The sequence below is a fragment of the Macaca fascicularis genome, chromosome 11 (genome assembly GCF_037993035.2).
Source record: "Macaca fascicularis isolate 582-1 chromosome 11, T2T-MFA8v1.1".
Classification (NCBI taxonomy): domain Eukaryota; kingdom Metazoa; phylum Chordata; class Mammalia; order Primates; family Cercopithecidae; genus Macaca; species Macaca fascicularis.
In genome coordinates, this window is record NC_088385.1 from 5,110,991 (window position 1) to 5,253,837 (window position 142,847).

Sequence of the window (142,847 nt, forward strand, 5' to 3'; positions counted from 1 at the left end):
CTTGGATCTAGCCAAAGTCTTTCTTCTGGATTTGTAAAAGATCTCTTCTTCAGAAGAGAAGAGATCTGTGGAAGAGAGCAGGCATGGTGCCAACAGACAGGAAATGAAGTCACGATGCTGGTCATTTTCCTCTTCTCTTCCCTCTCTTCTCCCCCTCCTCCTTCCCCATCACCCCGCTGCGCCACCCTTGGGACCGCTTGTCAGATGTTTTCACTGTGATGAGCAATGCCTGCCTGTACGGTGCCTTTATGTGGTGTTGATTTTTGCCGTGAGCCTTCAGGCTTCTCCTTGTAGGCCTGACAAGGGAAATCCCATAATGAAGGATTTCACGGAGCTCTACAGGCTGGTGGAGGCTTTTCTTTCCATCTGTCATTTTACTTTAAGCCTTGACCTTTCTGTTCCCATGTGAGGCAGTACCAGGAAGGGGCTTGGGCTGGAGAGCAAACGTCTGGATTTGGACCCCGGATTGGGCTGCCAGTGAAGCAGAGAAGGTGGCCTAGGGTTTCCACAACATTAAAATAAGGAAGACAGTGCGCGTTCCAGGCGGTGCGATGGTGGGGGCGGCGCAAAGATGGGGGATGGAGAGTGTAAATAGAGGAGAGCCCCTTTGCTTTAGAAGGAGGTCCTACACGGAAGTAGGAAGGCAGAATAGGGTAGGCGTCCCCCTCTCTGGCCACCTCCGGCCACTGAGGGATTCCTTATTACTGAAGAAAGCAGAGGTTTCAGAGTCCAAAATATCTGGGTTTGAAGATTGGCTCCACCACTTGCTGGAGAGCTGGAGCCACGTGGCAAACAGCCTTGCTAAGCAACCCTGGGCAAGCGGCTTATTTTCTCCAACTCTCAGTTTCCTCGTGTGACCGTTAGAGGTCTCAACGCGCATGTCACAGGTTGCTCTGGGGCTAGAACAGGATAATGGCAGGTGCTTGGCAGAGCACCTGCACACAGGTGACGCTTAATCAAGAGTGGCCACAAGTTTGTTTCAGATGAGGATAGAACCTCAACATAAACTGGAAGATAACAGAAACCAAAACGCCCGGCCTTGGCCTCTCCCGGCTGAGAGAACCCCCCGAAACTCTCCAGAGGGGCCTCAAAGCAGGACAAAGAGCCAATAGGAAAGCAAGCTCGGGGCTTTGATGGCAGTAAAGGGCCATCTTCTGACCAACTTTCCCATGTCAGGTCGATAGGGAGACTGAGAAAAAAATTACAGTCTCCAAGGCTCCAAGACAAAATACCCACCCGGCACTGCTTTGAAAGGGCAAACCCTTCGAGATGCACAAGGATTTTGATTGTTTGAAATGTTGGTAACATTTCATCTTCCCAGAGACCTTGTTCATTTATCAGGGTTCTTAAAACCCTTTTGTTCATAAGCTGGTGGTGAGGACAGAAAACATTCTATCTAATATCAGAGCACAGCTGTTCAGCGACAGAAAGACTTAGGGGAAAAGCCCTTCAAAAAAAAAAAAGGAAGGGGGGAAACACCAGGGCTATAAACATGGGAAAAGCGACTGTGGCTGAAAGAAGGCCTTGCAAGCAACAGCTGCCTCACAAGAATATGCTGTTTGGGGAAGTGTGAGAAAGAGAATCAGCACACTGACAGCAGGGCCTCTGCAAGGGCTGGGTAAACACTGGGACCAAGGCGAGGCCCCCAGAGCTGGGCTCCTCCTCTCTGTAGGGTTCCTGGCAGTTCTGCGCAAGGCCCCAACCAGGGCCCCTAAAAATGTTTGAAGTAGGTGTGGAGCCTTGAGTAACATCTTCTTAAGGGCCAGTGTGGCCGGAAAAAAAAAAAAAAAAAAAAGACCTAGTGGAAAACTCTGTCCATCCAATGCCACAGAAGACCAAGAAATATTTTCTAAAAAGGACTTTGACTGCTCCTGAAAGCACAAGACAGAGCGAGCAGAGTCAGGCCAAGGCAGGGACTGTGTGGCACTCGTCACCGGCTGAGTGAGGCCAGGACAGACAGTTCTGGGGTCTTGGATTCATTTTCAGCTCTGCATTTTTCAGTCGAGGGTCATGTTGATCTTCACGAATTCGAATAAAGGAACATCACATCCACATTTGTGAAATGTCTGAATAGCAGCATTTTTAAAAATGTGGTTTTGGTTCACATTTCAAGGCAGATTCTAAAAGGGAATAAGGATAAAGTTCACAGAAGAAAATGTTCTCCACTGTGGATTACAGTCACCTTGTTACGTGATATTGGCATGTGATAGCTATTGCAAGTGGGAGCTCTAGAATCAGAAAGACCTGGGCTTAAATGCTGGTGCTGGGTGACCTTGAAAAATGTGTGTACACCTCTGTGCCTAAGATTCCCCATCAGTGCAATGAGAACCCAAGCATCTCCTCTACAGCGTTGTCATGATGGTTCCGTGAGCTTCTACGTAGGAAGTATCTGGAAGAGGGTTGGTCCTAGTGAGCTGCACAAAATTGAAGCTATAATTTTAACGAGATGGGAGTTATAATGAGATTTTGTTGCAGTAAAAAGAGCCAAGTCAGGAAGCGTGGGAGATCTGAGCTCGACCACTAATTAGATTCCATGCCACCTCTGGGCCTCAGTTTTCTCTGTTGGAGGCAAATTATACCTGTCTCCCTATCTGACGTGAAAGTTATGGTTGGCCAGGTGTGGTGGCTCACGCCTGTAATCCCAGCACTTTGGGAGACCGAGGCAGGTGGATCACCTGAGGTCATGAGTTCGAGACCAGCCTGGCCAACATGGTGAAACCCTGTCTTTACTAAAAATACAAAAAAAAAAAAAAAAAAAGTCAGGCGTGGTGGTGGGCACCTATAATCCCAGCTACTGGGAAGGCCAAGGCAGGAAAATTGCTTGAACTCAGGAGTCGGAGGTTGTAGTGAGTCGAGATTGTGCCACCGCGCTCTAGCCTGGGTGACAGAGTGAGATCTGCCTCCAAAAAAAAAAAAAGTTATGGTTAAAGAGACTTAGGAAGTATAAAGGCATTTATGAATGTGATCTATGGTTATTATAAAATCTCCTTATTATGCAATTTATTTTCCCTCATTCAGCAAAATTCTAATGCAAGGACCCTGAATGATCAGCTCATAATTCTACCCGATAGTCCTGATTCTAATAAACCAATTGCAAAGAGAGACAGAGAGATGTAGTAAGAAAGACAATCAGTGAAATTTGGTGAAGTTAAGGAACTACTGTTCACTCTTTTTAGTTGTGACGTTGCACTGTGGACATACATGTATGTGGGAGAGGCTTCACACGCTGTTACACACGGAGCAGCCACAGATGAAATGACATCATGTTTGGATTTGCCTTCAAGTCATCTGGGTGGGAGAGGGAACTGGGGTCAGGTGTAGAGAAAAACAGATTGGCCACGTGCTAATAATTGTAGAAGCTGGGTGAGGGAGCGTGGTAGTTACTTATGTCTCCTACTTTTATGTTTGAAACATTTCCATAATAAAAGGAAAAAACAATAACAATGAAATCCAAAAGAGGGATCAATGATTAAACATCAGTGATGGCAGGTGAGGACCAGGTAGAGAGGCCTGACTGGGAGGGCCAGCTTCCCTGTATACCTCGGATGCAAGGAAGGTGCACAGCAAAGGGGGAAAGCTGGAAACTGGGCAGCCTGCTACACACACACACAAGACTATGGGACGAAAACAAGTCACGTAACCTCTCCAGGCCACAGTTTCTTCATCTTTAAAGTGAGAACGTGAGACTCAAATGTCCCTTTCAGTGTTAATGTAACATGATTTTTAGGAATCTCAAGCAATCAGATGTATCTTGCCAGATTTTCTGAATATAATAGATAAATCTCACTTTCAAGGAAATGAAACAATTTAAAATATACCAGGCAAAGAGCCGGGCACGGTGGCTCACACTTGTAATCCCAATGAATCGTGAGGCTGAGGATTACTTGAGCCCAGGAGTTCAAGGCTGTCATAAGCTCTGATCATATCACTGCATTCTAGACTGGGCAACAGAGCAAGACCCCGACTCTAAAAAATAAAAATAAATTAACAAAATATACCAGAAATGTTCTTTATTTAAAGAAGCACAGCAACAGAGTGTCTGGCTAAGTGCAAATCCTTTGTGAAGGGCATATCTTCCTCCCCAGTATATTTGTGGCCTCAGATTCGCCTGGTACAGTAAAAGATCAACTGACCAAAACACTGAGTTTGCAGAAATTCTTCCAAACTTCATTTTTACAAGTGGAATGTTACCTTAAGGAGAAAAAAAGTCCTTTATGTTTCTCTCGAAATCAGGTAATTTCTCTCAAAAACAGGAGTCTGCTTTCCCTTAGGAGGAGGCTAGAGCGAGGCACGCAGTCTTCCTGGTGACCTTGCAGGGTTCCTGCTTGAGATGGCCGCAGGGCACCAGCTCTGTGTCCGGAACTAGAGAGGCAGACGGCACGGGTGGAGATCAGGAGGAGTCTGCCAGTTTTATGGAAGATTCTCTGGAAGTGGGGGACAAAAGAAAGAGGGCCCATTAATAAAAGCTTCTGATTGGCTGCCTCAATTACAGGGCTTTCTTGCATCCTTCAATCCCAAATGGGCTTCTCACATGTCTCCTTGTTACCTTAAGGACTTGGAACATGGCCGGGCATGGTGGATCGCACCTGTAATCCCAGTACTTTGGGAGGCCGAGGAGGGCAGATCACTTGAGGTCAGGAGTTCCAGACCAGCCTGGCCAACATGGTGAAATCCCGTCTCTAAAAAATACAAAAATTAGCCAGGTGTGGTGGTGCATGCCTGTAATCCCAGCTACTCAGGAGGCTGAGGCAGGAGAACTGCTTGAACCCCGGAGGCGGAGGTTATAGTGAGCTGAGATCGTGCCACTGTACTCCAGCCTGGGCAACAGAGCGAGACTTTGTCTCAAAAAAAAAAAAAAAGACTTGGAACAAAATTTTCTAACATATGGCCTACAAATCTCTCTCTCATTTCTTCTAAAAAGCACCTGATTTTGTCTGCCAAGGATTCAATACTATTTTGTCCTGTTAAGAGCACCCTGTCTCGCTGATCATTAAAAAAACCAACCTAGAAATGTCTTTGAACAGTCAGTGAAAGCCCACATTTTTTGAACAACTACTGTCTACAGACACTCACCAGGAGCTACGGGAGATAGAAGGGAGTAAGAAAGACTCTGACTTCTTTTTGTTGAGAGACAAACCAGTGACAAATCAGATTTTGATGGCCGGGGTTCCAATATTGTGTTTGAGTACCAGCTCATCCCGTAGCCACTGAGTGCTTAGGCCCCTGTTTCCGTCTCTGTAATATGGTGATAAAAATAACACCAACTCATGTGGTTCTTGGGAGAATTAAATGCGATAACCCCACAAAGCAGTTACAATGGTGGGTGACACATGCTAAATGTTCAATAAATGTTGTCTGATCATCTGAGAAATGTACTCGTGCAAGAAGCCGCTAACACCAGGAGATGCCATACCAGCGAGGTCACATGATACCTAATACCCAAGGCCAAATGAATAGTAGAGAGGGTAGATTTGCTGCAGGAGAATAGGGTGTGAGTGTTACTGGGGGCACCAGGACCAACTGGGCTAGCTTCCAGAGTGTCTGAGACTTCCATCACCCAAATGACTGGTCTGAGCCACAGCCCACCCAGGGATGAATGTGGACCAGCCTGGACCTCAGGGCACTTGGGCCTTCTGTCCCCCAAACAGAACTTGGAGTCTTATGGGTGTGGGGGATGGCTGGTCAGGGAGGGATTCGCAGAGTGGAGTCACTGGCGCCAGGGGCTCAAAGATGGACAGGATTCCCAAAGGTTAGAGGCAGAGACAATAAAGAGGCCGGCCTAAGCGCAGCCCATCTCCTCTCTCTAGAGGCCCCCTTCATGGTCACCTCTTCCAGGGTTGAACATGACGCACTGTCGGGAGTGGATTCTCTCTCTCCCTGAAATTCCCCAGCTGCTGCTCAAACAGAAACCTACTTTTGCTTGCCTGGCTCTTGGGGGAGCTGTTACCTGCATCCCCCCTCCTACAGAGCAGCCCTTCTCAGAGCTGCGGGCTGAGGTCCCATCAGCCCTTCCCCGGGGCTTTCTCCTCTCCCGAGGACCACGTCCTGCTGCTGTCCTGGAAGCCACCACTCGCCTTTGTGCACGGCCCAGCACAGGGAAGCCAACCCTCGAGAGGACTTTGAGGTCTCCCCTGGCAGGGACCCAGGCTTGTGGCTGCTGTGTAGTCGCTCTCTCCACCGCCTCCACCTTCCAGAGCTGTAGGGGACACAGCCGCCACTGGCACCCCTTCCCAGGTCAGCTCAGAGGCTTTATTCTCAGGACGCTGGCATTCCGCTCTGGGCCATCGCAGGGGATTTCAAGTGAAAAACAAAACAAAACAAAAACTGAGGAATGTCTTCCTCGGTAAAACAGATGCCCTGTCCAGCTCACTTACTAGCTGGGTGACCTGGGGAACATTACATGACCTTTCTGTGCTTCAGTTTCCTAATCTATTAAACAAGGGTAATAGTAATCTCTATCGTGCTTGTTTGGAGGAGGGAGTGAGTTGATACAACAGATGCGTTTAAAACAGTGCCTTTTACAACATTAGGGAACTATTGGCATGTTGTTCTTTTACAGTGGTTACGGGTGCAGGGTACTGAATTAGGCAGACGGTGGAGACATCAATGAACCTCTCTGAGCTTCAGTTTCTTCATTTTCTTAAAATGAAGATAATGACAGTACCTACCCATTAGACTGTGGGAGGACCAAATGAGGTGATGCATGCTAGTGGTTTTATGTGAATGATTTAGCACAGTCCTTGGCATGTAGTAAACCAGAAAAAGGCTTATACCTTGAACGAACGAACGAATGAACGAACGGAAGGAAGGAAGGAAGGAAGGAAGGAAGGAAGGAAAAAAGAAAGAAAAGAAAGAAAAAAGAAAGAAAGAAGAAAGAAAGAAAGAAAGAAAGAAAAAGAAAGAAAGAAAGAAAGAAAGAAAGAAAGAAAGAAAGAAAGATCTTGAAAGAACAAAGGAAGGAAGGGAGGAAGAGAGAGACCAAGAGAGGGAGGAGAGGAGGAAGGGAGAAAGAAAGAAGGAGAGAAAGGGAGGGAGGGAGGAAGAAAGAGAGAAAGAGAGAAAGAAAGAAAGAGAGAGAGAGAGACAGAGAAAGAGAGAAAATAAAAGATAGAATGGAAGAAAGGAAGAAGGAAGGAAGGGAGGGAGGAAGGAAGGAAAGAAGGAAGGAAGGGAGGGAGGAAGGAAGGAAAGAAGGAAGGAAGGAGGAGGAAGGAAAGAAGGAAGGAAGGAGGAGGAAGGAAAGAAGGAAGGAAGGAAGGAAGGAAGAGAGGGAGGCAGTAAGAAAACCCTGGCTGAAAAAATAATGACCAGACTCATTAGAGATCTAAGACATGCAACCTAAGCCTCCAAAATGCAGCTACAACAGCTCCTCCAGTCTGCAGCCTCCTCCAGAGCGGTGTCCATGCTGGGCTGTCCTTGAGCCCTCTTACTGTTCCTGGTCTGGGTCTCGTACATCACAACCACTGAAGTAAACAAGCGTCAGATGAACAGCATGTTCAAACATGTCTACTCAGCCCCCAGGAAAACAGCGGAGGAAAAAGAATCCTTTTAGAATTTTTCTCGACTTATTCAACACACAGGGTTCCACCATCCAAGAGGTGGCTGTGTGGGGGTGGCACCAATGGCATGAAGCAGCCACTGGGCTGTTGAGGGTAGTCGTGAGTGCCCAGGCTTTGGCTTTGGAGAGATGGTGGTTCAAGTCTCGATTCTGCCCATTTCTGGCTGCAGGATTTGGGCAAGTTTCTTAATCTTTTTAAGCCTCAGTTTCCCTCGTCGTAAAATGGAAATTGCAAAACTTACCTCATGAAGGAGCTGTGAGAATTAAATGAATTATTTGTAAGATACAGACAGTGTCTGGTAGAGGTAAGTGCTTCATCCATTTGGGCTGTTGGTGTCAACTCTGGGTTTCCCAAAAACTTGAAGACAGCAGGGCATTCCGTGTATTCAGTTGTAGGGAAAATCTTGTACCTTCTTAATTTTTCTGGTGGTGGGGCAGGAGAAGAGGGGTGTGGTCATGACCTGAGCCCCTGGAATGCTTCTGCCCAGCATCACTGAGACGTGCCCACCCTGCTTTGGGGTCATTTTCCTCCTCTGGCTGCCACTGTCATTCCCTTCACCACCAACACCCCCTCCTTCTGCAGAGACGGTGAACATTCTGGCATTGTTCCTTCCAGCCAATGGCTTCTCTCTGGCCTGTGATTGGTACCCCCCAGATTCCAGCGCAATCCAGGCATCCCAGCTATGTCAGCGTGACTCACATTGTGTGTGCCTGACATCCACACGGCCCCGTAGAAGGCTGGCTCCAGCAAGAGGGTATGTGGAACGCTGCTGACTGTTTGATGGCTGTGAAGTTATCTTTTTTGGGGTCAGGCCATTAAAGTTGCATCTGACGTTTTATGGAACAAACCCAAGAGAAACTGCATGTTGAAATCCATGAGACACGAAGAAGGTTTTTACAGATGAAGACACATCGGCAGCTAACGTTAGGTGGGTTTTTTTTCCCCTCAAAACTGTGTAGTTTTTCTTCCATGTGGCTATTTCAAAGCAGAAGCAATCCCCAGCAGTGAAGCATAGAGGCTGCCATCGTAACAGGTTCGGTGAGACCTGGAGCTGCCGGGGCACCTGGAAAGAACATGGATCTGTCTCTCCGCTCTCATCAGCCCAACCAGAGTCGTGTGCTCCATTCCTACATTCTCTACCCAACTCACCTCACAAACCCTGAAGAAACATCCTTTTCTGTGCAAACCTAAATTCGTCCTGGGTGCTTTTTAGTGCATGCTCCCAGCCCTCTCCATTCTCATGCTACTTGCAAGTGACCAAGGAGCCGGTCACTCCACCCAATTCCTGGCCCTCTGGGCACACTGTGCACCTTCCAACTTTTGTTCCTGGGCGTTGTCACCTTTGTCCAGAGCACCCTTCCTTTCCACTTCTGTCCACTGTTCATCCAAGCAAATGGTCCAAGAGGAGTCCACTCAAATAACAGGCATACTGCCAGGCAACGATACGGTAAGAAAGATTAGCAGACCAAGCATCAGAGCCTTTTGACCCTTGAACCCAGGACTCAAGCACACCTCCTCCAGGCAGCCTTCTCAGCCATCCCCTCGACTGAACCCCTCAGTCTCCCTCCCCCTGCACTCCCTTAACTTTTAGTTGACCCTCGTCTCCCTAAGTGAAAGCTATGTGTGTGTCTGCTCCCCTCCACACTGTAAGGCTGTTGAAGAGGGAGACCTCAAGATGCTCATTCTCGTTCTTGGACCACTTAATTGATAGAATCAGGACTTCGAGATCTTTCTCCTTCCACTGGCACTTGAATGCATAAAGAAGCAAGTGCGACAATGCTCATGGCACATGACTTATAAAAGCAAACAACTGGGGAAGGAGGGCCCCCAAATGCCCATTAACTGTGGGAAGTCGTACAATTCTGGCATATCCTTGCTATTGAAAAGCGTTCTGGCCAGGCGCAGGCTCATGCCTGCAATCCCAGCACTTTGGGAGGCCGAGGCGGGCGGATCATGAGGTCAGGAGATCGAGACCATCCTGGCTAACAAGGTGAAACCCTGTTTCCACCAAAAATACAAACAAAAAAAATTAGCCGGGCATAGCGGCGGGCGCCTGTAGTCCCAGCTGCTTGGGAGGCTGAGGCAGGAGAATGGCGTTAACCTGGGAGGCGGAGGTTGCAGTGAGCCGAGATTGCGCCACTGCACTCCAGCCTGGGTGACAGAGCAAGACTCTGTCTCAAATGAAGAAGAAGAAGAAGGAGGAGAAGGAGGAGGAGAAGGAAGAGGAGGAGGAGGAGGAGGAGGAGGAGGAGGAAGAGGAGGAGGAGAAGGAGAAGAAGGAGAAGGAGAAAGAGAAGATAAAAAATAGGCCAGACACAATGGCTCATGCCTGTAATCCCAGCACTTTGGGAGGTCAAGGAAGGCAGATCACGAGGTCAGGAGATCAAGGCCATCCTGGCTAACATGGTGAAACCCTGTCTCTACTGAAAATACAAAAAATTAGCCAGGCTTGGTGGCTGGTGCCTGTAGTCCCAGCTGCTTGGGGGGCTGAGGCAGGAGAAAGGTGTGAACCCCGGAGGTGGAGGTTGCAGTGAGCTGAGATCGCACCATTGCATTCCAGCCTGGGCAACAGAGCGAGACTCCGTCTCAAAAATAATAATAATAATAATAATAATAAAATAAAAGATAGGTCAGGCGCGGTGGCTCATGCCTGTAATCACAGCACTTTGGGAGGTCAAGGAGGGCAGATCACGAGGTCAGGAGATCAAGACCATCCTGGCTAACACGGTGAAACCCCGTCTCTACTAAAAACTACAAAAAAAAAAAAAACTAGCCGGGCAAGGTGGCGGGCGCCTGTAGTCCCAGCTACTCGGGAGGCTGAGGCAGGAGAATGGTGTGAACCCGGGAGGCGGAGCTTGCAGTGAGCTGAGATCCGGCCACTGCACTCCAGCCTGGGCGACAGAGCGAGACTCCGCCTCAAGAAAAAAAAAAGAATCATACCTACCATACACATTTTATTTAAAGTTAATGTACATTTATTTACCAATCCCTTGATAGCAGTCCAAAGCTTTTCCAGTCTGCGTCTGTTGATAGAGCTGTACACCGTTTTACTTGTGTAAGCCATACTCAGAAGGCATTGTCTAAGACTTCTAATTTCATTTTCTTAAAAGTGGAAATGAGAAAAAGTTACGGATACGGTAATGTGCGCGCAGATCCTAAATTACGCTATGTAGAGGCTGTGTGATCTACATAAGTTACGTAGCATTGTTGAGCATAAATTTCCAATCTGCAACACAGGGCACTAATAATATACCCACAGGTAACTGATAGGAAAAAGGATGATCCGGTGTGTACAATGCCTGGTGCTCAATAAGGCTGAGCTAATCTACTAAGTATTTTACTCTCCTCTCATTATAGGGGAGTAAGAAGACAAAGCAGCAGCGGGCCATCACCCTGTCTGGGACTCTGGCCACTTCCTCTTTCTGCCTTAAAGATGCTCAAAGTCTGGGCCGGGCACAGTGGCTCATGGCTGTAATCCCAGCACTTTGGGAGGCCGAAGTGGGCAGATCACCTGAGGTGAGAACTTTGAGACCAGCCTGGCCAACATGGTGAAATCCCAGTCTCTACTAAACATACAAAAATTAGCTGGCGTGCTGGTGCATGCCTGTAGTCCCAGGTACTTGGGAGGCTGAGGCAGGAGAATGGCTTGAACCTGGGAGGTGGAGGTTGCAGTGAGCCAAGACTGCACCATTGCAATCCAGACTGGGCAACAGAGTGAGAATCCGTCTCAAAAAAAAAAAAAAAAAAAAAAAGCTCAAAATCCATAGATACCAGTGGGAAATTAGTATCCAACATGAAGTGTGAATGGACGAGAACCTGCTATGTGCCAGATCTGTACTGGGTGGATGGCAGCATATACTGCTCAGTAAGTTCATCTTAGTTCATTTTTGTTCCAAAGGACATTACGATCTAATGACGAAGGTTTGATATACATGGGAAGATAATAATAATAATAATATACAGCATCAATGAGGATATCAAGGACATTTTCAGTTACAGATGATTTTAAAAACTAACAAATTAGCTTAAATACCAATTTAATTTTTGAAACAGGGTTTTGTATGTTGCCTAGGCTGGAGTTAACATAATCATAGTGCACTATATACCTTCAAACTCCTGGCCTTAAGCAATCCTCCTGCCTCAACCTTCTGAGTAGCTGGGACTACAGGTGTGCGCCACTGCACCTGATTTAAAAGTATACATTTCTATTTATTTTTTTAGAGACAAGGTCTCACTATGTTGCCCAGGCTGGACTCAAACTCCTGAGCTCAAGTGATCCTCCCACCTCAGCCTCTTGAGTAGCTGGGACCACAGGCAACCACAGGCATGCACCACCATGCTTGGCTCCCCAAATGTTTAATTGGCTCAAGCAACGAGAATTCCAAAGGTCAATGGGACTTCAGGAGATATCTGATCAAGCCTCTGGTTCTAGCTCCTTTGCTTTTCTCAGTTCTTTCTTACTACGTGTGCCAGCTTTGTCCTCAAGCTGACTTCTCTCTAGTTAAAACAAAAACAAACAAACAAACAAGCAAAAAACCTCTAGCAATTCCAATTCCAAGCCTCATACCTGAGACCACATCCTCTGCATTCTGCAAGCTACTCTAAACTAGTCAAGTTCATGTACCCAACTCTGACTCAGTCACTCTGCAAGATGGGATTATGTTGATCATCTTGGGCCAATCAGGGATTACCCCAAGATCTGGTGAAGGAGTCAATTTAATGTGTGCTTCTTTCATGTGTCAGGCACTGTGCTACTTGCCTTTACATGGATTATCACATTTATCCTCGTAACAACCCTATGAAGTAAGTGCTACTAGCAGTTCCAGATTATAGTTGAAGAAACTGAGGCCCAGAGAGGTTAAGTAACTTTTCTGTGGTCGCACAGCCAATAAGTGGTAGAGCCAGGATTCATACTTTGGCCCTCTGTCTCCAGACCCCACATTCATAACCACTAGACCACAAAGTCTGCCAAGGGAGAAGTTCCAAGGTGATGCCTGATGTGCTGTGCAAACATCACTCTCTGGGTAAATTGGGAGGGAGGAGCACTTGGCCTGGTGTGATGATGACAGGTTAGGGCTTGAGGTAGGTCTTAAGCAAGGGTGGGAAAGTAAGATCAAGTGAACCTTCAGAGATGGGAATCATGTAGCAGAAATAACAAACACAGTGGGATCAGACTGACTGTCAAGTTTGCTGCTAATAGCTGAGTGAACTTTGTCAAATTATTCACTTCTCTGAGCTCACAGGTGAAATAAGAAGCCATGAGAGTGAATCAAAGGCCCGTGGGAAAATCTAAAGTGAGAAGTGGGCTGAGAATATGATCCTGGAAACCCTGAACAGGACCCGTAAAAGTCAAGCCAAGTCCTACGGGAAAATGGAAAGTCCCTTGGAAGGGTACAAATACAAAGGATTCGCTACAGTGACAAATCTAGAGAAATTATTCTAATCTTCCTTACCATTTCCTGCCAGCCCAGGAAACAAGGAAGAGGAAGACAAAGATGAAGCCTCAGGCGTTGTAAGACTATACTTTACAATCACCCAGTTCCGGAGCTGGATAGGACAACAGACAACTCCGTTGCTTATTGCACAGATAAGAAAGGAGACGCATTTTGAACACTTAAATGAAGAGGCATATAGGTAAAGTGCCGGGCACAGTGCCTCATAAACAGCAGGTACTCAATAGACAGTGTAAAATATTATTGGTGAATAATAATAGTTACTATTTTCATAAGTGACTTATCCAAGACTTCAGAAGTTGATTCGTGACCAAAAAAGATAAGAATCCATGTCTTTTAATGTCTAGTGCAGTTTCTTCATCACTCTGAGCTTTTTTCTCTGATGAAGGATGCCAGATACCACTGTAAGAAGGGAGAAGAAATAGCAACCTAAAGTAGGAAAAACTATCAAAGACGGAAAATGTTGGAATAAGCATTGAACAAGTAGTTTGGAAACCAATCTTGGTCTGCCATTAACTGGCTCAATGACTTAACCAGCTCAGGCCCCAGTTTACTCATCTGTAACGGTAGAGATTTGAATAAGATCATCTCTGTTTCCTTCCAACTCTGAAATTCTATGAAAGTAGGTTCCTCTCTTAACATTTCAGTAGCCTTCTTTATAAAAGATGTAAATACATTCTAGGAAAAAAAATGTATAGGGGCAAGGTCACATAAAAAATTGAAAGTAAGAAAAGGCATGAGAGTTGGCTTCAAATATCTGAAAAACCTTCTAGTCATATGTGTGTTAGATATATGTTGTGTGAGGCTCCAGACAACAGAAATAAGATCCAGGAGTAAAAGCAACACAGAGGCAAGTTTCTGTTCAATACAAAACAGATTTTTTTCCATGTATTTTGGAACTCTGCTATTAGGTGCATATATGTTCATAATTGTTAGGTGTTCAGATGGACTGACCCTTTTATCATTATAAAACATTCTTTTTGTCTCTAGTAACAATTTGTGTCTTAAAGTCTATTTTGTCTGGTATTTGCATGGCAACTCCAGCTCTCTTTTGGTTATTATTTTCATAGTATGTCTTTTTTCCATCTTTACACTTATTTGCTTTTTAATTTAAAGTGTTTCTCTTACAGACAACATATAGGTGGATCATATTTTCTTTATCTATTATCTCCCTTTTGATTAGAGTGTTTAGTCCATTTACATTTAATGTGAGTATCTATCAGGTAGAATTTATGTTTGCCATTCTGCTATGTTTTCTATATGAAATATGTCTTTTTTGTTGTTCTATTCCTCCGTTACTGTTATCTTTTGTGTTAAATGTCTATTATCTAGTGACATGTAGATTCTTTTGTTTCATTTCCTGTATTTTCAAAATTATTTTCTTAGTGGGTGCTCTGGGGATTACAATGAACACTTAAATTTTAAACAATCTGGTTTGGATTAATGCCAACTTAATTTCAGCACTATATAAAAACTTGACTCCAAGACAGCTTAGCTCCCTCCCATCTCCTGCGTTATTATTGTCATAAAAATTATACCTTTATGTAAGTCCATCAACACTTTTAAAATTATTGCTTTATGTAGTTAGTTGTCTTTTAATCAGATAAACAATTACAAAAAAAGAAAACTTACATCTATATTGTCTTATATATTTACCTGTGTTGTTGCATTTACCAGTGCTTTTTATGTATTTATATGGATGTGAGTTACTGTCTAGCATCCTTTTATTTAAACCATAAGAACACCCTTTAGTATTTCTTCTAGGAAGGGTCTACTAGCAATGAAACCTCTGTTGTTTCAAAAAAAAATCTGGAAATGTCTTAATTGTGCCTTCATTTTTGAAGAATAATTTTGCAGATATAGAATTCTTGGTTGACTATGTTTTTCTTTCAATGCTTTGAACGCGATAGCCCACTGCCTTCTGGCTTCCATGGTTTCTGATGAGAAGTCAAGTGTTTAACTTATTGAAGATTCCTTGTATGTGATGAGTTGCTTTTTGTCTTGCTGTTTTCAAGTTTTTCTCTTTCTTTTGAAAGTTTGACTGTGATGTGTGTAGGTGTGACTCTCTTTGAGTTTAATCTAGAGTTTGATGAGCTTCTTGCATGTGTAATGTTTTAAATAAATTTGGGATTTTTCAGCCATCATTTCTTTAAATATTCTTTCTGTACTTTTTTTCCCTCTCCTTCTTCTGACACTCCAATTATGTGTATGTTGGTAGGCTTGATGGTGCCCCACAGGTCTCTAAGACTCTGTTTATTTTTCTTCATTATTTTTTTCTCTCTGTTTCTCAGACTGGATGATCTCAGTTAACACAGCTTCAAGTTAAGTGATTCTTCTGCTAGTTCAAATCTGCTATTGAGCCCCTGCCTAGTGATTATTTTTTTATTTTTTATTTTTTTGAGATAGAGTCTCGCTCTGTTGCCCAGGCTGGAGTGCAGTGGCGCAATCTCGGCTCACTGCAACTTCCACCTCCCGGGTTCACACCATTCTCCTGCCTCAGCCTCCTGAGTAGCCAGGGCTACAGGTGCACACTGCCATGCCTGGCTAATTTTTTGTATTTTTAGTAAAGATGGGATTTCACTGTGTTAGCCAGGATGGTCTCGATCTCCCGACCTTGTGATCCACCCACCTCCCAAAGTGCTGGGATTACAGGTGTGAGCCACCGTGCCCAGTCGTGAATTTTTTATTTTAGTTATTTTACTATTTGATTTCAGAATTTCCATTTGGTTCTTTTAAAAGAATTTCTTCCTCTTTACTGACATTCTCTATTTCTTATACTTCAATTCTTTAGAGATGGTTTCATTGAGTGCTTTGAGCATATTTATACCTATAATAGCTAATTTAAAGTCTTTGTCTAGTAACTGTAACATTTGGGCTGCCTCGGGTACAGTTTCAATTAATTGCTTTTTTCCCCTATGCATAGGCCATACTTTCCTGTTTCTTTGTGTGCCTCATAATTTTTTATTGAAAACTGAACATTTAAAATAATACAAGGTAGCAACTCTGGAAATCAGAACCCCCCCCCAACATCCTGCTGAATTTATTGCTTTTGTTGTTTACTTAGTGATTTTCCTTGACTAATTCTATAAAGTCTGTATTTTTGGTCGTGTGCAACCACTAAATTCTGTCTTTGATTTGCTTCATGATCAGCTAATGATTAGACAGAGATTTCCTTAAATGCTTTAAACCAATACATTTCCCAGACTTTGCTGGGGGACTCTGTATCTGTTGGAGCATGCCTTCAACCATCTGGTGGGAAGCTTAAAGTTCTGTCTTCACTGTCACTTTCTACCTGCACAGAGTCTCCAGGTCAGCTGGTTTGGTGAAAGAGTAGCACCTTCTCAGGTCTTTCTTGGGCATGCACAGAGCCATAGATACACATGTGGTCTTCTAGATTCTCAAGAATACGTTAAAGCTTTTCAAAGTCCCTTATGGACAGGACATTCACCTGTTCTTCTTTTTCCTTTTTCTAGTCAGCCTCTTGGTAGCACCAACTGGTATCACCACCTCAGGTAGTTGAAAGGTAAGCTCAAAAGTGACTTTGAAAGGCAGAGAAATTTGAGAAGGTGAGAAAACAGATGCAAACCCACCTACGGACGCAACTTACAGGTCTGGTGAAAAGCAAGGTAACTGATCCAAAAACTCAAAGTAGGGAGCATCACTAAAACAAAAGTAAGCAATAAGAAGTATCTAATGTCATTCATAGGACAGAATTCATTTGTGAAACAATACATGAATGAAATATTGTCAGAAAAAAACAAAAAGAATGAGAAAATTGTAACGATACTGTTTAAATGAGAATAATCCATGCAAAGTCTTAACTTCCGTAGTTTTAGTAGTGAGACACGCTAATTTAGTCCCAGCTCTGTCACTAACAGGCTATTTGATCCTGGGTCAGTGTGAGCGCTGTCCCTCTCTGATCCAGAGTTTTTTAAGGAAGCAATGTTTCCTAAATCTTACTTATTTGCATACAACCTTCCTGATTTTAAAAAAAAAGTGTATCTAAATATCACTTATTCAACTTAATTTTAAAAAAATCAATTCCCTTTATAAACTTAAGTACCATTGTAATATCTGTGAAATTATGAGTTTAAATGTTACTTTTTTCCTAATACTCATTAGAATAAACCTCAAATTACTAAAATACAAAACGCATGCTCCTCCGTATACCTCCTCTGATATGGTTTGGCTGTGTCTCCACCCAAATCTTATCTTGAATTCTAATGCCCATAATCCCTACATGTCAAGGGAGGGACTCAGTGGGAGGTGACTGGCTCAAGGAGGCGGTTTACTCAATGCTGTTCTGATAGTGAGTTCTCATGAGATCTGATGGTTTTATCAGTGTCTGGCATTTCCCTTGCTTGCACTTCTCTCTCCTGCTCCCATGCGAAGAAGATCCTTGATTTCCTTTTGCCTTCCACCATGACTGTAAGTTTCCTGAGGCCTCCTCGGCCATACGGAACTGTGAGTCAATTAAACCTCTTTTCTTTATGAATTACCTACTCTCGGATATGTCTTTATAGCAGTGCAAAAATGAACTAATATATCCTTCCTCGCTTTGGGAAACATTGGATTGGATGCCTAAGGTTCTTTGCACTTCTGCGATTCGGTGGATGAGTTTTCCCTGTGCCTTCTACTCAAGTTGGAAGGTTACCTTAGTACCTGTCAGTGAGCATGAGGCAATCTGGAGTTCAGAATAGACTGGTTTGAGATTACAGCATGTTGGCCACAGTCATTGAGTGACTGATCCATGGTGAAGTGAAAAAGGAAAAATCCCCCAGAGCTGAGATCTGGTACAGAAATTCTCATACCTTCACACAGTATATGACATACATTAATAATTCCACAGACTCCTAGAGGTAAATTGGTCCTGAAAGAATGCAACACAATAGACTTTAATTACTGTTAAAGTTTAAAAAACCCACTTAGCTTTGTTTCAGTGCTTACTATGCCAGGGCACTGTATTAAACATACTATAAACATTTACTCCTCATAATCACTGTGCTTGGTAGGTATTATTATTTGCATTTTACAGACGAGGAATTGGCTCAGAGCAAATAAATGACTATTCAGTCCCCTCATAACCTCCTAATGAGTTGCCATAGGCACTTTACCTGTTTCCTGAAGTCCAGCCCACTGTGTAGGGATGGCTTGCAGAGGAAGCTCATTATATAAACAGAAATCTGTCTTCCTTTTTGAGACAGAGCCTTGCTCTGTTGCCCAGGCTGGAGTGCAGTGGCGTGTTCTCAGCTCACTGCAACCTTTGCCTCCCAGTTCAAGTGATTATCCTGCCTCAGCCTCCCAAGCAGCTGGGACTACAGGCATGTGCCACCACACCCAGCTAATTTTTGTATTTTTAGTAGAGATGGAGTTTCACCATGTTGGCCAGGCTAGTGTCGAACTCCTGACCCCAAGTGATTTGTTCACCTCGGCCTCCCAAAGTGCTGGTATTGCAGGTGTGAGCCACCACGCTGGGCCCAGAAATCTGTCTTCAAATGTTTAATCAGTGACACTAGTTTTATTCTTTGGGGCCACAGAACACAGATGAGATAAAATGATCCCTCATTTAGTTCACCCAATTTACAGATGAGAAAATGGAGTGCAACTTGGGGTTTCATTAATGAAATCAGCTTCCAGAGGAAGAGATAACTGTTTTATCTTTCCTCTCTAGACCAGCATCCCCAGTGGTACCGTGCCTTGCTCCAGGAGCCTGGGGTGGAGAATGCAAGGATGGCAGTCATGCCCTATTGTATTCTTCTGTAACTGCCTTGAGGGTCCTGCCTTGAGGGTCCGCAGGTTTCTGAAGCTGCTTCAAATTGTTTTCTTTCTCATAAGCCACACATTAAGAAGGATACAACACTTTAAGATTGGTATCAGTGAACTAGTCGGGATCGAGAGGAGGGCAGCCTGCTGGTGGTCTAATGTCCAGATGAACGGCTGAAGAGAAAGGGTAATTCAGTCTAAGGGACAGAAGATGAAGAGATGGTGCTTTCAAATATCTGAGCCGCTGTCAGTATAAATGAGGGAGATGGCTTGTTCTGCCTAGTTTCAGTGGCTGGAGACAGCACTTAAGGGTAAAAATTGCCAGGAGGTAGGAAGTTTGGGCCCCCAACTCCCTGTGTGACCTTTAGTAAATCATTTAACTGAATAGGTACTGCCATGATAGATGGGAGTATGACCTCAGAGACCCCTGAATTTTCCTTACAATCCTAAGTTGCTGTGATCTTGTTCAAGTCTTGCCCCAAGTTACACAGCTTGTGGCAGAATGGGGACTAGAACACACCTCTCCTAACCCCAAATCCAGCACTCTCTCCATGCCATATACCATACATTTTAAAAATTATATAGAACATTGTTTAAAAACTATCCCAGATATAACTATTTGTCAATTACTATGAGCTTCTCTTTTGTAGTAGCCACACCTTAAAAAGGAAACACGTGTCTACAAACATATCATTTTGTAAAGCAAATAATTTGCATCTAAGTGGACTTCACTGGAGTGCATGTAACCTCAGCGAATGATGTTCCTCCCATGTTCAATGCAGTGAAAAACGAGGGAGAAAAGTGGGATACGGCAGAAATCTTTCCTTGCTTGTTTCTGGTTATCAAGACTTGCCAGGAAACAAAAAGCGATGTCTTGTCCAAAGACTGCAACTCCGCAAAATTTGCTTCATTCCCTTTTCACTAAAGGAGCAACCTGACGCTCCATGAGTTCTGGGGAGCTCAGAACAAGCTTTGTTTAAAGAAGCTCACCAGGGCCATGGACTGTCACCTAAAGAAGGATCTGCAAGCTGGGGAACATAGACATTCCAAACCATGTCTATATGTGCTCTGATGGGGGCTTTGTTTGAGTTGTAGGAATAAGCTTTAGGTTAGTTTAAGCTTTAGGTTAAACTAACCTGCTAGGATTTCCTTAAGCACCCTGGAACAGTGTTATATTCCATATATTCCTATGTTCTATATATTTTTGAAGACTGCCTTAACTTAGGACAAGGAAAACGGCATTTTTCCTCAGCGGACAACATGTACCAAGCGCCCATCTATACGAGGAACTAAATGTTAAAAGTTCCAACTCTTGATAGATTAATTCTCCCAGATACCTAGGAAGTGAGAACATACCTAAACCCACAATTTAAGAATCCTTGTTTAAAACATAAAATATATAATAAATTGATTCCTATTTCGATGATGATAATAAAGTCACTGGAATTTTAGAGATTTTGAGCTGAAGGGGAACTTAACGATCATTTACTACAGCCAGTTAATTTTGTAGCTGAAGAAACTCAATCTTGGAAACACATAATCTATCCCCAAGGTCACCGTGCTGGTTAGTGGCAGAGTAGGAGCAAGAAAGAGAGTACAGTCGGCCCTCTCTATCCACGGGTCCCGTATCCACAGATACACCCAGCCACGGATCAAAAATATGCAGAGAAAAACACACAGTAAAAAATAACAAATACAACGAGAAGCAATACAAATAAAAACACAGCATAACCGCTTCCAAAGCATTTGCATTATATTAGGTACTCTAAGTAATCTAGAGATAATTTAAAGTGTATGGGAGGAGTATGTAGGCTAGTTGCAAATATTACACCATTTTATATCGGGGATTTTTGCATCCTGGATTTTGGTGGTGGGGCGGGAGTCTTTGAACCGATATCCCCGCGGACACTGAGGGATGGCTGTATGCTGACTCCTAGGCTAGAGCTGTTTCACCAACATGATGCTAATGAGAACGACAGTATTTTCTGCATCAATTCTAGGAGACAGTCAAGCTAATAATCGGAGGTCTATATTCTCCTCTCAATGCCTGGGTGTCCCACGACAAGAAAATGAGCTATTGTGACCTCAAATTCCCTAGCCAAAGGAGTGAAACACTCATCAATGCCCTGCCAGATACAGGGAGGGTTCGTTCAGACGAGAAACAGATGCTGTGGGAAATACAGCTACTCAAAGAAAGGAATGCTCTCAGAATGATGGACCAAGGAAACGGCTCTATCTTTGGCTACTTTAAAGGGACTGAGTCCCAAATATGTGACATGTGAATCAGACATCCAACCAACTTGTTCCCATAGATTATAAACAAATTAAGAACATAATTTAAGAACATAATTCTTAAAATCACTATGCAATCCAAGTAATCGTTACTTGACTAGACTGAGTTTTAAAGAGAAGATAGATTTCCACCTCCCTGGTTTAAGGTGTGTTGTATAAGGTGGATAAAATAGCATATCATTTTATGCAGTTTGTTCTATGATTTTATTATTTTTTTAAGAACATGTACTTATCCGGGATATTGTTTCCCATGCTAAATCACTAGACAATGTGCTTCCCAGGGACAGGGACTGTATGATTCAACTCTCCTTCCTGTCTACCTTCCAAAACATTGTCTATGTCCACGATATCCCCGATGCCTAGCACAGTGTTTGGTACGTGGTAAGGACTCAATTTTAACCAAATAAATGAATGGATAAATTGCAAAACCCAAAGGCATTCTCCAAAGCACAACAATCTCAGCGTATTTAACTCTTCCATTAAAACCACTTCAATTCTACCTTACAGATTGGAATCATATCCCTGACATGTTCTGATGTATCTGTGCACAGACCTGTGATGTTATCCGTTTAACACATATGTGATCTCTCAGCATGAATAACCTTAATGAATACAATATATAGTTTCGTCGCAAACTTGCAGACACAGAAGGCATATTCTATGACTGGCCAAAATAGCATGAAGTCCTGCGGTCCATTCCCCTGGCTCCAAGCAAGACTGCATCTAATCTATGGTTGAGAACGATGCTTTCCTGAATGAGAAAGATTTCCGCTAAATGAAACCTACAGTCTGCCTAAGTAAAGTCTTAAGTGTCTAAATGGAAGGTCAGACTTTGATTTCTTGAGGTAAGTATGGTTTTCATCCCAAGTGTAGCAAATTTCACTGGCGTTCCATTACCGACTTACTTAAATCATTTGCTAGATGACATAAAATTGCTGGTAATTACACTACAAAGAGTAATTATATGAACTTTTCTTGTACAACAGCAAGTAAATTTGAGTCTTATTCAATATTTTGTTAGGGAAATTTTAAATTAAATGTGCCATTTTATTTAAAAAGAGAAATATTAGGAGAATATATATTCAAAAGAAAGTAGGGGGTAGAAAAGGTTGCAAGTCACTAGTTTACTGGAACTACACAATGGGGATCATGTGCTGCTACTTGATACAACTAAATTTCCTGAGTTTATATAATTTCAGGGAGACCCCCAAACAAAATGGCCTGCACAGCCCTAATCCATGATCTAGGCTCCCCTCTCTCAAAATATTTTTTTAAAATAATGGTTCACGATCCTGAAATAATTGGTGGCCATGGGATGCCAGATGTGAGACATTTCATCTGAAACCTTATGTAAACTAACCCAAACCATTTGCTTCAGAATATCTTCCTTGACACCAGGAAAGAGTTTGGGTCCTGGGTTTGCATTTGCCTGATGGACCAACTGGCTGTTCTCAAAAACGGAAACATATGTGGGCACGAGGAAGGAAAGGCTTTGGAAATCACACAAAGGAATTTTCTTGTTCCTTTTTAATCCTGTGTCTTTTTTTTTGCTACCCCTAGGCAATAGGTATACTAAATTTTGGTGACTTTTTATTTTCAAAAGCACAAAATTAAATGCTTTTCATGTTATTTCTCAGAACAACAACCTAACTTTGGCATCCATATTTTTTTTACAATTTGATGACAATGTTTAAAGAAATAAAGTGAACATCCCCCCCACACTCATCGAAAGAATAAGGAAGATAATTTTTGTTATTATCATCATCATAATTACTATTATTACCAATGAAGCTTGAAGGAACTCACCTCTATGCATCACAAAGAAATAATTATTTGGTTTATAACTGATGAGACCACAACGAAAGTATGATTTGAGATAGCTAAGAGCAGAAATAAATTTGGATTTTCTTGCTCTAATTTCACTTTCCACATAAATCCCCTTTGCTCTGGATTTGTGCTTTTTGAGTTGTTGGCATCATGCATGGGTGTAGACTTTGTTTCAAGTTCTTGTAAGAGCAGATGCCCTGATTTAAGGCTGAGCAAAGAGGAAATGCATTCCTCATAGGCATCTACATCCAACTGGCTTGGATTGTCTAGTCCCCTTATACGAACCACCTATTTTCAGGTCAATTCTAAAATACAACATTTCTCTCCAGAGGTATACATTTTGAAGATTACAAAACTTTAAAATCAACCTGTTTCACATTTCAAAACTCATTCCTTTTAATGCCAACAAAAGAACAGTAAGAAAATGATTTTAGAAAAATTTTAAATCTGCCTCCTGAAAGTTGCCACAAGGAAAACAAACCAAAAAAAGCCTCAAGAAGAGAACTATTTCTCCATTTTAAAAATTAATTTGTTTTTCACAGTTTGCAGAATATGAATTTAGCATGTTATGGAATTATGTTATAAACTGTACTAATAGATGCTAGTAATTTTTAAGTTTAAAGATTGAAAATTAAAATATGAAATATTTATTAGAAATACTTTATATTGCTTCAATTGGCTGTAACTGATACACAGCTGAATAAAACCATGAAATCGAAAGAATATTTAATCACATTGGGAAAGTGGACATTTTTAAGGGGAATGAATGTTTGAATTTGGACAAAATTAAAGTGTTTAGAAAACAAAAAAAATTGACTATTGTTCAAAAAAAAATTCTGGTGGGGATAGTCTTGACATTTTACACAGAATTTACATCTCTAAAGTGCTTAACCTCCACTACTTAACTGTCTGAAATGAAGCTGAAGCAAAATTTAAAGGACATTTTGCCTTTTTAGTTTTTTAAACACTTTCTTTGGCTCCTTCCTTTTCTTTTAATAATTTATTCTGTTTTTTCTACCTTTATGCAGACAAACCAAGTGTCCATCAAATGGGGGACCAAAAAGCAAGCACTCTTAAATACAGTTCACTCGGGCTAAGCATGACAGTAATTACTGACATTTTTATTAATTGTAGCTCATTTTTTCCCCCAGAAGAAACAAAACCAAGTCTCTTGGGTCAGAGCAGCAATCATAAAACGAAAAAGAAATAAATAATAAGTTAAAAATAGAGGGAATGTGTTAAAAAGAAGGAAAAAGTACTGTTCATAACCAAACTGTGTCACCTTAAAAAAGAAACATTTCCACACTTAATATCTGATTCAGACAGAAAGCTTCTCTCCTACTTTTGAAACAAATAGTTCCACTTCAAATCCACATTTTCAGAGAAGCCCCTAGCTTTCTGCATCTGATTCCTACAGCAGCCTCTCTACCTCAAGGAGGTAAAAGTCAGTTCACAGTATTTCTCTTCCAAACATCCCCACTGAAGCTCCTTGTAAATTTCAGCATAAACTCAGAACTGTCACCGTGGGTTTAGAAAATCATGACACATTTCAGCTATAACTCCCCAGATTGAAAGATTAAAAGGACTTTGCCCAAATTCAGGGGAAATGAAGGTGCGTGGGCTCACTCTGCAGCTGCAGTTTTCAGCCCTTGCAGTTTAGAAGATTCTCCATGAGTACGGATGCCACCGGGGTATCCAGCGAGTGGGAAGGGAGTCGCTCTACACGTTTTCACATCGATTTGTAGAACTGTTTTGAAAAGGGTATTTCTAGATCCATTTGTTCCAAATGCAGCAAAATTCATCCGACAGCGCTCACAATGCATGCACGGGGTATCTTACACGTAATAGCCATCGCATTAACCAACCCAGCTGATACTGAGATGGTGAATGGGGCGGGGGAGCAGGGAGGAATATGTCGCGCGTGAAAAACTCCGGGTGTAAAAGGCAATGCAGAACTCACTCCCCGAGGAACCGAAAAAGACATTCACGACTCCCTTAGTGGAGCGAGCATGGAAAGTCAAGTGGCGGGGGTCGCCCCCAGCGATCGCGACTTCAGTCTGATCTCAGTCCCCAGCGGAACAGGACCACAACCCAAAGAAACGCGCTTTTTCCGGAGCAAAGAGCGGCCCCGATTTCAAAGTAGAAAAAATAAAACTGCTTGGGGGTGGAAGATGGCGGGGGGCGGGGAGGGAGGCGGGTCGCGGCGCCGGCTCCTGGGTCCGCGGCACGGCCTCCTCCGCGGCGCTGCCCGGGGCCCGGACCCTGCCCGGCGCTGCGCCCACCCCGAGGGTGCCAGACCCGCCGCGCCGCCGCCGCGCTCTCCCCGCCGCGGCCCCCTCCCCCGCCGCTTCCTCTCGCTCTCCCAGCCCCTTCCCCCACGTGTGGATGACGTCAAAATTCCGCGAAAAAGCCGCGTGGTGGCTCCCCGAGCGGAGGCGCGATTCCGCCGCCCAGCGGCCCCCTCCCGGGGGCGCCCGGAGGGGGAGAAGCGCAGAGGCGGCCGGTTCCTTCTCCTCCCGGGAGGCAGGGCCCCCCGACGCCGACCGCCGGACGCCCTCCGCCCCAAAGCTGATTGGAAAATTCACTTTTGTAAAGCAACTGTATTTCCAGAGCTATTTTCGGCCGCGTGAGGCGTGTCCTAAGCTGAATCAGACAGGAAGAGGGGGAAGTTCGGGTCTTTTAATTTTTTTTCTCCTAAGGGAGGGGAGTGAGATGCTAGGTGGGTGACAGACGGCAGGCGCTCGCCTTCTTAACTCACGCCTGTCGCATCTGCCGGCTCAGGAATCCAGCCCCGTCCAAGGCGAAATTCGCCGAAAGGAGGGCGGATGCACAGGCCGGACGGACTCTGTCCCCCTCCAGCGCGCAGCGCCCCAGCGCCCCAGCGCCCCGGCGGGCGCTGCTGCGACCAGAGGGTCCCGGAAGCGAGTTCACACCTGCAATCGCACTGCCCGTCACCACCCACCCTCCTCCCCCGTGCTCTCCGCTTCCCGACGTTTCCCTCTTCTCCTTGTCCGCATTTTTCTACTTTGCCTGTCCCTCCTTCCTCTTGATGTGCCTCCTATGTGTCCCCTCGGATTTCTGTGTCCCCTCGCGTTTGCCAGTCGGGTGTTCGGTTTTGATTGACCATCCATCCCTCCACGGAGAAACACAAACACAGCTCCCCTCTTTGGGGGAGCCGAGGGGAAGGCAGTGGCTCCTATTTCTGAGCCTGAACTCAGTCACTCCTCGCACCCCACCCGGCCAAAGCGCCCCTGGGCGGACAAGGCGGGACTCGAACTCGCGCTGCTCCCGGGCCTTGAGCCGACCTCGGAATCACCTGGCTGGCAGGCATCCGCCAGGTGAGCTTGGGAGTCTGTGTGCTTAGTGCTGCAGGCTCCTGCAGAAATGTGCCTATAAACGCCCAACACCCTGCTGCACCCTCCACCTCCAGGCTTTGTACACTTTCCAACCGAAACTCCAAAACGCTAGAGTAGAGGGTGGGGAGCCGGCCGGAAAAGGAATAAAAGTTCAATAAAACTGGCCTTCGCTGAAGTTTATCACCAGCGCTACACAGGATATATATATATATACACACACACACACACACACACACATATATATATATATATTTTTTTTTTCTGTGAAGGGTGAAAAGGAGGTAAGGAAAAACCAACCTTCTACCGCCCCTCGCCGCCCCCCACCCCCTCGCCAAAGTGATCAGTTTGGACTTAAAAGCCAGAGCACAGGCTCTTGCGCTTTTTCTCTAAACCTAAGTCTACACTGAAAGAAAATGTGCACTTTTGCCTAGAAGGCATCATGCCTTTTCCCGCGTGCTAGGTGGAGTGCATTTTAACAAGAAATTAGAGTTTTAACACATGGCCGGAGTGGCAACCAAAAGGGAAAACTCAGTTTCCAGTCCAAGCCTCCTAGAGACATTCCTGCCAACCTCCGCACCCTCTCACGCCCCACCCCACGTGTGAGAGTCTGCAAAACCACCGGGGATTGGATTCGATGGCGAGCTTCACGCTCGGGAACAGTCAGTAATCGGAAGGGGAAGTGGACAGGGGAACTTCAAGAGGCCAGCCTGCCACGCGGGAAGCGCCCGAACTTGCGGGTCTCCATGAATGCAGAGGGCGCCGGGAAGGGGGGGCATCCGGCCGCGACCCTCTCTGCCCCTCCCTTTCGCTGCCCCCTCCCCGCTGGAATTTCTCTGTAAAGCAAGACGGAGTGGGGGGAGGGGGAGAGGGAAGGGGCGAGAGGGCCCTCGGCTCACTCCCGAGATGTGAGGACTCGCCACCCAGGCATTCTCCTCGGGGTGGGCAAGGCCCCGGGACGACCACCCGTTTCTTCCTTGCCCCCCCTGCCCCCACTTCGGGAGACCCAGAGCTCGAGATGCCTTTCCCCGGGTGGGGGGGAGTGTGCGGGGAGGTGGGGGTGGAAGAGACCTTGCACGCAGAACTATCAAGTGATGTCCAGAGGCTGGGAGCCCCGGTGGCCTCTGTCCTTGCCTGTCGGGTTAGATTTATACTTTAAAAATACCTCCCGCGCTCCCTCCTTTTCTCCCCTCTCCCCGTTGCAACTTTCTTTGATCCGCTTAAAGGTGGCTTAGGTGAAATTGGAGTAATTCCCTTATGGGGGGTCTTAAAATGTAAGTGAATGTATTTATCCGGGGTGACTCAAAAGCTTCAGTCCGGAAGTCCAACGTGACTAAAATCAATAGGGGATTGTTCGGGACCCACTGTGTGCGGGTGAACACGGTGTTCGGCCCGGGTGTCATCCGCGGCGCTGGACTGTTTCATTTTGAGTTTGCAACTTGGGTTTTTCAGCGAGCTTTTTTTCTTCCTGAAAGCTAATGGCTTCCACAGCAATTAGACATTTTCCTCGCCCGCCCCTTCCCTCCCCTTTCTTTACATATAGGAGATGGCATACTCATTCCCGCTGCTATTGATAAGGTCGGAGGCGGCCGGGCCTCTCCCCAGCTTTCGCCCGCCCCAGCGCCCGCTCTCCCTCCGCCCTCCCTTGGCTTCCTTTTGATGTAGTGGGGAACGCGTCCTACTAAAAAAAAAAAAAAAAAAAAAAGTAATCTGCCCGGTAACAATCAGCGCGCAGTAGCAGGAGCCCCAGAGCTATTGGCTATGCAAATAGAGGGAGGGGAGACGGCGCCCCAAACTCTTACTCACCCTTTTAAAGCGATATCCCCTCCTTTCCCCCCCACAACCCCTTCCGCCCCACCCTCGTGTGAGGAGGCTGGCTCCGGGGCCTGAGTTAATCGCTTGCACCTCTGGTTTCTTTGCTCCCCTCCTCCGCCTTGCAGAGAACCTAGTGTACGGCTCACCCTGCCCGCGCCCCACCCTGCCTTGCTGGCTCTCCGCGCCCCTGCCGGGGCCCCCTCTCTCGGTGAGGGAGGTACTCGGTCGGCCTCGGTGTGCCCAGAGAGCTCAAGCCACGCCATGCCCGCTGCACGTGCCAGCTCGGCCAGCACATCAGGGCGCTGGTCTGTCCCCTTCCTCCTTGAAATACACCGAAGGGCAGGGTGGGGGTGGGGGGTGACAGGAGGAAGGAGGTGAGGAAACGCCACCAGATCCTATCTCCTGTAAAGACAGCCTTGACTGAAGGATGCGTTAGAGCACGTGTCAGGGCCGACCGTGCTGGCGGCGACTTCACCGCAGTTGGCTCCCAGGGAAAAAGCCTGGCGAGTGAGGCGCGCAACCGGAGGGGTCGGCGAGGATGCGGACTAAGGACCGAGGGTGGAGGCCTCATGCCTCCGGGGAAAGGAAGGGGTGGTGGTGTTTGCGCAGGGGGAGCGAGGGGGAGCCAGACCTAATCCCTCACTCGCCCCCTCCCCCTCCCGGGCCATTTCCTAGAAAGCTGTATCGGTGTGGCCACGCTCAGCGCAGACACCTCGGGCGGCTTGTCAGCAGATACAGGGGCGAGGAAGCGGGTTTTTCCTGCGTGGCCGCTGGCCGCGGAGAAACCGCTGGGAGCCCTGCCCCCGGCCTGCGGCGGCCCTAGGCGCTGCACCGCGTCGCCCCACGGCGCCCCAAGGGCCCCCAGAAACACTGTGGTTTCTGCTCGAGGATCACATTCTATCCCTCCAGAGAAGCATCCCCCTTCCTTCCTCACACGCACCCCTCCTTCTTCTTTTTCCTCTGCCCACAGTCTGCAGGGGGGCAGAAGGGACGTTGTTCTGGTCCCTTTAATCGGGGCTTTTGGAACAGCTTCGAAGTTATCAGGAACACAAACTTCAGGGACATGACCTTTATCTCTGGGTATGCGAGGTTGCTATTTTCTAAAATCACCCCCTCCCTTATTTTTCACTTAAGGGAACTATTTCCAAATTGTCCGAGGTCACCCCATCTTCAAACAATCTACCCTACGTTCCTGGATCTTAAATCCAAGGGCAGAAGTATTAGGATCCGTTTTGAAGAAGCCAAAGTTGGAGGGTCGTATTTTGGCGTGCTACACCTACAGAATGAGTGAAATTAAGAGGGCAGAAATAGGAATCGGTAGTTTTTTGTGGGTTGCCCTGTCCGGGGCCCCTGGCATGCAGGGCTGGATGGAGGGAGAGGGGTGGGGGGGCGGGGGACTGCGTTTGAAGTTAGGTCGGGCCAGCTGCTGTTCTCCTTAATAACGAGAGGGGAAAAGGAGGGAGGGAGGGAGAGATTGAAAGGAGGAGGGGAGGACCGGGAGGGGAGGGAAGGGGAGGAGGAACCAGAGCGGGGAGCGCGGGGAGAGGGAGGAGAGCTAACTGCCCAGCCAGCTTGCGTCACCGCCTCAGAGCGGAGAAGAGCGAGCTGGGGAGAGCGAGACCAGTTTGAAGGGGAGGACCGGTGCGAGTGGGGCAGCCCGGAGGCTCTGCTCGCCCACCACCCGATCCTCGCCTCTCTTCCGCTCCACCTTCTCTCTCTGCCCTCACCTCTCCCCCGAAAACCCCCTATTTAGCCAAAGGAAGGAGGTAAGGGGAACCCTTTCCCCTCCCCTTCCAAAAAACAAAAAGAGAAAAACACTTTTCCAGACCGGAGAAAGCAGGGGAGAGAGGGGTCGCCGGGCTGGCCATGGAGCTGCTGTGCTGCGAGGTGGACCCGGTCCGCAGGGCCGTGCGTGACCGCAACCTGCTCCAAGACGACCGCGTCCTGCAGAACCTGCTCACCATCGAGGAGCGCTACCTTCCGCAGTGCTCCTACTTCAAGTGCGTGCAGAAGGACATCCAACCCTACATGCGCAGGATGGTGGCCACCTGGATGCTGGAGGTAGGTCGGCGGGCGGCGCTCGCTAGGAGCCAGGACCCCTCCCGGATTCTCGGGTCCCCGGCCGGAGCCCTAAACCTGGGAGAGGGCAATCCCCGCGCCGACCTCTCGGCTCCTGTGCGGGAGGTCACCGCGCGCCCTTTGGCGAGACGCGTGGCTTCTTTTCTGTTCCTCTCCAGATAAACTGGGGAGGGAGAGGGGGGAGGAAAATCTGGGAGAAGCGAGGCTGCCCTGGGCGGGGGTGGGGGAGCATCCCGCGCGCGTGTGTCTGCATGTGGCTGCCTCTTCTTCCCACCCCCCTCGCGACCTGTCTTTTGCGAAGCCGCCGCGGCTGCTGGCGCTGCGGTCAGGAAGGGAGTCGGGGCCTGAAATCGGGACCCCAAGTAGAAAGGCAGCCCCCCAAAAGGCCAGAGCAAATTCGTCTTGGCCTCAGGTCCCCGCATGTGGTCGCGACTCCGCGCTGGCACTTCAGGGGGGAGGTGGAGGGAGGAGGGAGAAGGAGAGAAACGGGGAATTCAGGAGCCCCGGAAGTCCCATTGAAGAAACGTGTGTTTCGGGGGAACCCAAAAGAACCACTTCTTGCCCCTCACTCCAAGTCTTTGCCCAGTGAGCCGTGTGCCCACGTATGCACAGCTCTGGACCTGCCGTGGTTTCGCCATGTTGCTTTGCAAACTCCCCTTGGAAAGGCTGGGAAACGTCGCCCGCTTACCCTCGCACCCCATTATCCCGGCCACCCCACTTTTAATCGTGCCCTCTCCCCCACCCCCCACCTCACGAAGGTTACTTACAGTTTGGTTTTCCAGCTTCCTCGGTGCGGAGATTTGGGTGGGGTAGGAAGGGGGGGAGGGGGTGTGTGTAGGGGGGATATCGGGTCACTCCTAAAAGAGAGGTTGGAGCCCCCGTGCCTCTTTCCAGGGCTCCCTGCTCCCGTCTTTCCCCTAGCTCGTCACCACGTTCCCTAGTTTCTGTCCTTGTGGGCCGCAGCCGGACACTCCCGCCGCGGCGCTCACCCCTTCAAGTTTCCTCCCGGGATCCAAAGCCCCAGGGGTCGGAATACAGACCTTTCTGGCACCCGAAACCTCCCTTTCGGGAAGCCTGGCTCCTCTTTGGGGTTTTCACGCCAAAAGGGCTTTTCTAGGATATTTCCTCGATTTTTAATTATTTTTTGAAACCGTCCCCCCCCGCTCCGACTCCAGCTGCCGAGGCTGCGGCGCTCTTCCTCCTCTCCTCCCTCCCCCTCTCTTCCCCACCTCTCCCCACCCGCCCCCCCAATAGCGGCCCCTGGGCCGCAGGGACCCCCCCAGACATTTTTTCCAATTGTCGGGAATGATAGAGGAGGATCTGGGGATCCGGATGAGACCAAGAAGTGGACCCCCGGAGCCTCCAGAATATTTTTATTGATTTTTTGAAAAGATGACGAAATCCAAAAAAGAGTGAGTGAGTTAGAGTGCGCGAAGGAGTAGCCAAAGGGAGCGTCGCGGAGCTGCCGCGGCTGCTGCGCACTTCCCCGACTCCCCGTTTTGGAGCTGTAGTTCACCCCCTTTTATAGGCTCCCTGGAATACCAAAGCACCGATGGGCTATTCTGATTCACCCCAGTTTCCTCATCTTTGTTCTTTATTCTTGTCACCCATTTTACTCCCCTCCCCCTCCCCACAAAAAATTAAATTTTTTTGTTCCCATAGATTATACTTTTTCATTCTTTTTCTCTTTTGCTGATGCTGTGCTCTCCACCCCCGCCCCCCAACCCTCTCCCACTCCCATTATAGGTCTGTGAGGAACAGAAGTGCGAAGAAGAGGTCTTCCCTCTGGCCATGAATTACCTGGACCGTTTCTTGGCTGGGGTCCCGACTCCAAAGTCCCATCTGCAACTCCTGGGTGCTGTCTGCATGTTCCTGGCCTCCAAACTCAAAGAGACCAGCCCGCTGACTGCGGAGAAGCTGTGCATTTACACCGACAACTCCATCAAGCCTCAGGAGCTGCTGGTAATGACCGGCCCCTTCTTCCCTTCCTTTCTGCGATTCCCGCTTTCCCCTGGCCAACAATATGCCTTCTTCTCACCACTTCCAGAGCGGATTCTTGGGATCCAAAATGACCCCACCAATAGAATTTACACACTGACGGGCAATACCTCATTTAATAGGAAACCACAGTCTATATTTTTTGTATTCCTACTATGTGCCCAGGCTCCGTGCCCAGCACTGAGGCAACATCTGTGAATAAGATCCTCCAGGAGATCTGGTGGTGAGACGCACTTGCAATTGTGTATGCATGTGTGTAGGGGACGCGTGGAATATTTTAATTAACAGTGATATTTTAATTAAATTCCAAATTTTCAAAAATAGTCTGAGAACGTGTTCACATGATAGGTACGTGGCTGCGGTGTGTGTCTCCTAAAGACTTGGAGTTCAAAGGTAAAGCCCTCTGCATCTACAAAACCTCAAGATACCAACACATGAATAGCTGTTCACTAAATATCAGTCCATTGACTTTGAGCAAAGTCAAAACGTGGCCTTTCACTGAAGGAGTCCGAGGCCTGGGTTCCTACCTCCAGTGGGACTGTGACCTTTCTGCAACCCCAGGGATCCTGTCTTATCTCTGGTTTTCTACCAGGGAACCTCTTTCCCACCTGATCTAACTCCTTTTCCCTGCAGCTTGACATATAAGACGGCCATATTGCAGCTGTACTGGATGGAAGAGCGGCTCCAAGGCCCACCTTCCGTGGTTTGCACACCCCTCTTTGAACTGTGTAGAAAAGCACCCCCTCCTTCCCCCCTCCCCCTCCTTACTGGCAGGGCCTGCACGAAGTCCACAGGGCTGAGGCTGGCTTGTTGAACTGAGCTCTTTGTGAGGAGCCTCTTCCTTTCTGGGGCTGTGCTGCCATCTAGTGGAAGACATGCACAAGGTTGGGGGAGGAATTGCCGAGAATGTGGAGAGGGGCCTGAATGACTTCACCTTTGAACCGCTGCCAGATTTGAGCTGCTTCTGGTTTGGTCCGAGAGGCCTAGAAAGGTGCTGTCTTCTGGGAGATCTGCTTCCTTTAATAACGGTGCAAGACCAGTGGTTCGTACTCGCGTTACCCTGTGAAGAGGAAGGGCTGGCATTTCAAGCCATCTTTGAAGATGGTGGTGGTTTAGTAGTTTATTTAGGTCCCTTTACCCCAATTGTCCACAGAAAGCCAAGGGCAGACTTTAAAGCTTATGAAAAAAACATTGTTAGAATTGGGAACCAATTTGACTTTCTCATGAGAGAGCAGGAAAAATAATCTTCATATGATTCTTTTGTTTCAAGAGGATGGTGAACTGAGATGTTCTTCAGGACACCCACATCTTTCCAAGACTAGCCAAGCACTATATTGCTCCAAACAAACTTGGCTGTTTCCTGTTCCCTTTCCCTTTATCCCAGAAGTTGGGATTTGGAAGAGTCCTATTTTACAAATGAGAGGCTGAGGCCTGGGAGGGAAAGGGAGTCACCCCCGCCCCACAGCTCTGGGACTGGTGCTCTGGTTGCTGGTTTAGCAAATGAAAGAGAGTCCAGGTTCTCCAGGTGAATGGGAGAGGGGGTGCAGTGGCAAACAGGCCCTGCCTCTGATTCTGATGACAGCTCAGTGGATAGGCATATTTTCTGGTAGCACGTACAATATTTTTAATGTTTTATTTTGGACTATTTCCCTTTGAGCAGTTTCCCATAAATATCTCAGTGAAAGAGGGAAACAAAGTTTTTGTTCAGGTGGGTTGCTAGTGAGAGACCCAAAAGAGGCAGGGTTGTGTGGTCCCCACAGGTGCACCGAGGGATGCTGTGACACTAAGCAGGCACCTTCACCTTGCCCCGAATCACCTCCACCTGCAAAATGGGTCTGCTAATGACCATGTGGTCCTTTAGTCATGATGACAACGGCCCCTTGAAACATTTAGGTGAAAGGGCTGGGGGTCATATCCCCCAAATCTCTGCCTGATATGTCAAAGGGGAAAGTTTGAACAGCAGAGAGAGAAAGGCACTTTTGGGGACTAAGTAAAAGCAAGCTAATTGGTTGCCAAGGAGTTGGGCCAAGGAACCTTATTTTGAGCTTTATCTGTGTGCATCATTTTTCCATGAAGATTAAAAAGACTATTAGTTCGGTGATAGAGACATGTACAATAAATTACCACGAAAGGGCCACAATGACCTTGGCCGTATCTCGTTGTAGGTTCAGCCTTCTGGGTGGGCGGGAAGCAGTATTGCCGGCAAGTCAGGGTTGGGAGGGAGGGGGTTAGGGGAGCTGGAGTGGAAACGAAATAGAAGAAAATAGAATCTTGGCAACAGCTACCTGGGCTCTCATTATTTTCAGTGGAGCCTGACATTTGAAGCATAAGAAGAGCTGTCAACAACTTCAAAGCTTGAGGGGCGCATTGACACATGGGCCCGCCTTACAATCTAGCAGCCACGTCCTAATGAGCGGCCTTAAAACTGGTCTGGAGCCCAACCCCCAGCCCCCTACACCAGGTCAGCCTGTGGAGTTTAGATTCTCCTCTTCTCTTCCTGCCTTCCCCTCCAGGAGTGGGAGCTGGTGGTGCTGGGGAAGTTGAAGTGGAACCTGGCAGCTGTCACTCCTCATGACTTCATTGAGCACATCTTGCGCAAGCTGCCCCAGCAGCGGGAGAAGCTATCTGTGGTCCGCAAGCACGCCCAGACCTTCATTGCTCTGTGTGCCACCGGTAAGATGAGGCTTGAGCCAGGGAGGGAGACGGGAGACATACTTGGGAGACGTCCAGGGAGAGGCAAAAGGCCGTACAAACTTTGATTTTAGTTGAGGAGCTTAGAGGAGGGTGGTCTTGGGTAGTCTAAAGTCCGAAGTTTCATTCCTGGGTTGCCTTTTTTAACTTTATCTGAGCTTTGCATATTCGCTTTCTCTGCTAAACTCATAAATGGTTTATGAGGACAGGTGTGGTTAAGGCAAAAAAAAAAAATGAGTGCCTGTTAAAATATTCTTTATGATGGCTAAAGTGCTCTTTGAAGATTATACACGCTGCTCACTGGTTGTGTTTAAATCTTTAATCTTTTAAGGAAAAGGATGGCTTGGAGATAAGCCCAAGAGGAAATCTGGGGGGGATGGGGGCAAATACAGGTTAAAGGAACAATGTCAAGATAAATATGCTGCCTTGATTAGTGGTAAGGGAGACCAAAGGAATTCTTTTTTTTTTTTTTTTTTTTTTTTTTTTTTTTTACTGTAGGGCATTTATGGCCTTCTAGCTGTTCACTTCTCTAGCTGTTTGCCGCACTGGGCAGAGGAGTGAACCCGGTTGGCTTTCGGTAAGGCTTGGCTTTCTGAGTGCTGGGTTCTGATGGTCTCACTTCATGTGGAGGTGTTTTGATTTTGGCTGCAGCCTTTAACATTGCAATTCTGCCTGCCACGGGGATCCCACAATTGATACATAGTTCCTCCTGGCCCATTTGCTTTGTATTTTCCTAATAAACTGAAGGCAGTGGTTTGCTATTGTCTTACTAAACAGCCTTGGCCAGTGTCTACTGGTTTTCTTTTTTTTTTTTTTTCTTGGTAGCGGCCATGGCAGAGACCCCGGAACCTTACTCATCCAAGGCAGAGATGTCAGCAGTTCATGTTTTGACAGTCAGAAACCTTAGATTAAAAGCTGATCACTTGGGAAGACCTTTTGGTGTGGTTCACCTCACATTTGCCAAGAGTAGTTAAATTGCTAGGTGGACTCAGGTGGTAACTTTTTTTAGTAGGTTGTTACATGTTACTCGTGAGTGCTACAGATGATTATATGATGTACAATGTAGTGCATATGCCCTGTGCTCACAGTCGGAAGGTCAGGCTTTGCTACATATCAGTGGGGTGACCTTTGATTGACTGCTTAACCTCTCTGAACCCCAGCTTCTTCATCTCCAAAACAAGCCTATTGATACATCATCCTGTGGCCTTTTCCGAGCAGCTAGGAAAATTAAAATCAGAAAGGTGATGCACGTGGAAATGCTTTGTAAACCAGAAGTGTAGGTTGGACCTTCACTAATTGTGAAAATGCTATCATCTCCGATGTTAACCCTGATTTTAACTGTTCCGGCTAAAGTGGATATGACGGCTTTCCTTTACTGGCTGCCCTTGTCTGTTTCTAGCAGGACCTGTGTGTTCTGCACTCGTAGGCTTGAGTGTGGAGTCCTTCCCGCCTCCTGCCTGTTCATCCAGGGCACAGGTTTCAACCCTTTGCTGGTTTTTTGTAGTCCTGTTCTTCTGGATGCAGGCCAGGCCTCATGGCGTGCACATGCGCCCCGTGCGCCTTGGTGGGAGAGTCCATTGTCCTTCCTGTAGCCCTGGGGGTGGTTCTTAGGACCCCTGTGGACCCCTGCTGCCTTTTGGATAGTGGTCACTCTGGCTTCCTTCCCTTCCGCTGTCTGGCGGGGGCCCGAGAGGTCAGTCCTCCAGTGACCTGTCATTTTGTCTCCCAGGCTCGGCTGTCTCCTTCCTCTCTCATTTGATTCACTGTGGGGGAGGGGTCAGCCAGTTCTTTCTCTCTGGCCCAAGGATAGCTGACCCCCGACCCTAAACTCCCCCACTGCCCAGCTGTTGATAGCCAGAGCTCTGATTCGACATTGTCTCTTGTCTAACAGATCTTTTGGGGTCCATCCACCCCTTCCTCCTCTCGGATCTCTGATTGGGGTAGGGGTGCTGGGTGGAGTTACCTGGGTGTGGGCAGATCCCCAGATTCCATCTAGACCCATTCTCGAAAACTGGGGATCCCATCCCCCATCCGTGGCCTTCTTGCCCAGATCTTTGGGCTGGCTGCCAACTCCGGGGCCAGAGTAGGGAGCCTGGGATTCAGGGACTGAGGACAGAGGCCCAAAGGGAGACAGAGGCAGTTATAAAGACTGTGTTTTGGGGACCTTGAACTAGCTCTGGTCAGGGACTGGGAAAGGACACCCCAAACCAAATGAAAATCGTGCGCGAAGCACGAAGCCTCAGGCGTGGACTGGGCAGAGCAGAGGGAGGTCCTGGGCAGTTTCCTAGGTCTGGAAAGGATGGGCCTGCATCACAAGACGTTGCTTTCCCTGATCTGCATCTGGGTTTGTGCAACTGACCGAGTCGCGTAGAATCCTGGCTGCGTGGAGTTTTACAGCAGTTGGCCTCACAATACTAACACCAAAGGCCGCTTTTCTTGAAGGAAATACCTTCCATGCAGAAGAGATTGTGCATTGTAGGGCCAGAGTATGATGAATGGGCGAGGACCTAGGACTCTGGCCAGTAGCGGGCACAGAGTGGCTGAGGACCAGAGGTAGGAGATGCGGATTCCCCAGCCTGAGCTGTTGCTCTCACCTGCCCCTCACATCCCACCCTTCTCTCCTTTTCCCCCAGTCCTGGATGTTCGTCCTGGAGCTGATGAAACACCTGTGGCCAGGGTCTTGGAGGCCCACAGTGGGTGGAGGGTGGGGGTCCCGAGAGATGGCAGCCAACCCTCAGGCTGTGCAGCTATTTGATGGGAAAAGCTGGTTGTGAAAGAGCTGGCAGTGGTTCTGCAGTGTGTGGGGAGCGTATGTGTGTGTGAAAGGGGAAGGGAGAGCGGGAGAACACAGAGGGGCTGTGGGAAGTGTGGCGAAGTGGCGGTCTTGCTTTATGGGGCTCTAGGGTAAGATGGTGGCAAGGCAGGGAGGAGCCCTCCTTCCTTCGCTGCTCAGCCTGAAATGGCTTCTGGAAGAGGGAGGGCCGCAAGGACAGGGTATCCCTCTGCAGCAGGTCCTGGTCAGTGCAGGCATGGGTGGGTTGGGCGGGGGATCTTCCTGACTACAGCTCCTAGCATTCCCGTTCCTGGAGTTCCCAAAACTGGGGAAGCAGAACTGAGCCATAGCTTCCCTGGTTGCAGCTCTGCTGATAGAGCACCCAGGTCTGCAAGCGAGGAAAGAAGACCGTTGGAGATGAGCCGGGATCGCACTCTGGCATTGGGAGATTCTTGACGTGTGGTATCATGCTTGGTGGATGATTCCAGTTAGTTTAGCAGAGCCAATGGCGTTGAGTTTACACCTGGCAGCGGGGAGGGGGAGGTGCTCACCCTCCCTCCTCAGGCACCCACGTCCCCTCTTTCTTCACTAGAAGCCCACCCTAAGATGCTGCACCTTGCTGTTTCTGCCGCACGCAATAGCCACCACTAGGCCTCCCCACGCCAAGGCCAGAGTCCCAGTGTTGACTATAACCCATTGTGCTGTCCTAGCCCCTGCTCTGGCTTTACCTACAGGTGTTCCCTCTGATTCCATCCCCAAGTGAGAGGGAGATGGTGGTGGCCCAGAGAAGTTCTGTGATTTGGCCCTTGATCTAGAGTGGGAGATTCACCTTGAGGGGTGCTGGGAAGGAAGAATGGAAACCGTCTGTCCATCTGCAAGCCTCTGAGCTGCCCCTGAAGCTGAGAGGTCATGGGACTGAGGGGAAATCGTTAGCATGCCCTGTGGGGACAGGCAGCCAGGCATTGTGGTGCTTGCCATCTCTCTTCTCTGCAGATGTAAGATGAATGGGTAGCAGGCTCCTCATCGCCCTCCAACCAGCCCCCTCCCCAGCTCCTCCCAGCAGGCCTTGCATGGGCCTTTCCTTGTTGTAGCAGTCCTGCCCCACGAGGACAGGGTATGCTGGTCCTATTCTGGGGGTGGCAGGTGAGGTGTGTGCCCAGTGATGTCCCTGGCCTGAGAACACTCTGGTTCTGGCCCTTTGAACTTCCACCTGACTGCAGGTTGGAGAAGAAGAGGCATGGGGAAAGCCTGACCTGGCCTTCCCTTTCTTCTTCAGCCTCAGAGTGCGTATCTCTGTCCCCCATTGGTGAACAGGAGCAAAGCCATCACCCCTGCACCCCACGACCTTGGCCACCGTAGCCAAAATGATAAGTGCTAAACTTACTGGGCAGGGCCGTGTATTCCATGGTTTTAAACTTATTTAGCTCTGAACTCTTTCTTCAGTAAAATCCTACCAAGAAGTACAGATACAAAGCTGATGAAATGCAGCACTTCTCAGGGCCCGTGCAGGTGAGGGAGCCCAGTGGGACCCCCCAGGGGCTCTCAGGGCGTCCTTGGGAGGATAAGCCATTTGTGCTTGCTGGTGCCGGGTCTGGAGCTGGGACCCAAGTCCTTTGACTCCTGAGCCAGAGTGCCACCTTTGGGGCTTTTCCCCCACTTCTGACATGAAAGGCTGCCCTATCCTCCTGAGTGGTATACGGGAGGTGACCTTGAGGAGCTGGTCAGTTTCCAGTAAGTTATGAAGAGCTCTGGATCCGGAGTCCCAAAATCTCATCCAGACCCCAGGCCCAACACTCGCAGTGAGTGACATGAGCCAGATCACTTCATCTCTCAATACTTCATTGATTCACCCGTAAAACGAGATGTTTGAAACAGATGAATTTTAGCTCCTTTTTATTTATACCTCACCATCACCACCGCCATCATGAACAAGCATGCAGCCCACACCAGAGCTGCCCCTGGTGCCTGTGGGTCCAGCTGGGATTCCCCTAAGGTGTGTCCCTTGCCTCCACCACTTTGCCGGGAGGGAGGCGGGAATGTCGGGTGTTCCTGGTTATGCGGGCATCGTTCCTGGCTCGGGTGAACCGCATCTGAATGAATTGTGGAACGTGCTGGGCTAGCGTTGCCAACTTCTCTCGTCCATTCGCTGAGTGTTCGTGGGGTTCTTTTCATTCCCCCACGGGGCTGCACTTTCTCCCAGTTCTGCAAAGCAGCAGGAGACTTTGGGGACTCGATGATGTCATTTCTGGGACACATACACAACTGGATAGTGACAGATTCTCCAGGAAGCACAGAGCCCTCATTCTTCCTGGCCTGCTTGGCCTGCTCCCTGCATCTGCCTGCAATCCAGGGATGCTGGGCGCCTTTCTCCTCATCTCTGCAGACACTGGAGAGCATCTCCAGTCAGAACTCCCCACCACAGTCCTGCAGGAAGTCCCAGGAGTGAGAGCAGAGGAGGGGCAGGTTGCGGAGGATGCTGGCTGACATTCGTTGCTTGCCTTAAACCAGGCACTGTGCTTTTACAAGGATAATTTTAAATTAATCCTCAGAATAACACTATGACGTGGGTATTGCTATTCTCATTATTTGCAGATCAGAAAATGAAGACTCAGAGAGGTCAGGTAACTTGCCCAACTTCACACACTTGGTAGGTGGTAGATGGAGATTCAACCTCAGTCTGATTCCAGAGCTAATACTCTGAACCAGTGAGCTGTGTTCTCCAGAGGTCTGTTTTGGTTGGAGGAGGGCTGGAGGCCTAGGCCCTGGGACGGCCTCTGTTCCCCATGGCAAGGTGTGTGGCTGCTCCTGCTCTCTTTAGATCCCCAGATGCTGCAACCTGGAGAAAGGCCCTCCTGGGTCTGGTGGGGACTGGGGCAGGAGTGGAGGTTGTCCAAACTCCACGCACTTCACCTTCCAGCTCGGAGCTTTTTGGGTCTACTCTCCAAATCCTTCCCATCTCCCTGGAGAGTCTTCTGAGAAGTGTCTCAAATGCTCCTCTTCACTCTAGAGCCTCCTTTCTTTTTTCTTTTCTTTTTTATTTCTTTCTTTTTTTTTTTTTGTTAATTTGAGACAGAGTCTTGCTCTCGTCACCCAGGCTGGAGTGCTTGGCACAATCTCTGCTCACTGGAGCCTCCACCTCCCAGGTTCAAGTGATTCTCCTGCCTCAGCCTCCAGAGTAGCTGGGAGTACAGGCGCACACCACCATGCCTGGCTAATTTTTGTGTTTTTAGTGGAGACGGGGTCATGTTGGCCAGGCAGGTCTCAAACTTCCAACCTCAGGTAATCTGTCCACCTCGGCCTCCCAAAGTGCTGGGATTAACAGATGTGAGGCACTGTGTCCGGCCTTCAAGAGCCTCCTTTCTCTGAGAAGTTTCTTTAGAAGTTATCCCTATAGTAGTACAGACCTAGCCATGAGAGCACACCATCCTCTGCTATCCAATGCATTGATGCCCAGCCTTAACAAGTCTTAATGTTGTGCGTTTTGGGGGGAGTCCTCCAGGCTGCCTGGAACAGGGAGGAGCACATTGTAATGAGTCAGTGAAAATGGATCGCCGATCAGTTCATTGCCTCTCTCTGCTGCAGGAGGAGGGATCTCAGGAAGTTGCCAGCATCTCACCTCTCCAGGTGGGCAATTAAGGATGGAGAGGGTATACCCTCACCCCTGAGCACACCTTCTGCACCAGCGTATAGCTTGTTGGCATTTTGATCAAGAGACTTAAGAGACTGCTGATAAATTTTTACCTGGCTTTTATTTGTTAAAATAATATCATGCGAAAAATTTACAAACTCATCTGCGTTTCTCCCACCTAACAGAACAGCTTTGATTTTCTGTGCATCCTTCCGGTACATCCACAGGCATGTGTGTACGTAGGCACCTATGGTTGTAATGTTCATCATCGCATGCATGTAATTTGGTTTTCTGCTTCCTTCTTCTGAGTGGATATTGCGACCATTTCTCCATCCTGTCGCAGCGACAAAGCTGATGGTTTCCAGGAATGGCTGCATTGGGTAGGTGCAGCTTTCCACAGTTGAGGGTGGGGGTTGGCTAGTTACAGCTAGGAAGCTAGTGCACAGATGAAATGATGTTTCATTTTTCTGTTTTTCTCTCTGTTCAGTATCCCCTCCTGGTAGAGAGGGGGATGTCCTTGAGAGCGGTCCTGGAGCAGCCCTGGTGCTGGTGCCACGGGGAGGTGGTGCTGCTCTGTGGAGACGGCTGCTTTGTGACTTCGCTGGCTGCTAGTGGCCGCAATACATTCTATCGTCTCCTCATTGTTCTTCTCCTTGGGAATCATTCCCATTCCAGATCCTCAAAGAGCAAACTAGAGCTGTAAGGCACCTGGGACATTATCCTGCCCACGATCTTTAAACTCTTTCTGACCTAAGCCATGAAGGAAGAAATACATTTTATAACACAACTCAGGATACTTGTACAAGTATATCAAACGGATACAAAAGTTTCTCCGAACAATATTTGCTCTTCAGTACATGCAGTGAGCCTGATACTTTCTATCCTACTCTATCTGGTTAAAGGAGAACAACAACAAAAAATGCTGGTCACGACCCACAGATGCATTTCATGACCCATTAATGACCTGCAGCTAGAAGTTAGAAAAACACTTGTCTCACCCAACCAGTTATTAGACAAATAGGAAAGCAAGCCTTTGGGAAGAGGAAGTGATTTGCCCACAGTCCCACGTCTGGACCTAGCTGGAGGGCTGATGTTGCCTCAGTATTTGACTAACCTGGAGGAGAGGTGGGGCGTGCTCAGGGATCCAAAGGAAGATGCTCCTCTCCTGGGTACAGGCAACAGAGGGCAGCACGGCCGCCATCCTGGTCTCCGGCGGCTCTTCTCCTCTGGCTGTGGGAACACGCTGCTCCTTTGGTGCCACTCTGAGCTGCTGAGAGGCAGCCAAGTTCAAGTACAAAGTGCTCCCCTATTCCGTGGGACGGGACAATGTCCCCAGGAGGACTCCCCTGAAAACTTTCTTAGTAAAACGAAAAGGGAGGTAGAGTCTCCCTGTGCCACTGGTACACCTGTTCCCCCATGCCTGCTGGCTTCCAGAAGTTCATTTGTATGCCAGTAATAAGAGTTGGTTTTGCTAGCAGTGGGACAGCAGAGACGGGCATGTGTGAGGTGTGCTTCCCGGTCTGAGGCCTGTGGCAGAGGGAAGGGAGGGCCGGGGATGCTTTCCTGCCCCTTCCCTGGCAGATGCTCCCACCCGGGCCTTTGTGGGCCCAGGGCCATGGGCCGGCTGCCCCGCTTGTGTTATGAATGTCACAGGGGGGAGCTAACGAGGTTATTGGGCAGAGAAGCACTCTCCTGTGACCCATGTGGAAGAGACCTACAGCAGAGCAAGAGGCAGGGAGGCCGGCTTTGTCACACTGTCCGTGGCGACAGAGAAGATGAGAAGGCATAGGAGGGGCAGGTGGACAGCAGGCGTGGGCGTAGCACCATTATATACGTCCCTCAAGAGGTGGAGATGGTGAGAGGGCGATGGGAAAAAAAGCCAAGGAGACAGGCAGATGGCCAGGTTTGCTCTGCGTTCGTGATGGGAGGGGAGGGCTATGCTTGGCTCAGGGATCCACAGTGTCTAACTTGATGCTGGGGCAATGGGCCCACCATTAAAACAGCTGCTGTAGAAAATGCGTTTGTAATAGAGCGTGTATAGGAAGAAGGGGAGATATGAGAGGGGCTGGTTTTGTAGGTTTAACCTGATTATTTTTGCTATACGTTGAAGGGTGACCCACGGTTCCCTGTATGCTCTGTCTCCTGCCCCCACGTGCCCCTTCCATGTCTACACACAGTAAGTTCACTAGAGCAATGCTAAAACTGGGAAGAGTACGCTTTGGAAGACTTACTGCACTCCAGGACCGTCACTGGGGTGATGATTGAAACTATACCCACTCTAATGTCATGTCAACGTGAGCAGGGGCAACTTGAACTCTCAGAAGTCTCAGGGGTCTCACCCATACCATTAGGGTGACGCTCTTGTGCACTGTCTGTGGCTGATGGGTGAATTAAACAGGACGTAACGTGTAGCGTATTGCATATGGTGGTCATTGGTAGCTGTCGGCAGCAGTAACAGGAGGAAGTTGGCTGTCTTTATTTCCCCTTGGTGGACCAAGCAGCTGCTGGATCATAGCCACGCAGCCCCTGGGGTCTGGTCTTTCAAGAGGAGCCCTGCAGCACACGGGAGCATCCTCTGTATTTGCTGTCAGAAATGGCAGTGGATGGGGTTCAAGCCCTCTGATTTATTATCCTCATTCTGCACTTCTCTGTAGCAAGTCACATTTTTTTCTCTTAGTAATAAGATGGGGACTTCAGGCTCATGAGTCATAATATGGAAACCAAGTCACCCGTCTGATTCAGATGCAATGATTAATCTTTGGTGCTTAGTTAGAGCCCTATGTTGGGGTTAGAATCCTCTGCCCTAATGTTCTGAGGGTTCTTGCTGTTGGGCCAGAGGTTGGGAACTGGGTGGAATTCAGCCCCGACTCGCCCACTTGCTGCATTGCTGCTTCTCTCATTTCCCTTTTTAAATCGAATCTTTTTTTGGGGGGGGGGGTCATATTAATCCTTGATGCCTGTCCAGAGACTATAGCAAGATCCCATCTGAATTAGCATTCTGCATAGATTTTGCCCATTTCTCCCACCTCCTTGTCCTTTCCCTCCTTCTCACATCTGGAACCCCCGGTCTGTCCTGCTTGCATGGCCCATGGGGTACCTTATCTGCACTGGTCTCAGGCATTCTCTGCTCTGTTCCCACCATCACCTCCAGAGACCATGACTCGCTCACCTTGCTGCCCCCACCAGAGTCAAGAATGTTACCTCGCACATGCTTAATATGACTGGCATTTGGGGATTGGGGACCTTGAATCCTCTGTGCATTCATTGTGTGCACTTAGATAAGCTGCCTTCCTTCCCTGCCTCAGTCTCCTCCATTTAAATCTGGAACAGCCACGGTGATGGTAAATAAACATAGGCTTCTTGTGAAAGAACTCGAGGGAGGACATGCCTGTAGGGCACGGGGGTCACTCGTGCAGCTGACCCGCTGCCATCCTGTTTCTGAGTCTCTGCAGCGTCAGGGAGCTCCAGGATCCGAATGCGTTCTGTGGCCTGACCTTCTGCCTCTCATTCCTTGCAGACTTTAAGTTTGCCATGTACCCACCATCGATGATCGCAACTGGAAGTGTGGGAGCAGCCATCTGCGGGCTCCAGCAGGATGAGGAAGTGAGCTCGCTCACTTGTGATGCCCTGACTGAGCTGCTGGCTAAGATCACCAACACAGACGTGGTAGGTGGCCACCACCTTCTTGGCTAAGTCCAGATGTCTCTTCTCAGCTCAGGGAAAGAGACGACGGATTTGATGATGTTGTGTCAGAGGTATTTTTTTGGTGTGTTTTCTAAGATCGACATCAAGGGAGTACAAAGTTCAGCAGGTGACACGCCCTCTTAAGGTTCTGAAAAGCTGTGCACCACAAAATACAGAAGAAAATTCAGCAAGCAGATGCGGGGGGCAGGGGGCGGGAGGGCTGTTTACCGACGTTCCTCTATGGCGTGGGCTTCCCAGTGGGTCTGAGTTGTTGCTTCATTGCCATATTTGTACACGCTGCCGGGCTGCCTCTGCCCAGCGGTGAAGAGCCGCCGTGTCTGCTCACGCACGCTGAGGCTGTAAGGCGCACAGAGGAGAAAGGAGAGCCAGGACTCAGCTGCAGTGGACGGAGCAGACACACAAGAGGTGCCCCACTGTGAGAACGGTGTCCGCCCCTGGCAAACCTCTCGACCCCTCCCCGCTCTCTCTTCCCTTTTGTTCAATGCAGTAATGGATGACAAAGTGCTTTCAAAAGACAAAAGTGCCATACAAACTCAAGAAACTATTATTAGCTATGGAGCTTCCCCATTCTGTGTGCCCTGTGGACGGCTCAGAGGCTGTTACTTCCTGTTGCCAGAATTCGGAGTTCCTGAGAAGAAAGGTTTTGAGAGAGACCAGGGTCAAGTGAGACTCCGAATTGAATTGGTAGGAAGCTGCAGTCCTAGGGCGTTGGAGCCAGGACGGTGCTGAGAGGTCAGAGAAGCAGTTCCTTATTTTCCACGGGCAGGGCAGGGGTTGAAGTAACCAGCCAGGAGGGGCTGGGCAGTGGCTGAGCTGGGACTAGAACCCCCAAGCTCCGACTGCCCCCTGGAAACTTTCCACTCCACCCTTGCTGCCGCTCCTGGGATCTTTTGGTTTGAAAAAAACCCTTGGGTTTAAAGTCAACCCGAGAGAGGGTTGTTGGCCCTGAGCCCTCATGCATCACCATGGAGAGGCTGAAGAATGCTGGGCACTTCACGATGACACCCTCTGGATGGTCCGGGGGGATTCAGATGCCCTCTGTGGGCTTTTATTGAGTTAAGGGATCATGTGATTTACAGGCCTATGGCTGAGGCCTGCACAAGGGCTACTGAACAGATTAAACTTCACAGAGCCCACGGCTGCAGCTCCCTGGCTTCCTCTCCCGCCCACCTGGATTTTTCCTGGCGTTTGTTCCTCGCTCAGAGAAATGGCGCGGGGAGATGCTGACCGAGCAAATCCGGGATCCTCCTCCGAGATAGTTCTTAGATATGGTTTTAAAATGCGGGCTCCAAACATAACGCTTTTTAAACGAGGGCTCCAAAACGCAGACTGAAGAGCTCCCTCCGGTGCAGCATGAAGAATGCTTTTCTAATCCTCCAGAGGAAAATCGTGGACAGGACTTAACATTTATAGCAATGGTACACTTTTTCCTCCGTTTCTCAGTGTCTCCAATTAAGGCTGCCTTACAAATAGGACTCCCAGCCAATTTAAGACAAGCCCTTCCTCAATGTGTGGAGACAAAGATGTCAGTGACAGGAGTTTGAGCGGCCACCCCCCTCCTCCTGCCCCCAGGCATTGTAACCTTCCCCACCCCCGCCGCTTGTTGATAGACCTGCTCTGATGGGCTGACCACCCTACCGGCTCCAGCCTTTTCCCACCTGCCTCTGTCCCCGCTTACTGATCGCACATGGACAGTGGTGTCAGTTTCACTCCGGGGAGTTGCTGCTAACTCTCTTGGCTTTTCAAGACTGCAGGCAAGTCAGTCTGTCATCTCATCTGGAGAAACTGTTTGCGTTTTTCCGATACTACGTAGCCAGTCCATTTAAGTCAGCTGGCCAACTCTGTCAAATGAACATGAAGTGGATACGAAGCTGGTGTAGGGGTGTCCTCCTATAAATCCCAACTGTTGGTCGAGTTGGTATCTCATTTCTATAATGGGCACACACCGTGTTTCTTAACTGGGGCTGCCAGTGTATGCCTCATTCACACCAGTGGGCCTGGGTTGAACATTTTCATACTTAAAAACCAAGAGTGAACGTAGTGAAATGTAAAATTCATAACACTTTTTCAAATACAAATCTGAGACCTCAGGAAGTTCCAGGCTTACCTCTGGCACCCCAGATGCTTGTTCGCTCTCCCTGAAAATGTTTTTAGTGGAAACGTTCAAGCAGCTCTGGGCTAGACTGTGTGTGTGTGTGTGTGTGTGTGTGTGTGTGTGTGTATGCAACTTCCCAAATGCTAAATCTCCTCCCATCCATCAACCTGTGTTCTCTGAAAAGCTGACGCTCAGAGGGAAGAAAAATAAAAGGACTAGAATTTAGAACACATTAGCATTTGGAGGGAGGTGAGTTTTGCTCCCTGAGCTCTGTTTACCATTTCATGAGTCAAGAAGTGGTGTATTTCCTTCATTCATTTCTGGAAGTCTTTACTGAGGGCCCAGTTGTTGCTAGAAGTTGGGGTGGATGGGTGGCATATGGGAAGTAGAGGATGAGATTCCTGCATTCAAGGAACTTAGCAGTCGTATGATGAATCAAGAGTAAAGCATGCAAAACCCTGGCAAATGAAGAACATAAATGAAGGTGTGCTAAGTAATGTGTTATGAACGCCAAATGCAGTAGGAAATCAGGCCGGAAGAAGGAGCTCGTGAGGCCTAATGTAGAATGCCGGCCTCCCAGAAGAGAAAATTGAGTGATAGAAACTGTTCTTAGAGTGGACAAACAAAATGTACGGACACGCAGTTATTCAACTGTAAGAAGAAATGAAAGTCCAGTCCCTGTTATAACATGGGCAAACCTTGAAAATACTACATTAAGTGAAATGAGTCAGACACAAAAAGACAAATACTGTATGATTCCGGTACCTGGAATCGTCAAATTCGTAGAGACAGAAAGTAGAATAGAGGTTCCAGGAGTCTGGGGAGAGGAGAGGATGGGGAGTTAGTGGTTAATGGGTATGGAGTTTCAGTTTGGGATGATGAAACAATTCTGTAGATGGAGAGTTCTGATGGCTGCACGAGAGTATGAATGTACTTCATGCCACTGTACATTTCAAAGTGACTGAAAAGGGAAATTTGACATTACGTGTATTTACGACAGTAAAATGTGTGTGTGTGTGTATGTGTGTACATACACACATACATAAATGGATACATATATACGTATGTGCACGTGTCTGGAACATCCTCGGGCCACGCTATGAAATGCCCATGGGTTGATGTTGGGCTCTTCCTTGGAAAAGTGAAATACACAGGACCACATTTTGCCCCCTGGCCCTAGGGCATGGACAAACAGGAATCGGGAAGAGCTGACGGTTTCCCCCAGAGCCCCTGAAGTTATAGGTCAGCTCCTACGCACCTTGATGTTTATGATCTCTTCAAACTTGCAGCGCTCTCTGCCCCTTTGGGGGTTAGGTTGTGGGTTGTCGGGGATCGAGCTGTTGAAAGAGGGTCCCCCTGATTCTTGTGAGATGGCCAGGCGAGTCTGTGGCTCCCTGGCCCGCAGCAGATAGCTTTGATAGGAGGGACCCATGTGGCTCTGAGAAAGTCGGCCTTTGTTGCTGCGTCTGGTTGCCAAAATAAACCAGAACGCTTCATTCCAAAGAGAAAGCTGAGTGAGGGGCCTGACAGTTTTTTAGGGAATAAAAGTCTCAGAGGGTGGTATATTTTAAATACTTTCTCCTTCCAATCCTAAGAGTTGCTAAAAACAGTCAGAGAGGCAGTTTGGCTTTAGGGGGAACGTCTATTGGGGGTGTCCAGTGCCTGGGTAGGTTTGAGAGAGGAGGGTGCCACTGGCCTGGGTCCCCGGTGACTGTGGCCCTGCTTCCTTGGGCTGAATCGGGGTCCTCTTCCGTCCCCTCTGCACACTACTCGGGCTGCCTGCCAGCATTGATCTCACTGCTTCCTTGTCTATAGAACCTCTTGAATAAGGCCCAGCTTTTCCTCAGCTCTTTATCCAGAGCCCCTGGCAGAGTCATCGGGAGTGATGCTTAGGAGAGGAAGGGAAGAGGAAGGAAGGAGCAAAGGACAAAGGCAGGCAGATGGATTTCCAATGTGTTTCCGACTCACTAGTCTGTCCATGTCCTTTGAAAAGCTTTATCTTTTTTTTTTTAACTTCAATTCTGTGTCGGGGCCTTCCGAGCCTTCTGAGTGTTCCCTAACCTTGTCTTAGAGTAAGTGGCTTCGTTTTCACATGACACAGTTGCACAAATTGATTAACTAAAATGTGGAATTGAGGCTCACAGGCTATAAAGATGTTGTGGAGTTCATTGCAAGATATTTAACAGAATAAAGACTCTAGTCATCTGTTCCTTATATTGATAAACCTTTTTTTGTCTAAGGCACATCAAAATTCTTTGTCACATTCTTTAAAAAAAAAAAAAAACAAACTTTAGATTCAGGGGATCCATGTGCAGGTTTGTTATGGGGATATATTGTGTGATGCTGAGGTTTGGGCTTCAGTTGAATCCATCACCCGAATAGTGCACACAGTACCCAAAAGGGAGTGTTTCAACGCTCATCCCTGTCCCTAGACACATTCCTAAATATTGCCCAGAGAAGATTCCAGGATATCCCTTCCTTAGGGTCATCCTGGCATTTTCTGGTCGTGGTTGTCAATGAGCTATTAAAAAGCAGGGAGGTGGAGGCGCCCCGGAAGAAGTCTCAGTTTCGACACGCGTGTGATTCATGGGCTTTAGCATTGTGTCTGCTCTGTAGCTGGAAGCGCCGGTGCACTCTCCGCACAGGTCATTTTCAAGGCTCTGCTGTTACAGATTCTGTCTTCTGTGGACTCTTGAGGGCCTGTGGTCAGGAACCTTGTGAAGTGTTGCTGGAAGCTGGGGGTGGGGAGGTGGAATCGAATCGGGGGCTGATGCCTCCCTCTCCTGCCTCATTTTTCTGTGGGCCTCATTTGGTATGCAAGGAAATAAGCCAAACAGCCTGTGAAGAAAGGAAGAATGAGATAGTTTCCTAAGTTGTCTCTGCCTGAGTTGGCCGCGGGTCTGGGGCTCATTCAGCCCTTTGTCCCCCTGTTGAGTGCAGTGCGTGTGTGTGACAATGGAGTTGTGCAGTTACACTGAGGGCTAATGGTAGGAGTTCCGTCAACCCATTCATGGAGGCAGAGGAGGGTGCAGGGCGCGGAGCTCGAGCCAGCAAGCAGAGGAAGTCAGAGGCCCTTGTAACGAGCTGAAGATCACAAACACTGCTGTCAGGGCTCCAGGCGTGGGGGCGGGGGCAGCCAGGAGGGAAGGGGGCAAGGGAGGGGGCCTATCATGGAAGCTGGAGGTCTGCCCGACCTCCAGCGCAGTAGGGTACCACCTGTCCAGGCTGACAGACGAGCATTATGGCTTCCCTTTTAATCAGCTTAATTTGGGGCATCTTAACACAATGGCTGGTGCTTTGGAGGCTGCAGGAAAGCTGATGTCCTAGAGCTGCCGCACTTTACGTGCGTGTAACATCTTTTGATTAGAGGCGCTTTCGTGGTTTTCCAGCCACTTGGGCTATGTCTTTCTTTCTTGGAGAGTCTCTGGTCTGTATGTCTTTACTTAGAGCTTAGAAGTCGAGGTATATAGGAAAAAAGGAGTTCTGAAATTGGAGGCTTGCCCTTTCTAAAGCCAGTCTGAGCTTTTAGCCAGATGTCACTGCGGGGCAAGCCACGTCAACTCTCCACGCTCCATTCCCTAGCTGGGAAACGAGGGCATTTGGCTACTTGATTTCCAAAGGCCCTTTAGACCTCCACATTCTCCAAGTCTGTGATTATTTATGTATGTCTTCTTATAATCCAGCCCCTTTGGAAACACTAACTCCACTCTTCTCTCAGCTTGATCCTCTCACAGAAGCAACCTGGTTGGATTTAAGGTGGAGGTCTTCCTCTCTCCAGGTGGCTGCCCCCATGCCCACCCCCACCCCCCAATCCCATGCATTCTCCTGCCCTCCTGCTTGGGGCAAGACCCAGGCGATGTGGAGTTGGCATGTCCAGTTGCACGTATCAGCACCAGTGCACAATCTCCTCTCCCTTCACTTCCCACCAGCACACAGAATTTATATGCCCTTCACAAGTCCAAAAAGGGCGCCTGCCATGCTAAACAAAGGTATTCGTATGCAGGGCCTGAGCTCTGTCTCACGGAAGGGAGAGGCCAAGTTCTCTTCCCACCATCAGAGAGTAGTGTTCAACATCATTTATACAAGACAGGCTTTTGCCCTTTTAGTCTTGCTGAGCTAGAATGAGGGATTTGTGTAGTTGAAAGTCGAGCTGATCATTGTCAAGTTTCATGGAAGTGGAACCTGAAGGAAGGTTAGGCAGAGACTGCAGAGAGGGTTAGCGTCCTGCTTTGCCACAAGGTAAGTCTAGAAGAGGGTGGGGAAGGGAGTTCAGAATTCTTCAATCCATGGAGTACCTGCTTTGGTCATCCTTTTATCTTCCAGTCAGAGGGGTCATCAAGCAAGAGCTGGCCAGGCTGGGCGTGGTGGCTCATGTCTGTAATCCTAGCACTTTGGGAGGCCAAGGTGGGTGGATCACCTGAGGTCAGGAGTTCAAGACCAGCCTGACCAATATGGTGAAACTCTGTTTCTATAAAAAATACAAAAATCAGCTGGGCATGGTGGCGTGCACCTATAATCCCAGCTACTCTGGATGCTGAGACGAGAATTGCTTGAACCTGGGAGGTGGAGGTTGCAGTGAGACGAGATCGCGCCATTGCACTCCAGCCTGAGTGACAATGAGACTCCATCTCAAAAAACAAAACAAAACAAAGCTGGCTGTAGTCAAGTCAGTGATGATTTGGATTGAAATCAAAATGCGACTGAAGAAAAGAGAGAGTTTTGTCTATCTATGAAACCTTCCTCCGTTTTGTGTGGGACAGCCTGCGCACTCATTCTTGGCTGGAACTTACATAAAACGCTACTGTGCACGCACATGTCACCTCAAGTCCCGTGGCTCTGAAAGTCCAGTAGAAGTGACAGTCAGACATCCCAGTCCTTCCTGTAGGGTTTTCTCAGAACTGTTCCTTTAAGGTCTCAGGCTGCTGGCAGGGAAGGCTAATAGCAGAAAAAGTGGGGACACTGGGAACCCCAAAGGGAAGACGTGCATGGCCTGAAACCGAGGTCTTTAGCTTTCTGGAGCCTGGTCTCCCCATGTGGAGGGTCATGCTGGCATGGTTAATTCACTAATGGCCATAGAGTCCCAAGTTGGCCATATTGCAGTAGAAGATGCATTAAGCCAGATGACCTTGCCGGGGGCCAGAACACAGCCTGTGAGGAAGGAGAGCAAGGCAGGATTGGGCAGGAGGCGAGAGTGTTTTTGTTGAGGAGCAAGGTCTTCCACAGGAACTGCAACTTGAAAAGTATTCACCAAGGGCTATGTCATGCGAAACCCTCTTTCAAGGTACCACATTGCTACACCTAACGGGCATTTCCTTTTTAAAGTAATGGTTCAGAGCTATTGTCTACCAAAACCGCGCGTGCACGGTCCCTCAGTCAGCTGAGAATCCTGCCATCTCCTTTACATAACAAAAGCTCTTAGGCCTTATGCTTTGGGTAGGATTTGTCTTCCATGGACAGGTATTCAGTTGGAAACAAGTATATAGTCACTGAATCTATGGTATGGAGGTGGTCTGATTTAGCCCCTCTGCCTCCTGGAAAAAAACAATTGTAAACATCCCCTTCGACAGCTTCTCAACAGTGGAGGAACATTACACATGAACTTCCTGGATTCAATGGATTCTCCTTTGCAAGAAAAAAAAACAACAAAAAAAAAGAGAAAGAAGAAAATATGAATTTAAATTGTTAGGTCCAACGTTTCACTCAGTGAGTGGCTACAGGAGATGAGGGAGGACAGATGGAATGTGGGGTGGAAGCTGCTGTTCTGGATCTCAGCTCTTGCCCATGTACGGTGGAGAGAGTATCTCACACCACGATGATTCCGGCATTTCAGTGAACTCCTTCACGCGGTGCTCAGATGGAGAAAGGGCTGTCTATGTCTATCCCAGCTTTAGAAGAAAAACTGATGGTATGAGACTTGCCATTCCTCCCTGATGTAGAACCTTCCTAAGGGACATTCCACAGTAGTTTTGACCGTAGTTGCTTTTTGCCTTTAACCCCCACATTCATTTTGATTCTATATTTAATATTAAATTTTTTAGATTATAAGGATTTAAGGTTTTCACACATCTACTGAAATGCAAGTGCCCCTAAAGACATTATACTTTCAGGCCAGGCTCAGTGGCTTATGCCTGTAATCCCGGTACTTTCGGAGGCCAAGGCGGGCAGATACCTGAGGTCAGGAGTCCAAAACCAGCCTGGCTAATCTGGTAAAATTCCATCTTAACTAAAAATACAAACATTACCTGGGTGCGGTGGCTGGTGCCTATAATCCCAGCTACTCAGGAGGCTGAGGAAGGAGAATCACTTGAACCTGAGAGGTGGAGCTTGCAGTGAGCCGAGATCGCGCCATTGCACTCCAGCCTGGGTGACAGAGCAACACTCTGTCTCAAAAAAAAAAAAAAAAAAAGAAAAAGAAAAAAGAAAAAAAAAAGTAAAGGAACATTACACCTTAACTTTTCCCACCTAGCAAGTGGTAACCTATGAGGACAGTGCTGCCACATGGTCCTTGAGGGAAGAACTTGGGGAAGAACTCTACAGGGATGAGGCGGGTGAGCCCCAAGCGATTTTTCATCATTCATTCAGCTCAGCAGGTCGGACAGGTGTAACCAGGAGATGCCACAGGAACGTCTGACAGGTTTTAGCAATTCCTGGAGGCCAGTGCCTGACTCCGTTTCAGCCTCGTTCAGGGTGGCACGGAGACTCCTGCCGCTGGTTCACGTCTGTCATGCTCAGCGCTCGCCCCAGAACCGGACACACGATCTTGACACACACTTCACCAGTCTTGACTGAAGGCAATTCTATACCTCATTTCAAATAAATCTGAGGGATTCTTTCAGGTTCCAGGACCAATTTATTGTTACACATAATCATGATCATTTATCGAGCTCTACTTAGCACTGCACGTATATCAGTATCATCTCAGTTGCCCTTTACTCTGAGTGTTTTGTGGGGAAACTCTGAGATAAGAAAAGTTAAATAACGTGAGGGCCACCTGCAAGCATGGTAGGTGGGCAGCAAATACCACCCTTCCTCATCTCCTTGTTCCAGGTGACATTTTGTCTCTGCCTTTGACCTCTTAGTCTGTGGTTGTTCCTAATCTTAATTTTCACTGAAAGCTGTAGTCTGAAATGTGGAATAGACGAGCGATAGGAAAGGAACATTTGAGGGGTATGGAAATTTTGTTCCTTAGTGGTTAGTTGCAGCTTTATTTCATTTATTTATATGTTTGTTTTTAAAGATGGGGAACTAGCTATGTTGTCCAGGCTGGTGTCGCACTGGTTTCAACTTCCCGCCTCGGCCTCCCAGAGTGCTGGGATGACAGGCGGGAGCCCATATGCCTGGCCTGCTGTATTTTAGATCTTTGGGAAATAAAGAGAATGCTTTTGGACTTGGCAAAATAGAAACCTCTGGGTGGGGAGAACTGCACAGTGAAAGAAGCAAAAGGGAAGTTTGTATTAAACTATGAAAAGACACCGGGAGGTTCAATTTAACATATTTTGCTTATGTATGTGCTTCTTAAGAGAGTGCACAGAGGCACTTTTGCAGAGGAGAGAGGCCAGAAAATGCCTGTTAGAAGCAAGTCTACTGTTCGTACCCTCTTACTAACACCAGCAATGGTCCCTGTCTAGTGATACCGGTGACTTGTCATTGCATCGCATGTCACCTGCCTAAGGGAAGCTCCTGCCTGGGGCAAACACACTGTCCATTTCCCCTACAATATAGACGGATAACTAAAGCAATGCTGCATATTCTTGCTTATTCCCAGATTGGATGGCTCAAGGGTCCAGAATGTTGTAGACATTTTGCATTATATCTTTATGAGAGTTAAGGAAATGGTAAAGAAGCAGAAAAAATTGGGGATTTTTTTTTTTAAGTCTTTACAGTGAGGCACGGTGGCTCACGCCTGTAATCCCAGCACTTTGGGAGGCCGAGGCGGGCAGATCATAAGGTCAGGAGTTCGAGACCAGCCTGGCCAATATGGTGAAACCCCATCTGTACTAAAAATACAAAAATTAGCCAGGCATGGTGGCAGGCGTCTATAGTCCCAGCTACTTGGGAGACTGAGGCAGGAGAATCGCTTGAACCCGGGAGGCAGAGGTTGCAGTGAGCTGAGAACGCGCCACTGCACTCCAGCCTGGGGGACAAGAGTGAGAAAATGTATTTACAGTTTATGTGAGTGTCAGTACGTTGGTTCGTTGGCTTCCTTCTTATCTAGTTCTCAGGGGCTGAGTTTGCTAATGTCATAGCACCTCTAGTAGCCTTCCCCTTTTCTAGTAGCCACTTCCCAGCTTCCCCAGGCAGAAAGCATCTGGTCGGCCCCTTGATTACCAGGCATCCGTAAGTGGACCGTCATTTAGGCCAGTGCTTCTCAGAATTCCAATCACCTGGGCTCCACTAAAATGCAGGTTCTGATGAGCTCGACCTGGATTGACTGAGATCCTGCGGTTCCAGCGAGCTCGCAGGTAATGCTGACACTGCCAGCCCACGGACCCGACCTAGAGTAGTGAGGTTCCTTGGCACTTTAAGAACACCCCTCCTTTACTTCACATTTATTTCAACTGGGAACTAGCATAGACTTACGCAAGCTAAATTATGCATGTTTTCTTGGGAGGATGCTCTGTGTCCTGTTTCTCCTGCTAACAGCTCTGGTCTGGACCATTGTTCTAGGATTGTCTCAAAGCTTGCCAGGAGCAGATTGAGGCGGTGCTCCTCAACAGCCTGCAGCAGTACCGTCAGGACCAGCGCGACGGATCCAAGTCGGAGGATGAACTGGACCAAGCCAGCACCCCTACAGATGTGCGGGATATCGACCTGTGAGGATGCCAGTTGGGCCGAAAGAGAGAGACGCGTCCATAATCTGCTCTCTCCTTCTTTCTGGTTATGTTTTTGTTATTTGTGTTTTAGGATGAAACGTAAAAAAAAATTCTGCCCCCACCTAGATCATATTTAAAGATCTTTTAGAAGTGAGAGAAAAAAGTCCTATAAAAACGGAATAATAAAGAGCATTTGGTGCCTATTTGAAGTACAGCATAAGGGAATCCCTTGTATATGCGAACAGTTATTGTTTGATTATGTAAAAGTAATAGTAAAATGCTTACAGGAAAACCTGCAGAGTAGTTAGAGAATATGTATGCCTGCAATATGGGAACAAATTAGTGGAGACTTTTTTTTCATGTTATGAGCTAGCACATACACCCCCTTGTAGTATAATTTCAAGGAACTGTGTACGCCATTTATGGCATGATTAGATTGCAAAGCAATGAACTCAAGAAGGAATTGAAATAAGGAGGGACATGATGGGGAAGGAGTACAAAACAATCTCTCAACATGATTGAACCATTTGGGGTGGAGAAGCGCCTTTGCTCTCAGCCACCTGTTACTAAGTCAGGAGTGTGGTTGGATCTCTACATTAATGTCCTCTTGCTGTCTACAGTAGCTGCTACCTAAAAAAGATGTTTTATTTTGCCAGTTGGACACAGGTGATTGGCTCCTGGGTTTCATGTTCTGTGACATCCCGCTTCTTCCAAATGCAGTTCATTGCAGACACCACCATATTGCTGCCTAATGGGGAAATGTAGCTATGGGCCATCACCAAAACTCACATGAAACTGAGGCAGATGGAGACCAAGGGTGGGATCCAGAATGGAATCCTTTCTGTTATTGTATTTTAAAGGGTAATGTGGCCTTGGCATTTCTTCTTAGAAAAAAACGAATTTTTGGTGCTGATTGGCATGTCTGGTTCACAGTTTAGCATTGTTATAAACCATTCCATTCGAAAAGCACTTTGAAAAATTGTTCCCGAGCGATAGATGGGATGGTTTATGCAAGTCATGCTGAATACTCCTCCCCTCTTCTCTTTTGCCCCCTCCCTTCCTGCCCCCAGTCTGGGTTACTCTTCGCTTGTGGTATCTGCCATTCTTTGGTACACAGTTCTGGTGCTCCTCCCAGGACTCGAGAGACGCCCCTTCCTGCTGACATTCCCATCACAACATTCCTCAGAAAAGCCTGTAAACTACAATCTGTTACCATTCTGATGGCACAGAAGCATCTTAATTCCCATCTCTATACTTCTCCTTTGGACATGGAAAGAAAAGTTATTGCTGGTGCAAAGATAGATGGCTGAACTGATATCAGGGTGTGGCATTTTGTTCCCTTTTCCGTTTTTTTTTTTTTTTTTATTGTTGTTGTTAATTTTATTGCAAAGTTGTATTCAGCGTACTTGAATTTTTTTCCTCTCCACTTCTTAGAGGCATTCAGTTAGCAAAGAGGTTGGAGCAACAACTTTTTTTTTTTTTTTTTGCACAATTGTAATTGACAGGTAATGAAGCTATTTGTTAAAATATTTGCCTTTTTAAGTGAAAAAGAAAAATCAGAACAGGGCTATTTGAAGAATTATTTTAGACACAGATTCTGCCTTGTTTCATAGCATGAGGGTTGAAGATGGAAAATGATCTAAGGGTCTCTTGTTTTTTCATTTCGTTTTGTTCAGTTTGGTTTTTTCTTTTCTTTTTTTTTTGCGCTGCTAAGAAGCTAAAATCATCCATCGTTATTCACATTGACAGTACCTAGCTGTAATGTTTCACAGAGTGTGCTGCTATTTTATAAACATTTTTATAATATATTATTTTACTGCTTAAATTCCAAGTCCTGAAGTAGATGGTTGAGATATGAGTTCTTCGTACTGGAAAAGCCCTTCCGTAGTTTGTTTTTTTCTGGTAGCATATTCATGGTGGTTGTTTCTTCCTTTTTTTTTTTTTTTTTCCTCTGGTCACATTCTTCAAAGACGGAGTATTCTTTACCTCAGGTTTACTGGACAAAATCAATAACTACAAAAGACAATGATTCACGCTTTTGTTTTCATAATACCTCACAACCGTACAGTTTCTGCCTGGAGCCCATTCACGTGAGGAATAGAGAAGTGGTGTGAGCAGGGCCGACTCCCGCTCAGGTGGAAGGCAGGGCGGTCTCACTCCCAGGGACCTTTTTGGTTATGGAGGCCATCGGGCTCCCATTTAGACCCCCCAGTATCCTAATCATGATGGAAAAAATACATTGAACCAAGGGATCCTCCCTCCCCTTCAAGGCAGACGTTCAGTACACACATTTATGCAGTAGACTCAGATGTCGTAATTTGCACTTAGGTACCAGGTATCAGGAAACAGACTAAAAAGAATTCCAGCAGGCTGTTTGGAGATCTTCATCTTGCAGCTTTTTCAAAAGCGGGGCTTCGTGTGCAAAGGGCCCTTTCCTCTTGAAGTTTTTCCTTCCGTCTTTCCCCTCCCCTGGCATGGACACCTTGAGTTTAGGATCATCTCTGTGGGTTTCCTAGGTCTGAATCTGCGAGGAGCTGAATCTGCAGCAAATAGCAAACAGCGTTGATGGTGCTTCCTTCTCCCTCCTCTGTCTCCGGCCGCGCAGGCAAGCACGAGGCAAGCCCAGGTCCTCTGCTAAGCGGTACTAAACGGTCAGGTTTTCAATCACACTGAATTGGCAGGATAAGAAAAATAGGTCAGAGAAGTATGGGATGATAGTTGAAGGGAGGTGAAGAGGCTGCTTTTCTACAGAGGTGAAATTCCAGATGAGTCAGTCTCCTGGGAAGTGTGTTTAGAAGGGTTCAGGGCTTTGTGAGTTAGCATGACCCTAAAATTCTAGGGGATTTCTGGTGGGACAATGGGTGGCGAATTCTGAAATTTTGGAGAGGAAAGTGGAGCAGCCAGCAAGTTAGCTAGCCAGAGTTTTCTCAAGAGCCGGCTTTGATCAGCACACTCTCCTGGGCCCCAAGGAGTCCCACAGAATGGGGAAGGCGGGAACCGTGGCGTTCTCGGGAACCTTGGAGCCTAAAGAGAAACTGAGGTGCAAATTCATTTCACGGCGACTGACCCTTGAGCTTAAACAGCAGCAGCAAATGAAAGAACTGGACAAATAGGGAAGGGCACAGGCCTACCCGACTCTAGTTACGGTCTGTAACTTTCTACTCTTCCTGTAGTCCCGAGGCCCCTGGGTCCTTCTAGCTTTTCTCTTTCCCATCCTTGGGGCCTTGTGTGATGATGGGTGTGGGGCTGCTGATGGGAAAGTAGGGGGTTGTTAGGCTATTCTGCCTGCTCCTGCTTAAACAAAAGAAGGAATCCTGGATTTTGCCCTCTCCTTGGATCTTAGTCTTTTTGGTAGGAGTTTTGTTCCAGAGGGGCTCTCCCGCTGTGGATTTGAACTTGCTCTTTTTTTTGTTGTTGTTCTTTCTCTTCTTTTTCTTACCTCCCACTAAAGGGGTTCCAAATTATCCTGGTCTTTTTCTACCTTGTTGTGTTTCTGTCTCGTCTTTACTTCCATCTGTTTGTTTTTTTTCTCCATCAGTGGGGGCCGAGTTCCCCCAGCCTGCCAAATTTTGATCCTTCCCCTCTTTTGGCCAAATCCTAGGGGGAAGAAATCCTAGTATGCCAAAAATATATGCTAAGCATAATTAAACTCCATGCGGGTCCCTAACAGCCCAGAAGCCTGCAGGAGAAAGCCAAGGGCAGTTCCCTCCGCAGAACACCCCATGCGTGCTGAGAGGCGAGCTCCTTCCAGAAGGGGCTGCTCTTCCAGGAGGCTTTACTTTGAACTGCCTCAGGACCCCACTGGAGAGCACAGCATGCCTTACCACTGGGTCACCCTTGGTCTGTGTGCTCTGTACTGGAGGCTCTGTTCTGCCTCTTATCAGCCAGGTCAGGGGCATACATGGCTTAAGTGACAAAGCCAAGGAGAAGATGACCCTGACAGCATCACACTGCATCCTTTTGCTAGCAGGATGGGCAGCTCTTCAGACGGAGCTGCGCTTTCCTGCCGTCTAGCACCTCTAGGGCCTCTCCAGACTGTGCCCTGGGAGCTCTGGGACTGAAAGGTTAAGAACATTAGGCAGGATCAGATGACTCTCTCAAAGAGGGCAGGGGAATTTTCTCTCCATGGGCCACAGGGGACAGGGCTGGGAGAAGAAATAGACTTGCACCTTATGTCATGTAAATAATTGATTTTCTAGTTCAAGAAGATAATATGGGTAGCGTGGGAACTGGAGGTAGGAAGGGGAGGAAGTCTGAGTAAGCCAGTTGGCTTCTAAGCCAAAAGGATTCCTCTTTGTTTATCTCTGAGACAGTCCAACCTTGAGAATAGCTTTAAAAGGAAAATTAATGCGGAGACGATAAAGTCCCCTTAAACCAGCAAACCCTCTGTAGCTATAGAATGAGTGCAGGTTTCTATTGGTGTGAACTCAGAGCAATTTACAAGAGCTGTTCATGCAGCCATCCATTTGCGCAAAATGGGGTGAGAAGATTCAAGAGGACGTTTATTACTTCCTCATACCGCATGGCTTTTGATGATTCTGGATTCTAAACAACCCAGAATGGTCATTTCAGGCACAACGACACTACGTTCGTGTGTGTCTGCTTTTAAACTTGGCTGGGCTATCAGACCCTATTCTCGGCTCAGGTTTTAAGAAGCCATCAGCAAATGTGTACATGCAGGCTGCAGCTGCAGCCTGCATCCCTTCGCCTGCAGCCTACTTTGGGGAAATAAAGTGCCTTACTGACTGTAGCCATTACAGTATCCAATGTCTTTTGACAGGTGCCTGTCCTTGAAAAACAAAGTTTCTATTTTTACTTTTAATTGGTTTAGTTCTTACTGCTGGCCAACTCTTATATCCCCAGCAAATCACCAGGCCATTGGATTTTTTCCATTATGTTCATTACCCTTATATCATGTACCTCAGATCTCTCTCTCTCCTCTCTCTCAGTTATAGTTTCTTGTCTTGGACTTTTTTCTTTTCTTTTCTTTTTCTTTTTTACTTTTTTTTTTTTTTTTGCTTTGAAACAAGTGTGATGCCATATCAAGTCCATGTTATTCTCTCACAGTGTACTCTATAAGCGGTGTGGGTGTCTATTTGGTCAGGATGTTAGAAAGTGCTAAAGTAGCATGATCAGTGTACGCGAAAAGGTTTTTAGGAAGTGTGGCAAAAATGTTGCATTGGCTATGATGGTGACATGATATAGTCAGCTGCCTTTTAAGAGGTCTTATCTGTTCAGTGTTAAGTGATTTAAAAAAATAATAACCTGTTTTCTGACTAGTTTAAAGATGGATTTGAAAATGGTTTTGAATGCAATTAGGTTATGCTATTTGGACAATAAACTCACCTTGACCTAAGTCATCTGGCCTTTTTTGATTTATTTATCAACCAGCAGTCGTCGGAATGGAATACACTTGTCTCATGTCAGAACTCTGTTTTATGCTGCTGCAACAATTGGCAGTGGCATAAGACACATTCTAACCTGGAATAGAATCTACACGTGCCTCTGTGTTATGGCAGCACAAGTCATTGTTGACATTGCTAGGGGACGGGGGCTGCCCATGCAGCCGGCTTATAAGCTAGAAGCCTCAGTCCACCTTTAGAAGGTTGGTCCATCACAGACACTATGACTGGTCCTCAGAGGATAGCCCCTGATTGTTGCCAGCTACTCATTCTGGGCTATGAGGAAGCATCTCCTGGCATGAGAGGTACCAGAAGCCTGCAGTGCCGTCTCCAGATTTTAGGGAGTCTCTGGGGAACCCTGTCCGTACAGCTTTCCTGGCTCCTGCCTGCTATTCTTAGTGGCTCCCACCTGATTTCTGATCCTTCCTGCACCCCTCGTTTGAGACACAGGCCACAACTACACTTGGTGGAGTCTGGAGAAGCAGAGCCTGGGAATGGGATGTGACCGTCTCAGTACTGTTGAAATGAATTGCCAGGCCCTAGGCCCAGCTGCTCTTGGACCTTAGCTCTTTCCCAAGAGTGATGGGTGTGCAGAAGGCAAGGGCCTAATGAACTTGTTTTTTTTTTTTTTTTTTTTTTTGAAACAGGGTCTTGCTCTGTCCCCCAGGCTGGAGTGCAATGGCACAATCCCAGCTTGCTGCAGCCTCAAACTCCTGGGCTCAGGCAATCCTCCTGCCTCAGCCTCACAAGTAACTGGGATTACAGACGCCCACCACCATGCCCAGTTAATTGTTTTTTTATTTTTAGTACAGATGGGGTTTCCCTTTGTTGCACAAGCTAAAATAGACATTTTGATGTTACTATAAAATTCATTTTCTCCAAAGTTCCCTGTCTCTGAAAGTCATCGAAGGCTGTTTTCCATTAGTTCTGACCTGAGTTGTAAACAAGATTTAAAACTGGCCATTGGGGAAGTCCAGATTAAGATATTCCCTGCTGATCTCAAATAACTTCACTTAATAGCACTTTTAAACTTACAAGGACCCTAGAAATTCCCCTTCGTTCCCATTCTTCTTGACATCCACCATTCTTAGAGACACATGGGGGTAACTTTTTTCTTGGGTTTTTGCCTAGTGAAGTCTGCTGGCCTCTTGGGAGTTTCACGGGCCTCTGGTTGCCATTCTTAACCATCCTTGGAATTCTCTTCGGTATGACATAATGTCCAACCGGGTTCCTCTCCCTCCCCTTCCCCATCTTTGCTCTGTAGGATCAATGCTATATTTGTTTGTAGCGTGACAACTCCACTCCCTTTCCCAAATGCCACCCAGCAACGCTGCTGGGCTTCCTCCATTCTGAGCAATGGATGTTTTAAGGGTGGGAAGAGCAGACGAAGCACGCAGCAGAGCAGTGATAAATCTGACTGCCCCATCGACGCTCTTTCAGACCCAGATCATCTTATAACCGGAAAATCTCAAACTTGAAAATGCCTTTCCTGAAAGTGGCAGTTAAAAATGCAATGAAGACCTGGAAATCCCCCATCTTTTGTGTGTGTTCAAGGGAGTGCTTTGGTATCTCTAACGACATTCTGAGATCTGGAGCTTTTATTCAATATGCAGAGGTATCACCAAAATTCACCTTCCCAGTTGGCTTAGGAGTAATACTGTCAAAATAGTGACCTGAAGCAAGTACTCAAAAGCTGAATAGTACACCAGATTACTTCTTCCCTGTTCTGCTAGCAATTACAGCAAGAGCAAAAATGCTGTGGACAGAGTAGGGAGAGTCAGAGTATCAAGATAAGCCCAGTACTCACAGCTGATGTATATGTGGGGCCTGTACTGAGCCTTTAAGGAAAAGCACAGACAAACACAGGACACACAGGCCTGTGAAATTGCAGAGAGGAACAGCAGCAAATGTAGATGAATCTGGGGGGGAAATCCATGCTAAGGTGTGGGAGGGGCCCTTTCAGAGGAACAGGTCAAGCAAGTGAGTTTTAGGAAAACACTTTTGTTAGGAAGTTCATGTGGGTCAGCATAGTTTGGAAACAGAAACAGAGTGTGACCTTTTCCAAAAGTAAAAGGGATGGGAAGTAATTTTTTTTTAATGAAGGGAAAATATTCAAATAGGCGACTTGAGGAGCACACACAATTTAATAGATTTTAAACACTATAAACACAGATGTTACGCTTGTGAAACAGGATAAGCACAGCCACAAACATTGATTTGGGATTACCACCCACCTAATTTCTCATGAGGCTTAAAGAAAGAAGGCTGGAAGTTTCAATATGACTGGGGGCTTTCCTCGTCTTTGGGCTTTGGGGGCCTCCCCATGCTGGAGGGGCAGATTCCATCCGCTTGGACCACAGGCTCAGTCAAACAACTGGGCGGCCTGAGAAAGCAGCAAGACTAGCTCCCCTGCCTTGGTCTCATTATCCCCCTGAAGCTTTGAGTTTATTCATTATTATGGTCTCTTTCATGCTGACTTGCTTGGGCCCTGGCCGTTCTGCTGCTCTCACCACCACCACTCTGGTAAAGAAATGACTGTCCACTTGGTTTCAACATACGGTTCTTCCTGCGAAGTCCACTAGGTGGTACTAATGCCACAGACAGGATCACTCACAACCCCAGAGCCAGCCAGGTGCAGGATGGCTCTGCCCTACAGGGAAGGGAGCACCTCCTTCCAGCAGACAGCAGGAGCAGCACCCCGCCTCCGCCATCTCCCCGGGGCAGCCTGGGAAGGAACGTCAGGCCTTTCCCGGCCGCACCTGGCGCCGTTCCCTCACCTGGTTCTGTCACTACCGCCGCATCATGACTCCAGCTGGGGCGGCTGGTGCTGGTTCATCACCTTTCCTGACTCTTTTCAGTGACTAATCCAGAGATGGCACACTGGCAGCTTACAGACCAAATCCAGCCTGCAGACATAATTAGCTCGACTCCCACAGCGATTGAAATTGTCTTGGATTTACTTGCCAATACAAGATGAGAGCTTTCACATAAAAGTCAGGATTTTAACGACTCTTGGGAAATGTAAGTCCTGGCAACCACAGGCCTGTGAGGCCGCGAGGACTGCAGCTGAGTGTGACCGGTCCCCTTTCTCTACCCCCTGCCCACCCCACAACCCACTGAACCCGCTGCTCTCTCTTACAGCGCCTGCCAGTCCGCTTAGGGCTTACAGCTCTGCAGCCTAATAATCTGTGTCTGTTTTACCTCCCTGGCCAGGAAGGAGGACCCCGTAAGGAGGACTCCCAAGTGGAGTCATCCTCCTCCAACCCTCTCCACCACAGACAGAGCTGGAATGCTCCCTTCAGTTTGTGGACCATAACCTCTCCTTCTCAGATAAAGAAAGACCTTAACGCCTCATTAAGCATTAAGATCTCTTTATGTCTTTATGAGTTTTTAGTTATCAGATTACCCCGGGGCTGGGCCAGATTTTTGAAATTCCTTTGAGATCCCAACATTCAGCCCCACGCCCAGGTCTGCAGGTAGGCCCAAACAAGCTGGGGTGGGTAAAGATCTGCTTTTTGTTTTGTGGTTTTCTTTTGTTTTGTTTCTGGAGATAGGGTCTTCCTTTGTCTCTGAGGCTAGAGGGCAGTGGTGTGATCACAACTCACTGTAGCCTCAACTTCCCAGGCTCAAGTGATCCTCCCACTTCAGCCTCCCAAGTAGCTGGGACCACAGGCATGCACCACTGCATCTGGATTGTTTAAAACATGTTTTTATAGAAACAAGGTCTCACTATGTTGCCCTGGCTGCTGTTAACCTCTGGGCCTCAAAAGATCCTTCCCACCTCAGCCTCCCAAAGGGCTAGGTTACAGGTGTGAGCCATTGCGTCCAGACGGCTTCTCCTGCTTTTGTTTGTCTGGAGAGTCATTTTTACTGCCCCTGGCACCATGGAGATTCCATGAGAAGACAAACCTGTGAGGTTTCTAGATGTGTTGAAAAGTGCACATCTCCGTGGATATGTTTCGGTCAATCCATTCACTGAAAATCGTTACTCTTCGTCACCCCCTTCCCACGCAGGGCTCCTGGGCACTGCTCGTTTATTCAACAGATGAGGGCTGGGTACAAGCCTGGTACTCCTTATGAGACTCCTCATTCAACAAACGTGTCTTCAGTACTTGCTTTTCCAGGGTTGAGATCTCTGCTCTCCTTGATCTCAAAGGCTAAAGATAGAGACAGATAAAAAGACAACTGCTACTTGGTGGCCGGCCCAGAATACAAGCGCTCTACGCTCTGCTCCGGAATGCCCGCCCGGCCACCCACTCACTTTGTAACCTTGGGCTCATTACTGAGTAACTCGTAGTACACTCGGTGACTCAGTTTCTTCATCTGTGAAATGGGGTTTTGTAGTTTCAGAAGAGCTTTCCCCAAGCCCCTCGTGTAATCCTGTTATAACTCTCTGGTGAGTTTGGTGCCTTGTTTTGTAGCTAAGTGAATGGAGGATCACGTGGCTCACTCGGCTTATCACACAGAGATGCTAGGACTGGATCTCAGATGTGTCTGAATTCAAGTATCATGCATCGTCTGCTACGTTGGGCTACTTTATTGATCCATAGTTTGCTTACTGAGCATTGAGCTGAGTGAGACTTTTAGCCCAGTGTGAGTTGGAAGGTGGAGGGGAGGGGGCTGGATGATGACGTCACTTAGTGAAATCATCTGGGGATTGTTTTTTAATGAAGACAAAGTCCATGAAGAAAGCAAAGGGCCTTGTAATCTAAGGAGGAGTTTGTCAGTGAATGTACACCAAGGAAGTAGCCTTTTCTTTCCAGCGTCTTTGCCTTGCCCCTTGGCTGTTCTTCATGCTCTTTTCATTCAGGTTATTAATGAGTTGCTCATAAACTCCTGGGAAGGAGCTATGGGTTCTGCTTTCCTCCCAAATCCCCAAACCTATGTCAATTACAAAAAGAATCATGGCCGGGCGCGGTGGCTCAGGCCTGTAATCCCAGCACTTCGGGAGGCCAGGACAGATGGATCATGAGGTCAGGAGATCAAGACTATTCTGGCTAACATGGTGAAACCCCGTCTCTACTAAAAATACAAAAAATTAGCTGGGCGTGGTGGCAGGGGCCTGTGGTCCTAGCTACTCGGGAGGCTGAGGTAGGAGAATCACCTGAACCCAGGAGGCAGAGGTTGCAGTGAGCCAAGATCGCGCCATTGCACTCCAGCCTAAGTGACAGAGTGAGATTCCATCTCAAAAAAAAATCACATCTCTAGTTTGTCCCTGTTCTTCAGGAACCCACGAATATCTGTGTTATTATTACTTCTCCTCCAACACTCCCTGCCTCCCCCACCCAGCCCAGAGAATCTCAGTCTGGAGCCTTGCTTTTATCACCAGTCTCCCAAGCCTTTGCTATGTAAAGATTCCTTTCATTACCCTGTAGGAAGAGATATTCTTTTTCTTTCTTCGTGGCCACGTTCCTGGCCCCGAAAAAAGGGACACAAGAGGAAGGGCCCAAAAATGTAGAGGAAAAATCCTGGAGGAAAAATGCTGATTAATATTTCAAAAAATATTATTTTACCATGGATGCAATGACCTGAGGCCCTGCAAGGGTGAATGCCATACTGATGGCCACCCAGCAACGTACGAATGAACCTGAAAGAGAACTCCTGGCCTCCGCAGGCTTCCATTCATGGCTCAGCTCTGTGAGCCTCTGGACATCTTCATGAATACTCTCTCAGAAAATCTTGAAGCAGCACGTGTTTTAAAAGCAGTCACTCACTTATGTCTTTCATATGTCACTGTAAACTCATAATGAAGGGACTATGGGAGATTTGCTTCCATATGGCACTGCCTAGGTATTAGGGTCAGGACACCTAGGATTTTAGGGCCTAGTGGTCTTCTCTTTTCCTTAGCATTCTGTCAGGGTTCTGGCAAGAGCAAGAGGGTTGGCCTTTCTAGTCGATGTTCCCCCGGTGCTTGCTACTTGCCTCGAATATTATGGACAGTATCATACATTTCTATATTACATACAATCATTGTGACAGAGTCAGGATGCTGTAGTGGAAAAAGGCTTAGTTAACAAGATGATCTGACTTTGAATCCCAGGGCTGCCACTTAGTTGTACAAGCTCTGGGTCTCTGCTGTTCTTTTATAAAATCTCCCTGGATTATTAGAAGGATTAAATGAGGTAATCTATGTAAAGTGCCTAATACGTAGAAAGCTTTAACAAGAATCAGCTAGTCTGAACATATGCAAACACACCAAGGACTGTGTTAATTGCTTTTGAAGGCATTATAGATGCAAGGTTATTTTCCCAAAAAGTCAGGGGTGGAGGTGGATATGGGTTTTCTGTGGATCCTGATGAGACTACTATCAAGAGTACAGCAGTGAAACATAAGCATTTACAACTCTCATAATATCCCCTTGGTGCTGCTGCCCTTCTTCTAAACAGCAATGAACTTGGGCTTGGGGAGCGTTCTCTTCCCCACTAAGCAACAGGCTAACAGGCAAGGCATGAAAAGGGATTAGAGGATGCATGTATTCAAATAAAGGGGAGTTCCCCAGAAGCATGGCAGGCTGAGAAGGCATCTTTCGACTGTCCATCAGTAGGAAAGCTGTTTGACTGGCAGATATAATTTTTTTGGAACCAGAAATAATGGGGAGCTATTGGTGACAGATGTCAGATGTTGGCAGAGCGGCTGCCAACACAAATCTCCCTCCACCTTCAGACATCAAGCTGATGTGGGACTGGGAGTCCCTTCTCACTTGGATCATTGGTCACATTATTATTTCTCAGTGGCTGGACAAAGCAGATGGTTTACCATGTATTTGTGATTTTCTGTTGGCCTAGAAATTCTGTTCTTCCATCAGGGTACGGCATGTAATCAATTATGACAGTGGGTGGTGCAAGAAAATCCCTGCCAGTAAAAACCCAAGACTTTCTCTTTTATTAAGTCTGCATAAACCACTACAATTTCCAACTTCAAAGCAATAGAAGAAAAAAGCAAAGTAGTGGTGTTATAAATAACTTGGGTAATCACAAAAACCACGGTTCTCAGTTGGTCCTAAACACTCTCAATCTGTACTACCTGATGTCAGTTTTGTCTGCCCATCTTTATTCTGAAACTTAAAATCCTCTTGTCTCTATTCTAGTAAGTCTTAATAATTTTTTTTTTTTTTTTTTTTTTTTTTTAGACAGAGTCTTGCTCTATCACCCAGTCTAGAGTGCAGTGGCACGATTTTGGCTCACTGTACCCTCTGCTTTCCAGGTTCAAACAATTCTCCTGCTTCAGCCTCCAAAGTGGCTGGGACTATCATGCCCAGCTAATTTTGTATTTTTAGTAGAGACAGGGTTTCACCATGTTGGCCAGGCTGGTCTTGAACTCCTGACCTCAAGTGATCCGCCTGCCTTGGCCTCCCAAAGCGTGCTGGGATTACAGGCGTGAGCCACTGCGCCCTGCCTCTATTCTGGTACATCTTAAAGAGCTTTATCTTAGAATCACAAAGTGACCTAATTAAAAATAAACAGAACAAATACCAGGAACATACTACCCCTCAACTAAGGTTTTTTAAAAAAAATATTCTCAGTTGTATTCTATTACATAGTAAAAATAGTAAGTTGCCTTGCTTTAGTATGTCTGAATAGCGACATAGAACAGTTTATATGTTACCCACCCTCTGGATAATTTTCTTTGTGAAGGACACCTTGCTTATTTGGATGCATGTGTCTCAGGAAATAAATTCTTTAGTAAGAGAGCAGAACAAGCATTTTTAACATTATAACTACCAAGTAGAGAAACCCTTGACATAGATTACATGTTTTTTCTTGTGTTTTAAAAACATGTATGTATTTTTTCTTAAAAGTCAAGCTCATAAATGAATGGCTTTCTGCTCTTTTTTCGTTTAATCTCCTATCAGGGGAACATTGTCATACCATTAAATATTCTGTAAGAACATGATTTCTAGGGCTGAGCACGGTAGCTCACACCTGTAATCCCAGCATTTTGGGAGGCCAAGGCAGGAGGATCACCTGAGGTCGGGAGTTTGAGACCAGCCTGGCCAACGTGGTGAAACCCCATCTCTACTAAAAATACAAAAATTAGCTGGGTGTGGTGGCATGTGCCTGTAATTCCAGCTATGTGGGAGCTGAGGCAGGAGAATTGTTTGAACCCTGGAGGTGGAGGTTGCAGTGAGCTGAGATGGCGCCACTGCACACCAGCCTGGGTGACAGAGCCAGACTCCGTCTCCAAAAAAAAAAAAAAAAAAAAAAAACCACCACAGATGCTAATGAATTGTTTGGGCTCCTACTACTCGAGGCACTGAAGACATAAAGGGAACAAGCCAGTCCCCACCATCAAGGAATCCATATCCTGGTAAAGAAAGACAAGCAACACACCTACAAAAATAGTTCATAAATGATATAATTTCCGAATAAAATTGGATGAAGGATAGTGACTGGGCAGGCCCCTTTGCTTGAGGGAAGACCTCTTGAGAGTGGGACTTCTGAGTTGATACCCGAAGGCTGAGAAGGAGGCAGCCATGCAAGTATCTTGGGAAAGAGCTCTGCGAACAGAAGGAACAGAGAATGCAAAGATCCGAAGATAGGAATGAGCATGACATGGTCTACGAACAGAGAGAAGCCCTGATGGCTGGAGCTGGATGAGGAGGGGCAGTGAAGAGAGAATTGCAACTGGAGGGCCCAGAGGGGCCATGCCACATAGGCCTTGCAGGAGTTGAGACTTGATTCTAACTGCAATGAGAATTCAACAGAGAATTTTCCAGCAGGGGAGTGACACATAGGGTCATCTCTTCAAAGGCTGAGGGCCAGAGTAGGGACAGCAGAGCTAGGCCAACAGGCTATCACAGCAATCCAGACGAGAGGTGATGGAGGCTCAGCCTGGGACACAGTGAGACTCCGGAAGTGGTGGATTCAGGATATAATTTGGTGATAGACTCCATAAACTTTTTTTTTTTAAAGGTTTTGGACAGATAGCTTTTATCATTTATTTTTTATTGAAGATATGTACAACACAATAAATCAGCTTGCTTCAGATGTATATATAGAACTCTACATCTAATAATGAGTGAATCCACATTCTTCACAAGGACACGCGAAACATTTCTATGAAATGCCTGTGGACTAGTCCACAAAGCAGGTCTCCATAAATTTTAAAAATGTATAGCCTTGAAAATCTTTGAAGTCTTGGAGATTTAAGTCTACAACTATCTTAGTCTTACTACCAAGAATAGCCCCTAAGGAAAAAAACAAAAACAAAAACCTTTTAATTAAAATAAAATGATAAACCAGAAGAATATAAATTTCACAGACTCCGGCTAACCAGCTTTTGGTGGTTAGTCAACAGGCCAGCTTTTGGTCACAATGTAATTAATTTCATTCTTAATGCATTGCTGAAAGTATTTAAATGCCTGGGGAACTGGCTCCAACCCACAATCTCCTCCCCTACCCTACATTCCAAGAAGATTAGGCATTTTACACTTGGCTCATCTTCAGTGAAGACAGTAATTAATCTTTATTTGAAAACAAGATTTGGGAGGCTGAGGTGGGCAGATCACCTGAGGTCAGGCGTTTGAGACCAGCCTGGCCAACATGGTGAAACTCCATCTCTACTAAACACACAGAAAAATTAGCTGGGCGTGGTGGTGTGTGCCTGTAATCCCAGCTACTCGGGAGGCTGGGGCAGAAGAATTGCTTGAACCTGGGAGGTGGAGGTTGCAGTGAGCTGAGATCGGCGCCACTGCACTCCAGCCCGGGTGACAGAGCAAGACTCTGTCTTAAAAAAAAGAAAGAAAGAAAGAAAGAAAAGCAAGAGAACGAGTAAAAGTCCAGCATTCACTGCATTATGGAGCCTACAGAAATCTATGATGAATTTGACAGGGAATGTTAGGATAGGTAAAGAATCAAGGGTTTCATGAGCAGTCATGTGGATGGTGTTACCATTTACTGAGATGAGAAAGACTTGAAAACCAGCTGTTTATAGGGGTAAAAATGAAAGGTTCTGTGTGGACAAAGCTAGCTTGAGACGTCAACTATAGACGCAAGCGTGGATGCTGAGTAGGCAACTATAATGGATAAATGAATGAGGAGCTCAGGGGAAAGTCCAGGCTGGGGATATATCTAAGATCTATACACTGGATTAGATCACCTAGCTGACTGCACAGGTGAGTAGAGAAGAGAGCCAAGGGCAGCATCCTCAGATACTCCAACATGCACAGGGTTTATGGGATTGTCTACCCACCAAACATTCATGTGTACCTCATGTTTCCCATCACCTGCAATTTGGTAGGGCCATGTGAGTGGCTCTGGACAATGAATGAAGGAAGCATCTAAGGACTGGTTCAAGACCCTTGACTATTCTCATCTCCTGCCTCAAAAATCGTGAATTCTTATGTTTCTGAAGTTAACATGTCTGTCAACCCTAGGCCCTGAATGAGTATGTGGCTTCAAGACCCTTTCTGATCCACGTCAGGCATATAGCATGAAAGAAAAACAAACACTTGTGTGTGAAGCCGTGGAAATTCCAGAGTTAATTTGTTACCTTGGCATAACATGGCCTAATTCAGAATGCCATCATATGATGTGCTTCAACAAAGCACCATTTTTCATTTTTTAAAAAAGGCATATGTGATTTGAGAGGTTGTCAACAAAATATATTGGTGGATGGCTGGGTGTGGTGGTTCATGCGTGTAATCCCAGCACTTTGGGAGGCCGAGGCAGGCAGATCACTTGAGATCAGGAGTTTGAGAACAGCCTTACCAACATGATGAAACCCCATCTCTACTAAAAATACAAAAATTAGCCAGACATGGTGGTGTGTGCCTGTAGTCCCAGTTACTCGGGAGGCTGAGGCAGGGGAATTGCTTGAACCTGGGAGGCGGAAGGCAGGAGGATCACTTGAGCCTGGGAGGCAGAGGTTGTAGTGAGACAAGATCATACCACTGTACTCCAGCCTGGGGCAATGGGAGTGAAACCCTGTCTCAAAAAAAAAAAAACAAAAAAAACCAAAAAAAACATACACACACACACACACAACACAAATACATATATATACACATATATATACACACATCCAGCTTATAAAATGAACATGCAGTTCACGTAAACTTTAATTCAGATAGAACCTAGAAATACATATGTATATATATGTATTTATGTACACATATGTATATATATGTATTTCTAGGTTCTATCTGAATATATATGGATATATATACACACATACACACACACACATATATACACATACATACATATATGGGTATTTCTAGCTTCTATCTGAAATACAGTTTAAGTGAACTCCCTGTTCATTTTATAAGTGGAAGGGCAATCCCTGAACCACTGAGTGAATAATGCAGGACAATATTCATTATTTCAGAGACACCTTATTTCTCAACCTGGTTTTTGCCCCGATAAGTTGTTTTTTTTTTTTTTGATGGAATCTTGCTCTGTCGCCAGGCTGGAGTGCAGTGGTGCGATCTCGGCTCACCACAACCTCCGCCTCCTGGGTTCAAGCAATTCTCCCGTCTCAGCCTCCTGAGTAGCTGGGACTACAGGTGTGTACCACCATGCCCAGCTAATGTTTGTATTTTTGGTAGAGATGGGGTTTCACCATGTTGGCCAGGATGGTCTTGATCTCTTGACCTCGTGATCTGCCCAGCCTCCCAAAGTGCTGGGATTACAGGCGTGAACCACCGTGCCCAGCCCCTGATTCTTAAAATTTATGAAGACATTGTTTTTTAATTTATTCCTTAGATAATTAAAAGAAATAACATTGGTGGGTGCTTTGTAACTTTCTAAATTTCTCCTAAAACAATAATCCTCTCCCATATGTCAGCTTTTTTTAAATACATGTATGCTTCATTAGACAAATTGATCATAACAGGTATTCTTCATTCATTTGACAGATTTTAATGGACTCTCCACTGTGTTCCAAACATTTTCTTAGGAAGCAAGGAATTAATGAAATAGAGCCAGTAGTTACCCTCATGATTTATAGTTTTGAGACCTCCTGGAGTATACTTATCTGGTCTCAAACTCAGTTCTGAGATCTTGAGAGATGGGAAATTAGTTTTGTTTGTTTGTTTATTGTTTTGTTTTGTTTTTGGAGATGAAAGTCTCACTCTGTCGCCCAGTCTGGAGTGCAGTGGCATGATCTCGGCTCACTGCAATCTCCGCCTCCCGGGTTCAAGCAATTCCCCTGCCTCAGCCTCTTGAATAGCTGGGATTACAGGCGCCTGCCACCATGCCCGGCTACTTTTTGTGTTTTAGTGGAGGGGTTTCAGCATGTTGGCCAGGCTGCCCTCCAACTCCTGACCTCAAGTGATCCGCCTGCCTTGGCCTCCCAAAGTGCTGGGATTACAGGGGCGAGCCACTGTGCCCGGCCCAAGAAATGGGAAATTAGTTAACCTGTATGTGCCTTAATTCTTCATCTGTAAAATGGAAATAACTCCTACCTTGCAGAGTTATTGTGTGTATTAAATAAGACAAAATGGAAAACTGTTTTTATTTAGGCTTTAGAAATACACTTGGATCACCTTAAAGTGAAAGAGGTTTTACTATACAAACTGGAACCTTCAAGGTATAGGGTACGATGGCAGTTTGAGTGACTAGTGACTGGGTACTCTTTGCATTACTCACTTGTGTCTGTGTTTCTCTGTGTGTCTCCTTGCTTCTTCCATTGACTTTTCTTCTTCATACCCTCTCCTCTGTAAATCTGTTCTCTCACTTATATTATTCATGGCTTCTGTTTCTTCACAACTTCAATCAACATGCCCCTTCATAGCCCTAACACTATCCTGTGATTTCTTTCTGCGCTTTCTTTCTGCTTCACCCGTCACAGATAACTACTTAATTTCATTTTTCAGCTCAACCTTCCAGGAGAATCTGCTGGGCTGATTCATTCATTTGGGCATTCAGAACACGAACACACACACACACACACGGACACACACACACACAGAATATCTGTTAGGGCCCTCTGAATTATCCCTCCACGTTCATCCTGAAAATGCCTCCTGTTGACCTGCAAGCTGTCAGAGATGCTGAATTTGGTCCCCACTCCAGTCTACGATCTCCAGAATCTACATTTTAACACTGTGCCCACGTGCTTTGTGTGCACATTCAAGTTTTTTGTTTTGTTTTTTTTTTTTTTTTGAGACGGAGTCTGGCTCTGTCGCCCAGGCTGGAGTGCAGTGGCCGGATCTCAGCTCACTGCAAGCTCCGCCTCCCGGGTTCACGCCATTCTCCTGCCTCAGCCTCCCGAGTAGCTGGGACCACAGGCGCCCGCCACCTCGCCCGGCTAGTTTTTTTTGTATTTTTTAGTAGAGTCGGGGTTTCACCGTGTTAGCCAGGATAGTCTCGATCTCCTGACCTCGTGATCCGCCCACCTTGGCCTCCCAAAGTGCTGGGATTACAGGCTTGAGCCACCGCGCCCGGCCACATTCAAGTTTATGAAGCATCACTTTAAACTGCTAGCTCTCAGAACAGCCACCTGTACGCTGGAAACAGCTGGGGATTAAAAACATGCAGGTACTGCTGCCTGAGTCTTTCCCCCAGAAGTTCAGATTTGATTTTTCTGGGGTGTAGTCTGGCAAAGGTCTCCAGACAATTCTAATGTAAAGATAGGTTTGAGGACCTCTAAACTAGTTCTGTGTCACTGCTGACCAGTGGTGTGAGCCTAGACAAATTGCTGTTTCTCTCTAGGCCATATTTCTCATCTTTTGTTGTTGTTGTTGTTGTTCATTTGTTTTGAGATGGTGTCTTGCTCTGTCGCCCAGGCTGGAGTGCAGTGTTGGGATCTCGGCTCACTGCAACCTCTGCCTCCCAGGTTCGAGTGATTCTCCTGCTTCAGCCTCCCGAGTAGCTGGAACTACAGGCGCCCACCACCATGCCCGGCTAATTTTTTGTATTTTTAGTAGAGACGGGGTTTCACCGTGTTTGCCAGGATGGTCTTGATCTCCTGACCTCGTGATCCGCCCGCCTCGGCCTCCCAAACTGCTGGGATTACAGGCATGAGCCACCGCGCCCGGCCATATTTCTCATTTCTAAAGTGAAGACAATGTAGCCTATCCTGTCTACCTCAGAATTGTTCTGAAGGCCAAATTTGATAATACAGGTAAGACTCTTTTGAAATGTGTGCACATGAATCTAAGTATCTCATTCATCTCTTCTCTAAACACATCTTTTCATATATAAGTGGGGATTCAAGGAAATAAATGCATTATCAAATACGAGAATTTAGGTAACAGTGTATGGAAGACAATGTCACCTAGCTAACATTACTGTTACTTGTGTCACATTGCTAGGTACTGCTGTCCCAGGTTACCTGTCACAAAACCCAGGATTAGAGAGGTTAATGTTATAAATAAAATTTCGGTGCCACAAAAGAAATAGCACTGAATATAAAATTTTCTTTTTAATTCTCAGCAAGGCAAGGTACTTTTATAGAAGGGTGTGCCCTAACAGATGGAGCAATGTTGAGCACACACTTGGACAAGGGAGGGGAAGGCGTTCTTATCCCTGAGGCACGTGGCCCCTGCTGCTGTGTCGTTCCCCTATTGGCTAGGGTTAGACCCCACAGGTTAAACTAATTCCGATTGGCTAATTTAAAGAGAGTGATGGAGTGAGTGGTTTGGCAGGAAAAATGGTTATGACAGAGCAGGTAATCAGAAGGAGTCAGGGTGGAGCAGGTAATGAAAAAAGCTTGTGGCTGGGCGTGGTGGCTCATGCCCCTAATCCCAGCACTTTGGGAGGTAGAGGCGGGCGGATCACGAGGTCAGGAGATCAAGACCATCCAGGCTAACACGGTGAAACGCTGTCTCTACTAAAAATACAAAAAACTAGCCGGGCGAGGTGGCAGCGCCTGTAGTCCCAGCTACTCGGGAGGTTGAGGCAGGAGAATGGCGTGAACCCGGGAGGCGGAGCTTGCAGTGAGCCGAGATCGCGCCACCGCACTCCAGCCTGGGCGACAGAGCGAGACTCCGTCTCAAAAAAGAAAAAAAGAAAAAAAAGATTGCTTTACGAGAAAGTTAAGTTTAAAAGTAGAAAGAAAATAATTGAACATACTGACATATTGATTCTTTGAAAAGAAATTTAGAACTCATCTCTAACATTAAGTAACTCCCTCAAGGCTCTGAAGGCTATTAAAGAGAAATTACTCGTCTGACGCTTGTGAAAAACGGCAAGACTTTACTCAAGACTGCTGCAATAGGTGAGAGAGACTGAATTCGACTCTAGAATACAACGGGGACCAGTGGAGATTTATAGCCGGGGGCGGGATGGAAGGGATGAAGGAGAAGATGAGAAATTACCAGGACGTGGTAAGCTATTGAGGGGGAGAGGGAGGAGGAACTTGATTAGAGTTCCTTAGAAGGGTCTTAGGAGAGAGTATCAAAAGTGAGGAGGCTCTTGATAAACAGGCTTAGCAGGATTCTTTGGTAAAACCGGGCTCAGCTGGTTTTACTGGTTTTATACTAGAGGATGCCCGTCTAGTATAGAAAAGGCCTCAAAGGAGCCCGATTAAAGTTTGGTCAAGGAGGGCGTCTGTGCCGGCGGAGTCGGGGTCGGTGGGTCTCAGTCTACAGACCTTGCTGACGCTAAGTCCCTAAGGTTAGGGACTAACAGAGCTCATAGAACACAGTCTGTGGGTCGCTGTACACCGTGAGGCATTCATCACAGTGGCCAGCTATAAGACTAACGATTGCGTTCCAGCCTCAATCGGATCAACCACAAATCGGTGCGTCGGGTTCCTTATCTGCCCGAACGCAGGCAGCCGGCTAGCCGGGGAAGGAATCCTACCGCGGACTCCGCGGGCTGGGCCCCACGCACCTGCCGCGCGCCAATCACAGGCCGGCGCGCAGGGGCGCACGCGCCGCAGCCCTGGGCGGGGCCTCCGAGGCTCCCGCATCCCCCCCGCCCCGTCGGCGTCGCCCGGCCCTGAGTGGCCTGCGGGGATGACGTGCGAGGCCGCCTGGGCCTATGGCGGCGGAGCCGGCCGGCGGCTTGGCGGAAGTGGTGTGGGGGAGGCGGCCCGCAGTGCAGGGGCGGCGCGGAGCGGCGCGGGGCTGCTGACGGGTCGCGGCTCCGGGAACATGGCTCGCTTCGCTCTGACTGTTGTCCGGCAGTGAGTATGGCTGTGGCAGGGGGCCTTTCTCTCTTCCTTGAGTGTATTGGAGCGGGCGAAGGGAACACGGGTCTGCCCCCCTCTCCCCTCCCTGCTCGCTCCGCCCGGGGAGGGCTGGCTTGGAAGCGCTTTTCCCGGGGCGCTTGCCCTGGGGCCGTCTCGTGTCGCCCCTCGTCTCACCCCAGCAGCCCCGAGGGAGGACGGCAGGTCTTAGATAGCTGCGTCCCGTGTTTCAGATAAAGCGAGACCCGGAGGAGCAAGGGATCGGGGTTCGTAGGCACTTGGTGGCTGCACCCAAAACGGTGCCAGACATGTCCACAGACTTGTCTGGGCACGGTTTTTGCTCCCCGGCAGGTTGCAAAGAGTTTGCAGAATTGCTCGTCCGTGGCTGATGTTTGTGATGCCGGCTGCCTTCTGCTATCCTCTCTGTTTCTGAGGTTCCCCCTCGTTTCCCCAGACAGTCAGCCCCCCTGGCACATATATGAGACTTCTTTCCTTTCCCCAGAGGTTACAGTTTTGGGAGAGAAAAGAGGGTCACAACTCTGATCTCAGCAGACCGTATCATCCTAAACAAATGTTTTTTATTATCATAACATTACACGGAGCTGAATGCTGATAGGTCTTCATGTTTCTTATCTTTTCTTATCAACATGTATTTGCCAAGTGTTAACGGGAGATGAGATGAAAATCAGGGTAGTTAAGAGCATAGATTTTTCTTCTTCTTTTTTTTTTTTTGCGAGATGGAGCTCGCTCTGTCTGTCACCCAGGCTGGAGTGCAGTGGCCCTATCTCTGTTCACTGCAACCTCCCGCCTCCCGGGTTCAAGCGATTCTCCTGCCTCAGCCTCCCGAGTAGCTGGGATTACAGGCATGCGCCACCATGCCCGACGGATTTTTGTATTTTTAGTAGAGACGGGGTTTCACCATGTTGGCCAGGCAGGTCTTGAAATCCTGACCTTAAGTGATCCGCCCATCTCGGCCTCGCAAAGTGTTGGGATTACAGGCGTGAGCCACCGCGCCCTGCTAAGAGCACAGATTTTTCAGGCAAGGTAGACCTCGGTTGGAATCTGTTCTCTAGCTAAGAGCCAGGTAGCCTGGACTTAAGTTTCCTGATATGCAAATGATAGTGCCTATCTCACTATTTTAATGTGAGAATTAAATGGGGGACAGGTAAAGTGTATGATGCAACAGGGGAAGAAATATATCTGAGAAATAACTTCTATTAAGACAGCTCCAATAAAAGTGCAGTTTATTCCCAAATACGAACGTATAGTTTAGCACAGCAGCATTTTGTGTGGGTACTATGTGCCAGTAGACTGGATCATACAGATAAATAACATACCATTTCTGCATTCAAGCTCACAAGGGACATTAATATGATTTAACTTTGTCAGTTGACTTGAACTGCTATCTTTTCTGGCCTGTCCTTCTTTATAAGAAAGATAATCTTAAGAATCCTCTAAAATTGTCCGTTTGGGATTAGCAGGGTTTTAATGGCTACCTTAGAAATCTAGTTCCTCCCTATCTCTTCTCCCACCCCTTTCGGTTGTATAGAATGCCTTGGGAGAATTCTTAACTTACTAAAGGTCATACAGCTAACTGGTAGCAGAACAGGAACTAGAGGCCTGATCACCCTTTCTTCCAATGTTAGAGCACTTTCTAGATGCCTGACCCAGCCAGCCCAGTGTCATATTTATAATTGAAACTCAGACCATCAAGGTGGTTCACCCCTGTAATCCTAGCAAGTTGGGAGGCGGAAGTGGGTGGATCCCTTGAGCACAGGAGTTCAAGACCAGCCTGGGCAACATGGTGAAACCTCCTCTCTACCAAAAAAAAGCTGAGTGTAGTGGTGTATGCCTGTGAACCCAGCTAATAGGGAGGCTGAGGCAGGAAGATCACTTGGATCACGTGAGCCTGGGAAGTCAGGGCTATAGTGAGCTGTGATTGGGCCACTGCACCCCAGCCTAGGTGACACAGTGAGACCCTGTCTCAAAAAGAAAAAAAAAAAAGAAAACTCAGAAGTTGTAGAATATTTGGGTTAAGGCAACCCCTAAAAAGATGATTCCTATTTTTATTCCCTTCCTGCTGCTTAAAAAGGGTTTGATTCCGGAGGCCCTCATAGGAATCATTTAAAAAATAAGTCTTAATACACTGTTGTAATTAAAACCTGACAGTTTAGTGAGTTAAGGATTGATATCCTCGTTTTTCACATGAGGCAGCTGAGGCAGAGATGCCTTGTAACTTGCTTAAAGTCACATGGCAAGTTGAGGAAGTAGGAGTTTAACCAAAGCAACTTTACCACTCACCGTCTTTTGTTTCCTACTTAATGTGTTACAACCCGGTATTTGTAGATTACTTGAACATCACCAGCCGTTTTTGAGGCTACTTTTTATCCTCTTAATATAATTGTGTGGAGTTATGACAATAGTTTATTTTGTTCTGTTTTATGTGTAGGAAGATGGAGTGAGAGTGTTGAAATAATTGATAGGGCTGGTCCAATGCTTTCCTGTCTGGACCATCCCTCTTCTTGTCTTCAGAGTTCTCAAAACCAAAACCTGGTGATTCTTTCAGGAAAAGAAGTGATTTTAAATTTGACTCATTATCACCATAGTTAAATGTAATGACTTTTTGAAGAGTTAGGGAATTTTATTGGACTTACCTCTTCAGATAATGCAAAAAAATCTTTAAAGCAATTTAAGTTCAACAGAACCCATTAGGAATCTCGTGCTGTTCCTGTATGTGGTTTTCTTTCTTCATACTTTGACATGGAAGTACCAGTGTGTATCATTTCTGGAATAGACTGCCCAAGGTTCCAGAATTTAAGTCTATCATCGTCAGACTATAACTTCTCATGATCTTATGGCACAGCATTGTTGAAAACTCCAACACGTGTAGTTGGCATTACCATCACCTATCCAGCACTATTGAAGGGTCTGGTTCCTTGAAATGTTATTTGTAGGTGTTTGCAGTTAGTCTCAGGCAAAACCATCCATTTCACTTCCTTTTTTTTTTTTTTTTCTGGCGGGTAGGGGGGAGATATGTGTGCCTTTATTAGCTGAGCCTCTACTTGAGGGGGATGAAGCGGGAGGAGTGGGTGGCCCTGAGGCCGGGCCGGCAGTGCCTCACCGGCTCGTAGGTGATGGAGAACTCGCCCAGGTAGTGGCCGATCATCTCTGGCTTGATCTCCACCTGGTTGAAGGTCTTGCCGTTGTAGACGCCCACCATGCTGCCCACCATCTCGGGCAGGATGATCATGTCCCCCAGGTGCGTCTTCATTACTTCCGGCTTCTCCACTTCCGGCTTCGTGGCCTTGCGCAGGCACTTGGGCAGCAAGTGCTGTTTCCGCCACAGGCCCGGGTTCAGCTTCTGCCGCTGGCACGCACTGTACGGTTGCATCAGCTGCTGGTGAGACTTGTACAGCTGCTGGTCCGAGTCCACGCCCCGGTAGGTGAATTTGCGGAACGTCAGCTTCTGCTCTACCTCTGCCATCTTGCCGGATCCTCAGAAAAGTTCATTTCCATTTTTAGGCAGCTCTTAAAACTTTAATATTTTTTGGCAAACTAAATTTAATTTACTTTTAATGATTTAAAAATGAATTAGTAAAGATTTTTTGGTTTTGCTTTTTTTTTTTTTTTTTTTTTTTTGATACGGAGTTTCACTCTTGTTACCCAGGCTGGAGTGCAGTGGCAAGATCTCGACTCGTCACAACCTCCGCCTCCTGGGTTCAAGCGATTCTCCTGCCTCAGCCTCCCAGTAGCTGGGATTACAGGCATGCGCCACCACGCCCGGCTGCTTTTTACTTTTAGTAGAGTTGGGGTTTCTCCATGTTGGTCAGGCTGGTCTCGAACTCCTGACCTCAGGTTATCCGCCCACCTCGGCCTCCCAGAGTGTTGGGATTACAGGTGTGAGCCACCGCACCTGGCCGAATTAGTAAAGTTATTGACAGCAAGACTCATTTGGTTTTCTTACTGTACCTCTGTTGGCAGTTACTTTTTGTGTAAGGCTAATAATCGTTCTGTATATTAATAAAGCAAGCAAATACTATTAGGTAATCTGTAATTTAGTACTTTTATAAAGCTAATACTGTTATAAAATTTTAATGCTTTATAAAAGTATAAAGGTACTTTGTACAGATACTTTATAAAGATCAAGGACAGCCAAAAAGTCCTGTAATCCCAGCGCTTTGGGAGGCCGAGGCGGGTGGATCACCTGAGGCCAGGAGTTGAAGACCAGCCTGGCCCACGTGGTGAAACCTCGTCCGTACTAAAAATACAAAAAATTAGCCGGGCATGGTGGCGGGCGCCTGTAAATCCCAGCCCCTCCGAAGGCTGAGGCAGGAGAATCTCTTGAACCCGAGAGGCGGAGGTTGCAGTGAGCCCAGATTGCGCCATTGCACTCCAGCCAATGAGTGAAAACTCTGTCTCAAAAAAAAAAAGGACAGCCAAAAGTCTTGTGTTACTAGCTCTTGAAATCTTCTGTATTTGCAAATGAATTTATTAGTGTAAAGGAATTAGGACTAAGCTGTATTCGTGATACCGGGTGAGGGTTTACATTTTCATTTACACTAAAAAACATCTGTTTTGAAAACTTGACCCAAATTTACACTGATTTCCCATGATTTGTCCCTCCTTTGTAGCAAACTGAGTATTGTGTGTTGAATTTGAATTCCTTAAAAGGAATTAAGGGAAATCGAGCTTTCTATATGATTTTTGAAGAAATGCTGCAGAGTATAAATCCAGACTAAGAAGATAAAATATCTTTTAAGTAAGAACTGGGAGATAACCTACAAAGTGAATGATGTATATTTGTAGGTCCTATAAATGGCTGATCCTAAGACTTAACATCTTGGCATAAGCCCTTGGATTCCTGCAGAGTCAGGTTTCTGTTTTGGAAATGGACCACACTGCAGATTTTGAAAATGAGTGGTGTTATTCCTGACTCCTTCAAAATATATCCCTCTGAGCTTTCAGCTTCGTTCACCTTCTCTGCTGCTATCGCAAGTCAGACTTGGTTAAGGGAAATAGATTAATAATAAAACTGTTTTAGCCATCAACTTTCCCTTTCCATTCCCCAAGCATACTAATTAAACAGTTACTTCAAGGATTTATATAAACCTCTCAATAAAGCTGATAAAAGCTGTAAAATTAAATATTTATGAAAGCTTTTGGAAAAAAATCTATTTTTGGATTCCTACTCTTTAATATTTATAAGGTGATTTGAACGCAGAAATGCCAAATAGAACTAAACCGAATGCTGTGAGTGTGAATACTGCTGAGTCTGCAGCAGCCTCTGTTGATAGACGGCTAAACGAAGCCTTCATCATGTCGCAGCGGTTATGCTACTTTCACTGAAAATCGTTAGATGGTGGGGCAGTACTTTTACGAAACTATCAAATTTCTGGGATTCTGGCCGGGCGCGGTGGCTCACGCCTGTAATCCCAGCACTTTGGGAGGCCGAGGTGGGCGGATCACAAGGTCAGGAGATCGAGACCACGGTGAAACCCCGTCTCTACTAAAAATAGAAAAAAATTAGCCGGGCGCGGTGGCGGGCGCCTGTAGTCCCAGCTACTCGGGAGGCTGAGGCAGGAGAATGGCGGGAACCCGGGAGGTGGAGCTTGCAGTGAGCCGAGATTGCGCCACTGCACTCCAGCCTGGGCGACAGAGCGAGACTCCATCTCAAAAAAAAAAAAAAAAAAAAATTTCTGGGATTCCATTTTTTAGAAAGTGACATTTTGACAATATAAACCTTTGTTTTAATTTGAATCTTTCATTATCTACTTTGATTACATAAAAATGCTGAGTTAATCTTTTGAGCGAGTATACAAAAGGTAATCATCTCTGCCAAATTTCTGTGATTTGTAAATACTGAGTTTTTTGGTGGCTCTCACATGATTTCTTGGTTGGTAGATTATTAAATTTCTTCTCACCCCTGATTTCAAAATGAGGGTGTGTCTGGCTTGGCTGGAAATTGTATTAGCTATGTTGAAAGAAAAACTTCACACAAATTAGACTTTGTTTATTTGAGCAAAGAAATGATTCATAGATCAGGCAGCACCTAAACAAGTAAAGCTTCAGAGTGCTCAACCCAGCGACATAGGCAGGCAGTATTTATAGACAGAGAAGGGAAGTGACATGGCCAGGTGTGGTGGCTCACACCTATAAACCCAGCACTTTGGGAGGCCAAGGCAGGAGGATCACCTTAGGTCTGGAGTTCGAGACCAGCCTGGCCAACATGGTGAAACCGTGTCTCTACTAAACATACAAAAATTAGCTGGACGTGGTGGCACTTGCCTGTAATCCCAGCTATTTGGGAGGCTGAGGCAGGAGAATCGCTTGAACCCTGGAGTTGGAGATTGCAGTGAGCCAAGATCACACCACTGCACTCCAGCCTGGGCTGCATAGTGAGACCCTATCAGGAAAAAAAAAAAGAAAGAAAGGATGTGTCATATAGAAGTAGCCTGATTGGTTACAGCTCCACTTTGCCTTATTGGGACATGTCTGAGCAGTTTGCAGCCCATAATTGGCTGAAAGCTCAGCTGCCATGATTGGCTGAGACTTGGTTCTTATTACAGGAATATACTCTCAAATTATGTTGTAGTTTGTTTACATATTAAGTTAGATGACAGCTCCCTAGGCATGGAGGCAGTTTTAGGCCAGGTTTAATTTAAGGGCTACAAGCCACTGTCTAATGAGGATGTTATTTGTATTAAAATAACAGATATTTTGTTCTTGGTCTCAGCAAGATTTTGAGGCTGAGACAGGAAGTGAATCCAATACATGGTAACTATTTTCTAGATTAAAAATGACAGGTTCCCCATGTTTGCGCTGAATACTTCTGCTTTATCCATCTGAATGGTAGAGGTTAATATCCTCTTTCATGCCCATTTTTTAAGATTCTGAATGACTTTTGGAGTGTAGGAAATCGTTTTTGTTGTTGTTGTTGTTGTTGTTTTGAGTTGAAGTCTCGCTTTTGTCTCCCAGGCTGGAGTGCAATGGCACGATCTGGCTCACCGCAACCTCCGCCTCCTGGGTTCAAGTAATTCTTCTGCCTCAGCCTCCCGAGTATCTGGGATTACAGGTGCCTGCCACCATGCCTGGCTAATTTTTGTATTTTTAGTAGACACGGGGTTCCATCATGTTGGCTAGGATGGTCTTGAACTCCTGACCTGAGGCGATCCACCCTCCTCAGCCTCCCAAAGTGCTGGGTTTATAGGCGTGAGCCACTGCACCTGGCCTAGGAAATCTTTTATTAATTTTAACAACAATGATAATGGCAAATCAGTGCAGTTGGTTTTTACCAGGGTATAAATAGTTCTATGTAACTTTTTTTTTTTTTGGAGACAGTCTTGCTCTGTCGCCTAGGCTGGAGTGCAGTGGCATGATCTTGGCTCACTGCAACCTCCGCCTCCTGGATTCAAGCGAGTCTTCTGCCTCAGCCTCCTGAATAGCTGGGACTACAGGCGCGCACCACCATGCCCGGCTAATTTTTGTACTTTTAGTAGAGACGGAGTTTCACCACATTGGCCAGGCAGGTCTTGAACTCCTCACCTCGTGATCTGCCCACCTCGGCCTCCCAAAGTGCTGGGATTACAGGCATGAGCCACCACACCTGGCCAGTTCTGTGTAATTGTATTTCTTTATCATACATTTATTTTTTAAGCTAATACATCTGCATATTTAGAAACCAAAACAATTCTCCCTAGTCTTTCTCTTCTCCCCCCAACCAGTAGGTGACCACGTTTATTAGTTTCATGTTTATCCTTTCATTGTTTCTTTGTGCATATCCATATGTTTATTTCCCTCCTTTCTAAAAAGGTAGCTTTCTTTTTATATTATTCTATACCTTGCTTTTTCTACTTAATCATATATCTTGGTGAGCATTCCGTATCTACATATAATCTCTCTCTTTAAAGGACACATTTGCATAGGATTCTATTAGGTAGATATGTCACTGTTTATTTGTTAATATAAGTAATGGTTATTTTGGCCACAGTTAAGGAAACTAATTTCCTTGTTAACGGACATTTGGGTTGTTTATAATCTGTTGCTACTAGAAATAATACTGTAGCTAATGAACTTTTTTTTTTTTTTTTTGGTGAGATAGGGTCTCGCTCTGTCACCCATACTGGAGTGCAGTGGTATGATCGCAGCTCACTGCAACCTCTGCCTCCCGAGCTTAAGCAATTCTCATGCCTCAGTCTCCCAAGTAGCTGGGATTACAGGCGCCCGCCACCACACCTGGCTAATATTTGTGTTTTTAGTGGAGACGGGGTTTTACCATGTTGGCCAGGCTGGTCTTGAACTCCTGACCTCAAGTGATCCATACCTCAGCCTCCCAAAGTACTGGGATTACAGGCGTGAGCCACCACACCTGGCCGCGAATGATAATGATCTTTTAAATATGAGTGAATTCAGTTATTCCCAGTAATTGGGTTATTGGATAAAAGGGTAAACAGATTTGTCATTTTGATAGATATTTTCAGATGACCCTCTCTAGGCAAAAGTACATTCATGAAGTTCTGTCATTTCCCAGGATTTTCTCCAGACCCTGGACATGTTGAGGGTATGCGGTCCCTGCTTGTGCCTTTCAGGAACTGGAGCCAGGATAGACATACAGCTACAAAGTCAGTTAGCACACAGATGAAAACTTAACGTCGGTAGTGCCAGGGGACAGTGGGAGCATAGAGTGTGGGTATTAAATAGAGTAGGTAGATGGGGAATGGTACCGGGGAGGGAGACCACCTAAAAGAACCCGGTCTTGTGTTGGGTCTTAAAGAACATTCGTATTGGCCAAAGCCAGCAGTCTGCATCTTGGCGGAGGTTGGCACACAGCTGTCTTTGTAAACAGGCAGCAAGATTCCAGGCCGAGGCCTGAGCTTATGATTCTGACTTCCAGGTCTGGTAGATTTTTTTTCTACATCTGAGTAAATCAATCCTTTGTAACTTTTTAATTATTACAAACTAGTGCTTCACTTAAAAACAATGGAACGATCATTTTCCATCGAAATCAAGGAAATGCAAATTAAAATCAAAGTGGGATGAATTGTTCAGGTACCAGATTGGCACTGATTGAAGAAACCTTACACCACTGAGTCTTGTTGAGGGTGGTATACCACACTACAGGGTGGTGTAACTTGCTATGACACTTTGGCATTACCTAATAAAGCTGGGTATTTGCATACCTTATGGCCCAGCAATTCTAGTGCTAGGTTGGGTCAGCAAACATTTAAGTAGCGCTCAAATCTCAACTGAATTCTCCTTGATTCTACTTTTATTGCTTTGATTTGTTTTGGTATTTTAGTTTTTAAAAGTGTAGTACTCAAACCTCAGTTCAGTGTGCAGTTGGTCTGCAAGATAGCCGTCAGTACTACAGAAAATAACTGCTGAAGGCCTAGGAACTAAGAGAGGGCAGGGGGTTCTGAAGGTTTGTGGACTTCTCTCGCATTCCATTCAGATTCTCTTTCACTTGCTCATTCAGTCCAGCAATGAAGAGACTGACTCTCACGTTTTTGGTCCTGCTGCCAGTGAGAGTAGTTTTGATCAATATATTTCTTTTAACAACATTATTTGGCTAAAATGGTATTTGCATTATATTTTTTAGTAGGATTTTCCATTTGCAATCCACTTAAGATTGGTTCCTGATCTATGTGTTTTAGTTTGGAGTAGTTTGAAGTTCTTAGCTCTTCATTAAAGAAGATGATTGCAAATATTAGTTTAGAATAAATTGTTTTTATGGGTTGGATTATGAAGTATGTTACAAGTTTCATATGATGTCTTTATTAGTCTAATCACACTTCATTGCTCATTTTTTTTCCTCCTCTCAAAAATAGTATAATTTGGCTAATAAGGTTCTCCTTCTCTTTGTATTTTAGTGGAGAAACAAGATTTAACAAGGAGAAGATAATTCAAGGTTGGTATAATCCGATTGTTATTTTAGCTCTCACCCTCGTGTTAATAAGATGTGTGAGTTAAGCAGATTTGGTGGGGTGGGGTAGACTGGGGGCAGCTCCATTGTGAATTGGGATTACAGAATCAAAACATCATAACCACAGAAATACGATCAGAAATATGGTCAGGGCTGTTAGTAACCAGGAGGAATAAATCTCTCAAGTGAACTGGGTGTGAAGTACAGTTCTCCAAGTTATTCTTTATGTATAGCTTCAAAGTGGTTCTGTCAGCTGATTAATTATATTGGGTCTGGGTGTCTTAAAATATAACTGTCTGGATTTGAAATTATTCTATATTTGGAAGCATGAAGTTTACTGACCGGTGTTAATGGTATTTTTTCTGCTAAGATAGTTATTTTAGTTTTAGTAGTAATAAAGGTTTAAAAAAAGAACTATTTTCATATGTGGTTGTTACTTTATTCTGAAGAGATTCTTTCTCCCTTTTTCTGTTAATTTGGACTCAGATCTTTTATTTGCCCTGTGATCCAGCTAGTCTGGCTTTTTAAGAATATCTTGGGTGAACTTTTGGCTAGACATGCTATTTCTATGCTGTGATTATAAAAGCTTTTAGTTTTATTTTTTTGGTTAGGGACTTCTGGGGTTTACAAAAACTGATTTTCATATTCCATGAGCCTGACTCCCTTTTATGGACACTAACTGGTCTGATTCTCAAAGGAACCTTTGTTTTCAGACAAAATATGCCCCACCCAGGTTATCCTTTGGACTGAGGCCTCTTACCACCTGGCCTTTGGTATTGCTCACTTCTCTTCTTTCCCAAGACATTGACAGTAGAACGTCAAGAAAGTTTTTGTGTTCACACTTGTTTTAGGTTTGTGTTCTTTTCCTGACCTTGTCAGTTGGATGCTTTAGTTCTTTAAGTTATAGCCTTTTGTGTGTAAGCATTCAAGGCTCATATATTCCTTTTTTTTTTTTTTTTTTTTTTGAGGCAGGGTCTCACTCTGCCGCTCCAGCTGGAGTACAGTGGCACGATCTGAGCTCACTGCACCCTCTGCCCCTTGGGTTCAAGCAATTTCTTATGCCTCAGCCTCCTGAGTAGCTGGGATTACAGGCGCACGTCACCATGCCCAGCTAATTTTTCTATTTTTGGTAGATGGGGTTTCACCATGTTGACTGGGCTGGTCTTGAACTCCTAACCTCAGGTGATCTGCCTGCGTCGTGTCCCAGAGTGCTGAGATTACAGGTGTGAGCTGCTGCACCGGTCCTCAAGGCTTATATATTTCTAAGCACTGTTTCTGTTTGCATGCCCATAGTTTTGACACGTGGTAATGTGGTAAGCATTCAGCGCTAAGTATTTTAAATTCCCATTGAGTGACTTCCATTGTAAATGCTTTTGTGTTCTGTCAGTATGGTTTATTTGATGATACTTCTTTGAAATGTGTTAATTATGGTCAGTTTTTATAATTCTTCCATTGTATGCTTCAGAAAAATCTATAATCCCTCATTGTTGGGACTGGAGTTATATATCAAATAATCAGCCTTCTTGATTTTGTTTTTCAAATCTTACACACTTTATTAACTTTATAAATGCACTAGTTTGCCTGCATGTCCTAAGTATCAATTTATGAGTGCAGTATTTTTAATTCCCTGCTGCGGTGGCCAGTTTGCCCTTTAATAGTTGAAATTCTGTCCATTTTTGGTTTCTGTGTTCTGCTTTTGTACAGATTGAGGTTATTTTATTAGGCTTATACAAGTTTAAATGATTACATCTGAGTAAATGGGATCATTGATTTTTTTATAGTGGTCCCCAAATCCTTAGTGAGACTTTTGTCATAAAGTCTTACTTTTCTGATAGTAATATAGCTACTTGAGCTGTTTTGGAGATGGAATTTCACTGGAATGTATTTTTCCATCTCATTCCTTTCACCCTTTGTGTGTACTCATGTTTAAGTGTTATAAATAGTATGTAGCTACATTTTGGCTCTTTTACAAATATATATAATTTGTCTGTCTTTTTTTTTTTTTGAGACAGAGTCTTGCTCTGTCGCCCAGGGTGGACTGCAGTGGTGCGATCTTGGCTCACTGCAGCCTCTGCCTCCCGGCTTCGAGCAGTTCTGCTGCCCCAGCCTCCCGAGTAGCTGGTATTACAGGTGCTCGCTGCCACACCTGGTTACTTTTTGTCTGTTCGTTTGTTTATTTATTTATTTATTTATTTTGAGATGGAGTCTCATTCTGTCACCCAGGTTGGAGTGCAATGGCGTGATCTCGGCTCCTGCAACCTCTGCCTCCCGGGTTCAAGTGATTCTCCTGTCTCAGCCTCCTGAGTAGCTGGGATTACAGGTGTGTGCCACCAGGCCCGGCTAATTTTTGTATTTTTAGTAGAGACGGAGTTTCACCACGTTGGTCAGGCTGGTCTTGAACTTCTGACCTCGTGATCCACCCATCTCGGCCTCCCAAAGTGCTGGGATTACAGGTGTGAGCCACCACGCCCGACCTAATTTTTGTATTTTTAGTAGAGACGGGGTTTCACCATGTTGGCCAGGCAGGTCTCGAACTCCTGACCTCAGGTGATCCACCTGCCTTGGCCTCCCAAAGTGTTGGGATTACAGGCGTGAGCCACCACGCCTGGCCTAGAATTTGCCTTTTGACTAGCAGTAGTGGCTGTTTGCCTTTGTTCTGGTCACTGATGTGTTTTGATTTTTTTTCTTTGTTGTTGTTTCCCCCTTCTTTTTCTAGTCTTTCTTTTTTATCTTACCTGCTTTTACTTCTTAAGTGCTTGGTTTTTTCCTGTTCAACACTCTCTTACTTTCCCCACTACCTTTGAATTGATGTACCATTTCCATTCTTTTCATGGTTATCTTAAAAGTTTTACCCTCATACCTGTCTTAGCCAGGGCTGCTGTAACAGAGTATCATGGACTCAGTGGCTTGAACAGTACACAGTTCTAGAGACTGAGAATTCCAAGATCAGGGTGCCAGCAGATCCAGTGTCTGTGGAGGGCCTGATTCCTGGTTTGCAGACTGCTGTCCTCTGGTTAATATCCTCACATGGCAGAGAGAGAGAATGAGAGCAATTATAAGGACACTAATCCTGTCATGAGGGCTCCACCCTAGGATCTAATCACCTCCCAGAGGCCTGCCTCCTAATACCATCACATTGAGGGTTAGGATATCAACATTTGAATTTTGGGGGGACACATTCACTCTGACAGTACCTAATAAAGTATAATATTAATATCCCCTCTTCCAAAAAATACAAATAACTTGTCTAGTAGCTTAGTCCTGTCTTTTTTTAATTGCTTGAGGTAGATGACATTATCTTCATTTGTTTAGATGGCATTTAAATTTATGAATATATTTGCAAGTTTCTCTGCTCCTCATTTGTTTTCATCTCAGACCATTTCTGAAGTACATTCTTTGAAAAGTCCTCTAGTGTATATAGAGCAGCTGGTGGTAAACGCAGTGGCTTCAGTCAGTACACACTTTGAACTGGTGATTCTCTCAGCCCTTGGAAGATAGCATTCTGCAGTTTTTGGTTCCATTTTTCCTGGTAAGAGGTTTCTGTCAGCTAAATGGTGTTCCATGGTAGGAAATAGGTCTTTCTCTGTAACTTCGTTTAAACTCTTCAATTTTGGTATTCTTCAGTGTCTCATAATGTATCTAGGAGGGTTTTTTTTTTTTTAAAATTTATCCTGCTTGATTTTCATGTGTTTTTTATTCTGTGAAATTCTCAGCTATTTTCTTTTCATATTCCTCTCCTTCATTTTTTCTATTCTTTTTTTTTTTTTTTTTTTTTTGATACGGAATTTCACTCTTGTTGCACAGGCTGGAGTGCTGTGGTGTGATCTCGGCTCACTGTAACCTCCGCCTCCTGGGCTCAAGCAATTTTCCTGCCTCAGCCTCCCAAGTAGCTGGGATTACAGGTGTGCTCCACCATGCCCAGCTAATTTTGTATTTTTAGTAGAGACAGGATTTCTCCATGTTGGCCAGGCTGGTTTCAAACTCCTGACCTGGAGTGATCCACCCACCTCGGCCTCCCAAAGTGTTGGGATTGCAGGCGTGAGCCACCGTGCCCAGCCATTTTTTTTCTGTTCTTTTAGCGTTCCAATTAGATGGATGTTATAAACTGAATGTTTTTCTTCCCAAAAGTTACATGTTGAAATCATAACTCCCAATATGATGACATTAGGAGGTGGGGTCTTTGGGCGGTCATTAGGTCACAAGGGTGCAGCCCCCATGAATGGAATTTATGCGAGAGACACCGGAGAGCTCTTTCCTCTTTGTGCCATGGGAGCCCTGAAGGAGAAGTCAGCCTGTAACGGGGAGAGGGCCCTCGCCAGAACCCAACCATGATGGTGCCCTCATCTCAAACTTCCAGCCTCCAGAACTGTGAGAAATAAATATCTGTGGTTAATAAGCCACCCAGTCTGTGGCACTTTGTTAGAGCAACTAAGACAATGCATCATTAGGAATTCTCATTCTTTCCTTTGGAACTCTTGATATATCTGAGCTGTGTTCTATCTCCTTGTATCTGTGCTGTGTACTGGGCAATACCTTCTGCCCTGTCTGAGTTCATTAAACCTCCTTTCATCCAAGCCTCTGTTTATCCATCAAGGGGCCCCCCCCCCAGCCCCTGGCAATTCTGATTTTTATTATTAAAAGATCTATTTAGTGATTTTAGAAAACTGTCTGCTTATTTTTGATGCTTACTGTTAATTGCTTGTTTTTGTGATTCTGTCTTTATGTTTTATTCATAGTCATTGTAAAGTCCATATTTGCTGATTTCAACGTCTGAAGTCTTGATGGATGGCTTTGGTTTATGATAGATTATTTTCTTGTGTGTTGAATCTTTGGCTAAACAATTACTTGTTCTAAATTAGTGGAAAACCTGTTAGTCTCTTTTGAGAATGATTTGCTCTGAAAAGGATTTGTATTTTATTTTACCACAGGCCTGAGGCTGCACATTAAGTCTCCTTACAGGAGCCCTTGCTCCCAAGAATTTTGTGTTTAGTCCTCCCGCTTGCCGTCCGCTCCAGCAGGCCTCCTCCCCCAGCCCCACCAGCCTGTCCTGATAGCCCACCACCGTCATTTTCTTCATGTCCGTTTCACAGTTCAGCGCAGGGTTTTGGGGTTGCTTTGCTTTGTCCCTTGGAGATTTTTTATACGTTCTGTGGGCCCAGCAATGCAGCACACACACACACACACACACACACACACACACACACACAGACACATACACACACAAACACACACACACACAGACACCCACACACACACACAGACACACACACAAACATACACACACAGACACACACACACAGACACACACAGACACACACACACAAACATACACACACAAACATACACACACACACACACAGACACAAACTTACACAAGCATACACACACACAGACACACACAGACACAGACACACACAGACACACACACACAGACACACACACACACAAACACACACACACCATTTAGATCTTTTGTAGTAGGAGGTCCCTTCAGAGTGTCCAGTCAGCCGTTATCCTGGAAATAGAGGTTTCAAAGCATTTTTTAAATGAAAAAGGAAAAGAAAGGGAGGGAGGAAGGAAAGAGGAAAAGTAATACCATTATAATACTGAGCATTTGGATGATGGGAATGAAGAAGGAAAAAACTTTTAGATGATGGTCCTGCCGTCCCAACACATTACCTGTAAGATCAGAGCCAATTATTGAAGAGATGGGCAAACGTAAAAGAGGGAAAAGCTAAGACATTTGTGTCTCATCATCACCTAATTCCCATTAGGCAAGCATTCTTTTGGAAAATAATTGAATACCTGAGCCTTTATAGACTTACAACTTACTTTTACTTGCTAATAACTCCCTGAAAAGTTATGTGGAAAAGTCCTTAAAAAAATCTTTCATTAAAATATAGATAAATGCAGCCTATATTTTCTACATGTGATTTATACATCTCTTATATGTAGTTTTGAATGTTATTGTTCCTCTTCTTAATATATCACAGGACAAGGAGTAGACGTACCTCTTTCAGAAACTGGATTTAGACAAGCAGCAGCTGCTGGTATATTTCTGAATAATGTGAAGTTTACTCATGCTTTCTCCAGTGATCTCATGAGGACAAAGCAGGTACATTTATTTATTCATTTGTTTTGAGACAGAGCCTCACTCTGTGCCCAGGCTACAGTGCAGTGGTGCAGTCTCTGTTCACTGCAACCTCCATCTCCTGGGTTCAAGTGATTCTCATGCCTCAGCCTCCCAAATAGCTGGGATTACAGGTGTGTGCCACCACACCTGGCTGATTTTTGTAATTTTAGTAGAGATGGCGTTTTACCATGTTGCTAGTCTCAAACTGCTAACCTCAGGTGACCCACCCGCCTTAGCCTCCCAAAGTGCTGAGATTACAGGCGTGAACCACCACGCTCAGCAACAGGTGAGTTTAGAGTTAAGGTCTAATATGATGTACCAAAAGTCTCAACAATTGTATAATCTTGAAAAATCTGCTACCAGAGTCTGTAGGGAATTAAACCCCACACAGACATGACCTTCCTCAACAGAACTTATTTTAATTTTATTTTGTACTTTTTAAAAAAAATAATTTTTAAATTAGAGTAGCCTAGAAAAAAATGTCTAACAAGAATATAAATAAGCTATTATAAGACAGCAGGGAGAAATGACAGGAGAAATTAACCCACCGTGACATCAGGTATTATGATTACCTGATAGAGTAAGAAACCACCATGTCACTGTAAAGAAATAAAAGACTTGTTAGAAATATCTTCAGGGAGCAGATTAAACTGTTGTTGGAATTTCATCTCCCCCATAAACAGTTAGAAAATGTGACAAAATATGCGAAACCACTGTTTTCAGACATTAGACTTTGGGCACTGTGGGCCTATGATGCCTGAATGAAGTGGAACAAAGAAGGTGAGCCCTAGGAGTGTCCTGGTTTTCTGGCTGAAGCAATTTCCAGACTCTGGTAGGCGAAGCCAAGTAGAGCTTAGAGGTCTCGGTGAGTTAAGGAGACAAAACTTGGAATTTGGGGAGGTTAATTTTTACATAACTAAAATTTGTGGGTCAGAGTACTGGAAGAAAGAGGTGGATAGAGAAATAACTCTAGAAATATGTACAAGAATCTCCTTAAATTGAAACATTTCTTGAAACAAATGATAATTGAAACACTACATACCAAAACCTGTGGGATCCAGCAAAAACATTAGGGAAGTTTATAGCTATAAGGGCCTACATCAAAAGAAGAAAAACTCCAAATAAACATCTAATAATGCATCTTAAAGAACTAGAAAAGCCACTTTGGGAGGCCGGGATGGGAGGATTGCCTGAGCTCAGGAGTTCAAGACCAGCCTGGGCAACATGGTGAAACACTGTCTCCACTGAAATAACAAATCAGCCCGGCGTGGTGGCAGGTGCCTGTAATCCAATCCCAGCTACTCAGGAGGCCGAGGCATGAGAATTACTTGAACCTGGGAGGCAGAGGATGCAGTGAGCTGAGACTGTGCCACTGCACTCCAGCCTGGGCAACAAAGCAAAACCTTGTCTTTAAAAAAAAAAAAAAAAAAAGAAAGAACTGGAAAACCAAGAGTAAACCAAACCCAAAATTATTAGAAGAAAAATAATAATGATCAGAGTACAAATAATTGAAATTGAAATGAAAACTCCAAAAGATCAGTGAAATGATAAATTGGTATTTTGAAGATAAAATTGACAGACCTTTAGGTAGACTTAACTAAAAACAATAAAGATCCAAATAGATAATATCAGATGTAAAAGGAGATATTACAACCAGTATCTCAGAAATTCAAAAGAGCATTAAGGGCTACTATCAGCAACTATATGCCAAAAAATTGGAAAGTCTAGAGGAAATGCACAGATTCCTAGACACATGCATCCTACCAATATTGAACCAGGAAGAAATCCAAAGCCTAAACAGGATAATAACAAGTAACAAGATTGAAGCCATTATAAAAGTCTCCCAGTAAAGAAGAGTCTGGGACCTGATGGCTTCACTGCTGAATTCTACCAAACATCTAAAGTACTAATACCAATCCTACTCAAACTATTCCATAAAATAGAGGAGGAGGGAATACTTCCAAACTTATTCTATGAGGCCTGTAGTATCCTGATACCAAAACCAGACAAAGACACATTAAAAGAAGAAAACTACAGGTCACTATTCCTGATGAAGATTGATGCAAAAATCCTTAACAAAATACTAGCAAACCAAATTCAACAATACCGTTATTAAGATCATTCTTCCTGACCAAGTGGAATTAATCTCAGGGATGCAAGGATGGTTCAACATAAACAAATGAATCAATGTGATACATTATATCAACAGAATAAAGGACAGAAACCATATGATCATTTCAATTGAGGCTGAAAAAGCATTTGATGAAATTTAACATCCCTTCATGATGAAAACCCAAAAACAACCTAGGTATAGAAGTAACAATATAAAACAATACAATAAAAGCCTCAACACAATAAAAGCCATATGCAATAGACCCACAGCTTGTATCATAGTGAGTGAGGAGAAACTGAAAGCCTTTCCTCTAAGATCTAGAACAAGACAAGGAGGCCCATTGTCACCACTGTTAATCAACATAGTACTGGAAGTATTAGCTAGAGCAATCAAGACAAGAGAAAGAAATAAAGAACATTTAAATTGGAAAGGAAGAAATCAAATTATCCTTGTTTGCAGATTATATGATCTTATATTTGGAAAAACTTGAAAACTCCACCAATAAACAGTTAGAACTGATGCGTTTGGCAAAGTTGCAGGATACAAAACAATGTACAAAAATCAGTAGCATTTGAATGTGTCAACAATGAATAATCTGAAAAAGAAATTAAGAAGTAATCTCATTTACAGTAGCCACAAATAAAATTAAATACTCAGGAATTAACTTAACCAAAGAAATGAAAGAGCTCCACAAGGAAAACTATAAGACACTGATGAAAGAAGTTGAAGAGGACAACAAAAAAATGGAAAGATATTCTATGTTCATGGATTAGAAGAGTCAATATTGTTAAAATGTTCATACATTTTAGCAATCTACAGATTCAATGCAATTTCTATCAAAATACCAATGACATTCTTCACGGAAGTAGAAAACAGCATCCTAAAATTTATGTGGAACTACAAAAGACCCAGAATAGTCAAAGCCATCCTTAGCAAAAACAACAAAACTGGAAGAATCACATTGCCAGACTTCAAATTATACAAAGAGCTATAGAAACCAAAATAGCGTGGCACTTACATAAGAACAGACACATAGCCAGTGGACCAGAATAGAGAACCCAGAAACAAATCCATACATCTGCAGCAAATTCATTTTTGATGAAGATGCCAAGAAGATACATTGGGAGAGTCTCTTCAATAAATAGTGCTTGGAAAACTGGATATCCATATACAGAAGAATGAAACTAGACCCCTGTCTTTCTCCATGTATAAATATCAAATAAAAATGGATTGAAGACTTAAATCTAAGACCTTAGACTGTGAAACTACTACAATAAAACATTGGGGAAACTCTCAAGAACATTGTTCTGGCCAGAGATTTCTTGAGCAATACACCGCAAGCACAGGCAACCAAAGCAAAAATGGACAAATGGGATCATATCAAGTTTAAAAGCTTTGGTGCAGCAAAGGAATCAATCAGCAAAGTGAAGAGACAACCCACAGAATGGGAGAAAATATTTGTAAACTACCCATCTGACAAGGGATTAATAGCCAGAGCATAGATGGAGCTCAAACAACTTTATAGGAAAAAATGTAATAATCCAATTAAAAATGGGCAAGATGTCTGAATAGATGTTTCTCAAAAGAAGACATACAAATGACAAAGAGACATATGAAAAGGTGCTCATCATTGGTAATCAGAGAAATGCAATGCAGACTACAATGAGATATCATTTTACCCCAGTTAAAATGGCTTTTATCCAAAAGACAGGCAATAACACATGCAGGCAAGGCCGTGGAGAAAAGGGAGCCCTTGTACACTGTTGGTGGGAATGGGAATTAGTACGACCACTGTGAAAAACTGTTTGGAAGGAGGTTCCTCAAAAAACTACAAACAGAGCTACCATGTGATCCAGAAGTCCCACTGCTAGGTATGTTCCCAAAGAAAGGAAATCAGGATATTGAAGAGATACCTGCACTCCCATGTTTATTGCAGCACTTTTTACAATAGCCAAGATTTGGAAATAACCCAAATGTCCATTAGCAGATGAATGAAAAAAGGAAATGTACACACACACACAATGAAGTACTTTTCAGCCACAAAAGAGTGAGATCCTGTCATTTGCAACAACATGGATGGAATTGGAGGTCATTATATTAAGTGAAGTAAGCCAGGCACAGAAAGACAGACTTGCCATGTTCTCACTTATTTGTTGGAGCAAAAAATTAAAACAGTTGAACTCATGGAGATCGGGAGTAGAAGGACGGTGACCAGAGTCTGGGAAAGGTAGTAGGGCGAGGTGTTGGGGAAGTGGGGATGGTTAATGCGTACAAAAAGAAAGAATGAATAAGACCTAGTATTTGATAACACAACAGGGCGGCTATAGTCAATAATAATTTAATTGCACATTTGAAAATAACTAAAAGGATATAACTGGATTGTTCGTAACAGAAAGGATAAATGCTTATGGGGATGTATACCCTGATGACCGGGATGTGATTGTCATGCATTGCATGCCTGTATCCAAGTGTCTCATATGCCCCATAAATACATACATTTACTGTATACCCACAAAAATTAAAGATTAAAAACAGAAAAAAGTCAAAAAATGGAAACCTCAGTGGAAGTACTAAATTATAGATCATACACAGCTAAAGTGATCATTAACTCATAGATAAATACGTGATAATAACCTAAATGTAGCACGGTGTGATAGATTTAAAATATGAGAGTTTAGCTGGGCACAGTGGCTGGGACCTGAAATCCCAGCACTTTGGGAGGCCAAAGCGGGAAGATCACTTCAGCCAGGAGTTTGAGACCAGCCCGGGCAACATAGAGACCTTGTCTCTACAAAAACTAAAATAGTTAGCTGCGTGTGGTGGCACTTGCCTGTAGTCCCAGCTGCTTGGGAGGCTGGGGTGGGAGGATCACTTGAGCCCAGGGAGTTGAGGCTGTAGTGAATCGTGACTGTGTCACTTCACTCCAGTCTGGGTGACAGAGCGAGACCCTGTCTGGAAAAAAAAAGTCCCTTTAAAAAATAAATAAAATATGAGCGTTTAGAAGACATGAAGAGCATGATGAGAAGTTCTGGTGTCGTTCAGAAGGAGATAGCAGAGAGAATGGGGAATGGGGAGGAAGAGGTGATATTCAGAGGTTATAGAATATTGACAATTTTACAGAATTGTTGAAAGACAGATCCAAGAAGTGTACCAAATCCCAACCAGGATAAATAAAAAAGAAACCCATATCTACATTAAATTATAGCAAAATTGCAAGACTCCAAAGAATAAGGAGGAAAAAAATCATCCATTAAAGACCATTAGTTAGGCTTTCAGCAAATTTGTTCATATTGATGATTTCTTTATTGTGCTGAGAAATGATAAGGATTAACCTAGAGTTTTATACCCAGCAAGATTTTTTTCTGCTGTGTAGGTGAAATGACATTTCAGACAAAGAGATCCTGAAGTAACTTTGAAAGGAAAAATGAAAAAGAAGGAAAATAATTCCAGAAGGGAGATCTGAGTTTCAGAATACAATAGTGAACAAAGAAATTGGTAAAGGTGTAGGAAAATGCAAGGAAATATTGACAATACATGTAAAACAGTATGCTGATGATGTCTAATTTGTCGGGAAATGTGTTTTTAAAAAAGGCAGATCATGGACCTAAATTATTTCCAGAGTTTTGCAAATACAGGGTCACTTTTCAATCAAAAATCGCTAGACATACAATGAGAAGGAAATGCGAATAAAAATGAGCTAAAGACAACAAACAGCCACATGACTTACCTGATGGAGTTATCAGACACGAGCTTTAAAGTAACTATATTTTTGTATAGGTGCAAGATGTAGAATTTCAGCAGAGAACTATAAAAAATAAACTGTAAAAAAGAACCAAATACAAATTCTAGAACTGAAAATACAATTGGAATTAAGGCTCAATGGATGGGTTTAACAACAGTTTAGACACATTTGAATGGCGAATTAAGGAGCTAGAACAGGGATTAGTAAACGTTGTCTGCAAAGAGCCAGATAGTAATTTTTTTAGGGTTTATAGTCTACACAGTCTTGTTACACCTGTTCAAGTCTGCGGTTATAGCAAGAAAGCAGCCATCGACCATGCGTAAATGAATGCTGTGGCTGTGTCCCAGTAAAATACTTGATTTGCAAAAGCAGATGATGGTCTGGATTGTGCTGACTTCTGAACTAGAAGATAGATTCGAAGAGAATATCAAAATCAGGAATGAAGAGACACAGATGCGCAACTTTTGCAAAGGAAAATCATTTCTAATTTCTTTTTTTTTTTGAGATGGATTCTCATTCTGTCGCCCAGGCTGGAGTTCAGTAGCGCGATCTCGGCTCACTGCAACCTCAGCCTCCCGAGTTCAAGCGATTCTCCTGCCTCAGCCTCCCGAGTAGCTGGGACTACAGGCGCGAGCCACCACATCCGGCTAATTTTTTGTATTTTTAGTAGAGATAGGGTTTCACCATGTTGGCCAGGATGGTCTAGATCTCCTGACCTCATGACCCACCCACCTTGGCCTCCAAAAATGCTGGGATTACAGGCGTGAGCCACTGTGCCTGGCTCTAGTTCTTTTTTATTCACTAAGATGACGTAGATTCTTTCAGTGTTTCCACCAGAATGGTGATTGTTTTTATTAAAAAAAGGAACAATTGTCTTGATTTTCAGACCATGCATGGAATTTTGGAGAAAAGCAAAGTTTGCAAAGATATGACAGTAAAGTATGATTCAAGACTTCGGGAAAGGGTAAGTAACTTATTTACATATTATTCTTCACCATAAATTATCAGTAAGCCACCACAGTTTGTCACTTGGCTAAAAGTTAAATGCATTTCTGCTAGGGATTTTCAATCAGTGAAAATATTTAAGGATCTACCATATGACAGTCACTGTTACATGCCCTCATATATAGCATCTTATTATTAAAATCAAGCAAGATAAGCATCTTAAGGTATAAAAGAAGGCACACTCATAAGAACTTAACACAGTATAGAAGAGTTTAAAGGTGAAAAATATGGATATCGCATAATTTATGTAACCTAGCTACTGCTGATGGACAGCTAGGTTTTCACTAGATTCCCACTGATGTAAATAATGTTAAACTAAACATCTTTGTAGTTAATTCATTGTAGACCTATATATTTCTAGAAATGGACATCAGTGAGTGTGTACTTTTTTTAAGGCTTTTATATACATATTGCCAAGTTGCTTTCCAGAAAACCTGTGCCAATTTATAGTCCCATGAATGACCTAGGAGAAAGTTTTGTTTTTTACACCAACAATTGGTATTATTAGACTCTGTGATTTCCCAATTTAATAGCTTAAGAATGGTGCCATGTGGCTGGCATGATGGCCTGTCATCTCAGCACTTTGGGAGGCTGAGGTGGGCAGATCACTTGAGTTCAGGAGATTGAGACCATCCTGGCTAACATGGTAAAACACTGTCTTTACTAAAAATACAAAAAATTAGCCAGGTGTGGTGGCATGTGCCTGTAGTCCCAGCTACTCAGGAGGCTGAGGCAGGAGAATCGTTTGAACCCGGGAGGCAGAGCTTGCAGTGAGCTGAGATCGCGTCACAGCACTCCAGCCTGGGTGACAGAGCGAGACTCCATCTCAAAAAAAAAAAAAAGGAAAAAAAAAGAAATAGATCTCTCATGTTAATGTCTTAAAACTCAACTTCCTTGTAACTATGGTGATATGTTTATTTAGCTATTTCATAGTGCTGTCATTGGGATCAAATGGGATAGTATGTGTGGATGGGAGGTGGCTGAGTTAGTACCTTTTGCATGTTAATCTCTAGTCCTACAATCTGTGCAAATCTCTGTATTTATGTGTTCAATAAATTCCCACCATCTACTTAAGATTGCTTAGCAAGTTATTTTAAAATAACCCGTTTGGACATAGTGTACAACTCAATATTTCAATTATATTTTCTAAGGTTCATGGCCCTCTACTGAGGACATTCTCATTATCAGTTCAGAGGAGATACAATAAATTAACTGGAGGAGATTTAGCTTATTCCTGAGATGAATGTTCTAAATTTGCCATAAACATAAACTTAATTGTTATATTGCAGTCTCCTTTGAGAAACTGTTATCTATTGGACTATTTCAGAAATACGGGGTTGTAGAAGGCAAAGCGCTAAGTGAGATGAGGGCCATGGCCAAAGCAGCCAGGGAGGAGTGCCCTGTGTTTACACCGCCCGGAGGAGAGACGCTGGACCAGGTATGTGGCACTGCTGATGTCAGAGTGGTTGAATTAAGACTCATAAATGAGATGTTTTGGAATTTTAGCTAAGTAGTTTGAAAGTTGCTTGGTTCATTCTCTTTTCCTTTTTAAATTATCTATTTACTTAGCAAATTATTCATTTCTATTTAAAATCTTATTTATTCTTCAGTTGCCTTTGTCATTACTGATAATGGACTTAAGGAAAGGTGTTATTGGATGGTACTTCTAAAAAAGACCTTAGAATATGAAGCAGTGGCTTAGTGGTGGGAGTGGAGTTCAAAGAGGGTGATCGGCAAGTCACTCGAGGTGAAATAACTCAAAACATGAAGTCTTCAAGCCTCCGCTGCCTCCTCAGCTCGGTTCCTGATGGCAGCCCTGTGCTTGCATTTCTTCAGGGTTCTGCTTTGAATTGCATTATTGGTGATTCCCCCAACCCACCACCACCTCCTTAATCTTTATCTTAATTTTCTTGAAAATACATTACTTTAGTAAGGGAAGGATTTGTTGCTGCTGTTGTTCCAGTGGCACTGAAGCGCCAGAGACAGCTTCCTGTTAGCACTGTTTTATGAGTTTCTGTTGGCTTGTAGGTTTCCCTAACTAGACCGTGAGTGCTTTGAAGTCAGGAACTGGGAATTGTATCTTCTTCATCTTGGTCTGCATGGTGCTTTCATAGTTCCAGAAATGTGGTGGATACTTATATACATATATATGTCCCTGAAACTACTGATTGAAGGAATATAAATGTAGACTGAGATTCTTCTGCTTGTGTAGTACTTGGCGTTCAATATTAGAAAAAAATCCAGTCAGTTATGTTCTATGTTAACATTTTAAGGAAATCATTAATGGCACTTTATTTTGACTTTTATTTCTTTTCTTGTAGGTGAAAATGCGTGGAATAGACTTTTTTGAATTTCTTTGTCAGCTAATCCTGAAAGAAGCAGATCAAAAAGAACAGTTTTCCCAAGGATCTCCAGGCAACTGTCTGGAAACTTCTTTGGCAGAGATATTTCCTTTAGGAAAAAATCGCAGCTCTGAAGTTAATTCAGACAGTGGTGTTCCAGGATTAGCAGCCAGTGTCTTGGTTGTGAGTCACGGTGCTTACATGAGAAGTCTGTTTGATTATTTTCTGACTGACCTTAAGTGTTCCTTACCAGCCACTCTGCGCAGATCCGAAGTTATGTCAGTTACTCCCAATACAGGGATGAGTCTCTTTATCATAAACTTTGAGGAAGGAAGAGAAGTTAAACCAACGGTTCAGTGTATTTGTATGAACCTACAGGATCATCTAAATGGACTGACTGAAACTCGCTAAGGTTAAATCTGCATCAAAATTTAACCATTTTGAGCCTCGGAAGGGAGTGCCATTGGCTTTATTTACTTCTCTCCTCTGCTAGTGCTGATTTGGAAACAGTTAAAAGCCAATTTTTAGCTCAAATGGAATCATAGCCACATAAAACTTTAACGGACAACTATATAGAATTAACTTATTTTGTCTAAGTACAGTTGTCATTTTCCAGAATAATTTTACCAGTCTGCTATGTGTCGTCTCTGGATTGCACATGGATGATGAAGGAAGTCAGTATTGAAAGTTGGGGGATTAGTAACCTCGTTAACAACGGTTTCTTTTTCATTTTAGCCTGTTTTAATGGCTGTTGGTAAGATACTGGTTTTTTTTAGTATCTCATCCAGTGCTTGGAAGAAAGAATGGTTTATAATTCCCAATACATGTTTATATTGACTATGTGTTGTATTTTTAAAATCCTTTAAATAAAAAATCCTTATAAGTTTATGTAAAGCAAAATAACACTAACATGTTTTACATATAAATCAACTGTTGGAATATTTTATTCTAGAGGGCTTGAAATGTGGATGAATACAGATTATGATTACAGAATGGTCTGGGGGAAGAAGTTAAAACATTTGATTTAAATACAGGAAAGAAGGAATCTTAGAGCAGAAGATAAAAGAACAGCCTTTTCTAAACAATACCTTGCAAAAGTCAAGTCAGTGGAAACCAGGAAAGCCAAAAAAACGAAGAATATCCACTTGCTTCTTATCTAACCTATAGGCTGAAGAATTTCCGGTTTGAGGAAGGCTCTAAAGAAAGTAAACAGTTAACAGTACACCACACAGTAATCTCAGAATAAAAGAGGGACCTTCTTTGTAAAGAATGGTGCTCTAGGCCGGGCTCAGTGACTCACACCTGTAATCCCAGCACTTTGGGAGGCTGAGGCGGACGGATCACAAGGTCAGGAGTTCAAGACCAGCCTGGCCAACATGGTGAAACCCTGTCTCTACTAAAAATACAAAAATTAGCCAGGCGTGGTGGCAGGCGCCTGTAATCCCAGCTACTTGGGAGGTTGAGGCTGGAGAATCGCTTGAACCCGGGAGGCGGAGGTTGCAGTGAGCTGAGATCGCGCCACTGCACTCCAGCCTGGGTGACAGAGGGGATGACAGAGGGTTCTGTGGGGGTGGGGAGTGGAGGTGGGTAGGGGAGTAGAATGTTGCTCTGATAACCCCAGCTGTGGTTATTTTATGGCAGGTATAGATGAGGTTGCCTCTTCTTTCCACCAGATGGCACTGGAGAAAAGGGATTTTGATTAACTTAATTTTATACACAAGATTGGTCTTTGAGAAATCTTTATCTAAATGAGGAAACTGTTTCACATGTAGTTCGCTTTTAAGTCACCATGTTGCTAAATGCTGTGAGTCTCAATTTTAAGGAGGATTAATACTGAAGTTGTCAGGTAAGGCTATAATCACATATAGTCAAAATTTACTTTGACATCATTTTAAATCATATGTAAAATTCAGTATTATATTGTTCTTAGTGTGTCTAGCGCTACCAGTTTTCTACCAGTATTGAAACAGGGCACGTATTTGAGCATCAGAGGAAGTATACTGTAAGTAAATATTTGAAAAATAAGCAAAAAGGACAGATAATAATTATCTCCATTCCCACCATACTGAAGTAATCTTTCCATTTTTTTTTTTTTTTTTAAAGAAACAAAACATAGAGATAAAAGTAGAGTTTTCTTTAACCAGTTCTCACAGTCCTGTTGCCTCCAGAGGCAGCCACTGCAGTGAGTCTGTGTATATGTTCATCTGTTCCTTACATTTTCACCTAGTGTCTGGAAGGAGATGGTATCATTTTGGTGCTTTAAAAATAAATATCAAGCCATCTGTGTTCTTTATTTTTACTTATATCTTGGAGGCATCTCTGTGTTGATATATATAGATCAGTTAATTGTAACCACTGTATTCTATTAAATATAGCACATTTTTGTTTATTCTATTAGCAGGCATTTAGGTATACTCTTTTTTGAGACAGAGTCTCTCTCTGTTGCCTAGACTGGAGTGCAATGGCGTGATCTTGGCTCACTGCAACCTCCGCCTCTTGGATTCAACCAATTCTTGTGCCTCAGCTTCCTGAGTAGCTACAGGCACACACCACCACGCCTGGCCCGGTTTTTTTTGTTTTTTGTGTTTTTTTGTATTTTTAGTAGAGACAGGGTTTCGCCAGGTTGGCCAGGCTGGTCTTAAACTTCTCACCTCAGGTGATCCACCTGCCTTGGCCTCCCAAAGTGCTGGAATTGTAGGCATGAGCCACCGTGCCTGGCCTTTGATGCATTTTTTTTTATATGTGTTCTCAATTTTTAAGACAAACCAATATACCTTATCCTTTTTGGGTTTTTTTTGGTGTGTATCTTTAAGAAGACTTCTCTACCATGAGGTCATACAGTAATCTCTCCTTATAGTTTTTGAGAACTTCTGAATGTCAAATCTTGAACTTAAACTTTGCTTTTTATAGTATAATGTAAGAATTTAATTTTTTTTTCATGTGGTTGAAACAGTTATCCCAACACCATTATAAAGACTGTACTTTCCCAATTGGTTTGTGATGTGTGCTGTCAGGCCTCACACACCCTCATTTGCTAAGAGTCTGTGGACTCTGTTCTATTTTAGTTATCTATGTATTCCCTTATTAGTGTCATACTTAGTGACTGTGGCTTTGCAGCTGAGTATCTTGAAGGGTGGATACCTCCTCTTGACCATTTTTAAAGTTGTCTTAACTATTTGTGCACTTTTATTCCATGTAAATTTTGGAATTAATTGGTTGATTTGCAGAAAAATTGTGTTACAAATTTTATTGGAGTCACATGCGTCTCTTCATTTACGTAGTTATTCAATACTTATTTTTTGAGCATGGCACACACATGCCAGGCTATTTTAAGAACTATTGCAACTGTGATAAAGCTGTGAATATGTAGCAATGAACCAAAACACAAAGTCTGTATCCTTGTGGAACTTTTGTTCTATCAGAGAAGACAGTGTGTTGGCTCACATTGTGGTCAGTGCTGTTGAGCAAAATAGGGCAGAGTAAGGGGGATGGAGACTGGCGGGAGGAATGCTGCTTTATCCAGGATGGGCAGGGAGAGGACTCGATGATGTCCGTACTGAAGGAAGGAAGATCTGCTGCTCTGGGGAGAGGAGTAGCATGGAAGGAGTAGAGTGCAGAGGCCATGAGGAGGGATCAGGCTTGACTCCTTTGAGCAAGGGGAATGGGAGAGTGATGGGAGAAGAGGACAGGCCACATGACCTGGTGGCCTGTGCTGAGGCTTTGGGCTTTTACTCAAGTGAGATGAGACGCCATTGGCCAATTTGGGCAGAGTGATGTGATCAGACTTGTTTCAGGACCACCCTGCTTGCAATGTGGAGAGCAGGCTGTAGGGGGTGCTATAGGAGCACAAGGCTGGAGGCAGGGAAGATGGCAGCACTGGCTGTTGGGCCATTTGAAGAAGCAAGGCCGGGGATGTTGGCAGGGACCAGGCCAGAGTGCCTCCAATGGCTGACCGAGGAGCCTGCACATTGAATTTCTAGATTAGCTTAGGATTTGTCATCCTCCCATCTGTGAATGTCATAGAGCTCTCACTTTGCCTGAGTCTTTTATCCAATGACGTTTTATTTGTAATATTTTCCCTGGTTTTTGTTTGTTTTTTAATGAACGCATTTTTTAAGAGTCTTAATTTTTTAAGAGAAACTTCAGTTTCCCAGCAAAAGTGAGAGGAAGATACAAAGATTTCCCATCTGTCCCCTGCCCCCACACATGCATAACTTCTCCCACTGCCAACATCCCCCACCATTGGTCACCATTGGTGAGCCCACGCTGACGCATCAACCTCACCTGAAATCCATAGTTTACATTAGGGTTCACTCTTGGCGTGGCATGATCTGTGGGTTTGGACAAATGTATGAAGACATGTATTCTGCCATCATAGTATCATGCAGAGTATTTTCACTGCTCTAAAAGTCCTCTGTGTTCCACCCGCTCATCTTTCCCCCTTGTCTTGCCTGTTTCTGTTAGGTTTAGTCTGAGGCCGAGCAGAGGGAATGGGCAGAAGTTTCCCGTTCCAGGCTTCACCCCAGGCTCACAGCTTCAGGCGTAGCCTGTTGCTTAGGCTCCCTTGCACCTGGAGTCGAAACCATGGCTTCCATTCACCTGCCTCTTATTTTCCTGTCCTTCCCACTCCTCACTCACCTACTGTTCATCTCCATTTTTGGATGAGGATTCTCCTTTATTTCGTTTTAACTAAAAACCTGTTTTAGCTAGCATCTTTATTCTGACCAATTTCTTTAAATGCTATGTGTCATACTCAGCAAAGACATGCTCATATTAGGGGAAGCACATAAAGTAAGATGTCCCTGAGAGAACAGTGCATCTCACACTCATTCCATGGCTTAGGCTTATGCAGGAAGTGCAGTATTTGGCCATACCACTTAAGTAAAGATGCTTATATTATGTATACTTGCATGCATATTACATTTACAAGTAGTTGAATTCGTGTAAGTTAAATGGTTCTATTATATGTCTTCACTATATTAAGGCCAGTCACAACTTAATTAAAATGGCATCCTAGGTGAATTCACCGGGTGTAATTATCAGCCCCATTAAGCACAGACACAGGAGATGCAAAGGAAAGAAGTGTTCAGTAGAGCGGGGGTGCTGTGCTGAGTGCCTGCTGTCAGACGGAGCACTCACCAGTTTGGAAATTAAATGAGGCTCCTAGAAAACATCCTTGTTTTATGTAAATGCTGCTTTTTACCCCTCTTTCTTTGGGCCCCATCAATTTGGAAGTACAGCTTTCAGATTGAAATACATGTCAGTTCTTTTGTCTTCAAACAAGATGCTCAAGTAGGTCATCATGACAGGTAACTACCAGTGCTTTAAAACTTCAGGATTTCCCCCCACAGTTCTCAATCGCTTGGTTCATTGTTCAGCAATATGGCCTAAGGGGGTGATTTGTTCATTGATAAGTGACAGGGCAGGGACACTGGAAAGATCTATTGTCAGAAGGCCTGGATTCAAGTTCAAGACCTGGTTCTTAGTCATTTTGTGACTAAGCAACTGTCTTTAAATCGCTGAGCTGGCCGGGCGCGGTGGCTCATGCCCATAATCCCAGCACTTTGGGAGGCCTAGGCGGGCAGATCATGAGGTCAGGAGATCGAGACCATCCTAGCTAACAGTGAAACCCCGTCTCTACTAAAAAATAGAAAAAATTAGCTGGGCGTGGTGGCAGGTGCCTGTAGTCCCAGCTACTCGGGAGCCTGAGGCAGGAGAATGGTGTGAACCTGGGAGGCAGAGCTTGCAGTGAGCCAAGATCGTGCCACTGCACTCCCACCTGGGCGACAGAGCAAGACTCCGTCTCAAAAAAAAAAAAAAAAAAAGAAAAAAAACAGCACTGAGCTACTGTATCCTCATAGAGAATAATTACAGAAACGTGTATGTGCATGTGTTTTGGTAATCTTTTATTTTGGAGTTATCAAACCTACAGAAAAGTTGCAAGAACAGTAGAAGGAATGGCTATATACTCTTCACACTTATTCACCACTTGCTTACATGTTGTCCCACTTGCTTTGCCATTTTTTTTCTCTCCCTCTGTTTTCCCCTGAAACATTGGAGAGTAACTTTGAGTCCTCATACTCTTTCCCTACAAAATTTCACTGTGTGTTTCCTGAGATCAAGGATGTTGTTATATATAACCCAGAATAAATATCAGAGTCAGGAAATTTGACATTGATATTGCTATTAGCTAATCCAAAGACCATATTTAAATTCTGTCAATTATTTTGTTGATGTACCTGTGGGTTTTTTTTTTTTTTCCTGAATCAATCCAATCAATCAGGACTGTGTGTTGTGTTGCATTTAGTTGTCATGTGTCTTCATGTCCTTCCATCTACTCCTTTGCCTTCCTTTGCCCTTCTTTTTTCTGCCACCATCTGTCTAACCAGATGAACTCTGTCTTTCTTGACCTTGTTACTTTTTAAAAAATAGGTGAGTTCTTGTGTTTTTTTCCTGACGTACCCTCATTATTAGATTTGGATTGTATACTTTTGTCAGAAGCAGCCCAGAAAGGATGTGTCCTTGGTCATGTCAGGAGGGACAAAATGTTATATCAATATGTCTGGTTCCTCATTAAACTTGCAACTATTCTTTTAGCCTTTATTATTTATTTTCTGACTCTTTTTTTATTTTTATTTTTTCATTTAGCCAACTCACACCATGACTCTACTTTTGCTTCTGTATTAGTTGGCATTCTGTACTAAGAGCTCTCCCTTCTTGCTTGCTTATTTATGTCGGTATGAACTCAGAAGTTCTTATTCAGCGGCTTATACTACAGTACTCTTAGTATTTTATGGTTACACAGTCCCAACTTTGTCCTGTGGGAACCCTTTCAGGCTGGCTCTTACGTTCTGGTGACATAATCTCATCATTCTTTAAGTACTTCCTTTCTGGTATTAACAGTATGCTCCAGACTCATTCTTCCCAAACCCCAGCCCCAGAATCAGCTTTTTCTCTAAAGAGCCCTGGTTCTTTGGAAATGAAATGAAAGACACCTGGTATACATGGTATTTAGAAACCAAGATCTGGGTGCTGGGTTGCTCATTACTAATTGTGCCTTTTAAAAAAATTACTGCATTGAATTCCAATGCATAAATATACAATAGTTTGTTTATTCTTCTATTGATGAACACAAGGACCATTTCTAGTTTGGAGCTATTATGAATAAAGCTGCTATAAATATTTTTACAAGTCTTTTTGTGGACGTATGTTTTCATTTCTCTTGGGTATATAATCAAGGAGTGGAATTGCTGAGTTATAGGTTATATGTTGGTGTATGTTTAGTTTTATAAGAAACTTGCCAGATCTTTTTCCATGGTGGTTGTACCATTTCATGCTTATCAACAATGAGTTCTAGGTGCTTCACACCCTTGCCAACATTTGTTATTATCGGTTTTTAAAATTTTAGCCATTCTGATTGTTGTATGGTAGTATATCACTGCAATTTTAACTGATTATATGGAATGCTTTTTAATGTACAGTTCTTATTGGTCATTCATACAGCTTTCTTTGTGAAATGTGTATTAAAATCTTATCAATTAAAAAAATTGTGTCATCTTTTTATTTTTGAGTTGTAGGAGTTCTTTATATGTTTTGGGTATACAAATTCTTTGTGTGTGTGTGTGTGTGTATACACATGTATCTGCACATATTATATATAACATTCCAGGCTATATATTTATTATAAAATATAATTTTAGTCTATCATTTATCAAATTTAAGTTGTTGATTTTCATAAGACTGATTTACCATTGTGTTTGTTTTATGATTATTGCTTTCTTTGTCTAAGAAATTTTTGTCCCCTGGTCTTGGAGACTCTTTTCTTCTAGAAGATTTATGATTTATAAATTTTATATTTAGGTCTTGATCCATCTGGAATTTTTGTGTGTGGTGTGAGGTAGCAGGTTGAGGCTTATGGTTATTTACCTGGACATCAAATTGTTCTAGCAGCATTTGTTGAAAAGACTTGACTTTTCCCTTGAATTTATTTGGTTCTTTTGTCATAATTCAACTTATTGTGTAAGTGTTGGTGTATTGCTGGGCTCCTTATTTCATTCCATTTACCTTTTTGTCTATCCATATGCAAATAACACATTGTCCTGATTATTCTACATTCATAGCAAGTCTTGAAATAAAGTGTATAAGTCACCTATGTACTTGTTCTTTTTCAGGGTTGTTTTGGCTCATTGCAGGTCCTTTGTATTTCCACGTAAATTTTTTAAAAACAGACTTTTTAGAGCAGTTTTTAGGTTTATGAAAAATTGAGACCATATGCAGAATTCCCATACACTTGCATCCAGTGTCCTCTGTTATTAACATCTTATGTTAATGAATTGATATTGACACATTATTAACCAAAGTCCATAGTTTATTCAGATTTCCTTAGTTTTCACCTAATGGCATGTTTCTATTCCAGAATCCCATCCAGGATATCACATTACATTTAGTTTTCATGTCTTCTTAGATTCCTCGTGTGTGTGTGTGTGTGTGTGTGTGTGTATACACACACATTTCATTACCCTTGCTTTTTTAATGTGGAAAATATACATAACAGAATTTACCAAATCAACTATTTTTAAGTAGACAGTTCCGTGGCATTAGGTACATTCACATCGTTGTGCAACTACCCTTGCTTTTTAAAAAAATTGACAGATAATTGTACATATTTATGGGGTATAGAGTGATATTTTGATAACTGTATACAACATGAAGTGATCAAATTAGGGTAATTGGCATATCCATCACCTCAAACGTTGCTCATTTCTTTGTGTTGGGAGCATTCAAAATCCTCTTTTCTAGCTATTTGAAAATGTACAATAAAGTATTGCTAACCATAGTCACCACACAGTGCGATAGAACACTAGAACTTATTCCTTCTATCTCACTATAATTTGGTGCCCATTGATCAGCCTCTTCCCATCCGTCTTCTCCCCTCTTTTCCAGCCCCTGGTAACCACTATTCTTCTTCTGTTGGATCAGCTTTGTTCGCTCCCACATATGAGCGAGATCATGCAGTGTTTGCCTTTCTGTGCTTAGACTCCTCTTGGCTGTTAACAGTTGCTCAGACTTTGTTTTTTTTAATGACCCGCGGAGTTTGAGAAGTGCTAGTCGGGTGTTTTGTAGGATGACTCTGTTGGAATTTGTCTGATATTTTTCTCATGATTAGACTGGGGTTATTGAAAAGTAAAGTCCCCCTTCCCTCCCCTCCCCTCCCCTTCCCTCCCCCTCCCCTCCCCTCCCCTCCCCTTTTAGTTTTGCCCTTGTCGCCCAGGCTGGAGTGCAGTGGCACGATCTCGGCTCACCACTGCAACCTCCACCTCTTGGGTTCAAGCAATTCTCCTGCCTCAGCCTCCCAAGTAGCTGGGATTACAGGCATGCACCACCACCCAGCTAATTTTGTATTTTTAGTAGAGATGGGGTTTCTCCGTGTTGGTGAGGCTAGTCTTAAACTCCTGACCTCAGGTGATCCACCTGCCTCAGCCTCCCAGAGTGCTGGGATTACAGGCGTGAGCCACTGCGCCTGGCCTGTAAAATTCCATTTTCATTACATCATATCAAGGGTAGATGCTATAAATACGACTTGTTTCATTTGATTGTTGATGTTGACTTTGATCACTTGGCTAAAGTAGTGTTTGTCACGTTTCTCCCTTGTAAAGCTATTCTTTTTTTCTGTCTTTCCATACAGTACTTGTGGAAGAAGGTCAGGAAGTCACTGTGCACACAAGGAGTAGGGATTTGTGATCGTTCTTTTTGAGGAGGGTGTATCTAGAAGTTATTTGGAATTCTTCATGGATGATGTTTTTTCTTATTACCTTATTTATGTATTTATTTATTCAATCATTTATATCATTTTGGACTTGTGAATAGTTATTTTATACTTTGGGTTATAATCCCATGCTACTTTTTGTTGTTGTTTCTCAGATTGCTCCAGCTTTAGCCACTGGGAGCTCTTTCAGTTGGCTCTTGTGTTCCTTTGAAATACCCCCATCAACTTGGCTTGTTTTTATTGTTGTTGCTGTTGTTTTAACACAGATGTACTTTCTGTCAGTACTAGACACTCCAGGCTCCTCTTGCATATTTTGTGTCCCATTCCTAGAACCAGCCATTTCTTCAAGGCGCTGTGGTTCCTTTTATTAGAGAACAGTTTTAAGAAACCAAGACGGGAGCTAGGTGTGCTCGTTACTGTTGAGGTGCTGTTTCTTTAGGCCCTCTCAGCTAACAGAACAAGGAAATACATGTGTGTATACTAATCCACGTATGTATACGTAGCTATAAATATTTCTGTATGTGGCCATCTGTATTCATCAATGTAATGCTTATGTGCAGTTCCTTTTGGACGTTAGTCTTGGAGACTTCACTCATTTCCAAAATTACTTAGGTCAGTCAGCATCTTTCCACACCACCCCAGTGAGGTGGTTTTATGCACGTGTAATATAGTTAGATTACCTTGTTCCATATACATTTTTAAGTCAGCTTGTTCATTTCTATTTTAAAAAGGCTGCTGAGAATGTACTTGTGGAATAATTGACATTTTAACAAGACTGAGTCCTCCAAATCAGTATCTCTCTCGATATAACGAATTTTTCTCATGGGTGTTTTGTAATATTTATGTATGACATTAAATTTGTCCCTAATTATTTTATGTTTTTGTTTATTCCTATTTTATGCTTACGACCCTGTTATACATTGAATTTTTACATTTTAATTTACTTTTCAGTGTTTTCTGCTGGTATATAATTTTGTGTGTGTGTGTGTGTAGCTAAATTTACATGTTATTTTTAGCTGTAGTTGAGTTCTGGTAATTGCTTTGTGGATACCCTAGGACTTTCTACGTAGACAATCATGTCCTCCCAAAGTAGAGACGTTTTTGTATCTGTATGCCGTTTGTTTCTTGCCTTATCGCACTGCCTAAGACCTCCAGCAGAATTAAATAAAAGTACAGGTTGAGCATCCCTAATTCAAAAGTTCGAAATCCTAAATGCTCCAAAATTCAAAACTTTTTGAGCACTGACATGAGACAGTGATACCTTTACTTTCTGATGGTTTAATGTATACAAACTTTGTTTCATGAACAAAATTATTCAAAATATTGTACAAAATTACCATCAGATATAAGGTACATATGAAATGTAAATGAATTTCATGTTTAGACTTGGATTGCATCCCTAAGAATATCTCATTATGTATTTATAAAATCTGAAAAAGTAAAAAATGCAAAATGCTTTTGGTTCCAAGCATTTTAGAAAAGGGAAACTCAATCCACAATGAAAGAAAACATTTTTGCTTATTCCTAATTTCAGATCAGGTTGTGAGGCTGTCTTAAGATACGATGTTAGCTGTAGGTTTTTCCTAGATGCATTTTATCAGGTGGAGAAATTTCTCTGACAGTCCTAGTTTGCTGAGAGTTTTTGTCATAAATAAATATTAAACTTTGTCTAGTTTTTTCCTGTGTCTATTGAACTGATACTATTTTTCTTCTTTATTTCATTAATATCTCGAATTACATTTTAAAATGTTAAATCAATCTTTCATACTACTTGGAATAAACTCAACTTGTATTATTAAAATTTTTATATTGTTGGATTTGGTTTGCTCTATTTTGTTAAATATTTTTGTATCTGTGTTCACAAAGATTTTTAATTTGTAGTTGGTTTTTTTTTTTTTTTTTTGGTCATTTCTTTGCCACATTTGGAAGTCAAAGTTGTTTTGTCATTATATAACAGGTTAAGAGGTGATAATGCTCTGGAAAAGTTTGGGTAGGATTGGCTGAAATGTTTAGTAGAATTTGCTACTGAAACTATCTGAATCTAGAGTTTTGTTTGTGGGAATTTTTTGATAGTTTAACTTTTAAAATAGGAGGTATTCAGATTTTCTGTGTCATCTTGTGTCAGTTTTTATAAATTTAGATTTTTCAAGTACTTTATCTTTCATCGAAATTGTCAAATTTATTGTCACAAAGTTATTTTTAATGTTCACTTATTGTCTTTTTAATTTATTTCGTGATATCCCCTCTGCTATTTTTCTTTTTTAAATATTTAAAAAGATTTATTTATTTACTTATTTAGTTTTCACTCTGTTGCCCAACCTGGAGTGCAGTGGCATGATCTCAGCTCACTGTACCTCTGCCTCCTGAGTTCAAGCGATTCTCCAGTCTCAGCCTCCCAAGTAGCTGGGACTACAGGTGCCTGCCACCACGCCCGGCTCATTTTTATAATTTTAGTGGAGACAGGGTTTCACCATGTTGACCAGCCTGGTCTCAAATTCTTGGTCTCAAGTGATCCACCCGCTTCAGCCTCCCAAAGTGCTGGGTATACAGGTGTGAGCCACCACACCCGCCCCCCTCTGTCATTTTTCATACTGGTATTTTGTATTTTCTCTTTTCCTTAATATTCTTGGCAAATAATTTTTCAGTTCTATTAATTTTTTCTTGAAACCAACCTTTCTGTTGTCTCTTTTCTAATTCATTGATTTCTGTTCTTATATCCTCTGTCTACTTATTTGGGACCTAATTTGTTTTTTATGTCCTCCTAGAGTCTTAATGAATAATCTTAGATTGATTTTAACCTTCTCTCTTTTTATATATAAGTTTTTAAATTATAGAGCTTTTCTAAGCACTGCTTTCGCTGTGTATCATAAAGTTTGGTATGTTTTATTTTTATTGTCGTTTAGTTAGATGTACTTTCTAATTTTATTTTTGATTTGCTCTTTGATTCATGTATTATTTATAAATGTACTATTTGAAAATATTCGGGGATTTTTTTCAAATAGCTTGGTCATTTCCAATTTAATGGCAGGAGAGAATATTCTGTAAGATTTTGAAATTTTCAGTGAATTGAGACTTCTCAGCCAAGCATATAATCTATTTTGATGACTGTTTAATTCGTACTCAGAAAGAGAATGTATTCTGTAGTTGTTGGATTTTGTGGTCTACACATGTCAACTAAATGAAGTTAGTTAATAATGTTGTTCAGATATCTGTATCCTCACTAATTTTTTGTGTATTTGCTTAGTCAATTACTGAGAGAGGGGTGTTCACATTTCTGAGATTTGGACCTATTTTTTCAGTTTTGTCAGTTTTCTTCATGTATTTTATTGCTTTGTTTTTAGGGACATGAGTTGTTAGGAGTTTTATGTCTTCCTGATGAATTAGCCCATTTATTATTATGAATTGTTCCTCTATTTATGCAGTATTCCTTCACTTGAAGCCTATTCTCTATGATATTAATATAGTAAGTTCATATTTTTTATATTGAATGTCTTCACTATATATCTTTCCACTCTTTAAGTGTGTGTTTTGTACAAAACATATAGTTGGGTATTTTTTTTAATCCAACTTGACCATTCCTGTCTTTAGTTATAGTGTTTGGCCCATTTACATTTAATGTAACTGTTGCTATAATTTGGTTTAGTCTGTCATTTTTCTGTTTGTCCCATTTGATTTTTATTCTGCTCCTCCTTTTCTTCTCTTCTTTGGAATAATTGAATTTTCTTTAGTATCCTATTTTAATATCTCTATTGACTTTTTACCTACACCTCTTTTAATTATTATTTTTAAATTTTTTGTTTTTAGAGACAGGGTCTGACTCTGTCACCAAGTTGAAGTGCAGTGGTATGATCATAGCTCACTGCAAGCTCTGCTTCCCAGGCTCAAGTGATTCTCCAGCCTCAGCCTCCTGAGAAGCCAGGACTACAGGTGCATATCACCACTCTTGACTTATTATTGTGATTATTTTAGTGGTTGCTTTAGGGACTACAATATGCATCCTTAATTTATCACAGTCTAGAGTTAATATTGTATGATTTTTACATACAGTGTTATAATCTTATAACCATATTGTTTCATTTATCCCTCCCATCCTGTGTGGGAGTTTTGCCTTATATATTACATCTATATGTGTTACAAAACCTGCATACAGTGTTATAATTTTTGCCTTAAGCAGTGTCTTAGTGAAATCGGGGAAGAAGGTATACAATATATATAGTTTAAATGTATTCACACATTTAATGATGGTTTTCTTTCTGTAATTCTAAATGTCCATCTGGTGTTACTCCTTTTCAGCATGGCAGTAATTTCTCTCCATTTTTATTCCACCTTAATTTTGAAGGATATTTTTGCTGTATGTGTAATTCTGGGTAGGTAGCTTTTTTATTTTCTTTCAACCTTTTCAATGCGTCATTCCATTGTTTTCTAGTTTCCATTGTTACGACGAGACATCCACCACTATTATAGCTGTTCCTCTATATATAAAGTGTCATTTGTCTACAGTAGCTTTCAGATTTTCTGTTTATTTTTGATTTTTAACAGTTTGACTACAGTATACGTAATTGTGATCTTTGCATTTGTCTTGCTTGGAGTTTTCTGAGCTTCTTGTATTAGTACACTTGTCTTTAACCAATAATTGGGAAATTTTCAGCCACCATATCTTCACATATTTTTTACTCCCCAATTCTTTATGCTCCTTTTCTTCTGGGACTCACCTTACTTATATGTTGGACAGCTTAATAAGGTCTCACAGATCATTGAGGTTCTACTCATTTTTAGAAAACTTACTCTCTGTTACTCAGGTAAGGTAATTTAAATTAGCTTTCTTTATCTTTAGATCATCTTACTAGTTTCTAGTGATAGCATTTTCTCTTGACTGTGCACATGTTTTTTTCCTATTCTCATGTTCAGTTGTTTTATTTTACTGTTACTGATTGTATAGGATACCATGTATTAAGTCTGAATCATGTCCTCTTCCTTTAAAAGGTGTTAAGTTCTATTCTGGCAGTCAGTGAAATTATTGGCAGATCCTTGTAGTTTTGCCAGGATTGGTATAATTCTCTCTTACAGCAAGTCTATTTCAGTTTTGAATTTAGTTTTAGGATATACTCCTTGCCTCTGGGGCTTAGTCTTATAAGAACAGCCTTTTGAGTTCTGAGGCACTCAGTAAGTTCTCTTCACCCAGGTTTGGTTGGATTTCTAATGCGTTTCAACGTTGCATAGCCTCTGGTATTGCTCGCTATCTATCTCCTACTGCTGTAGCAGGCAATCTTTGTGGGACTCACTCTATCTTACCCTGTGCATGTGCTCCCCAATCTTTGGCCAAGGACCTGTAGTGAATGCTCATGCGCGCATGTAAAGTCTCTCCTTTTCATAGTTCCCTCTGAAAGAAGGAACTCTGGGGACACCAATCTCAGAATGTAGATTCATTCTCTTGGCGTCCTGCTATCAAATCTCACAGGACAGGAACACTGTGTATGTGTTAAGTGCATAGCATTTGGTTTACTGAAATGCTGATGTGGTTGTGTTGGTGTGTAGTTTTCAAATAAAAATTCCCTCTTAAAACACGGCTGGAGGCCGGGCGCGGTGGCTCAAGCCTGTAATCCCAGCACTTTGGGAGGCCGAGACGGGCGGATCACGAGGTCAGGAGATCGAGACCATCCTGGCTGACATGGTGAAACCCCGCCTCTACTTTAAAAATACAAAAAAAAAACTAGCCGGGCGAGGTGGCGGGCGCCTATAGTCCCAGCTACTAGGGAGGCTGAGGCAGGAGAATGGCGTGGACCCGGGAGGCGGAGCTTGCAGTGAGCTGAGATCCGGCCATTGCACTCCAGCCTGGGCGGCAGAGCGAGACTCTGTCTCAACAACAACAACAAAAAAAACACGGCTGGACGCGGGGGCTCATGCCTGTAATCCTAGCATTTCGGGAGGCTGAGACGGGTATATCACAAGGTCAGGAGTTCGAGACCACCCTGGCCAAGATGGTGAAACACTGTCTCTACTAAAATTACAAAAATTAGCCAGGCATGGTGGCAGGCGCCTATAATCCCAGCTACTTGGGAGGCTGAGGCAGGAGAATTGCTTGAACCCGGAGGTTGCAGTGAGCCGAGATCGTGCCACTGCACTCCAGCCTGGGCGGCAGAGCGAGACTCCGTCTTTAAAAAAAAAAAAAAAAAGAAAACACTTTAGGGTTAGAATCATCAGAAATCCAGTATTGATAAAACTTAAATAAATCTGTCCAGATCAATTAAAATTGTTGAGTCTGCTTATGAATGGAAGAAATCTTTGAAAAATTTAAAATTCTAACATTTTTTTTTCAATTTTGCCTTCTCTGGATTTCCCTAATGTTCCCCTCCCATAATCCTTTTTATTCTTATATTCCAATGTGCTTTTAAGTAATACTACAGAGAGAATAAGCTAACAGAAGCTGAGATAAATTTTATTTTTATTTTAAACAGAAGAAAGGAAAAAGGGGTTACATTTTTATAAATATCTATAAATATAGAAGGATAGGCAAACTTCCAAATAAATAAATAAATATTGCCACATGATGAGGGATATAAGAAATTGTAGGAACTATTATGGCTTTGCCATAAAGAAAACCCCTGATGATAGAGTTGAGTTTGTGAGATTACAACCAGTTTTCCACCAAAATCCTTTTGGGATTTTTCACTGGGGAGCCTCCAATAGCTATTGTGCAGGATAATATTTCCAACAGGAAATGAAAACAGAAATATTAAAATATTTGCCATGCATGGCTATATACTATTATACATAGTTTTACTGTTTCAGAATAGGAACCAATCCTTCAAGTTCAGCTTAAAACCATCAGGTCAAAACAGTTGCCCAATGTTTCTCTGATAACTAGAAAGAATAGAGCAAAGTATAAGGTTAGTACGTGATGGCAGTGAGAAAAAAAAAAGGTGACTGGGAAGAAGCTGTTGTTGAATCGACTTTGCTTGTTAATATTCTGTCCTTTAGGTGGTCATTTAAAGAGAGGTAGGAAAACGGAGTCCCCTTACGGGAAGAACCGCAGTAAGGGGGTAAGGCTGGGATGAGAGCTGACCGTCAGGCCCACCTGCCTGGTGCTCCTCTACGCCTCTCCTGCTTGCTCTGGGAAGCTTTGTTTCCTCCAGATAGCACTGGGGCTCCTGGGACTGAAAGCCGACTTCATCTAATGCACCAAGAATTTCCAAGGGGATTGAGACCCAGATGTGTCAGCCTAGGAGTGTTTTAACGAATCCAAGAGCCACTGCTGCTGCAGAGCCCTAGAGACCACAGTCAAGAACCTGACCATGTGGTTGCTTTTTCATAACTTCTACAACATATCCCCTGATTATTGGATTTCTTTCCCCCTGAGTCCTTGATGCCGCTTCATTTAGAGGAAAGCACACGGTTTTTCAGTCCACAGAAAACCTAACCCAGAGCGGCCCCAGTCTCTCAAGGCCCCCTTCTCAGTCACATTTTTGTAGTTTGTTCAGAATGGATTCCTGCTCAACCTGGAAGTACAGCCTTAATTAAATGCCTCTTAGGAGAGTTGGAATTTATTTCCACTTTGAAAAGCAAATCCTAGCAGGGTAGATTTTCATGAACCAATATAAAAGCTATTCCTTAGACTACATTTTCAAAAACCAGAGATGGGGCCAAAAGGTGAGGCTGTATCATGAGCCACTTGGGAACAGAGTGGGGCCATTCTGGGCCCTCTGGCTGTGGCTGCAGAGAGGGAGACGGTGAGACACAGGGTGCTCACCCTGTAGGGAGGCTGAGTTTTCTATTATGATTCCCGCCTCAGTCCAGCAAGCATCAAGTTTACTTGTCAAGTTTTCACCAGCCTACCACTGGTCTTTTGACAGCTCTTCCCCAGAGATGCTCAAGGAAGAACGAAGGCTTGAAAGTAGTGTTTTCATCAACTTGCCCCGTTCAGTTGTTAAGGTTTGCACACTCAAATGCCAGTGGGATCGGGGCATGTAACATAAATGCACAGGGCAGTGGGGAAGTTTCTGGGATCTCTGGATCGCCTCTTCCCCCACACCTTCGAAGTCCTGAGCTCAGGAACCCACTGCTTTTTGTTTTGTTTTGTTTTGTTTTTTGCTTAAAGGTGATAAAGAAGAGAGGCACAGGGAAGAGAAATATGTCGGGAGAGATCCCCTTCTCTCTACCTTCATGAAGGGGAAATTTCTAGTTTACCTGTCGGGGTTTCCTATTCGGAAAGGTGTTCTATGTGGAGTGAGGAAGGTGGTGAAACCCCATGACTTGGGCCTCAAAGGTTGATTCTCACAGGACCTCCTGTGGAAGGGACCCCAGAGAAGCAGCAAATTCCATACATTGCCCCTGTCACCTTTCCCATCCTCGGAACGTCAAGGGAGCTGGTCCTTGGGAAGAGCTGCTATGCTGAGGGATGGGTTAAAGAGGGTGCCCTTCCAGCCACCCTAGATGAACTTGGGGAAGGGGCGGCAGGCTTCCGGGCCCGTTCCCCCAGCGTGCGTGTTCACCCGACCGCCCCTGACCACCCCTAACGGGTCGCTGGCCACCGGGCTGTTGTCCTCGGCGCTCGGGAGCTCCTGTGAGCAGGAGGCCGGGGCCGGGGTCATCCGGGCCCGGGGCTTCAGCACGTTCAGGGGGTCCCGCTCCGAGTCGTCCTCGGCGCTCCGGGTGTGCCGCCGTGGTCTGGGGGTGTTGAAGTGGATGAGGGGGATCTCGTTCCTCCGGGACAGGAACTGGGAGTAGGGGGGTGGGTTCATGCCTGGCAGGAAGGCCCTCTTCGCCCGGCCCAGACTGACCAGAAAGTGATGCTGAGGAGAGTGGTAGACGTCGTAGCCGTTCTCCAGCGTCCAGTGTCGGAACCTGCAGTTCTCCGGGTTGAAATAGTGCTGGAAGGGCAAGAGCGAGCCACGTGAAGGCTGGCCCACCACCACCCCCGCTCCTCCTGGGGCCACACGCTTGTGCCAGCCGGCCTGAAGTCCTGAACGGCTGAGGGTGTTGAGCCTTCACCCCTTTGTTCCCTGCTAGGGTCAAGTGGTTCTGATTAATGCTCAAGCCCTGACTATAGTTCCCCCTTTCAGAGACTAGACTACTGGGGCCTGCGCTTACTGCCTGGAGGCCCGGGCTGGCCTGGCCTGTGGTTTTCCTGGAGTAGGCACCACCTCCTCCTTCCCGCCCTCTACCTTTTCCAAGTCTCTGCTGGCTGAAAATTGGCTTGGGTTTGTCTCCTTGCTGGAGAAAGGAGAGGGGATGGAGTTTGTAGGGTCAAACATGAATGAGGGCACTGAGGGGATTGGAGACATGAACTTTGCTGACAGATGAGCTGGGTTTGAATCCTCTACCACTAGTACTGGGTTTTACTGAGTGCTCCACAAAGGCCTTTGCATGTTATTTCTTTTTTTTTTTTTTTTTTTTTTTTTTGAGACGGAGTCTCGCTGTGTCGCCCAGGCTGGAGTGCAGTGACCGGATCTCGGCTCACTGCAAGCTCCGCCTCCCGGGTTTATGCCATTCTCCTGCCTCAGCCTCCCGAGTAGTTGGGACTACAGGCACCCACCACGACGCCCGGCTAGTTTTTTTTGTTGTTTTTTTTTTTGTATTTTTAGTAGAGACGGAGTTTCACCATGTTAGCCAGGATGGTCTCGATCTCCTGACCTCGTGATCCACCCGCCTCGGCCTCCCAAAGTGCTGGGATTACAGGCTTGAGCCACCGCGCCGGGCCTGCATGTTATTTCTTTTAATCCTCAAACTCCACAAAGTAAGCAGTTTACAGACCAGGACTGTCTACGTGCCTAGATGGGTTCAAGAGATGTTTAGTTAGTTACCTATATTTCAACAGTTGTTCAACTGATTTTTTTTTTTTTCCTACTCTAGCCAGACACTATTGTAGGGGCTGGGATGCAGCAGAAAGCAAAACAGAAAGTCTCTGTTCTTGTGGAGTTTCTCGTGGGCAAGAGGGGTGGTAAGAGAATCCTGAGATAAGCAGTCCTACTATTTGACTATCTCAAAATCCTTGAAAAGAGGCCAACAGCCTTTAGTTTGGGAAATCCTTTGCTTACCAATCCGAATGAATAACGATCACAATTGGGGCAGGGGTTATTAATTAAAAATCTTTAACTGGAGGGAGATTCACAGGTCACGTGGTCTATTCCACTTCACTTTTTCCAAGTGAAAATGCTGAAGTTTGGAGAAGTGAGGAGATTTACCTAAAGTCACAGCTAATCCCAGAACCAAGAAGACACCAATGGCTTTTCACCCTTTTCTAATGCACTTTACAACGTGAATTGACATGACTCGAGGACCTGCGACTACATACCAGGTCCTGTGCTAGATCCAAAAATGGGTTCCAGTGGGCAGTGCAGACTAGGGGCTGAGAGCCTGGGATCTGGAGCCAGACTGCCTAAGTTCAAACCCCAGCTATTAAACCTGAGCATTCAATACCTGGACCGCATGAAGCATCAGTGGAAACAGGTCACCAGGGTACACTGCATATGGAATTGTTAAGCTAGAAAAGTCTATGTCCTGTCAAAGAAATTAGGTTAATTGTTTGCGTATGGTGACCAACACAAAAAAGAAACTCACTGATCCAAAAATGTTGCCTCTGAAATCCATGCAGAGGTATCTTCTGCTCATCACACCTGTAATCACCACAAAGCCAGCATCCTCTGATCTGATCATCAGGGCACCTATGGAGAAAACCAGGCAGGGCAGACTCATTGAGCATCCAGTTCCCACCTTCAAGCACCTCCTGAAAACCCACCTTCATGAAACCTCCCTGGATTGATTTTTTTTTTTTTTTTTTGAGACGGAGTCTCGCTCTGTCACCCAGGCTGGAGTGCATTGGCCGGATCTCAGCTCACTGCAAGCTCCGCCTCCCGGGTTCACGCCATTCTCCTGCCTCAGCCTCCCGAGTAGCTGGGACTACAGGCGCCTGCCACCTCGCCCGGCTAAGTTTTTGTATTTTTAGTAGAGACGGGGTTTCACTGTGTTAGCCAGGATGGTCTCGATCTCCTGACCTCGTGATCCGCCCGTCTCAGCCTCCCAAAGTGCTGGGATTACAGGCTTGAGCCACCGCGCCCGGCCCTGGATTGATTTTTAAGGGTGATGATGACTTCCACACCCCTAAATTCAGCCTCATTTCTACATATTCAGCATTGCTTCTGACATTCTCTCTTGCCCCCAGCACGTATACAGTCATTCACCTCCTGCTTCATCTTGCTGCCTGTATGGGGCACTCTGAGCTCCTGGCATTCTTCTACCTGTGCTGAACACATGTTTCTCTCTCTCTACCTATTTTCCCTTTTGCCTTACTAATGCCTTTGAATGTTTGTGGTGATAGTTACATTCTTCCATGCCTTCTATTTTGTGATTTTTAAATCTATGCTGAGATGTCTTTCAAGGATCCAGCTTGTCCACAGAGTCTGATTCTCCACCTGGATGTCTGTGTAATCATCTAATACTAATCAGTCAACACCCAGTATGTGTACAGAACGGTGTTAGAGTTGATCTCCCTCTTCCTTCTCTACTTATTGAAGTCACTCATTCTTCAAGACCAGGCTCAGGCATCACCATCTCTATGAAGCCTTTCCTCATCTTTCTATTCAAAATCAGTTGTTCTTTCTTCTCAGCTCCTCAGGACAATGCCTTCGCCTCTATTACAGCATGTATTCCATTTACCTTGCTTTAACTGAGTTTACCTATCTAGCGCCTTCGTTAGAGTGAGCTACTTAGGAGCAGAGAGTATAACTGTTTATGTTGAATCAATACCAGTGATGGATGGAATTTTCTTCTTGGGCTTTTCTTGGGTTGGTTGTCATTTTCTCACTTGGTGGTGACCCCTCCAGGTACAGTCCCTCATAGACTTTCAGTGTCCCCTCTCAAAAGCTAGTCTCTGACAAGAGTCTGAAACCCATTCACATGACCTACCTCTTAAGTAATTGATAACGGCTTTAAGTGTGCTTTCTGTTTTGTGGCAAAGGCACAATTAGACCATATACTAGTGTAACATGAGTGATAATTCAGCAAGACTTCTTCCCCAAATGTTGTTTAATTACCTGACATCTTCTGTTAAAAATCATTACTTTAGGTCTTTGGGGCCACTTCCGGTTGCCTATCACAGAAATTTCCAGCTGCATCTCATCTGACCTCACAGCCCCCAGGGAGGCAGCTAGACTCCCATGCAGGGATTCAAATTCCTTTTCTGCAACTGTAGCTTGGAGAGGTTGTGAATGCCCAATGTCTGTGCCTAGCAAGTGATGGAGCCTCCTGGGGTGATTGAAAGCCCAAAGCTCCTCTCCCATCCCATGCAGGCTCAATACAAGGACCTTTGAGGAAAATAAGCAGCAATAATTCGATACTAGCTCAGCAGAAATCATGATAGGGGCTGAAATTGGAATGAAATGGAACAGAGGGAATGAGAGTGGAGACAAGCCCCAGAAAGGTGAGAAAGGAAGAGGGCCAAAGAGAGAAGTTAATTTGTTTGAAAGTTTGGCTGAGGAGAAACTTGAGGGAAGCTTCCAGAAGGTGGACTGGGGTATGACAGGCACAAAGGATGCTTAAATTCCTCCACAGTGGTGTCTGCCTATGTGTCTCAAATGTATGGCTAGTTTTGTGGTAAACCTTTGGAGAAACATAAGGAACGTGAAAGAAATGATTTTTGTTCTGGAGACTTTTCAGTCTAATTGGGAAAAAATTACATTTAGTAATGGTCTTTGAGTGGTTGCACTCTAAGCACTTTACATATTTTAAATTCTCAAAACAAATGTTATATTGTTAGTACTAATTATTATTAGTAGTAGCAGCAGCAATATCCTAATTAAGTGATAAGGAAACTAAGGCAGGAGTGAAACTCAGGTCTGAGACATCTTCCTACTATGCGGTAGCAAGCCTCCAGCAGAAATCACTAAGAGTCTGAGAAGACAACATCAAATGCTAACATACATGCTGCAGGCAGTGAGGACAAGGAGTCGCGGCACCGCTGAGGGCTCAGGGAAGAGGCACTGAGCCAGGCACCAAGAACCGGGGAACTTGGATTTTGGTCCCAACTGTGCCACTTGCTGACCTTGCAGTCTTGGGCAACTTATTGCTCTAGCCTCAGTTTCCTCAGCTGTGAAATAGAACAATAGCTGTCCTGCCTACTTCATAGGGTGATGATCAACTGGGATAATGGTGGTAAAAGTGACTCGAAAGTGTCGCACAAACAGAGGACATCACGTGGCGTCTTCTGACCTGCTGTTTATGCCGGGCCCAGGCCTTGACAGGCGTGCTGGCCTGATGCTTGGGGTCAGTGTGGGCAGTGCATATGGCCCATGTGGTCCCGGTCTCCAGAGCCAGTCCCCCTAGAAAACCTCTGGCAGTGGCTGAGGAACTGGGAACAGCTGGTACAGAGGGACACAGACTCTTCCGTCAAACAGTGTGAGTCAATGTGAAAGTGTAGAAAACGTGAGAGTCACGGTTTCTTTCCTTTGCGCTTTCAAAAGGCATCTTTCCGCAGTCTGCACAGATTCACGGGACAATTTTGCAGAAGGAAGGCACAAACCACTGACTGCCGGAGCCCCCCGCCCCGCCTGTTGGAGCTGAGCAGGCTGAATGGACTTTGCCTTCAATGACGGAGCTGTCTGCATGCGTGTGACCTTGGAGCTGTCTGCATGCATGTGACCTTGGAGCTGTCTGCATGCGTGTGACCTTGGAGCTGTCTGCATGCGTGTGACCTTGGAGCTGTCTGCATGCGTGTGACCTTGGAGCTGTCTGCATGCGTGTGACCTTGGAGCTGTCTGCATGCGTGTGACCTTGGAGCTGTCTGCATGCGTGTGACCTTGGAGCTGTCTGCATGCGTGTGACCTTGGAGCTGTCTGCATGCGTGTGACCTTGGAAGAGCGTGGGATTTGGGGTCAAGATGTCCTCTAGGTCTTTTACTCCCTGTCTGACCTTCAGCCAGTGATTTAAGTTCTTTAACTCTCGTTTTTTCACATATAAAATGAGGATGGCAGAAACATTTACTTACCTCATTTGGTCCTCTTGAAGACATAATGAGATAATGTTTTTATCTTTTAGAAAGTGCTTCCTAAATGCTAGTAAGTTTTACTATTACCGCTTTGCCTCAACCTCTGCTTATACAAGTAGGAAATTATCTACTCCGTTCTACTCTTGTGGCCAGTAAGTGATAAATAAGATGATAGCAGTGAAGTGCTTTGAGCACCTCAAAATAAAAATGTATGAAGAAGGCTTGAGGAGCCCAACGGTAACTCAGCTTCAAGTAAAGAAAGTTCCTGTGGGGAAGATGGAGGAAGTGAAAATATCAGGATCTAGGATGTGATATTACCAGGGGCAATAAACATCTCTGTCTTGCTGGTTCCATATAATGAGGATAAAGGGGAGTCAGAGGATGGCCTTGTTCATGAAACAGGTGATAGGGACATCAGAGGGGTACCTGGCAGCAGCGCTTGTGAGTCCCAAGGGAGCTTGAAGAATCTGGTAGGCAGGAGATAATTTCATTTTGTCAAGTCCAATGACCCAAAGATGGGTCGTGCACTCAACTCTTAAGAATTTCTCACAGCAAAATAATAAGATGAACCAGAATTCACTAGAAATGGATAATTAGGAGTGGAAAAAATACCCCTCACATTTTAGGTTTCCGTCAGTGTAAAAACATTGCTTAACAGTCACTGATGAGGTCATTACAAATCCTTCACCAGACATTTAATTAGTTGTGATTCTTATCTACGTGCATTAATCTTTCCTCTTTCTTTTTACGTAACTTTTTTTTTTTTTTTTTTTTTTTTTTGAGACGGAGTCTCGCTCTGTCGCCCAGGCTGGAGCACAGTGGTGTGATCTCAGCTCACTGCAACCTCCGCCTCCTGGGTTCAAGCAATTCTCCTGCCTCAGCCTCCCAAGTAGCTGGGATTACAGGCACGCACCACCACGCCCAGCTAATTTTTGTATTTTTAGTAGAGACAGGGTTTCCCCATGTTGGCCAGGCTGGTCTTTAACCCCTGACTTCAAGTGATTCTCTTGCCTTGGCCTCCCAAGGTGCTGGGATTATATGCATGAGCCACCACACCTGGCCTCTTTTGGGTAACTTTTAATTGTATTGTGTAATTTTTTTCCTGCACTTTTTCCCCCCCATAATACACGTGACAACTGATTGAACAGTACAAAAAGTTATCTACATAGACTAGGAAAGGCAGATCTCTCTCCCACTCCCCTGACCCTAAGTTCCCCTCCCCATATTCGTGTTTAACTCTTTAAAGATGCAATGTTTAGCTAGTGCCTGTGTCTAAGAAAACAAAACCGTATTTCTGTTTTTAAAGATCTGAAGTCAGTTCCATTTGTTTTGCTGCCTCTCAATCCTTTTAATTCAGCTAGCACTCAATGATCCCTTGGGGCCTGATACGAGGTGGGTTTTCAAGGAAAAGGTCTACAGTTCAGAATGCCAGCCCAGGAGGTCGACTCTTCACACTCACTCCCCACCGTAGCCAGCCTGTTCCGTTCTACCCTAATTCTTGTTCAGGAGGAAACGTCTTTAAGGAGTTCCTTTCAGCAATGGGATTCCAGGATTCGAGACAAGTTGTGTAAACATTCTCTAGTTGGATGCCGCCCTTTCCATCTAAGAGAATCAAAACAATTTACCATCATCTACTATTCTGCATTTTAAATCACATAGAGTCTTGAATCAGAGTAAGAGTGGCCGCTCCATGAGAGGCGCAAAGTCGCATTTCCTAAAGTCTGGTAGTGAGCTGGCTGACAAGGCAGGACGACAGACCACAAGGTCCTTGAGGGGTTGTGTCTTACTTTTCAGTCACAGAGCTTGATAGAATGCCAGGCACATTGTAGATCCTGTTAAATATCCATTGAATAAAATGAACAACACTTGGGGTTCATCAAGTATATCCAGATTTAATTGAAATTTTTGCCACGAGACTCACACTTGGTTTCCAAGATGTTGACTCCTGAGTCTTAGTATATCCTCTAGAGTTCTGGAACCTGTTTGGTATTTGGAGAGAACTTTTCTCTCTCCTTTTATCTCCTATCAATATGCATCTAGCACTTGAGGAGGTTTAAACTGTCAATTTCGCATGTCATATATCTTGCAACTTAATTTTGCATGTTATATATCTTGCAACCAGGTTTAAGGACCTTTGGTTCCTAGAAGAATAAATGCCTCACACACAGCAAGGTCACAGCAAAAATAATTAACTTATTACAACAATAAAAGGCAAATCATAATTCCTATGTTTTCTTTAGTTAGAGATTGTCTAACTAATTTTTCTTTCCCTTAATTTGAGCTATATTGGATCACTTTGCATTTTTATATATTCTCAGAGGTATTCACATGTTTTCTTAAAATAGAAGATCCAGTCTTTTTCAATATCCCTGCTCCCACCACATTACCCCTTATATAGGTGCGCACAAAGTGGCCCTCATTTGAATCGTTGCTAATGGATTGATTATTGTGGATTGTGATCCAATTCTCCACAAACCTGATCTTTAAAAACATTCCAGTTGTCTCACATTGCCAATAAGTTTCTAACTAGCTTGACTTGCTACTGACTGGACACCTTTCAGTTCCACGGAGAAGAATCACCAATGCGTACTGGGTACCGGGGTACCTGAGTATCTGAAACAGCCTTTAAACCTGTTAAAGTTTAAAGGTTGGATGGATGGATGCATGGACAAATGAATGGGTGGATGGGTTGTATACTTGGCCATTCTCACCAAGACAACATTCCTGGACGGTCTGTGTTTAATACATTTTTCCAAGAATTTTTATAAGGCCAGAATTGGAAAGAGCCCCCAGATTTATCTATTACAATCTGGGTATGACCTGGGAATCTTCTTTCCAACCTGCCTAGTTAACCCAGCCTGAAGTCCAGGAGCTGAAACTTAGTGTCTGTTGATCTGCCTGGCTTCTTTTTCTCTTAGACTCCTTGCTTTTTTTCAGTATATTTTCTGAATCTTTTGATGGGGCAAAGGGAATATGGCTCCTACTGTGGGAAGGGTTTTAGTTTAAACAAAAAGTATGCATGTTAGAAAAACCAGCAAATACTAATTAGGAGAGTGACAGAATCTTCCCCTAAGATTTAAATACACACACACACACACACACACACACACACACACACAGACAATAAGTGGTTCCTGGGCAGAAAGCTTGGAGGGTTGGATTAGCCCTCCAGTCTAGTCCCCAACCTCCCCAAGCCCCCTGTAGATGGACAACAGGGGCGCACCCCTTCTTCCCAGCTTGAAGTCCTACTCACTGTAGATGGTCTGATGTGGTGCGCCATCCACGTGGCCATTCTTGTGGATCTGCAGGTGGTAGCTGTTCCTGGCTGTGGCTGTGTACAGGTGGATCAGGCCACCCCAGCTGGAGCCGAGCAATGGGGAGGCATTGGGATAGGCTCTGATGACGCTCATGCTGCAGACGCTGCACAAGGCACAGACCCAGAGCCTGAGGCGGGCCCCCAACATCACGCCCTGCTCTGAGTGGCTGGTGCTGAGATTGAAACCTGACACTCCTGTCGGGACTCTCCTGGCCCAGGCCTCACTGGCCTTTTCCTTCTCCCTTGCAAGTAGCTGGTGTGAGGATCCTAGACTGAATTCCCTCCTTTTTGCCATCAGACTTTTAAAGGGTAGCAGTGTGACATCAAACAGGAAAAACTCCGCTGTCCACATCCTCTGTGTTGTAATCAGCCCATTGAAAGAGAGTGCAGAGACCCCGGAGGCGCACGGAAGGCACGTCGGTTCCAGACACACACACCCCCCTCAATTTCAAGCCAACGCTCCAAAAAAATGAATGACGCGTGGGCAAAAGTTATCTGCCGCTCTGGGCTGTCTGTTGACCTGTCCCACGTCCATCAGGAAATGCGAAGGCAGCCAGCGGTTCCCAAAAAAAATCCAGCTTCAGTCAAGCAGTCAACCGACTCCCAGGCAATTAATCTCCCGTCGAGTTTACTTATTTTGGTTTTCTTTAAATTCCAATCAGCAAGTATGTATCAGTGCTTAATCTATGAGCAGGATTCGGTGGCTAGCTTGTAGGATATAGAGATACATGACACCGTCAGGCAGATGGCATCCTCTGAGAACCCCCAATTCGTGAAAGATGGGAGCTGGGAGCAGGGGCACAAAAACCAAAGTTGCCATTTTGGGAAGATTTTGAAATGGAAGAAAAAGAAGCAAGGTCTTGAGCTCACTGAACATGCCAAGGTTCGATTTCTCAGCGTCCTTAGTTTGGACTTCGCTGAACATGCCAAGTTTCAATTTCTCAGTTTCCCTAGTTTGGACTATCGAGGACAACTAAATGAATAGTCTCTCCAGGAGTAAGGAGACCCGTTCAGAGACCTCATGGGGATTGGAAAGGCTGCTGGCTGAGCACCGGGAATCCGAGCCTCAGGACAGGGTGTCCCCACATTTAGTGTCTGTACATGAGTGCTCAGCTTGGTGCTGGATGCCTGCCTGCAGATGCTGTTCACAGTGCGCCCTCTGGGAAGCTACACCTCATGTTGGGGGGAATAGTCCTGGCACGCACAGTCTAAAGGGGAGCAAGCTACTGCAACATACACCCGAAAAAATACCCAAGGAGATTGCTCCTCTTCCAATTTCCCATGTACTGAGTACATGCCATGTACAGGCATCAAGCTAGACATCACGTACAAGTTGATATAGGAGACAGCAAGATGTGATTCCTATCTCGAGGAGCTCAAATCTAATGCAGGAGGCAGATAAAAATAAGTAACCGTAATACAAAATGAGTGCAAGCATACAGGTATAGACAGAAAGAAATGGCATCTGTTACCCTACATTTGTGCAGTTTTTTTTTTATAGTTTACAAAGCATTTTCACATCTATTAGCTCATTTGAACCTCACTGCCACTCTGTGAGAGGGGCACACCATGCATTATCAAGATTTTAATACTTTACATGAAGAAATGGAGATCTCAGTTTTTCCATGTCAAAGGCACAAAGCAAATAAATGGTAGAGCCAGGACAGGATTTTCTCCTTCCCCAGGCTGCTTCTCCAACGAATCACAGCAACAACTAACACTCATGGAGAGCTTACTGTTCCACTTACTGCTCTAAGCACTTTACTTGTGGTCACCCATTTCATCCTCAGAATAACTCTTTGAGGAGATGCTCTTATTTTCTTTATATAGATCAGGAAACCGATGCACACGGTTTAAGTAACTTGCCTAGAGATAGAAAGGTAACATGTGGAAGAGGTTGGATTTGAATCCAGGTCTGGACCCAAGACCTCTTAAGCACTTTTCAAGATGTCCAAACCCACACAACATGCTAGAGCTAAAGCCATGAGAGCCAGGAGCTTGGTAAGAAAGTGCAGGTGGCAAAGCAGTCCTCTGTCATTCTCTAGAAACCCAGGCTTTTACCCAGGATGAATCTCTAGGTCACATGGTGCTTGTCTCCCCAGGGTTGAATGGAGGAAGTATGACATGACATGTTTATATGTAAAACAGTCTTCTTTGCTAATGGCCACAGAATGGATTATAAATATCCTGCCACGTCTTAGCTAATTGAAGAAATAGCTAGCTTTCTTTGAGAATTGAGATGCCAATCGCTTAGGAACATTTGCCCTGCATTTCTTCTTCTGGCTGTGAAAGGTAAAGCGATAGGAAGTAACTCTAAAGCAATCAGCAGCAATTGAGAACCTTCTCCGTGTACGAGATGAAAGGGAGGGCGAAGGTCTACAAAGCAGGACTAACTTCTCCAGGGGCTTGCAGTGTAACCAAGCGGGGAACATCTTTGTTCAATACAAGGCACTGTGTGGGAGGAGCTTCATTACTAGGACCAAATTAGTGAAGATGTGGTACTATATTTATAAACCATTCTGTGGCCATTACTAAAGAAGCCTACTTTATACATACACATTTAATGTCATTCATCTTCTAAACAACCCTGGGGAGACAAGCACTATGTACCCTAGAGATTCACCCCGGGTAAAGGCCTGGGTTTACGAGAGAGTAACAGAGGAGTGCTTTGCTGCCTGCACTTTCTTACCAAGCTCCTTCACAAAGAAAGAAAGGTTGACCAGGCGTGGTGGCTCACGCCTGTAATCCCAGCACTTTGGGAGGCCGAGGTGGGCAGATCGCTTGAGGTCAGGAGTTCGAGACCAGCCTGGCCAACGTGGTGAAGCCCTGTCTAAAACCTGTTGAGTAGAAACCCTGTCTCTATTAAAAATACAAAAAATTAGCTGGGTGTATTGGTGCACGCCTGTAATCTCAGCTACCTGGGAGGCTGAGGCAGGAGAATCACTTGAACTGGGAGGTGAAGATTGCAGTGAGTAGAGATTGCACCACTGCACTCCAGCCTGGATGACAGGGCGAGGCTGTGTCACACACACACACACACACACACACACACACACACGTCATGGTGGGTGGACGCTGTGGTCAAGGAGGGCTTTGAGGGAATGAGAGAACTGAGGGAGCTTTGTAGGATACACAAGGAAAGGATTTCCCCAGTACCTGCCAAGCATGATGGAGAGGGAGCGCAGGTGTCTTGGGGTAAGTCCACAGCCGTTGGGTCATTCCCTTAGATCCTGGAGGGACTGAGGAAGGGGCTCCTCCGTGGCCACTTCGGCTTGTCTTATGAGGAAAGAGAGCCGTGTGCCAGCTTTACCCACATCCAAAGGCTGTCTTCCAAGAAGAAGCCCTGTGTGCTTAGCATGTGGCTCTAATGGCAGAGTCCAGTCCGGAGGAGTAGATTTATTTTTAAAGAGGATGGGAGGAGACGCAGCATTTCCCACTTGGAGAGAGTAAAGGAAGGCACAAGAATCTCAGACTAACTCTGCCCATTTGAGATGGGGAAACATTGAGAGTGGAATTGAGGATTTGCTCATTGGAACACGGAGACGGCAGAACGTCCAGCTCCTGGCTGAACTCCCTACCAGTGGCTTCCAAATCTGGTTGCTCACTGGAATTACCTGTGGAGCTTTAAAGCCATAATTGCCCCAGGACTAATCTTAGACCTCCTGAATCTGCAGGAGCAAAAGCCAGTTATCTGTACTTTATTCAAAGCCACCAGGGAGATTCTTATTCTCCACACCAGACGGGGCTGATACTAAAGTACTTACCAATAAACAGGCTTTGAGCGCCAACCACACATCAAGCACTGGAAACAGGACACAGAGACCAAGGCCCTCTTCAGGGGCTGGCTCAACTTCCCATTCCCTTCTAGGATGTCCAGCCTAACTGCAGGTCAAGATGTCAATGAGCCTTTCTAGGGAATTTAGTACTGAACGCTAAATCACTACCCTGTGCTGACAAGTATCCTGTCCTAGAGCCCAGTGCATGGTCTCCTCTGAAGCTCTAGTGGGTAAGAGAAGGGAGAGGCCAGGAGATGTCGGTTCCTGTCCGTTGCACCTAGAGGGCACTCCTCCGTCACAGTTCAGGTCCAAGGGTCTGGGAACCAGTGTGACCTTAGGAGCCCAAAGAGAAACACAGATACCAGCTATGAGCAGGAAGCCCGGGGAGGAGGCCCTGGGTTTGTACTGCTTGGATGTCACTGTCCTTGGTTCCCAGGTAGCTACCTGAACGCAGCAGATAGGCTGGTCCCATGGTAGGCAGAGGAACCTGTTGTCTCCAGCCTGGCCTGGAAGCCCTTCTCTGGCATCAAGAGGATTTGCCCCGGGAGCTGTGTGGAAGCATCAAGTCTAGTCCCTGCATTTACACTCATAGAATCAAGGCTCTTAGTGTAGATAAGGGCCTGTAAGAATCTGTAAGAATCTGTATTCCGGCCGGGCGCAGTGGCTCACGCCTGTAATCCCAGCACTTTGGGAGGCCGAGGCGGGCGGATCACCTGAGGTCAGGAGTTTGAGATCAGCCTGACCAACATGGTGAAACCCTGTCTCTACTAAAAATACAAAATTAGCTGGGTGTGGTGGCACATGCCTGTAATCCCAGCTACTGAGGAGGCTGAGGCAGGAGAATCGCTTGAACGTGGGAGGCGGAGGTTGCGGTGAGCCCAGATTGCGCCATTGCACTCCAGCCTGGGGCAACAAGAATAAATCTGTGTCTCACCAAAAAAAAAAGAATCTGTATTCCGGCCGGGAATGGTGGTTCACGCCTGTAATCCCAACACTTTGAGACACTGAGGCGGGTGGATTGCTCGAGCCCAGGAGTTTGAGACCAGCCTGGGCAACATGATGAAACCCTGTCTCTGCAAAAATTAGCGAGCATGGGTGCATGCCTGTAGTCCAAGCTGCTCGGGAGGCTGAGGCAGGAGAATGACTCGAACCTGGGAGGCAGAGGTTGCAGTAAGCTGAGATTGCACCACTGCACTCCATCCTGGGTGACAGAATAAGACCCTGTCAAAAAAAAAAAAAAAAAAAAAAAAAAGGAAAAGAAAAGAAAAGAAAAAATCTGTATTCCTTCAAGTTCATTACTTTCCTTCATCTCCTGACTTCTTTTTATCAGCATCTGCGCTGAGAAGGTCCTGAAGAAGATTATCTCACCCAGATCATATTCACTCAATGTAAAGACTTGGCAATAATTTTCAAACAATAACATCAACTTCATTGTCCTTATCTATGATGAAAAAATGTCAGAGGAATCAAGGAAAACAAAAAGCTGGGAGATAGGAGAGAAGGTGGTCTCACGGTCGCTCGCAGATTTCTTTTCTTTTTGAGACCCTGGAAGGACCTGGCAGGCCTCTGCTCCCTGTCCCTTCACTCCTCCTGAGTCTGTCTCCACCATCTCAGTAACGGTGTCCCTGCTCTCTTGCTTTCTCAGAGCATTACACGTCATCCAGACCTCCAATGTTCAGGGCGATGGATATCTAAGCCATCCAGAACAAAAAAAAATTTTTTTTGGCTTTTTGAAGTTCTCTGGAGAGGTGCCATTCTTATGTCTCATCTGAAAATGCCATCCCAGCGTCATCTTGACAGTGAAAACGTGCTTCCCTATAGCCAATCTGATTCTCTCCTGCTTTAATGCATCCACTCGACCAACACATAACTTTTTATGGAAAGCCTGTTATATGGCTATTACCTTGTAGAAAATCTTTAGAGAAATCTGAGAATGAAAAGGTACAGTCCTGATCTTCAGGGAATTTGCAATTTACTAGGCAGAATATTCTTTGCATTTGTCCAGCACTTCACAGCCCATAAAGTACACTCACTTCTATTGTCTCTTCTGAGGCTCAAAACAGTCCTATGGGCAGGTCTGGGGGATGTCAGGGATGACTTTTCCACGAGGATCCCGGCTCCTGGTACACACATTCCATATCCTAGGAATTGAAAGAAAAGAGAGAAAAAAATCTATTATTTTTAAAAATCTGTTTTTATTAGAAAGTAGATCAATGCAGAAATGAATAAATAGAAAGTGAACATCCAGTATAGTTTGTACCCTCTAGAGGTAAAATGTTATCGAAGACAAATTATAGGTTTAGGGCACATATATAAAATGCACATTATATTTAATATAATAAAATACATTAATATATTGCTAATAATACAAGTTAATAAAATATATATTAATAAATATTTAATAAAATATGCATATATTTATATTTATGTCTTGCTAAATATCTGTATGTTTAACATTATATATTAATACTAAACTGCATATTATATATATTTAAGTATATATATACTTAAATATGCACTTTTATTTTAAAATTAAAAAAATTTTTTGCATCTAGTAGCCAGAAAAATACGCACTTTTAAAAGACAAAATTGAGGGCATACCGTATATAATATAAACACACTTTGTCCATTGAAGTCTATTTTGACCACCTTTCCAGGTCAGTATGCCTATCTTTACCTCATTCTTTTAAATTACTCCATTCCATTGTATTTGAGAGTGGTCAGCTCTTCTGAAAGCTTCATTTCCTTCCAAGCTCTGCCCCAGAGGCTTCTGTGGTTGTTCCCCAGGCCACAGGGCTTTATATTTACATGTACGTGTATATACATATACACACCCATTATATACATGCGCATGCATACATATATACAGACACATACATGTACATACAATAATGGCCCTGCATGGGATGGCACTGGTGGCTGGGGTTACCACAGTTCTCTGCCACGTCAAGAACTTACCCCCTTTTAGTCTAGAACAAATACCTCCCATAGAATCAATCTCCAGTTCCCTTCTTTCCCTCCAAATGACATGTTCCAATTTCTCTTCCCCGAGACAAAATTTCCAGCTTATTTTTGTCATGGCAGCCTTTCTAAAATAAAGGCCCACGGGAGGGTTTGTCTTCAGGGCAGCCCTTCTCCAGAGGGCAAGGGAGCCTGGAACTCCAGCAGTGGGGGGGACATCAAGGCCTGGAAAGGGGTTCGAATCCACAGAAAATGTGGAGGTGCTTCTCCACGGTTCAGCTGGGGATAGTCTTTACATCCGCCACTATGGCCAATAAATCTCCACACTTTCAGTGATCTTGTAAAGAGCACACTTATTAATTTATAAATATTGCCACTGCGAGCTGGTAATGACTGCTGATGACAAGGTGACAAGGATGGGCGTAGAAGTGCAGTTTACCGAAGCCTTTGGAAAATAAGCTTCGATTTTCAAACGTGTAATATAAAATTTTGCGTTATATGAGGCCATGCATTAGGCCATTATCCTAATCAAACTAATGCAGAAACAGAAAACCAAAGGCCACATGTTCTCACTCATAAGTGGGAGCTAAACACTGGGGATGCATGGACATAACGATGGGAACAATAGACACTGGGGACTACTAGTGGGGGAGGGTAGGAGAGAGGAAAGGCCTGAAAACTACCTATTGAGTACTATGCTCACTACTTGGGTGATGGGTTCAATCATTCCTCAGACCTCAGCATCACATAATATGACCTTGTAGCAAACCTGCACACGAACCCCCGATTCTAAAATAAAAGTTGAAAAAAAATGCTGGGGGGAATGGCTGGAAACCAGCAGAAACAGAAAAACCAAAGGGCTAATCAACGGCAGGTGCAGACGAGAGAAGCCAGCCAGGAGCTAATTACATCAGCCAATGACATAATTACAGGCAAGAGCATCACTGGCAAGTGCCCCGCACAGTAAGTATGGCCCTGTAAGATGTTAAGGGCTGCAGCTGAATACGGCTGATATGCTATACGCTGTCATTCATGGGTCGTTAGTTGTCACTTGGTCCACTGCCTGAGACAGCTGCACAATAGGAGAACTGAGCACAGGGAAGGCACACAAAGTCAAGGACTGGGGCACAGGGATGTTTGGAGCAGTGGCACGCTTCTGTACGATGCTGTGGGTACATGGCACTATGCATTTGTCAAAACCCGTGGAACTGTACGACACAAAGAGTAGACCCTGATGCAAATGGCGGACTTTAGTTAATAACAATGCTTCGTAGTGTTTCATCAGTGACAACAAAGGCACCACACTGATGCAAGATGTGAATAGGGGAAATTGTGTGCAGAGTAGGGAGAAGGAATATGTGGGACCTCACGCCTTCTGCTTAACTTTTCTGTAACCTGTAACTGCTCTGAAAAATAAAGTCTATCCAAAAAATGAGAGCAAAATTCAGCAAAATGGCGAGCAAAATGAACAAAATGGTGTTTGCTCAGTAGGTGTCCAACATTTCATCACTGCCTGGAGTTATTCATTCCAGGATCAGATCAGGGAGATGTGCCACAGCAGCATATATTTCACTGCGCACAGTTACCTTTCGGTCCTTTAAAACAAGACAAAAGAACATTTCTCGCCCATCCCTCTCATGTGGGTTAGCTTCGCCACATGGTCCACCCGCCTCGGCCTCCCAAAATGCTGGGTTTACAGGTGTGTGCCACCGCCCCCTTTTAACGAATTAATTTTATTTAATTGAAAGTAATGGAAAAATTGAAAATAATTAATTAAAAGTAATGGCAAAACCAGTTTTTTGTTTTTGTTTTTTTTTAGATGTGTCTATGCAGCCTTAGGCAAGTGACTCCTTTCTTGCACTTGCTCTCCCATCTTTGAATTGGGGAGGGGGACATGTGGATGAAGTCATCGGTGAAGCTCCTCTCAGCTGCTGCTGTCTGGAGGTAAGATGCTGTCTCGTCGTCCAGCTTCCCCAAACTGTTTGCTTTATCTCCAGCTACAGCTGATCATCTACACAGGAGTTACCCACCTGGTCCATGGCGACTGGGAGTGGTTACATTCCCTGCTGGTGGATTTGTTTCTCTCTCTCTGCTTTGCTTAAAATGTCCACACTGGGTTAGGTATAAACTTAAGGAAGGCATAGTCCTTTAATCTAATACATATTATTAGATTATATATTTTTATAATGTAACGTTACAGGTACCTGTGACAGCGCAACAGATTTCCTCAATAGCAAATCTAAATATATACATGGAACCTTCACCCTGCTTCCCAAAAGGAAATACAAATGGCTTCTGTAATATTATGAAATCCATGGTCTTGCTCTCTCAACTTTGGTGCCCATAACCTGAAGCTCATTTTGCCAGGAGAAAAACAGGCTAAAGCACCTCAGGTGCCCTCAGCTGGGGAGTCCTAGAAAACTGAAGGTCGTAGCAGAACTGGAGAGCAAAGGCCGTTGAAGTCCAGGCCATTGATCAGTAGCTGCAGCCTCAACTCCCTTTTCCTTCCCTCTCAACCCCTCACCCCCTCACCCCCTCCTCTTTTCCGCCAACACACTCTTTTTCCTGGAAACCTTCTCCTGGCCTCCACTGCTACAGCTTGTGGGAGATAAGACATGTGTCCCACGGGTGGGGGAGGCCAAGCCTGTGTGAGTGATTTTACAAAAGGTTCACTTTGGGTGATAAGAACAGGGTTATGACTGTTCTGCTTAGAGCTCAGCCAGGGAAGAGGGGGACAGTTTTGAAGGAAGGTTTCTCAGTGGAAGATTTGTTCATTTGTTTCCTCCCTCCCGAAACCCTACAAATATTCTTACTTGCAGGAGTCTCCTTAACTCTCTTTTCTTTCTCTCCATCACTCTTCGCCCTCCAAGAAAAATGTATTTTCACTTTATATTAGAATGGTGCTTTTTAACTTTTCGAAATATGTTTATAATGGTTGTCTCATAGAAATACTGTACTTGGACAGGCACTTCTCCCAAGCTGTTATTCCTACAAGTCATTGTGAAGCCAAGGCCCCCTTTGGCTGGCCGGACTAGGGCATTTATGATACTTACTGGAGGAACCAAGAGTCCCAGCCTCAATGTCCCCACCCAGGGCCCCTCCAGGTCTCCTCTTCGGGGCTTTTTGAATCAGAACCCCACCCGTTTTCTGAACTTGGGAGACTTGTACCTCCTCCCTCTGTGTCTTCTCCTTCCTTTCCTACCAATGCCCCCAAACCGGAGTGACCCAGGAGTCTCTTCTCCCCACCCTCCTCTTTGTATGAGCCATGAAAACAGAATCTAAGAGTTGGACATTGGGAACCCTGGGGATCATCATCCTCACCTGTTTTTATGAGGTTGGTGCAAAAGTAATTGCGGTTTTTGCCGTTACTTTTAATCAATTATTCTTAATTTTTCCATTACTTTTAATTAAATAAAATTAATTAATTAAAAGGGTGCAGTGTCTGACACCTGTCATCCCAGCACTTTGGGCGGCCGAGGCGGATAGATCACTTGAGGTTAGGTGTTCGAGACCAACCTGGCCAGCATGGCAAAACCCTGTCTCTACAAAAAATACAAAAATTAGCCAGGCGTGTTGGCATGTGCCTGTAGCCCCAGGGACTCAGAAGACTGAGGCACGAGAATTGCTTGAACCTGGGAGGAAGAGGTTGCAGTGAGTTGACATCAGGCCACTGTAATCCCACCTGGGCGACAGAGCAACACTCTGTCTCAAAAATAAATAAATAAATAAATAAATAAAGTAATGGCAAAAACTGCAACTTGTGTAGTGACCTAATACAAGATGAAAACTGAGGTCTCCAGAGCGATTTGCCCAAGGTTACAAGGCCAAGTTGAGGGCAGAGCTTAGAATTAGAATCAGGTTTCTGACCCTGAGCACAGAGGCCCTTCCAACACCCCTCACTACGGTAATTCATTTGAACATACTCACCAGAAGGGAATCAGCCACCTGGGCTCTGAGGCTGCCTCAGGACTAGCAGGTGACTTTTCGTCTGCCCCACACACGCATCTCACCCCCGTCTGTGCCACCTGGAATATGCGTGCTGTGGAGATCATGGAAGCCACACTTTGGCACTGGAGGAGTCCTTTGCACACAGACCCCTCCTGGCCTCCTTAGTCCTAGCACTGCCCAGGGAGTAGTGGAGCTTGACTTCCCATAACTTCATGGCCCTCATCTCAGGGGTATGAACTCCTTTTAGCGCCTACAGGGAAGGTGTCGGAATCATTTCTTGCACAATTGTTTTGTCTCCAGCCCTGATCTTTCCCATACGAACTCACATCATGGAGTGGCAAGAGTTGAGCCAGGAGTCTTGGAAGCCGTCTTCACCCTCCCCTCTGTGGGTCTCGTTTCTGGCCTTTGTTGAATACAGAGATTCAACTAGCAGAGGTGTTCCTTCAGGCAGATCCAGCTCCGAAACCTGTGTGCCTCAACCTTCCGTCACGGCTGCACTAACTATTGCCTCAGCATTATCATTTCCAGACCCAGAAATCAAGCTTCTAGAGTTAAAAATATATATATGGCCTTCTTTACAGATGTCTAAGAATTTGTGTCTTGGTTGAGGCATTCCTACAGTCTCTAGAGACCTCCACTATCCTCAAACTAATCTCACTTTTTCTGGGGGTAGGAGGGAATTACTATTATTTTTGATTCTAAGGTAGAGCTTCCTGAACTATATGCTCTGGACGCTGCCATGGGGGTAAGAGAGGCATACAGACAGTGACGCTCTGAGCCTGCAGTTGCTGGAATCTGGGCTGATGGATTGCCTCTGGAGTCAGGAGTGGCCTCTGTGCCCTAAAAATACTCTCTTTTTTTTTTTTTTTTTTTTTGAGATGGAGTCTCGCTGTGTCGCCCAGGCTGGAGTTCAGTGGCTGGATCTCAGCTCACTGCAAGCTCCGCCTCCTGGGTTCACGCCATTCTCCTGCCTCAGCCTCCCAAGTAGTGGGACTACAGGCGCCCGCCACCACTCCCAGCTAATTTTTTGTATTTTTAGTAGAGACGGGGTTTCACCGTGTTAGCCAGGATGGTCTCGATCTCCTGACCTCGTGATCCACCCACGTCGGCCTCCCAAAGTGCTGGGATTACAGGCGTGAGCCACCGTGCCTGGCCAAAACATTCTCATTTTCTATGTGGGCCATGATGTGAAAAGATTGGAAAGCTGTTGAACCAAGGTCCACACACTAGCTACAGGTATAATAACAACCACAATGACAAAGTGCTTTTGCAGACCCACTCTGGGCTACATGACGCAGGCTGGGGCAGTATCATAACATGACATGTTTAAGTGACAAGCCCAAGATGACCTGTAATTGAAGCCGGGACTAGATCCTATGCCCTAAGTCACGTGTATTGACATCCCTTACATTTGCAAATAACTTTCCTAACTGTACACTTTTTACAGAGTGTTCTCACAGGCATTCTCTTATTCTATCTTCCCCAAACCCCGTGAGATATGAAGAATCCTCATCTTTCATTTGAAGAAACTGAGGAACAATCTGTGACTTGCCTAAGAGTACACATTGAGTATGTGGCAGAACTGGGGGTCAAATCCAGGTTTTCTTACTTTGAGTTCAGATCTTTGTCAATGACACAACAGCCCTCTTCTATGAATGTCCCTGTTTTCAAGGACATATTTTCAGGACTGAAGCCACCAGGATGGGCACATGACGGGCTAAGGGCAGGGACTAGGGGAGGGAGGGAAACTTGGTACATGGGGAACAAGTTCTATTCAGGGCGAGATTTGATATTTCTTTTCTAGGTGGAGGACGAAGGAGCAATGGTTAGAGCGTTTGGTTCCTCTGCCTGCAGTGCTCAGCCAGGCTGCTGTCTCCTCCTGTGAACCCACTCAATTCCTTGATCCCAAAACAGAGGGAAGGCAGTCATGCTTCCAAGGCTGGGATTCTGCCCGAGGAAGGAACAATGGAAACGGGACTGCAGAGGAGCCGTGTGTGTGTGTGTGTGTGTGTGTGTGTGTGTGTGTGAGAGTCCACACAGGCTGTCCAATCTGATGGGTGTTCAAAGGCTGCCCTAGAGGACCCAGCCCACCCTCTCAGGATGCCTGGGGCTTGTCACGCAACCCACGTCGGGGAGCAGACATCCTGGTTCCCACTCACCTCGTTGGAGCCGGTGACCTAGGCCAGCCCACCACGTTTGGGACTCTGCACATCCGGACTGGTGTTATCTCGGGATCCTGGGACTCCTTGGCTCCCCTGCCCTGCCTCCTCCCTTCCCTGTGGACACGTAGCCACCACACACTTCTCGGAGGGCTATTTCTAGCCGAGGGGCCGGTCTTTCAGCCCCAGCCTGTCAGCTCCGGCCGTCTGTGTGTTGCAGCTGGGACGGGCGGCCTGACACATTGTGGGTTCAGCAGAATGCAGGATGTGGGGGCTTCCGGAGGCAGCATCCCCTCAGCCTGCTGGAGGTCAGGGTTGCTGAGAAGTGGGGGTGGGGGACAGACAGGACGCTCCTGCCGCGTGGTC

At 44.9% G+C, this 142,847-nt stretch overlaps 3 protein-coding genes, 1 long non-coding RNA gene and 1 pseudogene across 9 annotated transcripts; 2 read left to right on the forward strand and 3 right to left on the reverse strand.

Annotated features, from left to right (window-relative positions):
* Positions 1 to 3,998: 3,998 nt before the first annotated feature.
* Positions 3,999 to 31,345, reverse strand: LOC135966140 (uncharacterized). Of its 3 annotated transcripts, none has more exons than XR_012419883.1 (2): positions 31,182 to 31,345; positions 3,999 to 4,424 (listed from the first exon to the last, which is right to left on the reverse strand). It is a non-coding gene; the product is annotated as an uncharacterized lncRNA (long non-coding RNA). The 3 variants fall into 3 exon arrangements; XR_012419881.1 differs by lacking the exon at positions 31,182 to 31,345 and adding an exon at positions 7,801 to 8,137; XR_012419882.1 differs by lacking the exon at positions 31,182 to 31,345 and adding an exon at positions 5,074 to 5,235.
* On the forward strand, positions 29,650 to 61,200 carry CCND2 (cyclin D2). 3 transcript variants are annotated; one of them, XM_005569850.3, is made up of 5 exons: positions 29,650 to 30,123; positions 31,888 to 32,103; positions 34,653 to 34,812; positions 44,749 to 44,897; positions 55,699 to 61,200. In XM_005569850.3, exons 1-5 carry the CDS (start codon positions 29,929 to 29,931, stop codon positions 55,846 to 55,848), a joined length of 870 nt encoding a protein of 289 aa, XP_005569907.1. In that variant the 5' UTR covers positions 29,650 to 29,928; the 3' UTR covers positions 55,849 to 61,200. The 3 variants fall into 3 exon arrangements, with proteins under 3 accessions (XP_005569907.1, XP_073862214.1, XP_073862213.1); XM_074006113.1 differs by lacking the exon at positions 44,749 to 44,897; XM_074006112.1 differs by lacking the exons at positions 44,749 to 44,897; positions 55,699 to 61,200 and adding an exon at positions 35,329 to 35,604.
* A 15,900-nt stretch (positions 61,201 to 77,100) lies between these two features.
* Positions 77,101 to 103,503, forward strand: TIGAR (TP53 induced glycolysis regulatory phosphatase). Its single transcript, XM_015430267.4, has 6 exons — positions 77,101 to 77,320; positions 87,190 to 87,227; positions 93,236 to 93,357; positions 100,117 to 100,194; positions 101,563 to 101,673; positions 102,557 to 103,503. The coding sequence occupies exons 1-6, from the start codon at positions 77,151 to 77,153 to the stop codon at positions 102,986 to 102,988; spliced, it is 951 nt and encodes a 316-aa protein (XP_015285753.2). The 5' UTR covers positions 77,101 to 77,150; the 3' UTR covers positions 102,989 to 103,503.
* LOC102119957 (small ribosomal subunit protein uS19 pseudogene) lies at positions 80,382 to 80,828 on the reverse strand (annotated as a pseudogene).
* A 16,737-nt stretch (positions 103,504 to 120,240) lies between the features above and the next one.
* Positions 120,241 to 142,694, reverse strand: FGF23 (fibroblast growth factor 23). 2 transcript variants are annotated; one of them, XM_065523587.1, is made up of 4 exons: positions 142,482 to 142,694; positions 135,447 to 135,554; positions 122,901 to 123,004; positions 120,241 to 121,210 (listed from the first exon to the last, which is right to left on the reverse strand). In XM_065523587.1, exons 2-4 carry the CDS (start codon positions 135,544 to 135,546, stop codon positions 120,770 to 120,772), a joined length of 645 nt encoding a protein of 214 aa, XP_065379659.1. In that variant the 5' UTR covers positions 135,547 to 135,554; positions 142,482 to 142,694; the 3' UTR covers positions 120,241 to 120,769. The 2 variants fall into 2 exon arrangements, with proteins under 2 accessions (XP_065379659.1, XP_005569909.2); XM_005569852.4 differs by lacking the exons at positions 135,447 to 135,554; positions 142,482 to 142,694 and adding an exon at positions 129,575 to 129,911.
* Between the last annotated feature and the right edge of the window lie 153 nt (positions 142,695 to 142,847).

Bases quoted from the DNA above. Each gene is read 5' to 3' on its own strand.
- FGF23 (XM_005569852.4), bottom strand. From the start codon at position 129,785: ATGTTGGGGGCCCGCCTCAGGCTCTGGGTCTGTGCCTTGTGCAGCGTC. The intron at 123,005-129,574 runs GTGAGTAGGACT...TTTTCTCCATAG, and splicing joins ACCACATCAGACCATCTACA to GTGCCCTGATGATCAGATCA. The intron at 121,211-122,900 runs GTGAGTTTCTTT...TTGCCCTTCCAG, and splicing joins GAGGCAACATTTTTGGATCA to CACTATTTCAACCCGGAGAA.
- CCND2 (XM_005569850.3), top strand. From the start codon at position 29,929: ATGGAGCTGCTGTGCTGCGAGGTGGACCCGGTCCGCAGGGCCGTGCGT. The intron at 32,104-34,652 runs GTAATGACCGGC...CTTCCCCTCCAG, and splicing joins TCAAGCCTCAGGAGCTGCTG to GAGTGGGAGCTGGTGGTGCT. The intron at 44,898-55,698 runs GTAGGTGGCCAC...CCATTGTTCTAG, and splicing joins AGATCACCAACACAGACGTG to GATTGTCTCAAAGCTTGCCA.
- TIGAR (XM_015430267.4), top strand. From the start codon at position 77,151: ATGACGTGCGAGGCCGCCTGGGCCTATGGCGGCGGAGCCGGCCGGCGG. The intron at 87,228-93,235 runs GTTGGTATAATC...AATATATCACAG, and splicing joins CAAGGAGAAGATAATTCAAG to GACAAGGAGTAGACGTACCT. The intron at 101,674-102,556 runs GTATGTGGCACT...CTTTTCTTGTAG, and splicing joins GAGGAGAGACGCTGGACCAG to GTGAAAATGCGTGGAATAGA.